Below are 144179 nucleotides of genomic sequence, written 5' to 3'. Positions count from 1 at the left end.
TTACCCTGAATGTTAATGGGCTAAATGCCCCAATCAAAAGACACAGGGTATCAGAATGGATAAAAAAAAACAAAACCAATCAATATGCTGCCTACAAGAAACTCATTTTAGACCCGAAGACACCTCCAGATTTAAAGTGAGGGGGTGGAAAACAATGTACCATGCTAATGGACATCAGAAGAAAGCTGGGGTGGCAATCCTTATATCAGATCAATTAGATTTTAAGCCAAAGACTATAATAAGAGACGAGGAAGGACACTATATCATACTCAAAGGGTCTGTCCAACAAGAAGACCTAACAATTTTAAATATCTATGCCCCTAACATGGGAACAGCCAACTATATAAACCAATTAATAACAAAATCAAAGAAAAACATCGACAATAATACAATAATAGTAGGTGACTTTAACACTCCCCTCACTGAAATGGACAGATCATCTAAGCAAAAGGTCAACAAGAAAATAAAGGCCTTAAATGACACACTGGACCAGATGGACATCACAGATATATTGAGAACATTCCATCCCAAAATAACAGAATACACATTCTTCTCTAGTGCGCATGGAACACTCTCCAGAATAGACCACATCCTGAGTCATAAATCAGATCTCAACCAGTATCAAAAGATTGGGATCATTCCCTGCATATTTTCAGACCACAATGCTCTGAAGCTAGAACTTAATCACAAGAGGAAATTTGGAAAGAACCCAAATACATGGATACTAAAGAGCATCCTTCTAAAAAATGAATGGGTCAACCAGGAAATTAAAGAAGAATTGAAAAAAATTCATGGAAACAAATGATAATGAAAACACAATGGTTCAAAATCTGTGGGACACAACAAAGGCAGTCCTGAGAGGAAAATATATAGCAATACAAGCCTTTCTCAAGAAATAAGAAAGGTCTCAAATACACAACCTAACCCTACACCTAAAGGAGCTGGAGAAAGAACAAAAAAGAAAGCCTAAACCCAGCAGGAGAAGAGAAATCATAAAGATCAGAGCAGAAATCAATGAAATAGAAACAAAACAAAACAAAACAATAGAACAAATCAACGAAACTAGGAGCTGGTTCTTTGAAAGAATTAATAAGATTGACAAACCCCTGGCAAGACTTATCAAAAAGAAAAGAGAAAGGACCCAAATAAATAAAATCGTGAATGAAAGAGGAGAGATCACAACCAACACCAAAGAAATACAAACAATTATAAGAACATACTATGAGCAACTCTATGCCAACAAATTCGACAATCTGGAAGAAATGGATACATTTCTAGAGACATATAAACTACCACAACTGAACCAGGAAGAAATAGAAAACCTGAACAGACTCATAACCAGTAAGGAGATTGAAGCAGTCATCAAAAATCTCCCAACAAACAAGAGCCCAGGGCCAGACGGCTTCCCAGGGGAATTCTACCAAACATTTAAAGAAGAATTAATTCCTATTCTCCTGAAACTGTTCCAAAAAATAGAAATGGAAGGAAAACTTCCAAACTCATTTTATGAGGCCAGCATCACCTTGATCCCAAAACCAGACAAGGATCTCATCAAAAAAGAGAATTACAGACCAATATTCTTGATGAACACAGATGCGAAAATTCTCACCAAAATACTGGCCAATAGGATCCAACAGTACATTAAAAGGATTATTCACCACGACCAAGTGGGATTTATTCCAGGGCTGCAAGGTTGGTTCAACATCTTCAAATCCATCAATGTGATATAATACATTAATAAAAGAAAGAACAATAACCATTTGATAATCTCAATAGATGCTGAAAAAGCATTTGACAAAGTGCAGCATCCCTTCCTGATTAAAACTTTTCAAACTGTAGGGCACATACCCCAATATTATCAAAGCAATCTATGAAAAACCCACTGCAAATATCATTCTCAATGGAGAAAAACTGAAAGCTTTTCCGCTAGGGTCAGGAACATGGCAGGGATGTCCGTTATCACCACTGTTTTCAACATAGTACTAGAAGTCCTAGCCTCAGCAATCAGACAACAAAGAGAAATTAAAGGCATCCAAATTGGCAAAGAAGAAGTCAAACTATCACTCTTTGCAGATGATATGATACTATATGTGGAAAACCCAAAAGTCATCACTCCAAAACTGCTAGAACTTGTACAGGAATTCAGTAAAGTGTCAGGATATAAAGTCAATGCACAGAAATCAGTTGCATTTCTTTACACTAACAACAAGACAGAAGAAAGAGAAATTAAGGAGTCAATCCCATTTACAATTGCACTCCAAACCATAAGATACCTAGGAATAAACCTAACCAAAGAGGCAAAGAATCTATACTCAGAAAACTGTAAAGTACTCATGAAAGAAATTGAGGAAGACACAAAGAAATGGAAAAAATGTTCCATGCTCCTGGATTGAAATAATAAATATTGTGAAAATGTCTATTCTACCTAAAGCAATCTACACATTTAATGCAATCCCTATCAAAATCCCATCCATTTTTTTCAAAGAAATAGAACAAATAATCCTAAAATTTATATGGAACCAGAAAAGACCTCGAATAGCCAAAGGAATATTGAAAAAGAAAGCCAAAGTTGGTGGCATCACAATTCCAGACTTCAAGCTCTATTACAAAGCTGTCATCATCAAGACAGTATGGTACTGGCACAAAAACAGACACATAGATCAATGGAACAGAATAGAGAGCCCAGAAATAGACCTCAACTCTATGGTCAACTAATCTTCGACAAGGCAGGAAGGAATGTCCAATGGAAAAAAGACAGCCTCTTCAACAAATGGTGCTGGGAAAGTTGGACAGCCACATGCAGAAAAATGAAATTGGACTATTTCCTTACACCACACATGAAAATAGACTCAAAATGGATGAAGGATCTCAATGTGAGAAAGGAATCAATCAAAATCCTTGAGGAGAACACAGGCAGCAACCTCTTTGACCTCAACCGCAGCAACTTCTTCCTAGGAACATCGCTAAAGGCAACAGAAGCAAGGGCAAAAATGAACTATTGGGATTTCATCAAGATCAAAAGCTTTTGCACAGCAAAGGAAACAGTTAACAAAACCAAAAGACAACTGACAGAATGGGAGAAGATATTTGCAAAAGACATATCAGATAAAGGGCTAGTATCCAAAATCTATAAAGAGCTTAACAAACTCAATACCCAAAGAACAAATAATCCAATCAAGAAATGGGCAGAGGACATGAACAGACATTTCTGCAAAGAAGACATCCAGATGGCCAACAGACACATGAAAAAATGCTCCACATCACTTGGCATCAGGGAAATACAAATCAAAACCACAATGAGATACCACCTCACACCAGTCAGAATGGCTAAAATTAACAAGTCAAGAAATGACAGATGCTGGCGAGGATGCAGAGAGAGGGGAACCCTCCCCACTGTTGGTGGGAATGCAAGCTGGTGCAACCACTCTGGAAAACAGTGTGGAGGCTCCTCAAAAAACTGAAAATAGAGCTACACTATGATCCAGCAATTGCACTACTGGGTATATATCCTAAAGATACAAACGTGGTGCTCCAAAGGGGTGCGTGCACCCGAATGTTTATAGCAGCAATGTCCACAATAGCCAAACTATGGAAAGAACCTAGATGTCCATCAACAGATAAATGGATAAAGAAGAAGTGATATATATATATATATATATATATATATATATATATATACACACACAATGGAATACTATGCAGCCATCAAAAGAAATGAAATCTTGCCATTTGCGATGACATAGATGGAACTAGAGGGTATTAGGCTTAGCAAAATAAGTCAATCAGAGAAAGACAACTATCATATGATCTCTTTGATATGAGGAAGTGGAGATGCAATGTGGGGGTTTGAGGGGGTAGGGAAAGAAAAAATGAAAGAAGATGGGATCAGGAGGGAGACAAACCATAAAAGACTCAATCTCAAAAAACAGACTGAGGGTTGCTGGGGGGAGGGGGGACGGGAGAGGTTGGTGGGGATATGGACATTGGGGAGGGTATGTGCTATGATGAGTGCTGTGAAATGTGTAAACCTGGCGATTCACAGACCTGTACCCCTGGGGATAAAAATACATTATATGTTTATTAAAAAATTTAAAAATTAAAAAAAAAGGAATGTCCTTTTGGGGGGGGCAGTTAGGTGATTTGGGGGAAAACCTGCTGTTCTACTGGAGCGACGACAGCACAAACTAGGTTCATGTTCCTTCAACCCAAGGAGACATGTGGGCCTTTTGGGGAAGAATAATAGCAATCCCATTGATTTCAAAGAACTGAGTGTTCCAGACAGTGAGACTCGAATTGAAGTTGTGTAAATACGGCTGGTCTAGACCTATCTGTGACTGTGAACAGGGAGAGAAAGATGCTTCCTGGAAAAGGGAATGGTGACATGGATTTTTCCTTTTTAATAAAGAAAAAAGAGAAAAAGTTTATGTTCAGGAATACTCCATAGGGATTTTTCCCCCCAGAATTACTTTGATATAGACAGGTACATCCTCGAGAAAGGAGGTTGCACAATAGAGACATCATGTTTGCTTTCTAACACTTCATCGCATCTTGACATAATGGTCTGGCTTTATGGTCATGTGGAGGACACCAAACCTCAAAGCAAAATGGAAGACCTTTTCTGATAAGGCATATATCCGTTCTGAGCTTCCTGATGGAATGAGCATTCCAAGGGACCTGAGCAGAGAGAGGTGAAATCTTTACTGCACAACCCTGAGCATAGCTGTGGTCCACCCCTCCACCTCCAACTCTCGAGGCAGAGGAAAGAGCCCGCTTTAACAGGCACTGGGCTAACCAGGACGCGGTGAGAAGTGCCTCTTCTCATAGGCTTTCAGGCCAGAGCCCTGCCCCCTGCCCCCGGATCACGTGTCATCTGAATCACGTGCCTCATATGGTATAGTGCAAAGCCAACTTTCAAGGACTGGAAATGGAGTCAGTCACCATCTCGAGTGCCGTGAACAAGGCAGGAGAGTATTCAAACAAAAGATTAATAGAAAGATGTCTACAGGGGCGCCTGGGTGGCTCAGTGGGGTAAAGCCTCTGCCTTCAGCTCAGGTCATGATCCCAGGGTCCTGGGATCGAGCCCCACATTGGGCTCTCTGCTCAGCAGGGAGACTGCCTAACCCCCTCTCTCTGCCTGCCTCTCTGCCTACTTGTGATCTCTCTCTATCAAATAAATAAAATCTTAAAGAAAAAAAAAAAGATGTCTACACAGTTCGTGGCGGGAATTAAAGATGAACATTGAAATTTCAGCCATGAAAGGGGTTCATCAATGCCCAGGGGCTGGGCTGCTTGCCTGGAGTTGGAGACTGATGTGGAAATCCAATTCTTTTTAGGGTCTGTCTGTCCGTGTGAATTGGCAGAAAACATGACAGAAGAAAACATATCAATTCCTTTCTTTTGAAAATGGGTCTTCAGGCAAAACTTAGGGTTAGCATCCTTTCCCCATGGCCCTGCTTCTTCAGCCCTCCAGAGCTTGCACACGGGTCACGGTCGGTAAAGCCTCCCAGGGCAACTGTGATCATAAAGGACAAGACTCCCACAATAGGGGACATTCTCCCCAACAAGGGTTTCTTTATTTAGCTTGCATGAATTTATGAAACACAAATGTCCTTTCATAGCAAGACGACCAATAAAAATAAAAAAAAGAGGTCTCAGCCATCCGTGTTTGGCACATTATTCCACTCGTGCATTTGGTTTTCAGCAGCACAGACCTGCCGGGCATAAGAACAGAGTAGAAATGACCTGGAATGTGTAGGCACCATGGAAATACAGGCACCAAAGTAGTGGGAAAGAGTTTCAGAAAAACAAAAAATAAGTTAGTAGCTTTGATTTCGTTTTTAGTTTGTTCAGCATGTAAATTGACTCCAGGAGATGGGATGTCTCTTGTTTTCAGAGTTCTTATCAATCCCAGGGTTTTTCTGAAATGATCGATTTGTGATGTGACAGAGAGGAGGGTGTCAACTTCCACCTCTCGAGGGCCCGGGACGAACTGCCAGGTGATGGGAAGAGAAATGGAGAGCATTGGAGGAAAGTCACACCAACAGGCTGGCGCCATCTGGGCACACTCTGCCAGAGGCTGGCCACCCCCCTAGCAGGGCACTGCTTCTTGCAGTAGCCCTTCCCACCACCGCAGCCACGGGAGCCACAGCCACGGGATCCGCAGCCACGGGAGTGGTGGCGGCAGCAGATCACGAGGGTACTGTAGCCGCCACCACAGCCACCACCGCAGCCACCGCAGCCGCCACGACTTTTGCAGCCACAGTACCCCATCGTATCAGGAGAGAGGACTAAGGAGAGGTGAGGAGGGAGACTCAGGGGATGGGGGAGGTCTGGTATTTGCCTCTGCCAGGGTTCCTTAAATACTGGATGTGGGGGTTTCGCACATGTTATGTATTCAATCTCTGGTTGTTTTGACCCATTTCTGAGATGGATGTTTATTTCCTCTTAACTCCCTCATGAGTGCACATGACTTAATTTTCTTTCGATTTCAGATGAATTCACTTTTATTTCAAAAGTGGAATCAGAACTGACGGAAAGAATTAATAACACGCTGCTTTTCCCCCAATATGTTTTCCCGAGAGTGCAGTTCTGATTAATATTAGATGATAAAGACTGTGGAGATAGAGCTTTCCCTCTTCTTCATGGATCTTTGCCTCCCAGAGGAGAGATCCAGACTGGTGTTTTTATCTTATCTTTTATCTTACTCTAATTATATGCACTTTATGTACATTATCTTACCTAATCACTCTTAAAAAGGCAATGATTTTTGGTGTGTAGAGTCTCTATCCAAATGGATTTTATGGTCAAATAAATCCAGGAAAGGCTGTATAGTTGTATTTCCATTTGGGGAATTGACATTAACAGAGCAGAGATAATATGAAGTCCAGGAGGGGGGAAATGGGAAAAAAATCAATTTTCCGCAATAAAGAAATTTCTTATGCATCAAACATTAATTAAAAAAATTGAAAATAACAACAAAATTATACCAGTGTGTAAACCTAGTGACTTGCAAGATCTTTAGAAAGAAAATTACTAAATTGTATGGAAGGACATAAGAGAGGAAATAAATGGAGACATGTACCAGGTTTATAGATGGGAATTCTCAATATTGAAACGATGTTCTGGTTGTGTTTCATGTGTCCCCTTGGCTGGGCTAAGGCTGGCCCAGATATCTGGTAAGACATCTTTTTCTGTGTCTCTGAAAATGTTTCCAGGAGAAATTAGCATTTGAATCAGTAGATTGAATGAAAAGTACGGTGCTCATCAGTGTGCGTGGGCACTGATGGATCTGAACAGAATGAAAAGATGGAGGAAGTGCCAATTTGCTGTTTTTGCTTGAGCTGGGACAGCTATCTTCTGCCTGCAGACCTCAGAGTTTCTGCTGCTCAGGTCTTCAGATGCGGGCGGAATTACATCACTGGCTCTCGTGATTCTCAAGCTTGCAGATGGCAGGTCATAACACTCTCAGCCTCCATATCATGTGAGCCAATTCCTGTGGGAAATCTATATGTCTGTATCTGTATCTCTATATCCTATGGATTCTGTGTCTCTGGAGAACACTGGTTAATGCGGATGTCAGTCCTTCCCAAAGCAATTAATAAATTCATTGCTATTCTATGAAAAACCCTAAGAGAGTTTTAAAATATTGATCTCTTTTCATGGGTTCACTGTTTTTTATAAAAACCTGACAGCTTCCCCAAAAATATGTTTGACAAAACAAGAATGTAAGATATTTTTTAAAAAGATTTATTTGGTGCGCCTGGGTGGCTCAGTGGGCTAAGCCTCTGCTTTCGGCTCAGGTCCTGATCCCAGGGTCCTGGGATCAAGCCCCGCATTGGGCTCTCTGCTCAGCAGAGATCCTGCTTCCCCCACCCCTCTCTGCCTGCCTCTCTGCCTACTTGTGATCTCTCTCTGTCAAATAAATAAATAAAATCTTTTAAAAAATCATAAAAAAAGATTTATTTATGTATTTATTTGAGAAAGAGAGAGAGAGAGAGAGAGAGAGAGAAAAAACACACATGTGAGCCAGGGGAGGGGAGAGGGAGATGGCAGGAGAGAATCCTCAAGCAGACTGAGGAGAAAAGTTCACCCATCATATATTAGAACTAATTCTAAAGCTACAATCATTAAAACAGTGTGACAGTCTGTTGCTGAGAGAGACAGAGACTAATGGATGGGAACTGAAAGCACAGAGATAAAAACAACACACAAATTGTGGAATTTAGTGTATGGCAGAAACACTACAAATATCAGGAGCAGATCGTGGCCATTCAGTATTTGTACTGAAATAACCGGCTGCCTCTCTTGAAACAAATAATATGAGAGTCCTTTGGAACATTAAGTTCTGAATGATGTTAAGATCAAAAAGTGACAAGCAGGGGCACCTGGGTGGCTCAGTGGGTTAAGCCTCTGCCTTCGGCTCAGGCCATGATCTCAGGGTCCTGGGATCGAGCCCTGTGTGGGGCTCTCTGCTCAGCGGGGAGCCTGCTTTCCCCTCTCTCTCTGCCTGCCTCTCTGCCTACTTGTGATCTCTCTCTCTGTGTCAAATAAATAAATAAATAAATTTTTTAAAAAGTGACAAGCAGAATTTGACATTTTAGGGAGATGTGGAAAATTAGCTCTATGACTTCAAATTCGTAAAGTATTTCTTCAAATATAAAAGGAATACATTAATGAAAGACAAAATACGTGAAAGGGAAGAAAACATTTTACACCATGATGCTGAAAACAAAAGTTAAAACCAGCCACAGGCTAAGGAGAAAATCAATTTTAGAAAGGGAAACAACTTCATAGAAAATGTGTGAAGGATATTTACTGAGGGGTCACAGAAGACAAAGCTCTACGTACAAGAAGAAGCTCAATGCCACTAATTACCAGAAAGGTAGAAATGAAGACCACACTGTGGTATGTTTTATATCCACCTGCTTATCAAAATGTTCAAGTCTGGGGGCGCCTCAGTCGTTAAGCATCTGTCTTCGACTCGGATTGCGATCCCGGGGTCCTGGGATTGAGCCCTGCATCCAGTTCCCTGCTCATCAGGAAGCCTGCTTCTCCCTCTCCCTCTGCTGCTCCCCTGCTGTGTTCCCTCTCTTGCTGTGTCTCTCTGTCAAATAAATAAATAAAAGCTTAAAAAAAAAAGTTCAAGTCTGATAATACCAAATATTGGTGAGAATGTTGGAAGGTTCATACGGTGTTGGATGGGAATGTATATCAGTATGACCAGTTTGCAGAGCGATTCAGCCACTTCTGGTCAAGACACAGATGTGCATTATCCCGTTTACTCACTTACATCAGTGTGCACTAATGGAAAGAACAATCCTACTCACTGAGTTACCATCTATTACTGTCGTTGTTTTGACACTCAAGTTGTCCTACATTTTCCCAGCTGCCACACCTTCAAGCTAGTTCCTGTACCTTTTAAAAATATCTTTATCATTTTTTGAGTACCAACTTATATTCTGACACGAGGGGTTCATGGCCCATTTCATCCTTCCCCAGCCCCAGACCTGGAATCAACCTTTCTTCCAAAGAGTCTGGTTCCTTTTATTGGAGAAAGATGTCTAGAATCAGGGTGGCAACTATGTTCATTGCAAAGAGTTTTTTCTCTATTTATAGTTGGTTCTGCTGTAACACAATGTATGTGTTCCAGCAAATCATAGCACTGTACAAAATTAAGCAGTAAAAACCATAGGGCTATAGTTCTCTCCATCTATTTGGTGTTTCTTATCGACAAAGTCCCGCATAAGAAACACAGAATTAGCATTCTGCTCTAATTGTTCCCTAATACAGCAATCTCCTTGGAGTAACATTTTTTCTAGCCCTATGAAGGTATAATTGACACATAAAAATTGTGTATATTTAAGGTGTACAGTGTGATGATTTGATATATGTATACATTGTAAAATAATTACCATAATCAAGTTAATTAACATATCCATCACCTTCCTGAGGTATCATTGTTTTATCCTTTTTGTGGTGAGAAATTTAAGACTAACCCTTTGAAGCAAATTTCAAGGACACGTACAGTATTATGAACGATAGTCACCATGTTGTACATGAGATCCCCACACCTTACTCATCTCACTGAAAAATTGGTGCCCTTTGACCGACATCCTCGCCATGTCTCCTCCCCTCAGCCCCTGCAGACTTTCCATTCCCTACTTCTGTGAGTTTGGCTTTTTTAGATTCCATCCATAAGTGAGAACATGCAGTATTTGTCTTTCTATGTCTGGCTTCTTTCACTTAGCATAATGTCCTCCTTGGAACAAATTTGCATTTTTAAAACAAGTGTTATCGCATAACTGGCTGTATTATATATCAGGAATTATGCTAGGTGTTGGGAATTTAATGAACTGATCTTCTGTATGTTTTCCACTTGGCCTTCTGTGATAGAACTTTTCATATTTCATTATTATGTTTTATGTCTGTCTCTTTTTGATGGACTGTGTATGTTCTTTGAGGGCCAGTTTCATCTCTCATTCACTTTACTTCCTACTTTACTTTACTTACTGCTACACAGTGTCTGGAATCTCAGAGACAGTTATCGAACTCTTGGTGAACCGATTCAAAGAAGGAGGAGGTGTGGTCTTCTTTTGAGATGTTGTCAATCCAGAGCTCTGCTCTTCAATATAGTTTGAGCTCACCATGTATGGCTACTGAAATTTAGGTTAATCAATAATAAGTAGAGTTTTTGTTCTTGAGCCTCATTATTCATATTTTAAACACTCAGTAGCCCCATGCGGTAAGTGGCTACCATATTGGCCAGCTTAGAATAGAATATTTCCTCCATTGCCAAAAGTTCTATCAGTCAGTGTTGGTCTAGACTCCAGTGGATGAAGAGTTATAGCTCCCTAATTATCCAGATCATTCTCAGAAGACCTGGTGATATGCCCCCACCTTCCCAGGAAAATGACAAAAAGATCCCACATTGGGGAAAATATTATTGAGAACATTTCAGACTGAAAGTCCTCTTCAGAAAAATCAGATCTTGAAAGAAGGTCGATCTGTGTCATAAAATCTACAGTATTCCACAAAGGAGTCAAGAAGCTAAAAAGGAAGTGAATTGTTCTTTAAGAGACAGCACAAGGCAAGACTGTACACCAAGTCTTGAGCCTCCCAAATAGCCATTTTTTGCAAAGTAGACTGAGGGGAGATGGCAAGATCAGTAGGAGAGAAACAGGATCTTGTCTCATCAAAGCCAAGAGATAAGAGTGTGTCAAGAAAGAGAGATTTGCCAACAGCTCAGTGCTGAGAAATTATCTTGTAGATTGCCTGACGAGCACACTTTGGAGTGAAGCACATGGAGGCCATCTGGGACTTGAACTAGAGTAGTTCCAGGGAAGTGCTTGTCGAGGGAGGAGTGGAGAACTTCTAGATTTTTGGCGAAGGTTTTTATTTATTATAGTAAACAAAAAATACAAATAACACCCAAGATACACACTATCATCCCCATACAGTATGCTTTTGAATAATGCATGTGTGTATACTTCCAGAACTCTGGCAGAAAATTATAGTGAACAGTATTTATTTTAGTAACGTGTGATTGTGGTGATATTCTTATTTTCTTGGTATTTCTGTGCATTTTTCAAATTTTTTATGATGAACATATATAGCTTTCATGATCAGAAAAAGCAAAAATTGTAGTAAGTATGCATAGGTGTGTTATTAAGTTATCAATAATTATGTTCAAATAGTGAAATTATGGGTAATATTTTGTTTCTACATATTTTACTATATGGTAAAAGATTGCCGGTGCATTTTGTTGTATATAATCTTATGCATATTTTGCTGACTGTCCTTTCCCACATTCTTCATCCCCACTGAATCTCTATTTCATTTGATTTTTTTCCCCAGTTTACTGAGGTAAAATTGACAAATAAAATTGTAAGATATTTAAGTTTACCACATGATGATTTGATCTAGGTATATGGTGTGAAACGTCAATTCTTGTTTTCTCATGTCACTGTTCTCATGCCTGTCATCTACAAGGAGCTAGTTTGGGGGCAACGCTTTCTGTAAGTGTGCCTGTCAAGGGCAGGGGAGACAAGAGGAAGTAGCAGGAGGCAGACTGGGCCTTCTGGAGGTGCTTTCTTGTTTGAGGGTGAGAGAGAGAGGCCATCCTGAAGGTTTCAGTGCTGCTGAGAATGGTCCAGAAAGCAGAGGGAATTCATTGCTGTGTCTGCAGTGCCTTTCATGGGATGGACACTTACTTAGTAGGTGCTCAGCAAAAACCTGTGGAGGTAAAAGGTGCACGAGAAAGGAGATTTAAAAGGCCAGAGGGGTGGTCTTCGGGGCACAGATGGAGGGGCTGGCCTGTGGTGGGAGGAGTCGGGTGTGTACCAACTTGGTTGTAACTCAAGGCAAGAAGGAGAGAGAGGGCACAGATACGGGCGGGTTTATAGAGTCTGCGATAGAAAGGCCCTTTTTGAGTGAAGGGGCTGGAGGAGGCATCTGGCATCTGAAGAAAGGGGATGAGATTGGAAGTAGCATTGGCAGAGGAAGGGGAGCCCAGCTGATGAGAGCAGAGTGGTGAGCGCCGAGGAGGACACGGGGGAGGGCCCAGCTAGTTCACTGGACACCGTTGACGGTGGTGCTCCCAGCTCTCAGCCCCTTCTCGCCTACCGTTGTCCTCCTACTCAACACCATTTGTGCCTGTTTTCCCTGCCCATCTTCCCTCCTTCCTTTATTATCATGTAATGAAAATCCAGCCAGAACCGTAGGATAGAAAAAAGAAAGATTAATTTCAATTGAAATGATTGGGAAAAGCTCACATTTGAACTGTGTTTTTAAAAAACGAGAATTTCAGGGGCGCCTGGGTGGCTCAGTGGGTTAAAGCCACTGCCTTTGGCTCAGGTCATGATCCCAGCATCCTGGGATCGAGCCCCGCATCGGGCTCTCTTCTCAGTGGGGAGCCTGCTTCCTCCTCTCTCTCTGCCTGCCTCTCTGCCTGCTTGTGATCTCTGTCAAGTAAATAAATAAAATCTTAAAATAAATAAAAAATAAAAAACGAGAATTTCAGAGGTGGAAGAGGGCATTTTCCGCTAAAGGCACTGTCATGAGGGAGGTAAGGGAGGATATAAAAGTTCAGATGATGATTATATGGCTGCTGTGGAGAGCAGCGAAAGGTCTGGGTCACAGGAGAAATCTAGGGCGTGTCCTGTGTCGTCACCGTCATCCCAGAGAATTTTGCTCGTTGACCTTCTTCCTCCTTCTTGTGCTGCGTGTTCTTTGCTAAATCTTGCCTGTTTCATCGTTAAGGTCTTTGGTCTTATTTTTAAATGCTCCTTACACTGTGCAGCACACAGTACCTGTACCATAAAGATTAACTGCTAGTCATAGTGCTATTAATTGCCAGAGTTTCCCTTCTCGTGCAGCCTTGGGTTATCCTAGAGCCCCAGACAGATGAGGCTGCAAAGCTTGTTGAAGCCAGATTGTTACTGGTGAGTCTGGACTTCAGTTTAAAGACAAAGGCAGTCAGCCGAGGATTATGGAGTAGGAACAAAATATATGCCCCTGGAAAATATAGCAGCATAAGGTAGGGTTTATATATATTTAAATATATATATATATATAATTTATAATAACTTTAATATATATTTTAGTGCTTATATGTATAATACCATTTCATTAAATGGTATTGAGCCATCATTATACCATATACTAACCATGTGTAGAGATTTATTATACCTGATGAGGTGAAAGTTAATAGTTGGGTACATTTTTAAGCAGTTTCTTTCCTCAGGGACCCCCATTTTCCAAATCTCTCTTCTGGTAGCTTCAGTGTGTGGTTCCAAGACCCATGGGGGCCCCGAGGCTGGTAAGATCATCCTTTTCCAACTGGGTATCAGTGTGAGGCTGGGTTTGCTTTATGCACTTCAACCAAAACAACAACAATCCAATAGTTAACGTGGAAGGTAGATAGTGAGAAGCCGGTCATCTTTGACTAAGTCAGACATTAAAGCAATTTACGAAAGTATAAAACAATGTCACTGTGTTCACTAAATTTTTGGGAAAATGTAGTTATTTTTTCCCAAAAAAGTGCTATTTATGTGAGCAAGTAATGGGCTTATGGTGTTATTTTAAAATTCATGCTAATGCTCAGAAGGCAGCCAGCGGATGAGGGAGTCTCTGTGGACAGAGGACCTTCCCAGGGACCGTGAAACTCACCGCGTGGCCACCTTGTCACCTGCTCTGTGACTAAGACCAAAGCTACACATGTGACTCAAGCAAGCAGAACTAATGACGAGGCAGACACTCGAGAGTGCGAACGTCCTGAAGCCGGATCTGGAGACTGGGCTTCTCCAGGGAGGATGGTTTTAGCCTTTGCTGAGTGAGTTCACCATTTGTAGCCAGAGCGTGTGTCCCGGGAAGAAGTACACATGTCTGCTGTCTAGAAGGATGTGGCCTCTTTGTGCCATGCTGACCACTGGTAGAAAACGTGGTGGATGTTGCAAGTTACCTCCTTTATTTAAGGTTCTCTGTATTCTTTCCCCTATTGAAAGGACCCCTCAGAATTTTCTTTAGAGAGGTGTCAAGGGAAATAATAATTCCCCGGGGGGCAAATACTGGTGAGCAAGCAAAATGTCCGTGGGCAGATGCGGTGGGCAGATGCGTCTCCCCAGCTCATGGATTCCAAGACCAGCTATATTTGAAAACGGGGATAGGTTCTTTGCTAAATATTCCTTTTGGGTAAAACAGAGATAAATTTAGCTAAACCAAAAGCAGGTGACTTAATGAGACTAAAGGTGTCAGGAAATAAACAGGAAGAGCCTTAAGTTTTCCTAGAGGAGCTCAAATCAACCACAGGGAAGTGCTCACGTGTCTTCCCTCTCACCCCGACGGTTGGTATATAAGGGGCTCCCTCAGCAGAAGGCGGCATCAGACCTTCCTCACCTCCCGAGTCTCCCTCCTCACCTCTCCTGAGTCCTTACTCTCCTGACACCATGGGGTGCTGTGGCTGTGGAAGTTGTGGCGGCTGCGGTGGCTGCAGCAGTGGCTGCAGCAGTGGCTGCGGCGGCTGCGGTGGCGGCTGCGGCGGCTGCGGTGGCGGCTGCGGTGGCGGCTGCGGCAGCTGCACCACCTGCAGGTGCTACCGCGTGGGCTGCTGCTCCGCCTGCTGCCCCTGCTGCTGCGGCTGCTGCGGGGGCTGCTGCAGTACCCCCGTGGTCTGCTGCTGCCGCCGCTCCTGTGGCTGCAGTTCCTGTGGCTGTGGCTCGTGTGGCTGCGGCGGTGGGAAGGGCTGTTGCCAGCAGAAGGGCTGTTGCCAGCAGAAGTGCTGTTGCAAGAAGCAATGCTGCTGCTAGGCGGCCGGCGGCTCCACCCCTCCCAGGAGCTGGAGGCCCCTCCGCCCTACGGGTAAGCCGGCCTCGCCTCATCCACCTACTCCTTTCCCTCAGCCTCTCTGCCACCGGCTTCCCCCTCCTGCTTCCTGGGCCTGATGCTTTGTCCTTCTGAGATCTCCCTCTGCCCACATCTGGCACACATTTGCCCCAATTGCACAGCATGAAACAGATGCATCCAAAGAGCCCATGAGAAGATAGCTGGGCAAAGCCAAAGTTTACTGGGAACCCTAGGAGTTTATTTCTTTGTAATGGCCTTTCTTTTATAAATATTCAGGCCTGGCTTTTGGCCGTTTGGGAGTTTTCTGCCTGTGCGCTGTCTTTTCTGTTGCTCTGTCCACATCTGCTGTTTTAAATTTCCGAATAAACTGACTTGATGCACAATGACATCTCTCCATTAGTCCATGTTCTATGAATTTCACCGTGGGCTGTTCAAGCCCGCACAGTGAATCCAGCTCTGGTGCTCCCGCAGCCCCATCGCCCCCCCCAGCCGGCCTTGGGGCTGGACCCTGCATCCATAGCCACTTAGCAGACATGCACACAGCTCCATTCACTGCTGCCCTGAGGGGCCTCTGTGCTCACACTCAAAGGAGAATGTTCCAGGGTGGGGTAAAGGTGGTGGGCATTGGTGGTGGTGTGACTCTGTTTCTTCAAACTTATTTAAGAAAAAAAAAAAAAGCCCCAAAGGAAGGAAGAAGGCAGGTAACCCTTATCCTGCAGTGCTGGGTGGTTTCTCAGGAGACTGAGAGGCATTGGTCCCGGAGGGGAGCTCGAGCTCCATGGAGGGTTCTAGAAGGTTTTTTTCCTGCTAGCGTCCTTGGCCGTGCCTCCAACAACTGTGTCTTTTCTCTCTGCTTCTGCTGATTTTGTACAGCAAACTCTCAGGGCAGGCCCTTGGGGAGGGAAGATGTACTGTTGCCCAGCTGCTGAGTGCGTGGGATGATTCTGCTCAGCTACGGGAGGGGAAGGGGAGCCACACGTTATGACATCAGGGCCAACCCTTGTGGCCAGACCAGCTCCAGCAGCAGGGCAGCCAAGGTGTTCTCTCTTTCGGCTTGCATGCTGCTCTGGTGTCCGTGCAGAAAAGAAAGAATGGGTGTTGAGTTCTCCCGGACACTGCCCCACCCCCCCACCTATAGCTCACTACAAGTCTTCAAGGTGAGTTGTATTAGACCCATTTCATTGCTGAAGTGACTGAGGTTGAGGCAGTTAAGAAATTCACTGAAAGAAATGCAGCTAATCAATCCCGATTGAATCAGATTTTTCTGACACCAAACATGACAATCCTTTTCCTATACCAAAACGATTCTCCGAGTTTCAACCGGTTTCCTCATTCATTTATTTCCCCCCTTTTTGGTCTTCCCATGCTTATGCATACAGGTGATGGTATCTGTCTATTCTTTATACTGCCAGGTGGTCCTTGAACACTGCTTCCTAGGTAAGAGCTATGTTCCAGCAAATTCCTTCTCAGTCATCAGAGGAATTTCTAGGCCACACAAGGGCACATTCTCTGCTTATCCAGGTGACAGCTATTTAACTTGTTACTGGTAGGATATAACTGTCTACCAATGCTTAATGCTGGAAGGAAGAGGGGTCTTTTAGTCTCCAGAAATGGTCTTGAAGTTGGTGTATTTGTTCTGGGTTTCTTGACAAATGGTGTGGGAGTTATCCATTTACCATGCTTACCTAGGAGATATGGGGCCGGGGCTGGAGGACTTTAGCTCTTTTTTTTTTTTTTTTTAGTCCTATTTCTTGCGCTTTTTGAACACCCCCCCCCCCGCCCCAAGGTCATTTAGAGGTGGCATGGGTTCAGTTTAGGCCCCATTTCCCCCACTAAACCTCCCCACCTCTAGGCAGGACCGTATTTCTCTCTGAGCTCCCATAATGCTTCTTTGTTTCTTTAGTATCAGATAACGTATTCTGTATCTTATTATGGTTACTTATAAATAAGAGATGATGCTAGATAGATAGATAGACAGGGATTTTCTTCTTCATAAAATTATACACACAATTTTTATAATTATACATGTAATTTTTAATAAATCTATCTATAGATATAATTTTTTCCTGTTCTGTCCCACTGATGTATCTGTGTATTCAGGCTCCAGAGTGATGCTCAGGCACTGTGCCTCTCACTGTGCCAGATGCTGGGGCTAGACTACGCTAAGCAATGGCTCCTGGCCCTGGGGTGCTTACACTCTGGGGAGGGAGACAAACAAGTAAATGAGAAATATTCTGTAATATGGTAAGTGCTGTGGCTGAGAGCAGCCTGAGGTATTATGGAAATGCACAAAGATCAAATCCAGGGTTTTTTTTTTGGTGGGGGAGGTGGTGGTGTTGCCAGGGTCATAGAAGACTCATGGAGGAAGTGACACTTAAGACCAAGTCAAGAAGAGTTAAGGCAACTGCTGTGAAGAGGGTGTGTCAGGGGGCAAGGCAAGGATGGGATCTATTTCAGGTGAGGCAACAATGTGTGCAAAGGTCAGAGATGAGAGGCAGTATGGTATGGAGAGCCTGAGTTGGGTGTAGCTGTGGACTTGAGGGTGTGGGTGTCACATGAGGAGATGGGGCCAAGAAGTGAGCAAAGTCCAGGCCAGGGAAGACCTCATGCAAGTTTGTGGACATTGTGTTCCATACTGTGGAAGATTCCTTGAAGGATTTTAGTCGGGAAGTGACGTACTTCAGGGAAAGTACCAGTCTGGCAGCATAAGGAGGATGGGTGCAGGGAGACAAGTCCAGAGGCAGAAAAACAGACAAGAAGCTGTGGTTGTAGTCTGGGTGCTGATGAAGAGGGCTTGAACTGAATGCTATGGGGACATTTGAGAAATTTTAAATGTCAAATGGAAGAGCAAATGGACTTCAGGAGAATTCAAGAGTGAGGGGGTCCAACTTGGAGAAGCAGGTAGATGATAGATGGTGGGCAAGCTACCTGGGACAGGGTGGGGGAGCTCAGGAAATGGATCATGGGATCACCCACCAAGTCAGCGATATTGATGGTGGCAGCTGATGCTGCCAGCAAATCTCCTCCTGATTGGTCCTCACAATAGTTTAGAAGGAAGGTATGAGAATCATCCCCACTGTTTGGGAAATTGAGGTTGTTAGAGGACATCTCTCAGATTCTGCATAGTGGAACCCAGATCAAATCCAGTCTGCTGGACACCCTGCTGACTTTCTCCGCTCCCAGACAGTGCCGTAGAGAAGGAGTGAAGGTGAGAGCGAGGTTTGCTTATCTTTGTGGCCTTCCAGAACCTGGCACATGATTCACAGTGGAGGCCTCCCTCTTGCCATGACTGTAATTGAAAATCTGCTTCCTGGGAAATGGGACCTTAGGGATTCTGCATTCATGCTAACCACATGTATCTTCCCCCCTGCCACAGTCTTTAACAGGCAGGAGGTAGAGCCATGTTTGTGTTTGTGGACTTGCAGACCATTTAAATACCTAGGCATCACTAAGCTGTCAAACGCTTATAAACTAAGAAGGAGGGTTAGGACTAGGGGAAGCTCAGTCAGGCAAGTACAGCATCCAACCCTGTCTTTCAGTAAAATTTTGATACTGTTATCATCATGGACTTTTGCACCAATTTTAATTTTTAAAAATATCATATTAAAAACATCTTGATGACTTGAGGTTTTTGGTGTCACCTTAAATTTTCACCCCAGGTAAGTGCTTCATTCACCCTATATGAGGTCTGGCCCTGGGAAGAAGCATTATGTGGAGCCAAATATTTCCCACCGCTGTTATTTCTATGTCGATATAAACATAGATTTTCTACATGGAATAATATTCCTATTCAAATTGTTATTCTCAGACTGTGACTAGGTATCAGTGATCCCAAGGACTTGTAAATAAATAGGAAAGCCATCCTAATACTAACAATAGCTTTTATTGAGTAGGTCCCAAGCTCTGTCTTAAGGGTTTATAGATATTATTACATTTACATTCCACAATAACCCTCTGCTAGAGGTATTATTCTTTTCATCAGGAAACTGAGATAAAGAAGGACCCGGTCATACCCCTGGAGGTGAAAGGAGGAAGCAGGATGATCCCAGACTGCATGCTCCACCTCTACCCCCCTTCCTCCTGTCTACCTGTTCCCATCTAGTTTCCTATTCAAGACCCAGCTTGAGTTCTACCTGCTTCATAATCTTTCCTATCTTTGCTACATAATTGGAGTTAATTAGCCCCTCCTTGAACTCTTGCAAGTCTTAATATTCACTTGGAACTTAAACATGCCACACTTGGAGTCAACTCTTATTTTGTTGGACTATTATTTTAAATCTTTTTTCCCCTGAATTTACCTAATTATATTTTCTCATATCTCTGATCAGTTGGAGTTACTTAGAAGTTCATTTCTTTCCATTGCCCATGTGACCTGGCATGTGAAATGGGTTCAACAAATATTTGTTAATGTGGTTTGCTTTGCTAAAGTGTTTATCATTCCAAGTAGAACTATAAGTAGGAAGTTAATTGATAGATGTGCTGCATAGTATCCTCTATTTAGAACAGCCGCACCTGGTTATTTTTAACTGGCATGCTTATCCATTTGAACGATGCTTTAGGTAGGAATTTGTGTTACAGACTAATGGGTCACACATTTAAATGCTACAAGGCTTCCAATGACCTGGTTGTGCAGGTTGGAGTTGGAATTGTTTTCTATCCTAATGGGATGAAGATGAGCTGAACATCCCATAGGCATTCAGTTAATCTGAATCACCCTTTGAATGAGATCTGATCATTGTCCAATGTGATTTTTAAAAAATCTTGGTAAAAGTTCAAGTGAAGCAAAGAACCCATCAGATGGTATCTGTAGGAGTCTAGTTTAGCCTTTGGGATTCCCACACTCCTTTACATGGAAGGCATCATTGTTAAGATTAATATTATGGTTTAAGGGCTACAGGTGATTTTTTTTTTTTTTTATGGATAGCTGATTTCCTAGCACCCTTTGTTGAAAAGACCATTATGTCCCCCCAGTGTAATGTTGTCCACCCTTGTCAAAATTCAGTGTACCATAGATGAAGGGGTTTATTTCTGGGCTCTCAGTTAAATCCCACTCATATGTATGCATATTAAAAAATATATTTTATTTATTTAAAATTTTTTTGTAAATTTAAATTCAATTAATTAACTTATAATGTATTACTTGTTTCAGGGTGTATGCATACTTTTACGACAGTATCACAATTTTTTTTTAATTTTTTATTTCTTTTCAGCATAACAGTATTCATTGTTTTTTCACCACACCCAGTGCTCCATGCAATCCGTGCCCTCCCTAATACCCACCACCTGGTTCCCCCAACCTCCCACCCCCCGCCCCTTCAAAACCCTCAGGTTGTTTTTCAGAGTCCATAGTCTCTCATGGTTCACCCGATGTGCTCTGAGTTCTTATTTCTTTAGCCTCTAACTCTCTTTTTCCAGTTTAACCAATCATTTCCATCATCTCTTTGGTTCTGTGATGTATCCCTAAAAGACATTCTTTTGCCACATCCACTGACATCTGTTCTTTCGTTTAGGGTAGCGTGCAGAACCTTTCTGTACTTTAAGAAGGAAAGAGAAACAAACTATTTCTTTTTTAAATGTAAGGGTTCTTGGGGTGCTTGAGTGGTTCAGTCGGTTCAGCATCTGACTCTTGATTTTTGGCTCAGGTCATGATCTCAGGGTCGTGAGATTGAGCCCTATGTCAGCCTCTGCACTGGGTGTGGAGCCTGCTTAGGATTCTCTCTCTCTCTCTCCCTCTGCCCCTCCTCCCAAAAGCCCCCTCTAAGGAAAGAAAAGAAAAGAAAAGGAGAGGTGAGGCGAGGAGAGGAGGGGAGAGGAGAGGAGAGGAGAGAAAAGAAAAAGAAAAAGAAAAGAAAGGGTTCTCCCATCCTTTCACTAACAAAAAGTAAGGGAAACACAGTTAAATATTCAAGATAAAAACAAATAATTCAATTTCCTTTACAGATAATAAGTTACTTTACCTGCTGTTAATCCATTCCCTATCAGTTCAATTAGGAGCAGAGCCTCTGAATAATGATTTCAACTCTACCATGATTCAGTTACTGTCTTATTCCTTATTTGAATGTCTGGTTTGAAGGATAGCTTGGAGACCAAGGGGCACCAGTGAAGAATTTCTCTATACTTTCTTACCTTGGCATTCCACAAATACACTTTGAACACAGGTACTATATGCAGAAATTTACATTTTAGCCTAATTGTTGGGAGCATTGGTGCAAAAACAGGGGGCAGTAGCAAGTATGTAGGGGGAAGGGGTAAAGTTGTCTTGCTTATTCAGGTAGAAAAAGTAGTTGGAAAAGCATATAGATAATCACAAATATCTATCAATTCTGTTTCCATGATGCCTCGTACACTTAGGTAGTGACTGTTCCGTATGAACTTCAACTCGACTGGTCTGGGGATTCTGACATGTCTGGTTAGATCTCCAGAAATGGTGAAGTGAGACTGTCAAGGGTTACTTGAGATGAAGACTGAGGGGCATCTTAATGAAAACAAAAGCAAGTAGGGTCATTTGAAGGGAAAAGAGTCAGGCAACGGTGTTCAGTTCTATTACGATGACCCAGTTACTAGAGGTCTTTTGAGTTGTTCATGTCGGGGACCAGGAGCAATTGGATCTCACTATGGACTTGGGCCTGAGGCATGTGGGAAAAAGTCAAGGAGAAATGTTCCCAGACAGACATGGAGAGTCTGGGGCGTGGTATCACGTGGGGGAGGACATTCTCTCCATGGCAGCAGAGCGACATCAGGGCAGGATGACACTAGCGCAGATGTGGCTGGAAAGGTTGTCACTGGTAGCAGCCACAGCACAGGGCAGTGTCTGGTGACAGTGTGGGCTCCATCATGGTGTGGCTTTGGCTTAGGATCTGCAAACCTTAGGCAGTGCCTGCAGCTGGTGGCAGCCACCATGTACCGTGGTGGCTTTTCCTGCTTGCAAGGGCTCGGAATTGTATCACCGCCAGCCCTGGGGGACTGGCCAGGGGAGAAAGGGATGCTCCACAGGACCACTGAGTGTGCTACATTCCTGAGCACACTGACACCTCTTGAGGAACCCCCAAGATCATGGTTGTTGGGGCAGGAGGTCTCTGAAGAGGGTGAGAGGATGGACCTACATGGCACCCAATGTTGAGCAAAATTCAGTTAATCAGTTAATTGATCGACACATTCAACAATAATTACTGACCACTTACTAAGGGACTAAGTAACCGATCTAGTAAAACACTGTTTGTTACTGTTAATGTGATACTGTCTTCTTTACTCTGATGGAGTTCCCTGGGGAATGTTCTGTGCCCCACTTACCACTTGTTCCTTCTCTCTCTGTCCCCGTCTCTAGACCACTGAGGTTATCTGGCCAACATTGTTGCAAAAACCTTTTAGCTGGTCCCAGCTTTTGGGGTCTCACCTTCCCAAGTCCTGGTTCTGTGGTCGGTCATCTTCCAGAAACATGAATCTTGGGTCCCATGGGCCCCACCCCCCCAGTGCTTCTGGACGAGCTTCCCCTTGCTCTCTGGCCAGAAGTAGACTGTTCCTATGAACACTTTCATAAACCAAAGAAGCATAAAGCTAAAGAAGAAGCAATTACCATTAATTTATCTGGAAAATTTTTTGAGGATTCCCAGACTCCCAAAGCACCTCTCTTAGGCTTTCCTGCAACCTTAGGACACGTATTGCCAACAGATGTACTCAATCAATGGGGATAAAGCACAAATGCTCACAGACACAGTTCAAAGCTCTGGGGGCTTGATGGTGGGATGCTGAGGGTGCTTCCCCAGGAAGGAGCTGGGTGGGGCTGCTCTCCCTGCCTCTGGAACAACTCTATAATTTTGGCTTTAGTCATAAAAGTGAAAAGCCTCTTCTGATTTCTTTCCATCAGCAAAAACATGTGCTAACATAGGTCTTTGTAAAAGCAAAGTAGCCTAACATGAACTTTCAAAAAGCGGGGATACCTGTGCCCAGGGATTTCTACCCTTAACTCTACCTGTGTTCCCAGGCCTCCCCCTGGGTCCCATCCCATAAATACCAGCTGCAGGCCCATGGGGGTGCTGCCTGGATCACTCCTCACCTGTTCCCATCTCTAATCCTTACTGAAGCCCTTCTATGGAAAAGAAGCCTTTCCTGCCATAGATGGTCCCTGTCAGAGGGACAGAATTTGCCCAATTCCCCTTCTCCCACATAAACCCAGAATCAACAACTTCTTTCTCATACCTCTAAGAAAGTCCATTGATTGGGTTATTCTGGTTCTGGTGCCATGTTTTGGAGTTCCTTTTTTTTTTTTTTTTTCTTCTTGCATGCATGTATTTCTCACCAGACTGAGAGTCTGGATTCATCTCATGGTGCCCTCACAGTGTCCTCAGAGTTACCCCCACCAAGACAATGATAATTCAACAACTACTTAGTTAATTGCATATGCTGCTCCCCCCCAAGTTGATAAGATGGAAAATATTAATGTGCTTTAAGGTAGATGCTCACAAGCCCTTTTAAATGAGAACAGAGGCATCTTGAAGGTTAGAGAATTGGGGAGAAACATGTAGGAGCTGTAGGCAGGGAAGCAGTGCTTCCTCATTGTGTATTTCCCAGGGTAGTTATTTTTAAAATTTTTAAATTTATTTTTATTATTTAAGGATTTTTGTTTATTTATTTGACAGAGAAAGAGATCACAAGTAGGTGGAGAGGCAGGCAGAGAGAGTACCTTGGCGGCTGAATTCAGGTAGATGTGGGGATGATTTAAAGGTCTGTACAGCACCAAACCACTCCATTATCTTTCTTTTTCTGGCTCTCTTTTTAAAGATTTTATTTATATGAGAGAGAATGAATGAGAAAGAGAGAGAGAGCATGAGTGGGGGGAGGAACAGAAGCAGAGGGAGAAGCAGACACCCCACTGAGGAGGGATCCCGATGTGGGACTTGATCCTGGGACTCTGGGGTCATGACCTAAGCTAACAGCAGGTGCCTAACTGACTGATCCACCCAGGTGCCCCTCCATTATCTTTCTGCTCTGAAAAGTAGGACAGTTGCCTTCACAAAGAAGTCATCTTTAAAACTTTTTTTTTTATCCAACTATAATTAACATACAATGTTATATTAGGTTCATGTGTACAGTACAGTGATTCAACAATACCATATATTACTCAGTACTCATGACGATGACTGTACTCTTAACCCCCATCATCTATTTCCCCCATCCCCCACTCCCCTCCCCTCTAGTAACCATCAGTTTGTTTTTTATAGTTTCTATAACAGTCTTGTTTTTTTTGGTTTGTCTCTTTTTTTTGTTTGCTTTGTTCCTTCAATTCCACATATGAGGGAAATCATGTGGTATTTGTCTTTCTTTGATTGACTTATTTCACTTAGCATTATCCCCTCTAGATCCAGCCATGTTGTTGCAAATGGCAAGATTTCATTCTCTTTTATGACTGAGTAATATTCTATCACATGTATATACCACATCTTCTCTATCCATTCTATTGATGGGCACTTGGGCTGCTTCCATATCTGGGCTATCATAAATAACACTGCAGTAAACATAGGAGTACACGTATCTTTTTAAATGAGTGTTTTTGTAACTACTTGGGTAAATACCCTGTAGTGGACTTACTGAATCATATGGCAATTCTTAATTTTTTAAGGAGTGTCCATACTGTTTTCCACAGTGGCTGGGTCAGCTTGGTGTTCCCATCAACAGTGCATGAGGATTCCTTTTTCTCCATATCCTTGTCAACACTTATTGTTTCTTGTGTTTTTTATTTTAGCCATTCTTCCAGGTATGAAGTGGTATCTCATTGTAGTTTTATTTGCATTTATCTGATGATGAGTGATGTTGAGCATCTTTGCATGTGTCTATTGGCCATCTGTATCTCTTCTTTGGAAAATTGTCTCTTCTTGTTCTCTGCCCATTTTCTAACCAGATTATTTGCTTTTTTAGGTGTTGAGTTGTATAAGTTCTTTATATATTTTGGATATTAACCCCTTATTGGATACATCATTTGGAAATACCTTTTCCTATTCAGTAGGTTGTCTTTTTTTTTTTTAATTTTTATTTATTTTCAGCGTAACAGTATTCATTGTTTTTTCACCACACCCAGTGCTCCATGCAATCTGTGCCCTCCCTAATACCCACCACCTGGTTCCCCCAACCTCCCACCCCCTGTGTAGGTTGTCTTTTTGTTTTGTTGATGGTTTCTTTTGCTGTCTGAAAGATCTTATTTTACTAGAGTCCTAATAGTTTAATTTTCCTTTTGTTTCCTTTGCTAAAAGAGAAGTCTCTGGAAAAATATTTCTTAGGCTGATATCAAAGAGATTAGTGCCTATGTTTTTTTCTAGGACTTTTATGGTTTCAGGTCTGACATTTAGGTCTTTAATTCATTTTGAGTTTACTTTGGTGTATGGTATAGAAAGTGGTCCAATTTCATTTCTTAGCATGTTACTGTCCAGTTTTCCAAACACTGTTTGTTAAAGATAATGTCTTTTCCCAATTGTATATTCTTGCCTCTTTTATTATAGACTAACTGGCCATAAAAGCATGGGTTTATTTCTGGATTCTTTATTCTGTTTTATTGATCCTTGTGTTTGTTTTTGGGCTAGTACCATACTGTTTTGATTATTATAGCTCTGTAGTATACCTTGAAATCTGGAATTGTGATACATCAAGTTTTGCTCTTTTTTTTTTTTTTTTTCCCCAAGATGGCTTTGGCTATTCAGACTCTTTTGTGGTTCTGTAGAAATTTTAGGATTATTTTAGTTCTGTGAAAAATGCTGTTGGTATTTTGATAGGGATTGCATTGAATCTGTTGATTGCTTTGGGTAGTATGGACATTTTAACAATGTTGGCTCTTCCAATTCATGAACATGGACTATCTTTCCCTTTGCTTGCATCATCTTCAATTTCTTTCACCAAAGTTTTATAGTTTTCATAGTACAGGGCTTTACTTCCTTGGTTAAATTTTAAGACTTAACAGTAACTAAAAAGTAACCAGAAAGGTGTCTGGGTGGCTCAGTTGGTTAAGCATCTGCCTTCAGCTTGGGTCATGATTCTGGGGTCCTGAGATCATGTCCCACATTGGGCTGTGCAGGGAGACTGCTTCTCCCTCTGTCTCTGCCCCCTTCTCTCTGTCTGTCTGTCTGTCTCTCTCATGAATAAATAAATAAATTTTAAAAATCTTTAAAAAGTACCCAGAAGAGAGCCCTGTGTTAAAGACCTGGACTATAACATTACTCCAAACTCCTTCAACTCAGGGTCATGCAGGGGGCTGACAGGACACCTGGGCTTGCCTCATCTGTGTGCCACTTGGACTGTCCTAGGATGGCTGTTAAGACCACTTTCATATTCTACAACAGTCGATAGAGCCTGACCTGCAGACTGCAGTGACTGCCTTCACTATTTACCTTTAATAGGAAAAAGTGATCTGAATAGGAATGGCTAATTAGAATCAACCATTTGAAGTAAGCATTCCATGGTGGACTGGTTCATGATCACTAGGGATTGAGCAACTGTTGGAAATATACCTTTAGGTTTGTCTTTCTTTTTCTTTTTTAAAGATTTTATTTATTTGAGAGCAAGAGAGAGTGAGAGCACAAACAGGGGTGGGGGGAAGGGGCAGAGGGAGAAGAAGAAGTAGACTCCCTGCTGAGCAGGGAGCCTGATGTGGGGCTCAGTCCCACAATCCCATGATCGTGACCTGAGTTGAAGGCAGATGCTTAACTGAGCCACCAGGTGCCCTAGGTTTGTCTTTCTTTTTAAACAGGCTGATGATAGCAGAAGGCTCCTTGAGTTTGGCACATGGCTTGGGAATGTTGTGCTCAGGATGTGCTTCTGTCTTCTGGCAGAATGCTAAGGGCACTCTGTCATAACCGCTGATAACACTGGATCCCTTCTCCTCTGAATCAGAGTCTCCTTCTAACTGATGTTACAGGATGAAGAAACACCCAAGGAACTCTGCCTTGGGATGATGAAACAACATGACCTGGGATCACCTTCCTTTGATTCTCAAAATGTTTTCTTCTGCCTAAAGGGATGCTTTACCATTTAGTAAATGGTTATAAATGGTATAGGAATGAAAGTATCTTGTCCTGGGCTAATAATGACCAAGAAATGTAAAAGTACCCAAGGGAAATTCTGACACATTCAAATGTCTACCAAAAGCCCTCCGACCCCCCCCCCCAAAAGAAAACAAACCAAAAACTGGATTTCATAGTTACTTCCTGTCCTATTTTTAAAATGACCTTAAAAAGACAAGTAAAAGATAAATTTAGCAAAGTTTACAAGTCAGAAGGACCCATTAAGGAAGTGCATAAAAGGCCATGTGAGATTCAGCCATGGATATTTGCATCAACAACAACAGGGAAGTGGCCTTGAGTCCTGGGTCAATATTCTCCGCGCAGTGTTGGTATATAAGGGGCTCCCCCAGTAGAAGGCGGCATCAGACCTTCCTCACCTCCCAAGTCTCCCTCCTCACCTCTCCTGAGTCCTTACTCTCCTGACACCATGGGGTGCTGTGGCTGTGGAAGTTGTGGTGGCTGCGGTGGCTGCAGCAGTGGCTGTGGTGGCTGCGGTGGTGGCTGCGGTGGCGGCTGTGGTGGCTGTGGTGGGGGCTGTGGTGGCTGTGGTGGCGGCTGTGGCAGCTGCACCACCTGCAGGTGCTACCGCGTGGGCTGCTGCTCCGCCTGCTGCCCCTGCTGCTGCGGCTGCTGCGGGGGCTGCTGCAGTACCCCCGTGGTCTGCTGCTGCCGCCGCTCCTGTGGCTCGTGTGGCTGTGGCTCGTGTGGCTGTGGCTCGTGTGGCTGTGGCTGTGGGAAGGGCTGTTGCCAGCAGAAGTGCTGTTGCCAGCAGAAGTGCTGTTGTAAGAAGCAATGCTGCTGCTAGGGGGGCCATCTGGCCTCTGTCCCTGCACAAGAGATAATGGGAATATCTTCCACTTCATTCATCTGTCCTACCTGTTGTCCTCTGGTAGTCTGAGACTTACCCTTTTGGGCTGACTTTGCTCCTGGATTTAGGTTCCTCTTTTTCCTGCTTTGGGTGTTTCCAGTTTTCCTCACTGAAAAGTTTCCAATTAAATAGGACATAGCAAAAACAAGGGCATGACAACTCCAAAAGAAGAGCCGACATCATGGAGTTCCATCAGATAGGATCACGTTATTATTCTTAGATGTATGTGATTATTTCCTTCCCATGTATGTGCTTTTATGTCTACTCCTTTTTTATCTTGTATTTCTATTTGTCAATAACACTTATAAAAATTTTCTGGTAAAATAAAAACTTTAATCACTAAATGTTTCTCTTTGCCTTTATTTTGATTTTACCTTATCCCACCCCCTAGAACATCTTAATCTCACTTAAACATCCCTTAGAAGATGAGTAATCCCTTAGAAGATGAGAATAGTTTTCTTGCCACTACTGTCCATGCATTCCAGCTATGAACACCAATGGGACACTTGAAAGAATGATGTATCTATATTCTGAATTCTATTTTGAAATGACAGTTACAGAGAAACAAGTGTCCCCCCCCCAAAAGAAAGAAAGAAAGAAAGAAAGAAAGAAAGAAAGAAGTGTCCCTAATTCATTAAGAAATAAGTGTCCCTAATTCATTTAAAAAAATCCTGTTTTATTCACAAAGAACCCATTCAGAATTCAAACCCATTTTCAGAAATATATCTGCTACCAAAATATGGATGGCTTCATTTGCTTTAGATTCCCATCTATTGTGGACATTTACTCTTTGTGTCAAAGGCAGAGTTCCAACCCTGCTGAGCAGGCCCTTTCATTTTTTCCTCTATAAACTCAGCCAGCAGTGCCCATTTAGACTTTTGGTATTATTAGTTTAGCTTTCTATCTCCCTAACTACAAAAGGCAATGCCACCAGATTGTGCTAAGTGGGTCAGCATTGGTGGACATGAGACTTATCTTCATTCTCTTCTGTATATATTAATTTAACCTCAGTTGGGGTCTTGCTGAGGCTCAAGCTTTCTTTTGACTTTACTTCAAATCTATTTTTTTCCTTTTTTTTTTTTTGAGTGGGGAGGGACAGAGGCAGAGGAAGCAAGAGAATCTCAAGCAGACTCCATACTGAGCAAGGCACAGGGCTTGATCTCATGACCCTGAGATCATGACCTGAGCCAAAATCAACAGTCAGGTGTTTAACCGACTGAGCCACCCAGGCGTCCCTCAGATCTTACTTAATAACTCAAACTGTGATGTGTGTTTTTAATAAAATTTTTTAAAAGATTTTATTTATGTATTTGAGAGAGAGACAGTGAGAGAGAGTATGAGAGGGGAGAAGGTCAGAGGGAGAAGCATACTCCCCATGGAGCTGGGAGCTGGATGCGGGACTCGATCCCTGGACTCCAGGATCATGACCAGAGGTGAAGGCAGTTGCTTAACCTACTGAGCCACCCATGCACCCAGTGATGTGTGTTTTTAAATTGTATTTCCATTTTTTATAGTCTCATGAGCTTAGAGGGGATCTGACTGGTCATTGAATGTGTGTCCTTTTGCCAGACGGTGGTAGTCTATTCCTGATAGGAAAACAGTTTTATGAGCAAGATCTGTTTCCTTTACCCCTAGAGCAAACTAAAGTTGAGTAAATCCCCTATAGCCATCATTCACTTGGAAGATACAAACTGAAATACAAATGACATTTTATGATTCAGATCATGAGTAGTACTTAAAAGGATTTAAATATTTCAGAAGAATCTACTTCTTTCTTTCAGAGAAACTCCTAGATATAAAGGTGGGTCTCAGGTGTTGAAGCCAGTTCAAAGATAGAGTAGATCCTGCCTTAGAGTGTCTTTGGGTGGGGTGGGTTGTGTACAAGGAATTGTAATCCAAGGTCAAGTGTGATGCTTGCTGCAGCTGTTTCCATCAGAGGTGGAGAGATAGTTCTCGAAAACACTCAGAGTGGCTTCATAGCACCGAATCTCATGGCTTTCTTGTGAACTCTACAGTGTATGTTCTCTCTGCCACTTTTGGTCTATTTTGGACCAGAGCCAGAAAGTGGTAGAGGTCATTGTCCCTGCAATGTGAAGGTCAGCAATTGTTGTCTCTGCATTAATTTTCCTCATCTTTTGCCACAAGGCACACATTTCTCAGGTGGACCCAGTACTGGCAACAGAAAGATGGATCACAATTTAAGGAAAATATTTCCGTAGTTCAACTGAGTTCAGCAAATATTTTCATTTTTCAATCTGATATGTTTCTGCCTTTGTTTTCAAATCCTTATAGGCCCTGCCTATACATTTCCCAATGATTCAGATAACCTAAATGAAGACCCATATTTTGCAATTAGATTACAGAGAGGAACATTCAAGAACTGAGGTGAAATGCAGGATGTGTGCCTTCCCAGTGCCCTTCCCATGCTTTCTAGCCCCTGTCACCAGAGCCCCCATACATGGATCCTGTGTGATTTCCTTGTGGATTCTGTGATAGCTTCATGTAGTGGGAATTAGTGTGGACCACGCTCAGGAGGAAGAAGAGAGAGCTAAGTGGGTCAAGGAAAACCAGGAACCACCCTGTGTACATGGGCCACATTGTGGATACAACAGCAGCACATTTCTTTCTTTCTGTGTGTCAATTTAGAATTTGAGGAAGCTCATCTCCGACCCTCTCCTCAATCTTTATCTTCTGAATTTCAAGGGGGAAAGGAAGACTATCTTTTCAGGGGCTCCCTTTGGGGATTTTACTTGACATGGCTACTCAATTCATACATTCTTTGGTGATTTCATTGCATTTGGTCACTTTAGCCTATGTAAGCAGCTATGTTTGTCAGGCTCTGCTCTGAATGACAAGGAAATATTCCATGTGGACTTGTGGTGTTGGAGTAAAAATGTCCTTCTGGAGACAAACCACAGGGACTTGTCTTCCCTCAATCCTAGCTTCACCACCAGACCCAGCTGGGAGACCCCTGCTTCTTCTCTCTCTCGGCTGACTGCTAAACCATGATGGATCAAGAATCTGGAAACTACGTAGAAAAGATCCAGGGACCACTATGGGAAATCAACAGAAAGGGTGTTCAGGAACACATTTTATTGTGTGTATGGTGTGGACTCCTTCAGACAATGCTGAGGGGGTGGTATGAAAGTTTCCCAGTTTGATTATTTCAAATTTAATGCTCATCTTCTGACACTACATCCGAAAGCCTATTTTGTAGTTGGTAGTGGCTGACAGACAGACTTCCACGGCCTCTACCATGGCTCCAGAAGAACTTCTGGGAGAGCTGCTGGGGAGGGTATGGATGCTTAGTGAGGTGGTGGCTGAGTGAAAAGCACTCATGGACTACAGAGCTAATGGGCAAAGAGATGTGACAGACTCAGGGCTTCCATTTATGTTGCCTGTTGGAGTAATTCTCAGCTATGAGGCCATGACAATCAGGATCAACATGCAGTAGAAAAAGACCCTAGGAGTAGAAAAAAGTGAGCATCATAAACGATAAGCCTCAAAAGTGACAACGCTCTTAAGTGATCAAATGACTACGCAGGATCTGTATGAATATTCACGCACTCAGACTGCTGTTGCTAAGACTCTATCAGAAGAGAGATTTGGGAAGAGTTTAGTTTATGACCTGCAGCTGCCAAGATAAAGTATGCACCCCCTGAGTTCTTTGCTTCTTGATAAACCCACAGTGGATTAACCATTTACTAACCCATCTATATCCATCGCAAACAACTTCACTTGCTTTTAATTCGTTGTCGTTCACCTATACACTACCTGCCTCATGTTGAGATTGAAATGCATTGTTCCCAAGGGATAGATAGTTTAGAGACTGGCAAAAAAACAAACAAACAACAACAACAAAAAAGGTCTTTGAGGCTGATTTAGTATAATTTATTAAGAAAAGAGTTGTTTTGCATTTACAGAGATGGCAATGCAATGGTAAAAACAGGACATAAATAAACACAAAGTTAAAGGCATTCCAAGAACACAAAACATTAGCTATCTTGATTCATTTTTGTTAAGGGCAATATTTGAAAGTTAATGGACAGAGGAGGCTGCCCATTTATTACTTTGGCTGGTGTTTATTAAATGCAAACAGGATGATAGAAACCACAGAATATGGGATTCCTATGGGTTGGTGACCAGGCTCAGGTCACGCTTGTGACTTAAAAGTCAGAAAGGAGCTGACAGAAAGGGAGGGGGAAGTCTTACCTACAGCATGGTTACCTCCAGCACTTCCCCAGAGGCCGGCCGGCCGCCTAGCAGCAGCATTGCTTCTTGCAACAGCACTTCTGCTGGCAACAGCACTTCTGCTGGCAACAGCCCTTTCCACCACCACAGCCACACGAGCCACAGCCACACGAGCTGCAGCCACACGAGCCACAGGAGCGGCGGCAGCAGCAGACCACGGGGGTACTGCAGCAGCCCCCGCAGCAGCCGCAGCAGCAGGGGCAGCAGGCGGAGCAGCAGCCCACGCGGTAGCACCTGCAGGTGGTGCAGCTGCCACAGCCGCCACCGCAGCCGCCACCGCAGCCGCCGCAGCCGCCACCGCAGCCGCCGCAGCCACTGCTGCAGCCACTGCTGCAGCCACCGCAGCCGCCGCAGCCGCCACAACTTCCACAGCCACAGCACCCCATGGTGTCAGGAGAGAGGACTCAGGAGGGAGTAGAGAGGAGCAAAACTCAGGAGGTGAGAGAGGTCTGGTGCCACCTTCTGCTGGTGGAGCCCTTATATACCAGCACTGGGGGGAAAGCAGGAAGGCACGTGACACTTCCTTGTCGCTATTTGGTTCTATTTACAGGGAAGAATCACATCATCTCTTATTTGCTTCCCTTTTAGATATCTTTGTCTTCATCACATGCTTAGTTGATTGTTTAAATAAAACCTTTATTCCAGTGTAGCTTTGAAAAAAACCAGAAAGTTCTAGGAAGGCATTCTGGGACCCCGGAGTGTGGTGAAGCTATCAACAGGAATGGGCCGAATCTCATCTTCCCACCATACCTGTGTCTGTGGGGCTTGCAGACCACACCCTGGGCCAGGTGATCTGTGAGCTCCCAGGGGCTGGCATGGTCCCTGACCTCAAAGAGCTTGTAATAGCAAGTAATCCTGGGAGCTGGGCATGTGAAAGGCCAGATACCATCATTGCATTTGTCGACCAGTGAAAATTTCTGGAGCTGGAAACTTCGACTCCTTTCCTCTTCATGTGAAGCATACCGGTGTTCTTTCTCACACCCAGGTTCTAATGACTATTTTAAAACAGAAATAAATCCTCTTAAGAGTCATTTTAATGTTGTAAATGGACAAAGAATTAATTTTTAATTTTTGTTTTTGAGTAGATAAGATCAGTTGATGTCTTCGCTAAGGAGTCTGACCTTGGAGATTTTGAAAGAAGGGTGGGAACCTTGAGGGGTGCAGGTACAGAGGCCAGAGATGCAAGGAGGGGCCCAATGTGGTGAGAAAAAGAGTGTGAAATATGGTGAAGTGTGCAGCTGATGTCCTGGTTGAGATTGGAGGGCTAGCGACTAACAAGGAGGTGATAGAAACATAGACAAGAAAAACAAGAGCACCAGTGGGCTCCTCATCACATGCGCTGTTGGAGGAGCCCTCTGGCCTCTCAGGGAGTTCTGCAGACCTTCATGGAGATCGTTGGTGGCCAACAGATTCCCCAAACTATGATTTATAACTGGCTTGCTGCCCAGAGCCCCTTTTCCCAATCTGGTGAGATTGTGCTTCAGGAATCTGAGTGAGAGGAAATGTTGTAAGGTCCCAGAGGCATGTTGGCGTTGTTATTCATGATCTCAAACTATTTTTGAGGTTTGTAGACCAAGGCATGTGTTTCAACCACCCAGCTGAAATGGGCTAGGGTGGAGGGAGACTGTGGGGCACAGGAGATATAGGAGTAGGTTTGAGAGCTTTTAAGGAGGCACAATCACAGAATTCAGCGGAAGACCAGATATGGGGCTAAGAGAAACAAGGGATTCAGAGCTTTTTAATGGATTGTTAGCTGGATGGAGAAGACACAGTAGAGGAATGTAGCTTTTTTGGTGGGGTTGGTGATTGGGTTGGGGAGATTATGCCTTGAGCTTGGGGCCTGGGACATGGCAGGTGGATCTGGAGCATGGAGGGGACTCTAAGTTGGAGGAAGGAATCTGGGAAATGCACATGGGAACTAAAGCCCTGGGTGTGGATGTGAGCACGAAGGGAGAGAGTGTAGCAGGAGAGACAGGAACATCAGGTCAAGATTTTCGATAGACAGTTTACAAGGTTGAGGAAGAAAAGAAGGTCATTTAGTTTAAAAACAGTCCACATCTCTTTGGAAATGCAGCTGTGAACATGTAACGTCACAAGAACTAATATGGCCCATTTAACGAGGTGTAAGGTTCATGAGAGTGTTAGATGTGAAAACCATTGGAAAGAAATGGCTTGTTCAATTTGGTTATTCATATGAACTCTACCTCTCTGAAGTTTCTGTTAGAGTAGGGTGGTTTCAGCTCGTGATATGGAGAGAAAGCCGTTGAGGAGAGGCCGAAAAGGAGTGAGCAATAATTAAGTGCTTTCTTTGTTCTAAATCTCAAAGGTTCGGGTGCCTGGGTGGCTCAGTTGGTTAAACAACTGCCTTCAGTTCAGGTCGTGATCCCAGAGTCCTGGGATCAAGTCCGGCATCGGGCTCCCAGCTCCATGGGGTGTCTACTTCTCCCCCTGACCTTTTCCCCTCTCATGCTTTCTCTCACTCTCTCAAATAAATAAAATCTTTAAAAAAAATTTTAAAAAATCTCAACGGTTCATCTGTGTTTCTCTGGAAATGAAGACAACTCCAGAAGGTTAGCATCTCTTTGCCTCTAAAATGACTTTAAGAAGAAAAGCTAAAATTAGAAAATGTACTGGGTCAAATATCACCCATAGGAACGTAAACAAGGAATAGCCCTGGATGAGCTTCTTGTGGAAACTGCATTGGCAGCAATGAGGAAGTGCTGGGTCATGTGTCCTGGGTCACTCACTCCATCACCTTCCTCCTCAGGTGGATGGTACATAAGGGGCTCCCCCAGCAGAAGGCGGCATCAGACCTTCCTCACCTCCCGAGTCTCCCTCCTCACCTCTCCTGAGTCCTTACTCTCCTGATACCATGGGGTGCTGTGGCTGTGGAAGTTGTGGCGGCTGCGGTGGCTGTAGCAGCGGCTGCGGCGGCTGCGGTGGCGGCTGCGGCGGCTGCGGTGGCGGCTGCGGCGGCTGCGGTGGCTGCGGTGGCGGCTGTGGTGGCAGCTGTACCACCTGCAGATGCTACCGGGTCAACTGCTGTCCCTGCTGCACCGGCTGCTGCGGGTGCTGCTGCACTGTCCCCGTGGTCTGCTGCTGTCGCCGCTCCTGTGGCTGCAGCTCCTGTGGCTGTGGCTCGTGTGGCTGCGGCTCTTGTGGCTCTGGCTGTGGGAAGGGCTGTTGCCAGCAGAAGTGCTGTTGCCAGCAGAAGGGCTGTTGCAAGAAGCAATGCTGCTGCTAGTTGGCTGGTGCACAGGTGCCACCAGCACCCATTCACTTGGTAAGACTTCTGCCTTCCCATTGCTCTTCTGCCACCTGATGGTCCTGAAAAAACCCTTTTCCTGTCTTTGGTGCCTTAAGTCCTTCCATCAGAAAAGTCCCCGAACTCAGAGAAATCATCTAATGGAAGAAATACGAATGCAGCGGAGCACCAGAGTAATTGCGCAAATTATTAATGAAATCATGATTCCGAATACTTGGTTTGATGGAAATATCCAGTGCCTTGCAGGTTTGTCTTTGACCACTTTTCCCTGTCATCATGCATAGTCCTCCCCCACCCTGCCTTTTCTCCTTCCTAGTCATTACATAATACTCTCTAAATTTCCCTAATAAAATAAACACTAGAAGTCCATAAAAAGTGTTCTTTTTGTCTTTGTTGTGTTTGAGTGCATGGAATCCTGGTTTGTTCTGAAACTTGAGAATTTACCTTTGCACAAAGTTTTTAAAACCCTTGCAGCTGTAGCAGGTTCAAAGCCCCAACCAGGTCCTTGGTGACCACCCTCTCCCCTCAGTGAAACTTCACTTTCCTTCCAGCCTCCTCCCTCCCTTACAGCCCGGTGCGCCGACTCCCCGGGAGACACAGTCCCCGTGTACTGATATAAGGGCATGGCCCTTCAGCAGGCATTAAACCCTACATGGGCATCCCCATCAGGACCCAAATACAGAATTTAATAACGGGACTGAGACCATTTGGGCTTTCCGTGGGGTCTCTTTTGTGGACACAGTCAATCTTTTCCTTCTCCTCTTTCTGTTTTTTGGTGTATGCAGTTTTCTTCTTTCAATCGTTACTGTAGGTAGTAAACATTTGATGATAACAGACATCTGAAACATTTCTAAATTTTTAAAATGCATTCAGTTGTCATAAATTCTGCCAGTGCCTCTGTCTTCTCAACTACCTTCAGCAAAAGTAATACATGAAAAGAAGCCCTGGGGAAAAGGGGTTTCTAATGCTTTTTCAAGGTGGGGCAGGGGGGGCGTCTTTTTTTCCACTGCTTCAATTTTGTCCACAAGAGGATAACCTCTTTTCTTTTTCCTTCCCTTCTCCTTCTTTTCCAGTTCCTTTCTTTCCTCTCCTCCCCCTTCCTTGTCCTTTTCTTTCCTCTAATTATTTTCTACAGCTTTTTTTTTTTCAACTGTTGAGATTCTGCTATTTTATTAGCAGTAGAAACCGTAGGCCTAGGAGATTTTGGATCACGATGGTTCAGTATTTTCACACATTGATGCATTTGTCCAAAAAGGGAAGAAGCTCTGCTGGATAACATGTTCAAATGAAATAAATTAACCACATCCCTGGGCTCAAAAACAAGATCTGTATCTCTGTGGACCAAACACAGAACAGAAATGCAGAATGCAAGGCTGCAGCCATGTCCTTGCTGGGATCTGGGTCTGGAAGTGGCCTACAGACATGTGGAGGGTGGAAATATGATCACAGAGATCAGGCATTCCACACAGAGAGGGGATGATATAGCTAGGCTCACTTGAGATTTAGTGTGAGGGTGGGGCCACTTCTGTCTTGAAAAAATCCTATGACTCTCTGCTGCCTAGGGTTCTGGCCTATAAACTGGTGACCACCAGAGACATATGGATATAGTCCCAAGATCCCAAATTGACTTAAGTCATCCAGAGGCTTGAGAATAATCTATGATATCCCATTACACTATGGGATGAGGCTTGGATGTAGGGCAGGAGAATATAACAGCAAAACTTCTAGACAGGTAAAAAGCCAAGGTGAGGGTTGAGGTAAGAAGAGAGAGTGAGAGAAATGAAAGTAGAAACAAAGCACTTCTCACTTAAGGGAAGTTGGCAAAGTTTCAAAAACTCTTTGTAGTAGGAAGCTCTAACATGGTTCCCAGTGATCCCTGCCTCCTGGTGTTCATACCCTTGTGAAATCAATCATCGTCCCTGGAGTACACGCTGGATCTAGGGACTAATGAAGAGAATACCACAAAAGTGACAGGATGCCACATTCTTGATTAGGTTACAAAAATCTGTGACTTCCCTCTTTAAGTTGGTCCTTGATCTCTTGGCTTGCACACTTTGATGAAGCAAGCTGACATGTTGGAGAGGCCCACATGGCCAGGAACTGAGCACAGTCTCCAGTCAACAACTAGCAAGGAATTGAAGCCTTCTGCTCAGTGGCCACGAGGAATGGAATCCTGCCAACAATTACATGAACTTTGAAAAGCATCGTGCCCCAGTCAATGCCCTGCCTCCTTGAGATGACCACAGTCCAGTCAACACTTAGCTTATGGAAGACCTTGAAGTAAAAGACTCAGCTAATGTGTACCCAGATTTCTGACCCAGAAACTATGAGATAATAAATGTATGGTGTTTTAAGCCACAAGTGTTGGGGTAATTTGTTATACAATACTAAATAACTAACACATTTGAAAACATCTAATATTAAGAAAGGGCAACAAAATAAACTTGGAACATGAATTCATTTCAGATGAAACTGACTTTACAGAACTAACAATGTCTTTTAAATAATATTTTTTGGATCCTTAAAACAATAAATAAGAGAATTACTTCCATTTAAAAATGAAGGATTTCTTGTGAAAATACAGGTAAAAACAAAATAAGAATGGGTTGCTATCAAAATCCTGGGAACAAGAAAAAAAAATATATGTGAGTTGAAATAAAAACTCAAGAGACAAAATAAGACACTATCAAAGAGAGAATTTGTGAATTTCAAAATGGATATCAGGTGTTCGCTTAGCACGCAACAGAAAGAAACAGAGTCCCAGAACAGAAACTGAAGTAGTCTGTCTTGACATGAAATCTAATCTGGGAAAAAGGTTTTGAAGACTTTCCCAATAGGGCTGCCTCTTATGCCCAAAGATATCTTTCTACTACCATCAAACTTATTCATGTTGGACTTATATTCCAGATACATTTGTAGAGATTAAATTTCAGGCAACTTTAACTCTACTAAAAATATTGGGATCCAAATTATCATGAAGCAATGGTAGCATTTTCCATTATGACTGCTACTGAATATTGAATTTCTTAAAATTAATTAAACACTTTGGCTCATACAGATCAAGTAAGAATTCAGTAAACAGTTCATCTTTTTCTTTTCTATGGATTACCAACTAGCCAACACCACAATTCTCTGTGAGTTAGACTATTCTGACCACTGCTTTGGCTCCATTGTCCATTATGGTAACTACACTCATCTTGTCTTTAGCAACTAAGTGTCTCCACGTAGCCCCTTTCTCCCTAGGATCCTTTGATCTCCATTGTATATAAGTATCCCAGTTCATTGGTAACAGTTCCCACTTAAATTGTTGATCTGTAGAGCAAAGCAACCACAGAGTTCTTATAGCATGCTGGGCTGTTCTCCTGAATGTATTCACACAGTTACAGTAGAAGGTGTGTCTTCTGGATCCGCCCAAGTTGGGTGAACAAATCCACATGATAAATTCACTCTAACATCATCATTTCCCTAAGCTTTCGAACACCTTCTTCTAGAGCATACCAAGGCAGTTCTGGCATTTCTGGGGCATCAATGTCCACCCCCAAAGAACACTCTTAAAAAAAAAAAAAGCTCCTATATATTTCCAACTCTATATTTATGCAACTCATCTTCGCAGATTGTCCTAAAATAAGATAGGTGATGTATGCTCTATCCACAGGTCATCTGTAACAGTTATGTTTTCAGTGCTGTGTCATTCCAAATAAACCTTCGGTAACCTCCAGCAATTAAAAAAAAAATGATTTAGTGTGTTCCACCTGTGACTTTATGTTTCAGCTAACCAACCAAACTGGCAGCCCATATCAACAAATTCTGCTTGATCCAACTTTATGTTCCTTCTACCATGATCCCACCTCCTTAAGATCCATTCCCACACATATTATCTAGATTTCTGTTTATAAAAACTGGGAGAATCATGTAGCTCTTTTGGAACATAATGCATCTCCATACATAAAGTACAAAATTGTACTTTCCCTTTTGGGGCCTGCCAAAACTTGAGTCTATTTATGGGTTTAGAGACAAAGAGGGGTGCTGGGGGGGTGGGTCTGAGGAGACTCAACAATGTCTTACTACCTCGGTGGATGCCATTACAGGACTACCTGATTAGGCAGGGGTGGAAGGACAGCTTCCAATGGCAAAGACTTGGCTGATCTAGGGCTGAGATATCCCCAGCTTTATTGAGATCTGACCATGTGTCCCCATTCCAGTTTTCAGGATTCCATTCATTCCCAGTGAATGTCCTCACTTTATCAGAAGACACCCTGCAAGGTCAGGAATTCAATTTGCACTGTAAAGCAGCCAATTGCAGAATGAGACTCTTGGTTTGATTATCAGAAATCTCCGCTCTGTGGCTGCAGGAGATAACAGTTTATTTCAGGGAATATATTAGAGCTTTCAGGTCATTAATGCAAGCACTCGAGCTGGGAATTTGAAGCCCTGAGCCTATCCTTTTTTCCTCCCTATTTTCTTCAGTGCTGCCAGGAGTAACCACCCAATTCCATTTTTCCATTTAGTTTAACTAAAATAGTCCAAGTTGACAAAAATATGACAATTTAGAACCTCACCTTCTATAGGTACTGCTGAATGTTGACCTCCCAACCCCCAAATTTATGTTCATCTGGAACCTATAAATGTGACTTAATTAGAGTTGACCTAAATCCAATGTGGTTGGCCTCCCTACACTAAGAGGAGACTTTGGATATAGAGACAAGGACATATAGGGAAAACATCATGTGATAACAGAGGAACAGATTGGAGTGATGTGTCTACAAGCCAAGGAATGTTAAGAATTGCCAGCAACTGCCCAAAGCTAGGAAGAGTCAAGGAAGGATCCTTTCCTAGATATTTTCAGAGAGAAAGTATGGGCCCACCAACACCTTGATTTCAGACTTCTAGCCTTCAGAACTGTGAGAAGTTTCTGTTGTTTAAAGTGACTCAATTTGTGGTCATTTGTTATAAGAACATTAGGAAACTAATATAGTATTTGATTAGGAGTATCCAATGGTGACACTTATCTGTCTAAAACCACATCATGCCATGACTACTAGTGCATTCTTTATTACCGGAAACAGATTCATAGTGGCTTTAAATATAACCGAATCAGAAAACAAGTTCCAGAAAACCCAGAAGCTGTACAGAAAAGTCTTTCTTAAAAATCTGTCCTCTGGGTATATATCCTAAATTTACAAACGTGGTGCTCCAAAGGGGCACGTGCACCCGAATGTTTATAGCATCAATGTCCACAATAGCCAAACTATGGAAAGAACATAAATGTCCATCAACAGATGAATGGATAAAGAAGATGTGGTATATATACACAATGGAATACTATGCAGCCATCAAAAGAAATGAAATCTTGCCATGTGCGACGATGTGGATGGAACTAGAGGGTATCATGCTTAGTGAAATAAGTCAATTGGAGAAAGACAACTATCATATGATCTCTTTGATATGAGGAAGTAGAGCTGAAACGTGGTCGGGTTGGGGGGAGGTAGGAAAAGAAAAAATGAAAGAAGATGGGTTTGGGAGGGAGACAAACCAAAAAAGACTCAATCTCAAAAAACAGACAGATGGTTGCTGGGGGGAGGGGGGACGGGAGAGGGTGGTGGGGACATGGACATTGGGGAGGGTATGTGCTATGATGAATGCTGTGAAATGTGTAAACCTGGCGATTCACAGACCTGTACCCCTGGGGATAAAAATACATTACATGTTTATTAAAATAAATTAATTAATTAAAAAAAATCTGTCCTCGACAACCACTCCTGGCACCAAAATCTGTATCAATCAGAATTCAGCCTGAGAAAAAACCAGTGGAGATATATATTGAAAAATTTATTTAAAGGAGATGGCTTACTTGATTGGGGGAGCTGGGGAGGCCAAGTCCAAAATTCACAGGGCAGGTCATCAGGACAGGTAGGCTAGAATTCTCAGGCATGTCCTCAGATGGAACTTGTCCTTCCTCTGGGAAGGCTCAGTTCTGCTCTTAAGGCCTTTCAACAGATGGAATCGGACCCATCCAGGTTATCTAGGGTAATCTCCCTTACTTAAAGTCAACTGATTATGAACTTTGATCACATCTACAAAATATATCACAGCAACACTTCGATTAGCACTTGTTTGAATAAATAAGGAACTTGAGAACCTAGTCAGGATGACACATAAGACTGACTGTCACAAATTACAACAAACTTATCCATTAGTTTGAAAAGAATTGAAATTGTTACAATATTCAATCTTTTCATGTAAGGTCATTGTAAAGTTTAATAAAGAATTTTTTCCTTATTTTTTGGGCCTAATTTTATAGGAATTAAATGATTTCCCCCATTCTAACTTTTTTCATAGTATATAATATGAGTATAATCATAATGGTTATCACATGTTGATCATTTACTATGCATCAGGCCTGCATGAGAAACTTTTTTATCTACTATTCAAACCAAAACAAATCACACTTTTATGAAGCTGGGCACGAAAAGCCAGTATGTATCATTCACTCTGTGATATTTCATGTTTCTGTTCTTGGATGGTTCCATTTGTCTGATTTCCATGTTCTTTTGGGGTGGACTTGAAAGTATTAAAACCGTATTTAGGGTCCCAGTTGCTCACCAAGGCCATAAAGATGGCTGGTTTCAACTTAGTTGACTACAGTTTTTGGTTGTATCCAGTTCACCAGCCCATAGCAGAGATTTTGATGTGGTATTGGTAAGGTTGATGATAATCCTGTCTTTTATGGTATCTTAATCTAGGACAAAAAATTAAAATGTCACTTAGTGTAGCACCATATATTTTCAGAGTTGCCCACCCTTTGAGTCCATGGTAGGAGGCACCAGGCTAAAACTGTGTTACTGTGTTCATACCAGACATTGAGTTCTCCGGTTCACTTGGATTCTGACCAGTAGCAGTAGACCTACATTTTTCCTTTCCGCATTTGGCTGAACAGATTATGTAAATGCTTCTCATCAGGAAAATTTCAGCAATAATAGAAAAATAACTCCCATAAATTAAAAACTACAAAATAAAAATAAATTAATTAGTGACATTTACATGGGTATTCAACACTGAAGGTAAATAGTGATGCTTTATTACTAGCTGGGAGATCTTAAATAGGTCATGGATTCTCTCTCTGCCTCCATTTCCTCAACTGTAAAATTAGAATAATAACAATATTCACACATTTGTTGTGAGGATTAAATGAGTTATTACATATAAGATATATAGAACAATACCCATGTAGTAGAATTCAATCAGTGTTAACTGTCTGGGCTTCTGAAACTCTCCATCTATATAGAGTATAGTCTTCCTTCTTGCTTGCCTTCTTTTTTCGTATTCACATTTAGTGTATGAAATTGGGAGTTTATTTTTTTCTTAGAATATAACATGCTTGACAGTATTCTATCCAAAAAATAAAAAAAATAAAAAGAAAGACAGCATATCTCTTCAAAATATTGAAATGATACTAATAGATGTACAGAAGTTTAGAACTTGTATATGTTTCTAATGAATTGATGAAATGTTTAATCATTTTTAATGATTCTTCTTAGATATACAGATCAAGAGTCACATTTGACTGTATTTGGTTTTAAAATTTTTGTTTGCGTGGTATGAGTTTTCCTTCCTCCCCCCCTCCAAACTTCACATGTCTTTGTAATTTTAAATGTGTCTTCTGTAAATAGACTATAGTTGTAACCCTTTAAGAATCTAACCTGAAAATACATTTTTATTTTTTTTCCTGGGTTGTTCAGCTTTGAATTGCTTGATTTTTATTTTTAGAAAATTATAAACATTCACAAAAGTGGACAGTACAGTATCCAAATGCCCATGAATCAATGACCTGTTTTCATCAATCACCAGCTCATAGTCACTCTTGTTTCTACAATTCCCCAATCACTTCCCCTTTCCCCTCGCAGATTAATTTGAATCCAGTTTCATATAATGTAATAAATATTTCAGCTTGTATCTTTAAAAAGAGGGACACACAAAAGCGTCACCATGAATCATTAATATACCTAAAATATTAGCAATTGTTTAATGTCTTCTAGTCAGTATTCAAGTTTCCCTGCTTGTTTCATAATATTTTTAGTTTCTGGGTATGAATCAGTATTCAAATAAGATACACACATTGTGATTGATTACTGAATTTCTCAAGACACTATTGATCTTTTTTTAAAATTTTATTTGTTGAAAAACTAATTTCCCAGATGTTGGGGTTTTTTGGTGATAATTCTGGGTGTCATGTAATGAGTTCTTTTGCTTCCCCTATTTCCTGTAAATTGGCTGTCCAACCTATGAGTTAATTTGTTATTTTAGTGACAACTAGCATATTTGTGTTTTTTGCCACCATATTTTTCTGATTTTTCATGCTCCTTAATTTTCCCCTCCTTTCTTGAGCTCTTTCATGTGACTCTTTTTCCATATACTATTTAATTCCTCTCTTCTGTATAAAAATTGCATAATCTACTTCTAATTTTTCTTCATGGTTACACTTGAAATATTGACTCTTAAATAAACAAATCAGTAATGTATAAAGGTGATGGTGGTGGGAATTGTCTGCCTTGGGTATGGGCAGTAAGTGGGGAGAACTCTGTGCAGAGAATTTTAAAACTATAATAAAACTGATTAAAAGTCTGTTGCATCTCATTATCGTCATGCTGCAGCAATTTAAACAATGCTGGTGATGAAATCCGCCTCCCTACCAGATGGACTCCCAACCCGTTCTCTGCTTAGTGTGTCGCCCTAGCAGTTTCTAATCAATAATTCCTCCCCTCCTCCAAAAGAGCACAAAAATCCTGAGTTTTGAACATCCTCTACTGATAGATACTATTGTTGTCCAGTACTTTGGGCATCTTTAAAAAAAAAAACTCCTCAAGATATAAAATATAAGTATTATTGTTTTATTTTTTTACTTTTAAAGATGTTATTTATTTATTTATTTTAGAGAGGATGGGGAGGGGCAGAGGGAAAGGGAGGGAGAGAGAATCTCAAGCAGACTCCAAGCTGACTGCAGAGTCCGACAGGGGGCGCCATCCCAGGACCCTGAGATCATGACTTGAGCTAAAAGCAAGAGTTGGATGCTTAAATGACTGAGCCACCCAGATGCCCCTAAGTATTAATGATTAGTGTGTGTTTAGATTTACTCACATGCTTAGTTCTTTTTCACATTCCTTCTTTTGGGAATACCTTCCTTTTGGGATAATTTTCCTTCTTCCTCAAATGCATACTTTAGAAATTGTTTTTGTAAAGTTTTGTTGGTGATAACACACTGATTCTATTTACGTTTGAAAATGTCCTTGTTTTACTCTTATTTTTATAACATAGTTTCTCTTTGTCTATGATTCTGGGCTGGCCATTATTCTCTGTAACACTTGAAGCCATTGCTTTGCTGGCTTCTACTGTAAGCTACTGACAGGTCCACTCTTGACCACCTATAGCTGATTTCTGTTTCTCTAATTTTAAGATTTCTTTTTCTTTGGTTTTCTGCACTTAACCATAGTGTGCTTAGATATGAATTTCTTTTTACTTACTCTTTTTGAGATTTTTGGGGCTTCTTTCTTAATTCTGAGAATACTCTGGAAAATTCTCAGTGAATATTTCTTTTTTGGCATCTCTTTACTGCTTTTATTATCTCCTCAAGGAAATTCCAGATAGATATTTGTTAAACTTTCTCAGTTTCATCTCCACGTGTGTTAATTTTTCTACTTCCCTCTTTCTTTGCTGCATTCTTGGTGATTTTTTTCCCCATTCAGTAATTTTTCCTATTATGTGTCTAACTTACTCTTAACATATTTAAGTTTCTAATCTCATGACTTCTATTTTTCCCAAATATTCACAAGCATTCATGAAGTACCTCATTCCATTCTCATGTTATTATTTTCCTTTGTGTACAAGCCTGTCAAACATCTTTATATTCTAATGCTGGCAATTCTTTGGTCTCAAATCTTTGTCAGCCTGATTCTGCTTTTTATTATTTCACTTGGCTTGTTCATGCTACTTTATATCCAGGCACGATTTTGGACTTTTTAAAAAATAATCTCATATTTGATGGCATTTTATCTGTGGCAATTTTTTTTTTTTGATTTCTGTATTGAGGGACAGTCTTTCCAAAGAACATTTGTTTTGATACATACAGGTACCTGGGGGCCATTATCAACCAGGACCATTTTAAACTAAATTCTCAGCTTTAGGAAAAGAAAAAAAAATGTTTAGTCTGTAGAAACTGGGCCCTAGAATTATGTGAGTGCTGGCTTATGAAAGCAAATTTCCAGGGTAAATTCCTCTGATACCACCCAGATTCATCTTCTTCGTTGGCATTTCCCCCATAATTTCATGTTTCGTTTCTGCTTCACCACTCACGGAGGATCTAGCTTTCGGGGTTGCCACTAAAACCAAAATTCCAGGTCGCTGGGAGAATCAGCAGATGCTCGAAATTCAGTGCTTCCTTATCTATCTGGTTTCCTGTTCCTGCTTTGACCTCTGCAGAGTGTTCTTATTTCTTACCAATTCAGCCGTTTATTTAAAAAAAAAAATCTTAAATTTATATCCAGGAGTTTTAAGTGTTTTGTAGTGTAAAGGACTTTTTCTGATATCCAGTTTATTGTTGCTTTAATGGAAATAAGCCTTTCTTATTTTAGCATTTCTTAAATTCTATAGCTCTTAATGGAAGTAAGTCTTTCTTAATTTAATATTAAAAAAAAAAACACTTGTTCACTTTAAACTTCAAACAACGTGGACACCACCCTTCTTCTCCTTCTTCAAACACAGTCCCTCAACCCCACTCCTCTCAAGGTATTCGCCTTCAGACCATTTCCACTAGAATAGAAAAGTAAGAAAACAAGACAATGTCGGAAGATCAGGACTCAAACTCATTGAAAATCTATGTAGGCAGTTATTTTGTTTGATAATGAAAGTCTGGGCTCACCTTCAGTTACTCTTTAAGATTCCAAAATGGTTTATGAAATAGTGAAACCCAAATCCGACAGACCACACATCTCACATGTTTTGAGTTAATGAATGCAGCCTGAAAACATTCATCTGAGCTATCTGGACTGGCAAATAGTCCATGCTTTAAATACATCGAAAAATCTCAGAATTGATATGGGAGGCTGCCCAGAATCTAAAGGAATCCCCATTCCATGCACTCAAAATAATAGCATCACTGTTCTACTTTTTGTGAGATAATCTTTCTGTTTAGAGTGCCCCTTCCCTTATTAAGCCCTTTGGGGTTAAAACTAAAACTCCATTTTCATGATTCTAATTTTTATTTAATTTAAGGCAGCCAAAAGTACCAGTTATCCTAGCTAGATAATCTAATGGAGTGTGTAATCAGGGGTCCATCTGGTCCCCGAGGGGCTGAGTGCAGTGGCTTCCTGCCAAGAGAGCTGGGGAGGATCCTTTCTCATTTCTCCATGAGGACATGGAAGATAGAGCAGAGCAGCAGCTGTGGTTTCCATGACATCAAGGGGTCACTTTTACCAGTGGCCTTCCCCTTTTCTTTTTCTTGTGTGCTTCCCCAACTTGCTGATGATGGGGTTCAGGACAAGCTACTCCCAAATATGACACTTTGCCATAGTGAATGTTTTTTAACTGAAGGAATCTGAGACACGGCAGGTGCCGGACTTTCTGACCTTCCCTTGGAGCAGGTTGTAAGAACCGAGTGTCGATACCTGGAGGAAAGGAACATCCTTATCTCCAAAGATAAAGGGACACAGAGAGGAATCTGAATGAACAGGCAGTGTGAAGTTCCCCCAATTTACTATTCTTAGTTCATATCCTTTTTGTCCTATCATATTTTTTTTTCATAACTTTCCACCCTTTATCAAATCTAGCATAAAAACATTCAGGCTCAACTATTACTTGGGGTCTTCACTTCCTTATGAAGGTTCCTATGTTACACAAAATTTAAATCAAATGCATTTGTATGCTTTTGCTAATTTGTTTTTGTTACAGAGACGCAGCTGAGAACCAAATTGGGTGAGAGGAAACAATATTTTTCCTCCCTGACAGGATCAAGAGTTGCTTTTCATGTTAAGCTTCAAGATCATCCAGGGAGGAGGCTGGGGAAAGTAATGAGATTCATGAATGGGAGTTGAATGAATGTCAACTCCCTCAATCAATAAAAAATTGATGGTTACCAGTGTATTCTCCATTCCAAAGGGCATCTCTGCAAATTGAAGGGTGGAACCGGGTGGAGAGTGAGAGGAATGGAGGGATATAGTAACAGGTAAGCAACCTGTGAGTAATTGGGTGTTTTCATGTGAAACCTAACAAAGGGATTATTTTTTAAAGATTTTATTTGTGGGGCGCCTGGGTGGCTCAGTGGGTTAAAGCCTCTGCTTTCCGCTCAGGTCATGATCCCGGAGTCCTGGGATCAAGCCCCGCATCGGGCTCTCTGCTCAGCCGGGAGCCTGCTTCCCTTCCTCTTCCTCTGCCTGCCTCTCTGCCTACTTGTGATCTCTGCCTGTCAAATAAATAAATAAAATCTTAAAAAAAAAAAGATTTTATTTGTTTACTTATTTGGGGGTGGGGGAGGAGAGCAAGCATACAGGGGAGGAGCAGAGGGAGAGGGTGAAGGGTATAATTTCTAGAAGACTCCCCGTTGAGTGTAGAGCCTGATGCCAGGCTCCATCTCAAGACCATGAGATCATGACCTGAGCAGAAACCAAGAGTTAGACACTTAACTGACTGAGCCACTCAGGTGCCCCTCAAAAGGATTATTTTTTAAAAAGTTAACCTTTTTGGATTTGCGTGATTATTCACCCACTCCCTCTAAAAGTCCCTCACATTTACACCTACAAATTTCACCTATTTTTTAAAAAACAAAATTCCCCCAGAAAATTATTTTATATCATCAGTGTACCACAGTATGTTCTTATGCCTTCAGTAAAGCTATATTTTAAAGTTACTGCTTCTTACATAACTAGCTAATTTACTCCTTAGCTTTTTCTAGATGAGGTAAAAAGATTCTTTTAGTTGCTCTCATGGGCATTTTTCCCTTAGCCTTTCAGTAATATTCAAAAATATACATGGAACCTCTTTTTAAGATCTCTATGGTCCTTTTAAATTGAGAAATCTATAAAAGCCTATGTTGGGATAACAGACTGAGAAATAATGAGGAAATGGAGGAATTAGTTCAGGATGCCTCAATGCAGATTTCTTTCCACTGAATCTCTAGGTCCTATGAAAATGCTGACTTAGGTTGTAGTCTCTATTTTTTAGATTCCAATCTTTTAAAATGGCACTTGAAATTATATTAAGAAGCTCATGGGATATCATTAAGTGCATAACCAATGATAAATGTACATTTATGATTGAGACTTGGGAGTTATTAATCAATATAACTCTATATTCTTGGTTTTCTGAAGTTTAATCCAAGCGTATTTCATTAGATTCCTACTCAAAATCAATTTTAAGAAGCCTGCTTTTCAAACCCAGAAATCTGCAGTAACACTTTTTTGTCTGGGGGGTATTTGATAGAAATAGGTGTTGTCTTCCCTTGTGCCTTTGGACTGTATATTTGGCACTTACCCTGCTCTGGCACCTGGGGAAACGAGTACTTTATTTAGGATTTGAGTTTTACTCTACCTAACTTACATGAAAGAATCTCAAAGGAAGTTGTTGTAGCATTGAGGATAGTGGCAGAGATGATAAGACAAGATAGAAATACCAAGAAAGATTTTAGAGGAGTTCCCTGAATCTAGATTTCCCTTGGTTGAGAAGATAAAAGGATTTGGAAATCTTGGCTTATCAGGGGAAACAAAAATGAAGCTTGACGTTTTCTGCCAAACTTAATTTTCACCCCCAGCTTTGGATGTCCACGTGAACTCCCCCCAAAGGTCAACATTTATTGATTTCCCCACAAAGCTGTCATTTAAATCAGGTTACACAAAATAGTGCAAGGAGGAGGACAGACAGACTGATGGGCAATTTTCTTCTTAAGTTCTGGGTTGCCTCCTTCAGTTCTAGGAACTCATTAATTTCAGATTAAGACTCAATGGATTTGTGGAAAAATAAAGGAGATATCTGGAGGATATTCCTGCAGAAGTCCTCAGAAAAGGTAAGTGCCTCCTAACAGTATTGACTCATGTGAGTAACTCTTGTTTCTTTCTATTAAGAAAAGAGAGAGACACATCTATGTATTGAGTACACTATAGCCTGGGAATGGTATATTTTACAGGCAGACATCTAATCTGTGTAGAGAACTCATGAAGTAGGTATTATATTTTCCATTCTACTGAAGGGAAAACAGACATTAAAAAAAGAAATTACAAGGGCACCCGGGTGGCTCTTTTGGTTACGTGTCTGCCTTCAGCTCAGGTCATGGTCCCAGGGTCCTGGGTTCGAATCCCCTACCAGGCTCTTTGCCCAGTGGGGAGTCTGCTTTTCCCTCTCCCTCTGTGCTCTCTCATGCTCTCTCAGGTAATAAATAAAATCTTTTAAAAAAAATTACATCTCTAGGGGAAGAATGAGGAAGTGTGTGGCAGGTACAGATGAAATAAGATTGGCCATAAATTTGAGTGATGGATGCCTGGGATATCATGACACTATTCTTTCTAGTTTTATAATAGAATTAAAAGTTCTTGAGAAATCACTCATAAACATCAAGATTTATATCTATACTTTGTTGATTTCAGGCTTGCGCTCTCTTGATCACATCACATATCCAATGATTTCTAAAAAGCTGGAAAGCTGGATGATAAACTAGGAATTTAAATTTTATTTTAGAAAGTAACAACTAAAAAAAAATAAAAGAAAAAAAAAGGGGTGCCTGGGTGGCTCAGTAGGTTAAAGCATCTGCCTTCAGCTCGGGTCATGATCCCAGGGTCCTGGGATCGAGCCCCGCATGGAGCCCCGCATCGGGCTCTCTGCTCAGCAGGGAGCCTGCTTCCTCCTCTCTCTCTGCCTGCCTCTCTGTGATCTCCTTCTGTCAAATGGGTGAATAAAATCTTAAAAAAAAAAAAAAGAAAGTAACAACTGATCTCTTTATGTCCTCACAAAGACCCGAGTCTACAGTAATCTTAGTTTTAATATTTATTCAATGAAGGTATCTTTCCTTCTGTTAAACTTGTTTGAGATTAAAATGGATTTCTCAAATATTACTCATTCAATTGTGTATCCTGAAATGATTTCTTTTTCTCTTTTTGTTTTTAAAGAAGATGACTCAATATTCTAAACATTTGCATTAGGGATGTGTAGAGACATGTAAGATCTACCGTTTTGTCCATGAGACTGAGTAGGCTTATGAAATCTGTGAACTAAGCATTCATAAGATTGAATTTTAACCAGGGCAAGAAAAACCTTTAGCTGTGGGTAATGAGAACCACTTAAGCTGGAATGACTTTATGGGTCTATTTTAGGTAATGCTTTCATTCTTTCACCTGCTTAATGAAAAGGTCACCTGTTCAATGAAAAAGTTTCCTAAGAAATAGCATGTATCTTAACTACATCATATTTATATCTCAATATAAAAATATTCCACTGAAGACACCATGCTAAATGAAAACAAACCAGAAATAAAAGGCTATGTCTCTATGATTCCATTTATATGACTTCCTAAAATGACAAAGTGATAGGGATTTAAAACCCATCAATGGGTTGGGGAGGTAGCTGGAGACAGGCAGTTGACAGCAAAGGGGGGTGGGCATTGTCTGGCTGAAGGGGCAGTTCTTTATTTTCATGTGGTGGTGGCTACACAGCTGTGTGTTTGCCCGAATTAACAGAACTGTAAATAAATATTTTATATGTCAATTTATTTTATGAAAACTATATCTCAGTAAGTCTAATTACTATGTGTAATAATGTAAACATATATATGTGTGTGTATAGTTTTCAAAGTATATCTCTATGTCAGTGAGGGTACAGAGGCATGCCCTTACCTGGATGCTGACCGGAAGCCCCAGTCCCTGGTTGTCAACCACAGCTACAGTCATGACAGTCTGGATCACCAGGGCAATGAAGGTGTTGATTCCGAACACCAGGGCATAGCATTCCACGCTGAGATTAACAGCAACCTGAAATCTAAAAGTGTACAAATGGAAAGAGTTTTGAAAATACACATATGTGGACTTTTATTTTGTTTTTTTAAAGATTTTTTTAAATTATTATTCATTTGGGAGAGAGAGAAAGCAGAGAGAGCACACAAGCGACAGTGGGGAGAGGCAGAGCAAGAAGTAGAAGCAGACTCCTTGCTGACTAGGGAGCCCTATTCAGGGCTTGATATGGGGCTCTATTCCAGGACCCTGGGATCATGACCTGAGCTGAAGGCAGATGCTTAACCCACTGAGCCACCCAGGTGCCCACATATGTAGGCTTTTGAATACAGAGCAGGGAGTTGTGTTGTTTCCAAGATTTATCTCCCCTCAGGCAGCCCAGGCTTCTGTTGAAGTTCTTGCTGAAAAGTTCTTCTAGCAGAGAAAAAGGAAAGAAGGGTAAATGGAATTGTGAGGTGTTATATTTTTAACATTCCATGTGATGTGATATATTATAAGAATTTAAAACTAATTAACCTTCTCTAAAATTAAGCCAAACATTCCAAATGTTCTGCAACTAAGGAACACTGAACATTATTGGACATGGATATAGTTTAACAGTCACTCTTTAACCTTGACATATCAATGAGTAAATCACAAGTCAATTTGATGAGTTTTTACTTATTTGGATTCTCTTCTGGATCATTGACTGTCTACATTAGCAGTTTCAGAGTCTAATAGATGAATTTTTCTCTGGAAAACTCACAAATTATTTGCTCTCACAGTTGGTTCAGTCTGGCTGTTAGTTCATTTTAAATTAATGATTGGGTTTTTGAATTTAGTCGGGCAAGACTGACATATGCATTCAAATTCTTCCATCTAATTTAGCTAAAATATTTATAACCTGAATTTATTTAAAAATATGAAAACAAATGGAAAATTTTAAATAATTTTTACATCCTCTCCCCAAATCCTCACATTAAAAAAATAAGCATTTTAAAATTATGTGATTCAATGAAAATGTATTATTTCAGTGCAAAACATTACCAATATAACAAAACCCATAAATTATCCTAGATCCCACAAAGCGAATATAACATGTGGTCCAGGTGAGCCTTATAATTTCAGGAGTTTTTGGCTCAGCTAACAAATTTTCCTTTGGGGGGAAAATGCTATACTAGATAGATGCTCTTGAAACCTAGATTAAATCAAATGGCAGATTCCCTTTTAGTATACAAATTATTCCAGGTTGGAATTTTGATTTAGTCTGTACAGATGCTTAAACAAAGTATCAGTGATTACTTTGTTTTGGATAAGACCTTTATATGTGGTAGATTCAGATAGTGGCATAATGATGACATCAGGCTCAGCGTGGCATTGAATGCTAATCTTTTTCAGACTAAATTCAAAAATTATTGTCCTAGGTAACTGAAATGACAAGGAATCATACTATCTAAAACCTTTTTCAAAGCTCCTACTGGGTCATTTCTACATAGGCATAAATCTACCATGCTGAGTACACTGCTCAGGGCTAATAAATTGGGAACTGAATTGTATTCATGTTTTGTTGGGCAATTAACACTAAATACAGATAAGCCTGTAAGATAGTCTGTAATTTAAAGATAGAACCACTTTGAAATTTTATTTGATCATTTATGTTCCATATATTATGGCATTATGGGATTGAATTTACCCATTTACCCTATATGTTAAAGGAAAGTCATAGGAACAATTTATAAAGCAAAGAAAAACATTGCTTTTTGCCCATAAAAAAATTCAATAGCCTAAAGTTTTTTTTTAATGTTATATTATTGTATTTGTTCGTAGTTTTTTTTTTTTTAAGATTTTATTTATTTGAGAGAGAGAGAACATGAGCTGGAAAAGGGGCAGAGGGAGAGGGAGAGAGAAGTGGACTCTCCGATGAGCAGGGAGCCTGACATAGGACTTGATTCCAGGACCCCAGAATCATGACCTGAGCTGAAAGCCGATGTCTAACAGACTGAGCCACCCAGGTACCCCTTGCTTATTGTCATTGTTGTTGTTGTTTTCCAGAAACGCTAACCAAATGTTCATAATGAAGCAGGGACTTCAAGGGCATACCAATGCATGAGCACGAATCTACTTTCACTCCAACAGGGAATACTTAACTGGACCCAGATAACGGCTTTGACTAATATTTATTAAATTTATCATTTTTGTCATGAAACAGAAATATGAAGTAAATATCTTCTTTTGTAGAATAATCAGATTTTTTTATATGAACTTCTTGTATCACATGATTGTTGAAACCATGGATGGTCAATCACCTTAGAATTTCTTCCAAATCTGAACTCTAACCCTTTGCATTAGAAATACACTTATCCTACACATGCTAAATTTATTTTAAAGTTTTCTTAGGAGTTAGAGTAGTAAAAAGATGTGAGGTTACAGAGACTGGATTCACCTACAGAGAAAATGATATTCTATTAGTATTCTGAAGTTGGACATGGAAGTGATAATTTCATTTAGCACCAAATTTCGTGGATATTTGAGGTCAAGTTCTCTTCCCCACCGCCCTGTGAGTGTGTATCCTAACACTAAGATACTATTTGTTGAGTCCTGCCCAGTAATTAGATAATTTAATTAATGTAACCAAAGTTAATTACATCTAAAATAATACTCCTTTTCACTAAGCTTATCAGTCACCTGACTGAATTAACAAATTAGATGAAAGATGATCATTGAGCTTTATGTAGAATGCTCTGAACATACTGTCTGGGAAAACCCTGACAATCAAAATATGAGTTCCATCTTCATGGCCTCTCAGAATCTCAGCATTCTTACTATTCCTATAGTTTAACCCTTGCTTCCTCATGTCTATAATATATCATTCTGAGAATTTCTCAAAACACCAAAACATTTGGGTTGTTTGTTTTTTCCTAAACCATCTCATATTCTGACAGTTAATCTTACAATTTTTTTCAAATTTTCCTATTTGTTTCTTTAGTAGAGCAAATTGACTCGCTTCACAGTATGCAATAAATATGCAGATGGCTGTGAACCAATCTGTTCTGAAATATTCAAGAATAATATATTTTTTACTTTTTCACTATGCCAAAGCTGTGGTCAACAACAGTAAAAATAACGCTGAAAAAAATATTTTTACTAATTTGCAAGGTCTCCATCTTCCTAAATGTAGCCATTGAGCATTAAATCAAACTAATTTAGGTTTGACTTAAGTTCCTTTTCCTAATCAAGAGTTAGTTAGACTGCTGAGAGAAAATGAAACCTTTCAAATAATTTCTAAAATAAAAGTGGGGGAAGATAGAGATCTCCTTGTTAGGATGTTGATGGTCAGAAAAGACTAAAATAACAATAAGAAAATAACAGGGCAAACCAAAAATCACACTATTCCATAAAGAAAACATAAGTGTAGTAAAGCTGCTGAAAATAAAATAAAAATAGAGAATCTTAGAAATAGCCAAAGCAAAATTATCATCACATTTAGAGGAAGAACAACAATGAGAATGACAACAAACTCCTTAAGGCAAGCTGGAAGGCAATGGAATAATAATAAATCCTTAAAGTGTTGAAAGGGGGGAAAAACACTATCAACTTAGAATTCTAATCAGCAAAAATATACTTTAAAATGACATAAAATGTATTTTTAAATAAATAAAATTTGAGCGAAATTGTCACCAGGTGGCTTGTACTAAAAGAAATGTCAAAACAAGTTTTCAGAGTACCTGGGTGGCTCGGTTGGTTAAGCAACTGCCTTCAGCTCAGGTCATGATCCTGGAGTCCCAGGATCAAGTTCCACATCAGGCTCCCTGCTCAGCGGGGAGTCTGTTTCTCCCTCTGACCTCTCCCCTCTCATGCTCCCTCTCTCTCATTCTCTTTCTCTCTCTCAAATAAATAAATAAATAAATAAATAAAATCTTAAAAAAAAAAGTTTTCAGGCTCGGGGAATCAATAGCAGATGGAAACATGGATCTACAGAAGGAAATGAGAAGAATTGAGAATTGTAAATCTATAAGTTAATATAAAAGATTTTTTTTTGGTCCTAATTAAAAAATTTTTTTGTTGTTGTTTAAAGTAAATAGAATAATCACGTATTGTAGGGTTTATAACAGAAATGGAAGTAAAATCTCTAAAACAGTACAAGGCACAGGGAGTAAATGGAATTATATTGCTGTAAAGTATTTAGACACAAAGTGGGTATATTAATTTAACAAAAACTGATGAGTTAAAAATCTAATCCCACTAAAAACATAAAGACTTACCAAGAAAAACAAGAAAAATGGAATTAAAAAAGAAAGCTCAATTAACTTCAAAAGAGGAATAAAGGCGGGGCACCTGGGTGGCTCAGTGGGTTAAAGCCTCTGCCTTCGGCTCAGGTCATGGTCCCAAGGTCTCGGGATCGAGCCCCGCATCGGGCTCTCTGCTGAGCAGAGAGCCTGCTTCCTCCTCTCTCTCTCTGCCTGTTTCTCTGTCCGCTTGTGATCTCTGTCTGTCGCATAAATAAATAAAATCTTTATAAAAAAAAAGAGGAATAGAGGCAAATGAATAGGTGGGACAAAGAGTAAGCAAATAACAAACTGGTAGATATAAACTCAATTGTAAGTTACATGGAGTTCACGGGTGAGTCTCTTGTACAAATTAATGTTTTAAATGAATTTTTATGCATTTTTTGAGTATATAATTAATAGTTTTGATCAAATCTGGGAACTTTCTCACCATTATCACAACACTTTTTTTCTCCTTTATGTTCACTTCTTCTGGGACTTCATAATGCATATATTGATATAGTTTTTTGTGTTCCATAGGTCTCCAAGAAAAATTTAAGGCCAAAGAGCATGTCCAAGATTATACAGCTGCTGTTGGGTCAAGGAAAATATTTTTAGATGTTTGCTTTGTCTTTGATCAACTTCCTAATTAAAATTAAACATACTGCCACACAGGAAATGATGAGCAATACCTACCTAGTCCTTTTTTAGGTATTCTCTAGGCAACATTCATCACTTTCTTAGCTCATTTTCTTTCTATTCTAATTAATCGAGATCAAATATTCCCTATGTTTAAACTACTGTATGATTTAACGTTTCTTATTTTTATATGTAGTTTTATAGAACAGCTTCAGTTCTACAGCTGCTCTGAGACTACTTGATAATTTGTTTCAAAAAGAAACAGATGTGCTATGATTATTCAAGCAGGTAGGGGGTGAAAAGTAAACTAAGTCAAAATTGGATACAATCACATCTCAATTTGTTGCTAAATAAAATGAAATCAAATTGGAGAAATTCGAACTATGGTACACTGTTGGTAGGAATACAAAATGGTACAGCCATTATGGAAAACAGTATGGAGGTCCCTCAACAAATTAAAAATAAAACTACCATACAATTCAGAAATTCCCACTTCTGAGTATTTATTCAAAATAATTGAAATCAGGACCTAGAAGAAATGAGAGCACTCCCATGTTCATTATACTGCTATTCATAATAACCAAGATGTGAAAACAACCTAAATGTCTGTAGATGGATTAATGAATAAAGAAAATGTGGTATATATGTACAACTGAATATAATCTAGTCTTTTAAAAAAAAGGAAATCCTGCAATATGGGACAACATGGGTGCATCTTGAGAACACTATGCTACATGAATTGTTTCAGTCATAGAAGGACATATGTTGCATGATTCCATTGATATGAGGTGTCTAAAATAATCAAATTCATAGAAGAAAGAATAGAATGGTAGTTTCTAGGGGCTGTGTGAAGAGGAAAATTAAGTTGCTACTTAATGTGTATAAATACGTTATCTTTCAGTTATGCATCATAAATAGGTTCTAGCAGTCTGATGTATAGTATTGTACCTACAGATAGCAATCCTGCAGTGTACACTTAAAAGTCTGGTAAGAGAGATCAATCTCATCTTACATGTTTTTACCAAATTAAAATAAAGAGGACTATAAATGAAAAAAATCGATAAAATTATTCTGTTAAATAAATGCAATAAAAATATAAAAAATCAAAACCTCAGAGCATATTGCTATTTATTAATTATGAGAACTTTGAATTTTTTTGCTTGATTAATAACCTTAATCAAGTTCCAGGAGAAAGTCTGTTAAAATAGAAATATAGTTGTTGTCTCATATATTAAGCATTAAACATAACATTGCAAATGCTATTCAGAAGAACTAGAAGAATAAATAAAGAAACCTGTTCTGTTGCTTGAGATTTAGATAAAGAAATGATAAATACTTATGCTGCTATCGTTATGAGAAGCATGTAACTTGACTTGAATATCACGAAACCATCGTAGCACACCCAAATATTATTTGTGTAATGCATGAGAAGTAGAGAACCTGCATCCACTGCTGAGAACATTGCCAGGGCCATCTCTCCCAGGGGATCCCAGTTGACTTTCACACAGCCTGCTGTGAAGGCTGCCAGAGCCCCTGGAAAGGAAGGAATCAATATGTATTACATCTTGTCATTCCACACATACAGAATAGGATGCTGTTTTGTTAAAATTCACACTGGATGGCACCGAAGCATTTCCAGGCTATGGTAAAAAATGTTGACCAATCATGAACTTTGATTGAATGACAATCACTTGATCCAGCTCTGGGAAGTGCGCATGTCTTTTTCTTTTAAAGTTTGAAATAGACCAACTGAATTTGGGTCTCCATAAATCACAGACTGGAATGGCCCCAGAGAGGCCATTTTTTTCTTTCTTCTTCCCTTTGCAGAAGATAAAACTTGGGTTTAGAAACCTGGTGTCAAACAAAAACAAATCGAGACTTTGATAGGGGGACGCTTTATTTAGAAAAAAGAATTGCAATAGGAAGGACACCCTGCAAGCATCTTAAAATCAAACAGAAAAAGGGTTTTCTTTTATAGTGTAATCCTTCATGGTAGGACAAGCAGCCATAAATGGGATCTTTGGAGAGGAAGCTGGACAAGGAAGGGGAAATGATCCGTGGAGACTGACAGGAAAGTGTCCTGCTGCGGTCCATTTTCAGAAGATGATGGGGGCTGGGGCACATCCCATCTCGTGTTGTGTTTACTCAGAGTTGGGGCAAGCAGAATGTAAGGGGTCTGTAATAAGGAGAGGAGCCTGACTCAAGTTCAGTCAAGACAAAGCGCCGCGGAAGGAACAGTCAGTTGTGAATCCTTCGTGACCAAGTGAGGCACCAGCTTCTTCACACTGAATGCCAGCCCTTGCTATCATGTCCTTCTCTGTGCCGCATAACAGATGTTCTAGCAAGAAGAGATTCTCTCTCTCTCTGTCCTTATCCCTGTTTTCTCTATCTTCTCTATGACATCGATTTAAAAATTTCCTCAAATCCCTAAAACATACCAGTCTTCTTTTTAAGAATTCTCTCTATACACTTCCCCCATTTGTTGGTTTAATCATTCCCCTCTTTGTTGACTCATTCATTTACTCACTCTTCAAATGTTTTGGAGCTCCTCTGTGAGAAAATATGGGGGTAAACTTTGGATCCTTGCTCTTGAAAATAACATAGCCTACTGGAGAAATGAAATATATCAATTTTTCATTTTAATAGTGTGTGACAGAATTGTAGAAATGCTGACCTTAAGTCAAATTTAAACGAATCATAACCTAGTGGTTCTCACAAAGGTGTTTTTGTCCTTCAGGGGAGAGATGGCAATATTTGAAGACAATTTTGGTTGTCATGACTTGTCAGGGGTGTGGGGTGGTGCTGGTGGTGGTATGTTAAGGGGATCTAGTGGGTTGGGACCGATGATGCTGTGGAACATCTTACAAAGCACAGGACAGCCCCCCACGACGAAGAATTTCCCTGCCCAAAATGTCCGTATTGCTGAGGATGAGAAACTCTGACCCAAGCCCTACATGTAGTCACAAGACATACCCCCAGGACATATTCATGTGATGATATGTATTATATGGATGTACGTATAATATGTTCCTACATCGTGCTGTGAATGAAGTAATCAGTTGTCAGGTTTCTTGTTACCCTTAGCTTTCTTTCTTAAAGACATGGCTTAATTTACATGAGGCGTTAGGTCAGCAAACCAGTCTACTTCACCTGGTTCTGCCTAAAAATTTGACACTAATTAGGGTCATCGCAATCACAAAGAGACTAAAGAAAAATTGTGTTTGGGGAGCCTTTTTTTTTTTTTTAAAGATTTTATTTATTTATTTATTTGACAGACAGAGATCACAAGTAGGCAGAGAGTCAGGCAGAGGGAGAGGAAGGGAAGCAGGCTCCCGGCTGAGCAGAGAGCCCAATATGGGGCTCGATCCCATGATCCTGGGATCATGACCTGAGCTGAAGACAGAGGGTTTAACCCACTGAGCCACCCAGGTGCCCCTGTTTGGGGAGCTTTTAAAGAATGAATTTTATGCACATTTTACCTTTCCTACACATGCCTTCAGTAAGGGCACATTATCTAAAGAGAAGAAGATTGTTTTCTCCCTTCTCCCAAGGAGCAAGTCCTTAGAGAGGAAAAGGGTTTAAGGTAAACAAATCCTAGAACGGGTTTCTAGGAGTCAAACCGGAATTTTTAGAAAGGGAAGTGAGAAGAATATTATCTCAACAATGGACCCTGGAATGTTCAATAAATATATGGGTGTGGAACACCCCAACTTCAAAAATATTATCTTCAAAGTCTTATTTGATGTGAAAGCTTTGTCATATCAGGAAAAACCATGTGCATTGTTGGGCTCACTTCAAAGACAGCTCTGGGCTCTACCCTTCAAACTCTAGATGATTAACCCTGTGTCAACCCACCTTCCCTCCTCTTCACCTCATTCTCTTTGGAAAAGGATTTTAAACTTCACAAAATATGTTCTGGGAAAAAGGAAGAGTCCGCAGACAAGAATCTAGGAACCCCCAAACCACTGTAGCTTCTCAGCCAGGAGGGAAGTTTTTGAGAGTAGAAAGCCCAGGATGGGTTTGAGGGGGAATCCTGTAGCAGAAGCTGGAAACCCTCATTCTCCCAGAGATCTTCTCAAGGTCACTCAGTCTCGCTGCCTCTTTCCTGCTGCACAAAATGCAGTATCAGAAATCCATCAATAGGTAAATAAGGTTGAGGCAAACACTTAACCAGTCAGCTCTAGGAGAAGGAATAAATACTCAGGAACACATACATCCTCTTGGTGGACCAGCCTCTCCCAACATGGCACACCCTGTCTTTCTCCTTTCCTAGCACTCTTTGTCTCCGGCGGCCATTTTCTCCACACTCAAAGATTGCTATTTGTTAAGAGCTACTGTGGAGAGACACAATTCTTACTGTTTCTTGCTAATGTCAAATGAACGAAAGTATATTGTGTAGGAAAGACCAGAGAGAACATTATACAAGGTGGAGAAGAAATGGGATGAAAGATTATAAGAATCCTGTTTTGATTCACAATTATTCCAGAAAAAATCTGGATATAATAGGGAATAGGAGAAGCTGAGTAGGTAAAATAATCTTAATCAGAAGGCAACAAGTTTTGGCAAATCTCTGCATGTAGAGTTAAGGAAAGATATAAATAAATTATTTAAGTTGTCTCAAAAGGAACCCTTGAATGATAAAGTAGCTCACAGAACAGTAGCTTTCAAACTTCTTTGACCATAGCCTGAAAAAAAGAAATATGTTTTGTATGTCCACCAGTACATACATATTTGTATGTAAACAGTTTTCACAAAACAGACCTTATCCCTATAAGCTGCTGTACTCTGTATTCTATTCTATTCTAAATTTTCTATTCTGTTCTTTGATTTAAAAATGCTGGTCAGGAGTCCCGGTCTCCTGTCTGCTCCCGCTCAGTGGTCTGCGCCGGAACCCCAGCCGCCATGCCTAAGTGCCCCAAGTGCGACAAGGAGGTGTACTTTGCTGAGCGGGTGACCTCTCTGGGGAAGGATTGGTGTCGGCCTTGCTTGAAGTGTGAGAAATGCGGGAAGACGCTGACGTCAGGGGGCCACGCTGAGCATGAAGGCAAGCCTTACTGCAACCACCCGTGCTACGCCTCCATGTTCAGGCCTAAAGGTTTTGGGCGGGGTGGAGCTGAGAGTCACACTTTCAAGTAAACCCAGGTCACGGGAACACTGTCCCCGGCTGCCCACCGGGCCACTGCCCCTCCAGGCTGACGGCAGGCCTTATCCTCAGGCCCCCGGGTCCCCCTGCCGACTCCCACGCCCTCAATAAAGTTGAACACTCAGAAAAAAAAAAAAATGCTGGTCAGAAATCCACTACATTGATTTCAAAATCTGTATTCTATAAAGGGCCAGAGAGCAAATATTTTAGGCTTGCAGACTACATAGGCTTCTTTGTTTTTATTTGGTTGATTTATTATTTTTACAAACCTTGGCATATTATTTTTTCCCTTACAACCCATTAAAAATGTAAAAATTATTAGCTCTCATGGGTCTTGAGCCATCGTTTGCCCACCTCTATTAATAGTTTGCAAACCACAGTTTAATAATTAGAATTAGAGAACAGTTAGTGAGGAACGTGATTTGGTAGCTTAACCTTAAACCATTCAACTCTTTATGGCCAAACCAGGTTTGGCCAATGGGACAGAAATCTGCAGTTCCTGTTTCTAGGGGGTAGGTAAAACTTTATTTCTCATGGATAACTTTGTCAATCTTCCCTTATATTCATTGCCTCTTTTAAATTTTGTGTTAAAACTCTTTTTTTTCCCCAGAGTATTTGGTATTTAGAATTGAAGTCAGTACAATGAATCTAAGACTATGATTTGGAAGACTCTATTTCTTGCACTAAGAACAATAACTACTCTGAAAAGATAAAGTCTAGTATACTGACCTCCAAAGGTTGCAAAGGCTTCTACTGCTCCATTATAGATTGTAGAACTCTGGGACGGTGCCTTGTAATCCCACAGGATTTGAACATAGTTCAAAACCTGATTAAAACCTGCTGTGGAGAAGGCCCACCACAGGGACCAGTAAAAAAGTTGCTCTGAGGAGTAGCACTCCTTCAGATCTTGGAACCACTGCACAAAAACCCTCTAAGTTATGTTTTCCGGCTTTGGAGTGCTTAACAAACCATCATCCAGATTCCTTGAAAAGGTGAATATTTCTTGGCAGACTGGTTTGTGACCCTTTTGAGGTTCCTCTAAGAAAGCATCTCTTCCTCTTGGTTTTGGAGAAGCCCCTGTGCTGGGTTTTGCATGAAAAAACATGCTCTTCTTAGGCATTGGTAGGAGAAGTGAGAAAAGAAAGGCCACAGAGACGGAGACCAAGCATATGACGTTGAGGTGAAAGTACGAGAGGCTGGCCAGGGACACCAGGAGCTGGGCCAGCACTGAGGCCGCTGTGTAGGCCACTAGCGTGATGCTCCTGCAGTAGCCGCTCACTTTCTGGTAGTGCTCGGGGCTGACCACGCTGTAAATGTAGGCATAGTAGGCCACCTCGGTGGCGGTGACCATCCCATAGAAGAACTCCACCACCTGCATGGCTCTTAATCCTTGGCCAAATACAAGAAACAGCCAGGGGATGATGAAGCTGACTCCTTGCAGGATGATGACTGGCTTGTAATGGACATAATCGGTCAGGACGAACACGGGGGACAGCAGCACCAGGTATGAGTATGTCCAGATTGGGAAGATCTTATTTGTGATCTGTAAGATTAAATGGGGGAGGGGCATAAGGACCAAAGTACTGGAAGTGCAACACACCATAGATCTCTGACATAATATATTATCCAAAGGACATGTATCCATCCTAGGACACATTGCTTGGCCCACGTCAATTTGATACTTCACATGAGTTTCTGACAATACAGTGGAAAGTCATGGGAAATGGAAATTCAAGGAAAACAAATGGCTCAAATCATGGATATTCCTAACATGTGGGTTCCCCCCTCCAGTGTAAAGAAAGAGCAGTTATTGTTCTTACATTTTAAAATGGAATATCATCTGCATAAGCCACTGAGGCTGAGAAAGAGGCCATAATGCATATGTTAGGCTTACCAGCTTTCTCTAGGGCACTGTAGGACTGCTCACGTGCTGTTGCCTGTCCTTTTAAAATAGTTGACTCTTCTTCAATAAGGTCAAAAAGAATGTTTTGGTACTGGCAGAACCTAACCATATTTGCCTTTGATCCACATCAGTATGTAAAATGTGCAGACCATCAAGAGATCATCTGGGTCATCAGGAACACATAGGACAAATGACCAGTTCAAGACAGAATATCAGAAGAAGGAATGCTAGTCTGTCTTCTGCTCTTCTCTTGGCCTTACTCTCTTGGGCTGCTTTGGAGGAGCCACGAGAAACCAGTTAGTATCTCTCTTGTTTAAGTCAGCTTTGGCCACAGTTTTCCAGGGAGGAGTCGGTGGTATCGGCAAATCATCTGAGCCCATCAATGGAACATAATTATCTTAGCTTCTATAAGCTGAATCTGTAGTGGGTGGGAGATGATGAAAAGAAGGCTGAGGTAGAACCCCTTAAGTCCTTCTCAGATTCCAGGGTCTCAGATCACTGATGTAAACCTGCCAACTTACTGAGCCCGAGAGTGTGTTTTGACGTAAACTGTGCCCTGACTCCTTGAGTTCTTAGGTCACCTTCTACCTGTGTTCTTAGAGTTTGGTAGAACTTCATTCTGGCTCTTCCCGACATGAGATGTAGTCACTAACCTGGGAAAAGCTACATTCCAGATCTGTTTTTAGGGACCATCTCTGGACTCTAAATCCAGTCCAGGGGTATCTCCCAGACAAACCTGTCTGCACCTACAGGCATTCAAGATTGGCATGTACCTTTTTAATTGGGAAGGAAAACGGTGGATGGGTTTAGAGGGAAGACTTTCTTTGGTGTCCGGTAGGGACATGAGGATGTTTTTCAGGAGAGGGAGGCCAAGGGAGATATAATTGTAATGACCCATCTGCTGAATAACCAACCCGTAAAAATGGGTGTGACTTTTTTTTCCTAAGGAAATTGAATCTATACAGTGCTTTGTCTGATCTTGTTATTGTTCAGTGATTAAAGGGAAGGTTCTTAAATTTTAACGTGTAGCCAATTTACCTGGAAGGTTTATTAAAAACCAGACCCTTAGACTCAGTAGATCCGGGGTGGGGCCTGAAAATGAACATTTCTAACAAGTTACCTCAGTGGTTGCGCTGCCACCATCCCCGCCAGCAGCAGCCGTGGGAGCGGCCAGCACCTCTGCTTGTACCTCCGCTGCTTCCGTCACTTTGGCTGGGGCCACTTCTGCTTCCTCTGCTCACTTCCGGTTTTGGCAACTCTTGGCTCCGGGTCTACAGCTGCTGCTGCACCAGAAGAAATGTATGTGCCCAGAGTTGTGACATCTGCACGACAGAAAGCTGGAAGAACAATTACAGCCCGGATCACAGGGAGATGTGATTTTGCCTCAAAAAACAGAGTTAGTAGCAGCTTAGCTATAATGGGAGTTTCTCCTCCCATGAGCTCAGTTGTTGTGGAAAAACATCATCCAGTCACAGTGCAAACCATTCCTCAAGTTGCTGCAGCAAAATATCCCCGGACAATTCATCCTGAAAGTAGTACCTCAGCTTCTAGATCCCTCGGAACCAGGTCAACTCACACCCAGTCTCTCACAAGCATCCATTCCATAAAAGTGGTTGACTAAAATGAATATGCACATATTGAGATCTTTTAATTCTTCTGGTTTTACCAAGGATTAGAAGTCTCTCATTTTTAAAATTTCATATTCTTAAAACATCATGGATACATCATGTTCATCTTTTCAAAATTACAAGAGACTTTTTCAAGTCATACCATCCTTTGTAACTATATGTAGGATTATTTTAGTGTTTTTTTTTTTAATTTAAACGATTAAGTAAAACTTTTTTAAATTTAGAAAAAATTTTTTGCATGGGTCGACGGACCACGCTTTGAGAAACACTGACTCATAGGCTCCTTAGGATTAGATCCTATGACCTGACTAAAAGTCAACAATAGCCTTCATATTTATACATAAAGAGGAAAAAAAATCTTCAGAGGATTTTTTCATTTGCTTTTTCCTAATTTTTCCCCTGGAAATCTTATACTATCCTCTAAGGTTTGTGCTTGTATCTAGGTATGGCTGCTTTATTTTAGATTCATAATAATAAGCAACGACATCCAGGAGTATTGTTTTTATACAGCTCAAAGGTTGTTTTGAACTCACCCCATTTGTGTGGTAGCAAAGAGTTTTATATTTTAAGTGACAAATACACAGAAATCATGAAGGCCCATTTGTTCGTCTTTGAGATTGTAAGAAGTATTGATATTTTGCTCCTACCCAAGGCTTTAGACATTGGTTCTAACAAGACATAAATCTAAGAGAAGCATGTTAGTAAACTTACCTTGCTGAGGCTTATATTTTTATCTGGTCCTGCTAAATAAGGTACGACAAATGGTTCTGGTGGTTTCATCACTGAGAAGAATCCAAAGCAGCAGAGGTTTACTGTGGGGAAAACCCAGGAATGGCTTGGTGATGACTGGCAACAATTCATGGATGGTTAAACCGTTGGAGAAAAAAGAAAAAAGGAAGTCCGAAGATTGATGCTTTCTTTTCATAAAACTTGTGTTCTCTTCCCCATGCTCCATTTGTCCTATGGTCTTAAAAATGACAAAAAGAAAATCGTGTGACAGTAAATACACATATCACCGGTCAAAATACAGGGACTTGAGTCTTGTCTTTGGATTTTTTGGTTTAAAGAGAAAACTAATGGTTACCTGAAAATACTGCAGTAAAGGGGTTAAGTTTCATCTCAGCTGGAGTGGTGGGGTCACTGAGGAAAAATTACTCCCCGGTAACTGCAAGCCAGTGGGTTTCTCCTGTAATCTTTTTCAGTAGAAAGGAGTCGGGGAATTTCTCCTCAGGCAGAAATCTTGGGCATAAGATAAGATTGGTGGAATTTTGATAAACATAGTTGCTAAGCAAACATCTGTTTCATGACCCCCTATCATGAGCCTATTACCCTATAGCAGCTGATGAACTGGAAATTCATTTTAATGAGTGCTTTAAAATGGTGACTAAAATAGCCTTTGGGGAGTGAAGATTTATAAAGCAGATAAACCCCTTGCTTTTTCTAAGAATCAAACTCAAGGTGAAACTTGGTTTAGCATAAGAAACCTCCACAGATTTGCATTGTCATCCACCCAGGTGATTTGATTTGTTTTTAATATCTCTCTTCAGAAGAACTCCATGACATCTAGACAATATGGCATCATGGATGAAATTCAACAGGATTTAGAAGTATTTCTGTGAGGTGATACTTAGCACTTGCTCTGTTCCTGTTTTTTGCTGCTTACATTGTTAATACTGAAACGTGATAACTTAAGTTCTGGAGGATAAGCCTTAAAGTCTGCTGAGGGAAGATACGTGCAGCCCTGAGGGAGGCAGTTGACTGCTCTGAGAGAACATCACTCACTCAGTCATTGACCGTTTCCTCCCTGAAGCTTCCAGACCCTCTCCAGCTTCTCTCCCTCCTTCATCTATGCTTCCTCTCAGTCACAGCCCTGACAAAGCAGGGTGCCCTGATGGTCAAGGGCAGGGCTCTGGAGTCAGTAAGGTCCAAATTCTTCCTGCTAATTACAAGCTTATAAACTATGGCAAGTTACCGACCTCTTCAGTACCTCAGATTTCTCATCTGTAAAGTGGGGATGATGATACCTACCTCGTGTTGTAAAGATTACACGCATTACTACACACTAGAACGATGCCCGTCAGTAAGCACACACTATGCGTTCTGTGGAAGGCATGGCTTTGGAAGACACTGAGGTGCCTCGATGTGCACATCTGTTTGTTAGCCTGGCAGTTAGGGGGGCAGGAGGCAGGGATTCATTTTTGTCACTGAGTCTAACACACAATCTCACACATCAAAAGTCTCCTGGAAATGTTTGTTCAAAGTACAGCCATTGGGCCATGTATGGTTTCTAACTGACCAGAACAATTCAAATAATAATAAGGAGATATTTCCCAAGTTTTCTAATTACTTGAAGTTGTTCTCTGGAGTAGGAAATACAAGCCACTGTTTGCTTCTCAAGAATATGGAAGTTTGGGGCGCCTGGGTGACTCACTGGGTTAAGCCTCTGCCTTCAGCTCAGGTCATGATCTCAGGCTCCTGGGATTGAGCCCCGCATCGGGCTCTCAGCTCAGCAGGGAGCCTGCTTCCCTCTCTCTCTTTGCCTGCCTCTCTGCTTACTTATCATCTCTCCCTCTGTCAAATAAATAAATAAAATCTTAAAAAAAAAAGAAAAAGAACATAGAGGTTACTCTTTTTTTCCCTAAAGATTTATTTATTTATTTGAGGGGAGCAGGGAGAGAATCCCAGGCAGAACCCCCACCACCACCCCGCTGAGCATGGAGCCCGACGTGGGGCTCAATCCCAGGACCCTGAGACCATGACCTGAGCTGAAACCAAGTGTCAGTCATTTAACCAACTGAGCCCTCAGAGCCCCTGGAGGTTACCATGAAAATAGTTTTGGATCAACGAAACGAGGAATTCCTGGTGAGAAGAACACGGCTTTTGCAGTTGAGAAATTCAAATCTGGACTACACCTTTTGAGCTGTATGACCCCTGAACACAGTTTCTTAAGGGGCCATGGCCCCAGTTGTCCTCATCTGGGCAGGTGGGTAACTTCCATTCCACCTCAGATATTGGCAGCCAGTTTGTCAAAGACTGTTGAACTCAAGATGGGTGGATTGGTTGGTCTGACTAGAATACGGAATCCGTTACCACCACATTGGGAAGATTCACATGACAAGTGATCATGTGGAGAAACAGCCAGAACAAATTCTCTCGAATGTGAAATTGGGAGGGCTGCTCTCAGGACGGGCTCCAAGTTGGCCCCCTGCTGGTATCCTCACTTACTGCAAAAGGACCCTGTGTTTTGATTTTCTCTGTGGTGCTCTGCCTGTATAACCCCTCTGAATTGAAGGGCTTTCCTTATGGCGGGTGGAAAACCAATGGCTCCCTGCGAAGAACCTTGAAACCACGAGGCGTGCGCTATTCCTTGATATGTGGTCTCCCCTGAGATTGACGGGAGCGAAGAACCCATGATACAAACATGATAGATACAAACATTCCTTCCTTAGACCTCCTTTTCTAATTCCAAGGCAATTTCCCCTTTTAAAAATTAACGGTGGGGTTACAGCTTTAAAAGAGAGACAAATACTGAATTTACAATCTCGGGTTACTCTAGTGGTGTGATTTTTAATAGTTCAAGCAGGTGATAATTCTTAGTTGATTTTTAACCTGTTGCTTCAAAGGTCATTAGAAATTAGTTAAAATGTTACCAAACAAAGGCCCCGATTTGCTTAGTTATGTCAAAATGTAAATTTCTAGTCTTCTGGAGGAGGGCGTGGGGTGCACTGAACACAGTGGGCTTCTGTTTCAGGACCCAGGTCCATCCCAGGTGTTTCAGGTGGGGAGTTCTGCAGCTTCGGGGCCCTTGCTGTTTGAGGAGCAGGTGCACTGCCATGAGTGGGTGGGCATTTAATATGTATCCCAGCTATTACTGCGATGCGGACCTTCTGATAGATGTGTTTTCTGCTGTACTTAACATAACTGGCTGAACTTAGTCAAATTCCTTTGCCTCTCTGAGCCCCACTGATTAAAAGAAGGTAACAGTGATATACTTTATTATTTGCGAAGAGTACATGAGGTCAACAGAAGACAACTCAGGGCACTGCCTAACACAGTAAATACCAGTGTCTTTCCCTGGCCTTTCTTTGAGAGTCTGGTCTAGTCCCAGTGACCCAGGAAATCACACCACCAATGAATCCCTGATAAAGTAACAGCTCATAATGTTAGACCCATGTAAGCTGAATTATTGATCATCAGTACACAATGTAGGAATAATTTCAAAATTAATTTAAGAGAATAAGAAGACACTGAAAGAGTAAGTTTACAATTTGAGATTGCAAGGAAAACTATTTCTTTAAGGAATTAAATTGTCTGAAAGCCCTGTATGAATACTAACTTACATATGAGTGATCATAAGTCATTCTTACTTGTCTTTTAATCAGACCTTTACGGTCTGCCATAAAGGGAACGTAATCAATTTAGTTAGGTTTTTCTCAAAACACATGTTGTCCATACTTATACTTCTCCATTTAAATGTTTTACTAAATTCATTTAGATTCTTGTCTAAATTAGTGAACATTTACTGGACATACTTTTTAAAGAATTAGGAGAAAATGATCTCTATATTCCAGCTCACCATGACTGAGTATTAAAATTTGTTTTTCTTTTTAATATAGATGACTTAAGTCAGCTTTCCATGTCAACATTTTCCATCTGAACCTTGCTCTGCCCTTTCTAACCAGCTGTGTTGGTTAATACACACTGACCAAAATCATCATTTTTAATGGTGATTAGACAGATTTCTTTCTAGTTGACTTTCAGTGTTCATATCACTAATCTTGCTATTTGGATGCTATCAGGTAAGATTAGGGACTCATTTCAATGGCATGGTTCCCTTGCACCCAGGAAATCACAAGGATTAATGAATTGTTGAGAACAGTTTTGGTACTGGGAAGTGATGTGGTGCCATAACAAACATAGAAACGTGGAAGTGACTTTGAATTGGAAAATGGGTAGAGGCTGGAAGAATTGTGAGGTACTTGATAGAAAAAAATTTAGAATGCCTTGAAGAGATTGTTGGTAGAAATATTGCCATTATATGCACCTCTGCTGAGGGCTCAGAAAGAAGAGAGGAGGAGTGCTACAGAGAAAGCGTCTATTGTTTTAGAGAAGACATATCTCACCAGGAACAGAATGTTGCCAGAAATATGAACGGTAAAGGTGTTTCTGGTTATGTCCTAGATGGGAAGGAGAAACATGTTATTGGACACTGGAAGAAAGGTGACTTGGTTCTAAAGAAAGGTTCTAAAATGGCAAAGAACACAGTTTAATTATGTTTCGTTGTTGGAAAGAGAGTAGAACTTGTAAGCAATGAATTTCGCTTGGAGATAACTTTGCTTGGAGAGTTCCAAGCCGTGTTGAAGGTACAGCCTGGCTTCTCCTTTCTACTTATAATAAAATGTGAGAGAAAGGAAAGAAATCAGGGGAAGAAGCAAAAAGGAATCAGCACTCAGTGACTTGGAAGATTCTCAGCCAATATACATAGCATACTTTATAAACAGCGCCAACAGTGTGGCTGGACCATCACTGGCTAAAGAGCTCAGGTGTTTGGCCGATGGATCCCATCAACCATCTTGGTAGAAGCCAGGAATGGAGATGCGGTTATCCTGGAAAGCTCCATGGAGGACCCTCTGGTCTGATGGCTTGGACCTCTGTGAATTGCATTCTACTGGTATAAAATTGAGAATGTTATACCAGTAGAATCACTACCAGCTTGGCTTAATAGGGGCAGAAACAGCATGAAACAAAAAAGTGAATGAGTCTGAGAGCAGAGGCACAGATGCAGAAGTTTGGGCTGATGAGACCCCCTCAGGTCTATAGGGTGAGGCTGCTGTCCTGTCAGACCCAGAGGACAGAGCATTGAGCCACAAGGAATTATTCTCAGGTCTCGAAATCTAATGGAACTTGTGCTGCTGGATTTTAAGTCTTCCTTGGGACCCATTACCTGCCTTTTCCCCTTCCAATTTCTCCTATTTGGAATGAGAATGTCTATCTACCCTATGCCATGATAATTGTATTTTATAAGCAGATACATTGTTTTCTGGTTCATAGATGGAAGGGAATTTTACCAAAGGATGAATCATACCCCGGGTCTCACCCATAGTGATTTATATGATTTAAATGATGAAATTTGGGACTCTGAATTGATGATATTTAGATGACAGCCTGGATTTAGAGTGGATACCAGGATAGTTAAGACATTTGGGAATGTTGGGAATGGGGTGAATGTAATTTTGTACGTGGGGGGGGATGTGAATTTTGGGAGGCCAGAAGGTGGACTGTTAAGGGTTGAATTGTGTCCCCACCCAAAAAATATGTTGGAAGTCCTAATTCCCAGTACGTTAAAATGGAACTTACTTAGAAACAGGGTTGTTGCAGATATAATTAGTTAAGATGAGGTCATCCTAGAGGAGGGTGGGCCTTTATTCTGATATGACTGAGATGCTCATAAGGAGAGACACATACAGAGACCCACAGGGAGAAGGTGGCCATATGCCAACAAAGGAAAATATTGGAATGATACATCTACAAACCAAGGAACAGTAAGTATTGCCAGGAAACACCTTAAGTTGGCAGAGGCAAGGCAGGTTCTTCCCTATAGCCTTCAGAGGGAGAAGGGACCTACTGACACATTAGTTCTAAGCTTCTAATCTCCAGAACTATGAGAGAAGCAATCAATTCCTGATGTTTTAAACCAGCCAGCTTTAGGAACCTAAAGCAACCACTTTAGGAAGCTGATATTGATTATAATATACCTAATTTGAAATTTTTAAAATTTAAATCCAATTAATTAACATATAGTGTATTATTAGTTTCAGAGGTAGAGGTCAGTGACTCATCAGTTGGATATAACACCCAGTGCTTATCACATCACGTGCCCTCCTTAATCCCTATCATCCAGTTACCCTACCCCCTCCCTCCTCTCCTCTAGCAACCCTCAGTCTGTTCCCTAGAGTTAAGAGTCTCTTGTGGTTTGTCTCTTTCTCTATTTTCATCTTATTTTATTTTTCCCTCCCTTCTCCTTGTAATTTGAATTTTTGATAATTTGTACAAAATGTATGATATATTACACTTTAAAATTTTTCATTGAATATATTCTATCCTGGATTTCCTTGTATTCATACTTTGATTATTGTTAACTATAAATAGGACAAACGAATCTTTATTTACATATTGAGTGAAATTTCCCAGTTCGTTTTTATAGCTACCTATAAATTTCTTCACCTAGGTAATAAACATTGGTTATACCCCATAAGTCAGTGGTTCAAAAAAACTGAAGTGTTCTCATTGTACGAGTTGCAGAAATGATAAAAGAGTGCCTCACCCTTTTAGGTCACCTGCCTAAGCAGACTGTAATTTTTAAATAAAAATTTATAAATTTCCTTAGAGCTTAGTCATTACTCATAAGTTTATTTTATATTGACTTTCCCTCTGAGATACTGATGTCAATAATGACAGCACTCCTTTTTACCGGGTCTGTCTTTTTTATCAAATTATCAAGTTTTAGAAACGAGTGTGCCACAATGGTAATGAAGGTGTCTTTTGTACAGGAGGCTGGTGTTCTCAGGGCACCTTTGGTTGGGTTTGTGCTTTCAGCCAACAGAAACTTCAGTCACCCCAAGTGGTCAGGAAGCCTTTGGGGAGGGAAGAAAAAGGAAGGAAGGAAGGAAGAAAGCCAGCTCTGTTTTAGTTGTAGTAAAATTATTCTAACTCCTTCATTCACCCGTATTTGGTCTGCCTGGTCTGAACAGAGCATAGATTCAGCATGGTGGGCCAGGAAAAAGACTTATGATGGAAAGACTATCTTGTGTATGTATTAAACACAAGTTAGAGTTACAGGGTTTTCACCACTACTTCACAATGCAAACCCTATGTTTTACGATGGGCATTGCCATTACAGAAATTTTCTTTAAAGAAAAGCGGAACAGGTTCATTCTAGAACCTTCTTTTGTCATTTATGGCAATGCTACAGATAAATTGGGTCCAGTGGTATTGTTGGAGTGGATGTAACTCATACTGAGTCTGAAAGAATGGCGTAAAGTGAAAATTGTTGAAGGAGTCCTAAGTAGAGAAACTCCTCTGTGAATTTTTGGTTGTCAACCGAGCTGTTCCAAGTTCATTTTTTTTTTTTTTCTTAATTGAAAGTGACATGGTACTCCCACCTATGGGTGATGAGCTGAGCTATGATTTTGCTTCTCATTTGGAGAAGGTGTTTAAACACCAACTGTCGGGTCTCTTCCCCACTTACTGATTCAGCATGTCTTGGCAGGGAGGGGTTGAGACTGAGAATTTTCATTTCTAACAAGTAGCCAGGTGGTGCTGACCACTGGGGACCTCACTTTGAGAATCACAGATTAACAAACAGCAGTTTGGGGGGCCACTCTGGGGCTGGAAATTTGAAAGAGATTTCTGTAGTAGTTTTAGCTTTACTGTCTTTGAGGATTAGGCACTAGAGGGCAGTGTGATCCCAGCACATGGGGACAGACAGCCGATGATGTCACAGCAAATCCGGACCTCTGTTTCAGCCCAGGCATCTCTGATTTTTATCTGCTTTGTTGACAGTTAACATAGGAATTTATTTATTTTTATTATTTTTTTTCACATAGGAATTTATATTTCAGAAAGGTTCTACTGCCAAAAATAAATTTAAAAGTTGGTCTCTCTCCAGTACCTTTTTTTGAAGTCCTAGGGCCTGCTAGCTAGACAAGCAGGGGTGACGGGGGTGTGTGATTTTATGTCTCATTATTCAGACAGCTTTAGTACTAAAGATAAACTGACTTCTTAGAAATATTATTGGTATTTCTGATAGTGTTTGCAATGCACTCAAGTTCTATTCATAACGGAAATAGAGTTTTGAGACCAAATAAGTTCAGAAGCATTGGGTTAAATAAAGTTATATGAGTTCCCTTGCAGGAATGTTCCTCAGAGTCTTTATTTGTACACTGGAAATCCTTGAGAGGAGGATGCAGAATGCAGGACCACTACGAGTATTTTGGAAAGAATCACCAGTCTGGTCCTAATTCTTCATTTTTCTAGAAGTAGAGACCGGAAGATAACATGGCCGCTGGGTAGTGATACGGCCTGTCTCCTGAGTGCAGCTCAATGTACTTCCCACAGAATACACCTACAGGCCTGCGTGCAATGACAACATCCACGTGGGTTAAATGTGCTTCCTGTTTGGGGCCACGAGTCTTCCTACTCCACCTGTTGGAATGCTCCTCCTCCAGGTGCTTGCAGGCTGCGCCCCATACTTTCCAACAGATGGGGCTCCAAGGCCCCTTCCTAGACAGAGTCCTTCTCAGGACACCCTGTCCAAAAATTTTTTTTCTCCTGTTGGTAATGCTTTGTCACCACTTGCTATATATTAATAGGCTTAATGGTTTTTGTCCATTTCTGCCTTTTAAAATAGAAAAGCCAGAATCATCTTGGTGTCTACTATATTCATATTTAGTAGGTGCTCAATTAACATTTTTTGGACAAATTATCTAGTGTTAGCAAAGTATATAACCTGAGATTGATTATTGTATCAGTCAGGGTTCTCCAGAGAAATAGAATTAGTAGGAGTTATATGTGTTATGGGTTAAAATGGCAAAAGCTAATGTGTTTTATGAAATGGTTCTAATAGGACCCAGATAACCTAAGTGCTATATGAATTTACAGACAAATTTCCATTTGCATTTCTGGGCTTAAAAGTACAATATCTGACACTATCTAGTAATAGTTTAAATTTAATGGTATTTTATTTGTATACATCCTGGTATGTTACAGAATATTCTTACAGGCTTCAGGAAGTTTGGATTTAAGTGTTATTAAGGTGATAGGTATTTACATTTATCCAAAGGCCTCTCTGAGAAGGGATTCTATCTGGGTTTTACTGCAATTAAGGTAACTGCCTTGGAAAATACTAGCAACTTCTTTATTTTCCATCTTCTGAATCTCGCAGGAGTGCTTTTCATGAGCAGCCTGACCCGAAACCATACAGGGAATTAAAGTCAGCAGATGTCCCAGGCAGGAGGGAGGAAGCCCTGGAAGGTGCCGGTGGTCCGTGGGGATGACATTGAGTTACCAACAGCCAGAGAAGCACAGATATTGGTGCGGTTAACTAACAAGATAAAACCTACCCTCTGAGGAGACCTCCCCTGCTCAGCCTCCCAGAGCTTATCTTCTCTCCTTGAATCCCAAGATCCCTTCTGCTTCGCAGACCATTGAGGTAAGCGAGCAGGGAGTGGGGGTGTGTGCATTCATGAATGCCTGCAGTATTAGATATAAAAGAAACCTGAAAAGAGATGTGATGCGTTAAAGGACTCGTATGTTAGGTACCTGGCTTCTGGTATTCTTAGCCTGAGCAGTGCTGTCTACAGTGAGAGGTGCAAGCTTCCACAAGGGCGCTCACACTTACTTGCCAGTAACAATCCACGAGCCCTCTGGTAATTTCACTTTGAAAGAAGGTTAGAGATAATGCTCACCATGGAAGAAGATGTTCTCTGGAAAAGAGAGAATAGCGTTGAGTGGAATCTTGGCTTTGGGAGGGACGACCTTCCAGGTGACGTCATGTAATCTACCACCCACTCTATCCCTTCACAAGGGGGGCCCACATGAAGGTTGATTTATTTGACGATCTATTAGATTGATTGTCCTCTTCCTTGAGGTAAAGTAAATACTGATCCAGTTTATATTAATAAAGCTCTTCCTTAAGCAGAGTAGGAGGCAATAAAAACCAGAAACTGAACTACGTCAGAATGACAACGAAAAATATTTGCCAGAGGTTAAATTGAGATAACTGCTTTCCATTTACTTCTACTCCACAGAAAGTAGGGATTTGCTCTCCCATATGGAATGCTTTTGGGGTTTTCTAGGTCTTTCTTGTGTAATCGATGAAATGATTATCTGTGGAGCCACGGATGAGCCTTACCGAGAGTCACCTGTTCTCTGTGCTCCTAGAAGCCCATGCTCTTCTTTAATTCATTATGTTTCTGTCTAGCCTGACTGTGGGTGGTTTGCCCAACTCCATAACTGAATGTGGAGCTGAACTTCTGGTCTTTTCTTTTCCATGACTTTCATGGACCTATAGCTACTATAGCTATTTCTACTATCCTGGGGATGTTGAAATTCCCCTGCCCTCTGAATTTTGGTTTGAGAAAACCAGAGATCAACCTAATAGAAGAAACACAATCGCCCACGTGATGGGGATGGGGGAAATCCTCAGACTTTGTGGAGAGAAGAGGAGAAGAATAGGCAAAATGCCAGGATTGAGCAAGAATATAGAATTGGAGGAGGTGATAATGAGAGAGAAGGAGGTATGTTATTCCCTGCAGCTAAGGAGAGCGATAATTCTGGTAGTGTTTTCCAGGATCTTGAGTTCAAATATCAGCTCCATCATTTTCTAGCTGTGATTTCGGTTGTTCACATGTGGTGGCTGATACTGTCTTTGACCCTCCAGGCTGTCTCCAGACAATGTTCATTTCTCCAGAACTCACTTAACTCGGCCATTTCATCGTGGTCTACTTGCTGATATTCACTGACTTCCCCATCTCTCTTCCTCCATCTTCCAAATCCTTGGCATCAATTCTTCAACCCAAGTCCTGCTATTATTTTATAGTTCTTCAATATTCACCTGAAATGCATCTCATCTTCCCAATTCCTCAATCTTCTCATCTGCAGGGACTCCTTTTCCACACTGTCTCTGCTCCCCATTCTCATGGCCACACCCTATTCTCCCTCTAATAAGGGACCTCGTCAACGGGCTCTATCTACAATTACCTCTTCTTGATTAAGTCATCAACGACCTTGGTCATATCATTCCTTAGCTCCACTGGGATGTCTCTGTTTTGCTTCCAATGTCTCAGCCTTCTCCTTTCCTTCTTTCCCTTGTAATTTCTACAATAATCATACCAGTGCCCTAAATTCCATTGCCTGTCCATGTTTTGCTCACATCTGTGTGGAAAAAAAACCTCATCTTCAGGTTTTTTCAGGGTACATTTCTTAGTTGGTGATTTTACATTCCTGATCTTGTCTTTTAGATTCAAAACTAAGTTCTGCATTAGGGCTTTCCCCATGTTCCATGGAGATCCTAGGGTGCCCTTCTAAGAGAGGGTACAGGAATCTCCTGTATGCAATTTTCAGCAGCTACTCAGAGATCCTCTGGATTTTTGATACATCCCACCCCTAATCTGACAACCACTCTGATACCTCCACCCAGACTGCCTTCCCAAAAAGGGACCACCTGAGTGTCGGGTCTGCATGCTGCCTGGGTTAGTGATGCAAAAGGGGGTTGTAGCAGGGTTACACGGATCAAAAGACATATGCACACGAATATCTGAAATTCTTCAGCCCACAAAAGACTCTCATCCCCTCCATACCCCCTGGAAGACCCTGGGTGGTCAAATACAACCTGTCTTCTTCTGATATCCCTTTAGTTTGAATAACCACCTGTAAATATCACTTCTAGGGACCTACTTCAATCTGGCTGTGCCTATCTGTCCGCATTTCCTGAGATTTCAAGTGCTCAGCCTGTGCTCCAAGTATGCGATTCTCTACCAAAACCAAATTAATTCTTCCTAACCCATATTATCAATAAGCATGTAAAAATAATACTGCTGGGAGGTGCCATTGACCCTAATACCTGCTTGGGTAGACATTTATACAACATACTTTCTATGTGTTGTTTTTAATCCTCTGAAAATTTCACAAAGTAGATATCACCTCCACGTGGCAGTTGAGAAAGCAACCGTTCCAGGAGAGATAATGTGACTGGCTCAGGGTCATGCAGTTTAGAATCCAGTTCTATAAGGATGCAAGGCTTGAACTCTTCTTCTACCTGCTGGATGGGGCAGGCTGGTCTTGTTTCCTTCTTGCATTCCTTTCAAGTTGTTTCATGGTCTTGTTTACTTTCTCCTCTGTCCTTGCTGGCTATTCCCCAAATTAGAACTGCGTCGTATACAACTTAGGTTTGCCATGTAAAATGATGAACATTGGGGTACATGGATGGTGCAGTTCGTTGAGCATCTGACTCTTGATTTTGGCTCAGGTCGTGGTCTCAAGGTCGTAAGATCAAGAGCCCCCCATGTACAGCTCCCCACTTGGCGGGGAGTCTGCTTGAGATTCTCTCCTCCTCCCTCTGCCCCTCCGCCTATGTTTGCGAGCACACTCTCTCTCTAATAAATAGATAAATCTTAACAAAGTAAAATGATGAGCATCATTAAATGTCACATATTACCCCAACTGATAATAAACGTAGCGTGCCTTCTCTTTTTCTTATTGAAGTGTAATTGACATCCAATATCCTGTTAGTTTCATATGTACATCATAATGATTTAATATTTTAGACATTATAAAATGATCATCACAATAAGTGTAGTTACTATTTGTCACCATACAAATTTATTGTAATAATATTATTATATTCCCTATGCTGTATAATATATTTCCATGGCTTATTTATTTTGAAACTGGAAGTTTGTACCTCTTCGTCATTTCACCTGTTTTGTCCAACTCCAGCCCCTCCTCCTCTATTTTATGTATCTGTGGTCTGTTTCTGTTTCTGTTTTGTTTTATTTATTTATTTTGTTATCTGGATTCCACATATAAGTAAGTGAAATCATACAGTATTTGTTTTCCTGTGTTTGACTTATTTCCCTCAGCATAGTACCCCCGCAGGTCCATCTATGTTGTTACAAAAGGCAAGATTTCATTCTTTTTATGGCTGAGGAGGGCAGCAGGCATCCTTGAAATCAGTTCAATGGACATTTACAGAAGTTGTTTCGAGGATGCTTTGCCTTTATTGTTACACCTAATAGTGTACAGTTTTGAGTAAATGTTGCAGCCCTGTCCAACCCTGGACAAAATCTAAAAAGCAATGACATTTAAACTATTATTTGACTCATGTACCTTCTCCATGACAAGGAGTAGAAATCAGAATTCTATACAAATCATTATTTTGCTATTGCCCTCTCTGTTCTGATACACCCCCCACCCTGCCCCGGAATGAATACTTTACCACACTTTGTTTTATCGTATGAAGACGAAGCAAAAGTGGTCCTGTATTTGGTGGAACCAGTGTCTATAGCAAAAACTAGAAAGGTGTCTTTCATCAGCTGCTTCCTCCAGCAGACAAGTTAAAACTTGGTCGGGCTTACCTTTGTGGTCTTAAAATCGAGAGGAGAGGAGGCTTTATACAAAAGGAGATCATTAGTCAGCAAAAACCAAAATTCACAAGATGAGCGTGGCGGTCTGTCCTCTGCTCCACTGGGACACAAAGCCAGCCTCCAATCAGCCACGATCTCAAAGTTCCGGTCTGTAGGGCAGACCTGTAACACCTGCAGAACACCTTGATTGAGCAATGAAGCACGCCGTGGCACGCCATGGCATGCTATCCTCGGCAGACAGGAAGGAAGGACCAGTGATCCTTATTCCAGAGTAAGGAGACCTCCACTTCTGCATCAGCAGGGAATTGATCTCTCCTGGTATTAAACACAAATCCCTGCTATCATATCAACAACCGCTTAGAGACATTACGTTTTCGGATTTTCTCAGCACCAAATTTTGTTAAGTGGCCAGAAGACCAGTCAGACACATTCCTGCTATTACTTCGCTAGCTTCCTATGATAATCTCACTTCCCCCACTCCCCAGCCTCATCCAAAGTCCTTTTTGCTTCCTGGAACCTCTCATCCAGTTGAATTTTTGAGTGCGCACACTTGCCTTTCTCTTCCGTGACATTTGACTTTAATTCCTATTTCCAAAGCTAGATGCATTTTGCCCCCTTCCATTTCCTTCAAGAAAGACTCCCTTTCTAGGATCTCCAAAGCAATTTGGTCTCTCAGCGGGGAGATTCAGGTATCCACCTCCCTCTCTGGCTGCTGCTAACGTCCTGTCCCATTTCTCCTGCCCTATCACTTACGACCTGTTTTTGAGTCACTTCCAGACGTTGGCAGCTGGCTCCTGGCCAGCATGTTTCTCCCTCTATGTGGCTGTAGCTCACAGGGCTGGCGTTCATCCACCAGTCAGCACTGTGGATTTTATATAATAACCTCAAGGCTCACATGCATTCTTAGGTCAGTTGTCCTTATAATCATTTCAAAAGACAGAAAAGGAAAGAAACAAACAAAAAAAGGATAGGGTTCTCATTTTGTGTTTAGTGGAAGGGAACAGAGTGTGGGATGTGCCTCCTCCCCAAATACTCTGTGAATTTGCTATGACTACTGCAGCCTCCCCTGATCCCCCAAGAACCATCCCTTAGCTTTCTTTTTTTCAAATTTAAATTCAATTTAGCCAGCATCTAGTACATCATTAGGTTCAGATGTCGTGTTCAATAATTCATCAGTTGCATAAAGCACCCAGTGTTCATCACATCATGTGCCCTCCTTAAAGTCTGTCGCCCAATTACCCCATGCCCCCACCCACCTCTGCTCCAGCAGCCCTCAGTTTGTTTCCTATAGGGGCGCCTGGGTGGCTCAGATGGTTAAGCATCTGCCTTTGGCTCAGGTCATGATCCCGGGGTCCTAGGATCAAGCCCCATGTCAGGCTCGATGCTCAGTAGGGAGCCTGCTTCTCCCTCTCCCTCTGCCCCTCTCCCTGCTCATGCTCTCTCTCTCAGATGAATGAATAAAATCTTTAAAAAAAAAAATCCGCTAGTTTCCTGAGTCACCTTGCCTGCCGAAGAGAAACTCCAGTGTGATACCTCTAGTAACATGGTCTATGGAGTGGACACAGCTAAGTTCTCTAATACTGTTTTGCACCGCCCCCATCCCACGCTTTTTTTTTTTTTTTTTTTTTTTAAATTCCGAAGGTCTGGAAGAGCTAAACTGGTGAAAATAAATTTGTAAAATGACTTGCTTCCCGTTGCCTAAAAAGCTGACATTATTTGGCAACTATGTTTTACACCCTTCCTTATAACCCACCAATTCCTACAGTGTCCCTAGAATAAACTCTAACTAGAAAGTTACGGACTGACACTGGGGAAGTGGTCTACCAAAACTGGATACCTGACAATGGAAATATAAACATTTAGTTAAGTTGCCCATACCTTCACATAAAATAACATTTTAATTTACTCTCTAGTGTTCAAGCAGGGAAGCCATGGTAAATTTAGATTAAAGCCAGCATATGTTGTTTTAATCTGGGCCAGTATCTGCTGGAGCAGAAGCTGATGCTAGAGGAAATAAGGAGAGTTAATTTCTGTTTCTTTGCTGCAAATAGAAAATGAAGAAGCCTGGGTTTTTGAAGCTTTCTGATTAAAAATAAGCTAACTGCAGGAACTAGAACAATGTCTGGTTCAGACCAAGCACTGAATTAATAATTAATAAAAATGTTCTACTACTTAGAATCTCCACTAGGGCAGTTCAAGGTTTTCAGCCTCACACAGACAAGTTTAGTCTCCTTTTGCCATTAGAGCAATGGCCATTGTTTCCAAAACTCAAAACGTATGCTCTGCACTATAATTAGGCAGTACCATGAGATATTTGAATTGCAACTGTCCTAGGAAAATGCCACTAATGTGGTCTCTCAATCAAAACTCAGGCAGCTCAAGAAAATATGTATGCCTGGACAGCTCACATTTAGAAAGGTAATTATTACTAGTAATATCAGCCAAGACTTACCAAGCCTTTACTGTGTGCTGGGTGCTCTTGGGTACTTGATATACACGTCTTTGCTCATTTAGTCCTCACAAAAATCCCATGAAGTAAGACTGCTCTTGTCCCCCATTTTATAGATGAGAACACTGGGGTGCAAAAACCGTGAAGTAAACTCCCCCGAGTCATGCAGCACGCAGGAATATTTTCAGTGGGGCATGTTGATGGCATGAACCAAAATCCCCCAGAAGCTCCATCAAATACCACATCAGACCTTCCCATTCCTTCTTTCATTGTCAGGGAGACAGGAGGTTGGCAAATCCAACAAGCTATCTTTTCTCAGTTCTGCTAGTTTTTATTCCTTTCCGGACGAGTTCTGCTCTCTGCCTCTCCCACTGCCAGTGCTGGAGTTTGCCCGGCTCCCAGTCCTCTGAGCCACTTCCCTCCCTGCCAAACTGTCAGGGCATAGTCCAGACATCCAGGGATACACCCCCTGAAGCCAAATTCCCCTGTAAAGTCCAACAGAGACTTAATGTTTGGATCTAGATCTTTTTGAGAATATGGGTGGCTGGGGAAAAAAAAAATGCAAGCCAACATCTTCCCCAGACTGCCAAGATCGAAGGAACTTAATTCAGAATTTCTTCAGAATTTTGTGCTCAGTGGCTCAAAGTCCTAGAACCACAGACACAGAGCAGACCCCCAGGGCAGCCTCCCTCCCACTCAGTGTAGACACAACCAGAACACTTCCACCACCCCCCGCCCTGGCCTCCCACAGGTGATGTTTTTCTGCCTCTGCAAGAGTAAAGGAACATCCAATCCATGATCGGGTCAGAATATTGTGCTTTCGTCTTGCTTTTTTACTTTTCAACTGAATGTGAGGTGTTTTGATACATAGGACAGAATCTATGCATCAGGAAAGAACGAGACGGACGCTGTCTAGACTCTAAAGCACATGTTGCCAGTTACCTGATTCTAGCTTTTCGTTACCAGGGAGCTAGTTTCCATATCTGGACATTGCAGATATCTAAAAGCAACATGAAATAATTCTTAGGGACAGGCATGCAAGTGAATTCTGTCCAGTAGAGGGACCAGCCTCCTTCCAAGTGGCAAAAACTCTCAATGTTTCCAGTAAGCATATAAATGAGAAGGAACTCTAGATTCTTTTCTGGATGTTGGAATAAGTAATAAGGTAGAAGCTATTTGTCGGGGGTGGCGATGGTGGGGGGAGAAACAGGTGAAGGAGGTCAAAAAATTAGAAGAAATTAAGTAAGTGCAAAGTGCAGAAAAATGCGGAAAACAACCTGAAGCGATTCTGCCTGTGTTCTGCTATGGCAAGTGGGTGCACCTGTCCCCTTGGCCGAGGGAAATGGTGCGCGTGCGCCGCAGCCACGCAAACTCAGAGCTGCTGGGAGGCCCGGCCAGGTCGCTGGGCACCGCTCGCAGACACCTGTCATTTTTCCATGACGTTGGCAGGCACTTCCCTCAGACCTTTCAACACCCGCTGCCGTGCGTGCTCCTTCCTGAAAGACCCGGCGACCCTGCTTATTTGTCAAATGCGCCCCCAGTGCCCCTTCACGTGACACTTTCCTTAAACCGGATCTAAATATTTCACCGAAATCAAGGGCCTCGTATAGACAAAGGGCAAGTGTAGACAAGCTGGAACCATAACCTTTTTCTTCTCAGAAATGTTTACTCTCTTGTCATTTCGAGCCCCTTACTTCTGTTGTTTATGAAGTCTGTTTGTCGTTTCCACGACGTACAAAACAAAGCATTTTACGTTTTTCTCCATAAAGTGTTACAACCAGTCAAGAAACCCCACACCTTACAAAGCAAATCTATGTTTTAATATTAAAAAACCTTTCTCTTTAATGAGATATCGAATGAAAAAAACCTCTTTTCAAAATACTCTTTTGTCTTCTGCATTTGTTCCTTTTGATTATACATGTACATTTAGGTTACTCATGCATATTACAAAAAAATGAAAAAAAATCAGAATGGTTACATGTAAAAAATAAAAATCTCCAGCTCCTTATTCTTCGATGCTGATTTATATCCCAAGAAGCTAAACACTTTTTAAGAGTTAGCGTTTCAATTTTGGTTATGGGTAATTTACGTGGTATAAGCTTCAAAAGGCATGGAAAGATGCCTTTTTCTCCCCTCCCCCATTCCTCATTACTCCAGAGCAGGTAACTGTTAGCAGTTTTGTTTGTACTTCCAGAAAAGTTGTATGTGTGTATATAAGCTGATACAGGTATTTTTCACCTTACTTTTGCACAAATAGTGAATTACCGTACTCATTATTTTGGCACTTGACTTTTCCCACTTAATAATTTATTTTAGATAGTTTTATCACTATGTAAGTCTCTTCCTCAATTTTTTATCCAGTTAATATTATTACAAGTGAATATATTAATGCACCATAATACATTTTCCCTGTCTCGATATAATGACATTTAAATAGCTTCTAATCCTTTGTTCTCGGAAACACTACTGTAATGAAAGACACCTGTGCGAGTCATTTCCCAGGCAGGCAATTCATCAGTAGTGTGTATTTCTACCAGAGAAATCTATAGGTGGAATTCGTAATTGGGAGAGTGCAGAGTTTTCCTTCACAGCAATGAAGCAAATTTATACCCCCACCACCCATCTTTGAGACTGACTGTTGACTCATTCCCAGAGAACCAAGTGATTGTTACACTTTTGGATTATTTTCTAGTACAATGGTATCCCATTGTACTTTAATAAACGTTTCCCTCATGAGTTAATTTAAATATCATCTACATGTCCGGGCCATTTGTATTTTGCCTTCTCTGAATTCCCTGTTCAAATGCTTTGCCCATTTTTTCTATCAGGTAACTGATCTTTTTTTTATCAGTTGGTATTCATTCTTTCTAAATTAAGGAAAGCAGCTTTGAAGCATTGCAATATTTACTCCAGATTATCGTCTTTCTTTTGGGTTTGTTTGCAGTGACTTTTCTTCCATATGTTAAGTTTAGTCTTATGCTGTCAATTCACTTTATTACATGACTTCACTTTATTACATGACTTTTATACTACTTTAGAAAGATTTGAGGTTATAAAATGTTTATATTTTTTCCCTAGTATTTTTGTTGTTTTTTTTTTTTTTTAACATTTCATTCTTCTTTGTTTCTTAAAAAAAATTTTTTTTTTTTAATTTATTTGACAGAGAGAGAGACAGCGAGAGAGGGAACATAAGCAGGGGAAGTGGGAGAGGGAGAAGCTGGCTTCCCACTGAGTAGGGAGCCCCATGTGGAACTTGATCCTAGAACTCTGGAGTCATGACCTGAGCTGAAGGCAGATGCTTAACGACTGAGCCACCCAGATGACCTTCCTTTTTTTTTTTTTTTAATCTGTGCTTTAATACATATATATTACATATGGACGGAGTTACTCTATTATTCTATCATTCTTGGGTGCAACTTTGTTTTCCTTGAAGAAAATTGTTCCAATTTATTAAATATTCCATCTTTTTCTTCTTTTTGTATGAGAGGCTATCTTAATCATAGTCTAACCCATTAAGAACTAAGGATTGGTTCAGAACTTTGTACTCTCTTCCAGTGGACTGTCTCTTCATGTTGCTATGTTACTGCAGATGAGAGTTTAAATAGAATTTTATTCTCTGCAAATAATTTAACTTCATTTTCCCCCTTGACAAACTATTTTCTTGGTTCTTGTTAATGTTCCAAATATAATTTAGAATCACTAGTTCTGGAAAAAAAATGTATTTTTTCCTCTAGGATAGGATTTAACTTATAAATTCATTTAGAAAGCATGGTCATAGGGGAAAAGAGGGAAAAGTAAAATGACAAAACCAGAGAGAGGCGCAAACCATAACAGACTCTTAATTATCGGAAACAAACTGAGGGTTGCTGGAGGGGAGGGGGGTGAGGGAATGGGACAACTGGGTGATGAAAATATAATGAGCTCTGGATATTATATAAAACTGATGAATCATAGACCTGAACCTCTGAAACAAATAACACATTATATATTAACAAAAAAAAAAAAGGAAAGCACGATATCTTTGTGTATTTTTTCTTCCTAACCAAGAACAATATACGCTTTTCCATGTGTTTAAGTGTTACCTTGTAATCTACAGAAGTATCTGTAGGCATATTCATATATGCCTCATATATTTATTAAATAGATTGCATGTAATTATTTTGTATTATTTTTGTCCTACCATAAATTGGGTCTTTTACTCCCATGCATCTTCTAAATGGTCATTGTATCATGAAGGCAGTTGATTTCTATATACTTTCTATATACTGCGATCTCAGCTTTTTGCTGAGTCTCCTGGGTGTATACTTGCTTTCAGAATAGTGAGAGTTTTACTTTCTCTTTTACAGTTCTTCTCATTTTTTTTTCCCTTGTGTAATTGTGTTGGCTTATACTTCTAGTACAATAAATTAAATAAGGAGAATAATAGTGATCACCCTCTCCTTGGTTTTGATATAAGTAGGAATGTCATTAGTTTTCTCTACTAAGTAAGTGTTGGCTTTGGGGGTAAATTTTATTTTCAGTCCAGTAATCAAATTTTAGAATCTGGAGAGAAGTATATCTGAAACATAAATCTTGAATTAGCATTCTTTATTTCCATGGCAGACCGCTCCATGTGTCCTCTTTTGAAGTTTCAAAGGACACAAGCACAGACGATTCTCAGCACAATTCATCAAAAATTTAGAAAGGCTCTTTAATATTTTTGCTCACCTTATTTTATGTAGCACAATCTCTGCCATTTAAAAAGTAGGTGTTCCCCCTCATCAGTGTTTTCTTACTTACGAATACTTTTAGAAACTCTGAAAATTTCTACTTAAGTTTTTCTATTTTAGAGATCACACCGACACAGCATTGAAACACCCATCTAGGGTCATAGTAGGGAGAAAACTCACTGCCTCCCCTAGGGCCCCCAGCAATTGACTTGAATGTCATTCTGTGGTCACAGAGGAATGTTTGGGGCTATTCCTGAGGTCAAGTTTCAACAACAAAGCTAAGCAGAACACAAAGTAAAAAGTAATCATGACAGAATTAAATTGGTGATATAATCAAATAATCGCTTGTGAATAATACCATGTCGTCAGGATTGAAGAAAGGTCCTTAGAAATGGGACCAGACCTTGAAATTCTCGCAGAGAACTGCAAGTAATATAGAAATACACTTAATGAAAGAAGGAGGCAAATGGCTATGTGATTAAAAAAAAATGTCCATATCTTGCCTGTTTTGGTAAGATAAAATATCTAAAACAAGCAAAGGGGTCAGTCCAGTTAGTATTTCTGCTTACGAATGGGGAACATCAACTGCAGGTTGACTGGAGTTTTCTCGTGGTTTGTTTCCATGCCATTGATAGGTCCTAGGGAGTAACCAAAACCAGAACTTCCCAATCCTTGCTACTCATTGGAGTACCCAACGTCGGCTATTTGACTGAGATGACGGGTCTTGTCAACTGCATCCAGCTGGGCACGTAGTATCTGGTCTAAAACTAAGATTTTGTTGTGGTTTTGAAAAGGTTCATTGAAATCCAGACTTTGGAAGTGTGTCAATTTATGGCGCTCGGTGACTTTGTGACCAAGAAGGTCCTTGTTCAGTGGATGCAGTGGCTGCCGTAAGGTCAGAGCTTTGTTCCTGTGATGATATTCCTTGGTCCCTCTGGGTAGGGCTCATCTGGATTCTGACTTGCTGGAGAGCTCTGTGCTTGCTTTTGGCATTTGGTTGAGTAGATGATGTACGTGCTTCTCGTTAGAAAAATGGCAGCAATAACTGCAAAATAACTCCCATAAACTAAAAACTAGAGAAAAACAAATGGAATTAATTAGACACACATAAAATATGACACAGTCATGGCACTGATTTGCTTGGATTGTGGGATAACTAAGACCTAGGACTTTAACATGCGTCATTTAGATTTGCACAATATTTTCTTCTATCTTAGAAGAATCAGCTATAAAAGTGTAAGAAATGCAGTAACTAAGAATGTGGGCTCTGGAGCCAAGTTTACTTGGGTTCAAACCCCAGTTAACACCACCAAAGTGAAAAAAACACTAAATCCCACTAATCTATGTGTTTATGTCTGCAGGGTAGTGCAATGCTATAAGTAAATTTTATATAATGAGGCTACTTCTTACATGCTCTTCCCTCCCTTTCCCAGATCCAAATGTAAAATGTGAAATTGGGCTAATTTCAAGTCCCGCAGTAGAGCAGGGAAAAGGAACTGAGCTCTGCAGCCATGTACCATTTCTAGTCAAATCTCCGAACCCTTGGAAGGGTATGATGGGAGGGAGAGCAGACATACAGGGGACACAATGACCGGAGTTAGCACCTGATGAGGTGTTAGAAGCCAAAGGCAAAAGCTAATCGACTGTGCTTATTGCTGAAAACCTGTGTTACAATATGATAATTAAGGAATTGCTTATTTTAAAATTTGCCCAACTAAGCAATTCAAGAAATTAAATATTGGATGTAGTGGAAAATCCTTTCAGATTACCTAGGTATTCTACATTCCCCCAATTACCTGACTAGGAAAACAGCAATATTGCAGCTTACCTGAATGCTGATTGGCAGGTTGAGTCCTTTCTGATCTACAACGATCACTGTCATAACGGTCTGAATTACCAGTGCCATGAAGGTGTTCATTCCAAACACCAGGGCGTAGCGTTCCACACTCAGATTAACTGCGATCTGAAATCTGTCATTGAATGTTGAATTACGTTTCTTTTTAAACAAAATACACAAGGGACTCTTATCTTTAAAAAACAGAAACTGAAGATAAAAGCGATGTCTTGTTCCCAATACTCTGTCTAAATCTCCTCCAGTTTAGACAAACAGGGAGAGCAAAGAAAGGGAATTAATTTTAAAAATACAGCTGAAGGCTGAATTAAAATACCTGATGAGGAAATACATCACAATTACTCCAATCCAATTTAATTCTTCCAGAAGTGAAAACTAAATATTCTAAGTTCTCATAACCTGAGAATATGTGATGCTATCTGGTTTTAGATACTGTTTCACAGCGAATTTTTATGAAAATGCCAGCACTACCCCATCTGTGCAATCATTTGGAGAGTTATTCTTTTTACTGTCAATTGTATCAACAGTTTCAAATTTGGGTAGGTGAGGTATTTATTCTTTGGAAGATCCAGATCTTGGCTGGCTGTGCAACTGAGTGAATCTGTAATTAGTTTGTTTTTAATAATTATATGGATTTTGACATCTTACAACTCACGAATGACTGGCTAGTGTATGTTATTTAGAGCTCTTCCATGGAACAAAGGCAAAAGACTTTTGGTTCTGAAGATTCTTAAAAAGAAAAGAAGCGATATAATCCTACCTTAACAATGTCCTCTTGCATGAAAAGAGAAACTTAAGAGACATGAGTTTGATTCATTAAACTGACATATTTCCATTAAAAAAGTCAACTTGCCAACAAGCTTATTCTCTTTCTTTTGTTCCATGATCTTTCCGAAGTCTACTTATATTTCTGTGTTTCGTCAATTCCTTATCAAACATTTTTGACACATTAAATCCCAAAACTTTTTTTTTTTAATTTATTTGCCAGAGAGAGAGAGAGAGAGAGTACATACAAGCAGGCAGAGAGACAGGCAGAGGCAGCGAGAGAAGCAGGCTCCCTGCCAAGCAAGGAACCCCATGCGGGACTCGATCCCAGGACCCCGGGATCATGACCTGAGCCGAAGGCAGTGGAGCCGAAGGCAGCGGCTTAACCAACTGAGCCATCCAGGCATCCCTAAATCCCAAAACTTAACAAAGTTTCTGTCTCTACTTCTTTCAAATGATTTGAAATTCAAATATTTCTTATCTCTTTTGGTTAATACCAAAGCCCATTTCCTATAGTCAGCTGCCTCTGATTTCCATATGGAACAAAACATTTTTCATTGTTAAAAATATGATTTCTGGGATATACAGTTTTTTATAATCGTTGCATCTACTTTTTTCAGTATCCAACTTTTTATAACTTGCTGAGCCTATTTTGCTTCACACAAAAGTACATACCTGGAATGACACAAACAACTAAACGAAATTAACAATAAACTTAATCATTCAAAATCAGATTGCACCACACCTTGGTAGGGCAAAGAGTCTGAAGTAAAAATCACAATCATTGTTTTTGGTTATGAACCCACAGAACTCTTTTTTTCTTTGATGACTAATCTTAGTAACATTCACAGGGCAAATAGTTAAGTGAAAACATGGTTTAACTGTGTCCCATTTAATATATAATCAACATTTAAAATACTACAATTGATTAAAATCCTTCCAAAGTTCTGCAAGGAACTATAGAAATGCTAGTGAAGAGGGAATATGGTGTGGTTTCAGGAGTGGAGAGAAATGGTTGGTAATACTTACACTGCTATGGTTATAAGAAGCATATAGCTGGACTTGAATATCAGATAGCCAGCATAGCATGCCCAGATGTCGGTCGTGTAATGCATGAGAAACAGAGAGCCTGCGCTAATGATGGAGAAGATGGCTAGAGCCAGCTCCCCCAGAAGATCCCAGTTGACTTTCACATAGCCCACTGCAAAGGCAGCCACGGCCCCTGAAAAAGAAACATTAAGGGAGCTCCAACATATTGACTCTGCACGTGGGATAGGGTCAACATGCTCTCTTTACAAAGCCACATCTTAGCCAAATCTACAAGGCGAATATGTGGCTTTCACAGAAACAGTGTGATCCACCTAAATGTGGATTTACCCTTTTCTCAACCGTGTTTTCTTTTAGCTTCTCTCTTTACCTCCTCTTCTTTCCGTCAGGTAGTTGCCACAATTTTAATTGGCAACTACCGTATGCCCTGCAGAGCACCCTGGAGACGGGCCAGAAAGGTTCTTTAGAAAGGGGTCAGAAAGGTTCATAGCAATGTGGGGAGGAATGATACACAAACCCAGTCACTTGCTACAACATGCAAGGGGTTGGGACAGACAAGAGTGAAAGGGCTGCTCTGGTAGTATACCTAGCCTGTCCATACTTGCCTTTCTTGTTCATTGTTTATTATAAATTTTTTCAGTGGGTTAAGGATGTGTTGCACTGGGTAGAAAAGTTTAGTCTTCATTAGTAACCCCAACCTTCTGGTCTCCACTTCAACGTCTTTGAGATCTGGTCTCATTTACTCTCAGTGAACTCTATACTGACTTATGGAGTTTAAGAGACTGAATAATTGGCAGTCATGACAGTTAGTATTTATAGTTCTTTTTATCAAAATGAAAGGTATTTATGTTTCAAATCACTGATATTTGATTAACTTTTCCATGTGTGAGCCAGTAAAGAATCAGTGCTGCAAAGGAAATAAAATTCTTTCCCCTCCCCACCCCCCCCAATTTGGAACACAGGAGAAAGAATTTCAGTGAACCAATTCCAGCACAGTCCTGGTGGGCAGGAGTTAAGGTGAAGCCTCCCAAAAGAGAGACAATACATGAGTTTTCTGAAATTTTTGGTAAATGAGGGTGTGGAAATCTCCTACTTCCTAGAAAATATCTTTAAAGTCTTAGTTGAATTAAAGTTTCCACTCACCAGGATATAAATATTTATTGTAGAGTAAACTTCAAAGGCAGATTTCCTTCTGATACTGGAATCTTGACTCTCACATTTATTCCACTTCTCACTTAAATCTCTTAAGAAAGCTACTTTGGGAAATTTTTGGTGTGGAACCTAGAATTGCTAAAGGTGGGCACTAGCTAAATTAAGTCCTATATTAACAAAACTCTTCCCATTATAATTTGGAAGGCTTGAGAGTCCAATCTATTTTACTAAAATAATAAAATCTCCTTACTTATATACAAGGTGAGTATTTTCCTTTGGATATAAAAACAACCTGGAAGAAGAAGGGGCATTATTAACCCCTTTCCTGATGGTGAATTGGAATCTTATGAATTTGGCCAGAATTTAATCATCTGGTGCTTAATCCTGAGCTCTTGAGTTATTTGGCTATAACTCTACCACACTGAATAAAAGTGTCATGGTCCTCTTTTTCTTTTTTCCAGTGACTTCTATTTAAAAAAAACATTAATATGCCCTCCAAACAGAACTAGTTTACCACCATGGAGTTTAGCAATTGAAGACATAAACTTAACAGGAGTAGCCATTAAAGGAAGATAAATCAATGCCTGCTTACCTCCAAAGGTTGCAATAGCTTCTACTGCCCCATTATAGACGAAAGAACTCTGGGACGGTGCCTTGTAATCCCACAGGATTTGAACATAGTTCAAAACCTGGTTAAAACCTGCTGTGGAGAAGGCCCACCACAGGGACCAGTAAAATAGTCGCTTGGAGGAGTAGCACTCCTTCAGATCTTGGAACCACTGAACAAAAACACTCAGTGCTACATTTTGTGGCATTGGGCTGCTCAAAGGGCCACCATCCAGGTTCCCTGAAATGGTGGGTATTTCTGAAGTGGGCTTCTCTTCACCACCCAGTGTGTTAATTTTGTAAGGAGCATCTGATGCCTCATTTGTGTTCGGTTGCTTCCGTATTTCTTTGCTGGATTTTGCATGGAAAAACATGCTCTTCTTGGGCATTGGCAGGAAAAGGGACAAAACGAAGGCCACAGAGACGGAGACCAAGGATATGACGTTGAGGTAAAAGTACGAGAGGCTGGCCAGGGACACCAGGAGCTGGGCCAGCACCGAGGCCGCTGTGTAGGCCACCAGCGTGATGCTCCTGCAGTAGCCGCTCACTTTCTGGTAGTGCTCGGGGCTGACTACACTGTAAATGTAGGCATAGTAGGCCACCTCGGTGGCGGTGACCATCCCATAGAAGAACTCCACCACCTGCATGGCCTTCACTCCCTGGCCAAACAAGAGCAGCATCCACGTGATGATGAAGCTGACTCCTTGCAGGATGATGACTGGCTTGTAGCGGACGTAATCGGTCAGGACGAACACGGGGAGCAGCAGCACCAGGTAAGAGTATGTCCAGATTGGGAAGATCTCATTTGTGATCTGTGAGGTTGAAAAGTGGAGCATGTGACCATGAGGCACCGGGAGGTGAAAGGAATACCTTTCCGGTAGTACATTACTAAGGTATAGGTGGCTTGCCCAATAGCAAATTCCATATCCAGTTGGATGGGATGTTCTTCATATTATGGAAAAGCACAAGAGAAAACTGATTTTCCAGGAAGAGAGAGTTCCTCTCCCTTCTCCAAAACAAAACCAATTTATAAATGTATGCACCTCCCAACATAAGAATATATTTGCTTAATGTGCAATCTGAACTCTCTTAAAGTTAAATAGTATATACATTTGAGTTAAATTAATTAAAAAATGCTCAACAGACACTTTGGAGTTTTTCAGGCTCTTCGAAAATACCATTCCTTCTTGTTCAAAGATTTTTAAAATTAGACAAAGTGGCTACAAAATTAGAAGAAGTGACAATCTTTTTGTTTATGTGATCCATCACCGTGTCATAAATGTCTACAGTCTAATGAACACATGTGAAGACAGCAAAGAGTAAATAACCTTGCAGAATTACAAAGTGGGAACAAGTAATGCATTGGATTTTCCTCCTGGCCAAATCTGCTGGGTTCCCAAAGCCTTTTCCCTCCCAGTTCTACTGGTTAATCTCTGCTTACTCAATTCTGGCCTCAACTTGATGTGGGTATTCCACAGCTATCATCAGAAATGCTGCAGACCTCAGTGATCAGTCCTAGAAAGGAAGGACAGAAGGGGCTGATCTTTGGGGCAAGATATGGGTGTGGGGGCAGCTCCACCACACCAGTATTTGTTTTGTGCCTCTGTTGTCCACAGCAACCTCTGTGGACCCCAAGGTCAACGATGAGGGAAAGTTCAGTGATTGGAAAGGCTAGTGGGACTGAGTGGCACCTTGGAACCTGGGTACATTAACTGGTCCACAGTGGTTGCAGAAGCAGACCCCACTGGGTTCACTGTTTGATTTGGGACCTGTATTTGTTAGTCCTTTGTTTTGTCTTCATCATGATAGGCTTTTACCTGGAGAACATTGGAAACATAGCTGTGGCAAACTGATCTTACATCACCGCACAACAAGCTTGCTTTTCTGTCTGTAGCACCTCATCACCAAATTAACGAGTATGGAGGAGCCTTCCAGGTGAAGCCACACTCTGCAGGACTTTCGTGGCTCTGGCTGGAGATGGGGATAAAAACCAGCGCAGGGTAATTCTCCAGTTCAGTGAGTGTGTTTTCTTGTTTCACTTATTATAAACAAGGACGTGAATCTTTGAAGTGAGAGAATTTGGCCTTCTGGGGAAGATAAAACTGAGATAAAGCTGTTAATGTCTCACTGGCTGGTTGATAGTTTCTCACAACTGAGTAACTATCCTCAAGAACTGATATGATTCTTTATCAGATCCTGCTTATACCTCTGCAGCCCAAAAGTTTGTGAGGCCTGGAGGCCTGGCAGAGATTTTACTCTAGGATTAGTGTAACAGAATCAACTAAGCCGTCACTGAAAGTTACCATGGGTTAAGACTAATGGTAGAACTCCATAAAAGTTAAAATATTTATTAAACATACAATGTGCTACAGTTTCCCATTTTTGTAAGTGTGAGGAGGGAAAAGTAGTTAGAATCATTGTATTAAATGGCAAATATCATGAAAATGGGATCACTGAGGTCAATGGGTTAATGTCTCAAGTTGAATGAAACCCTAACCCCACATCCTGTTCAAATCCTGTAAAATTAAACCATGTTAAGATATGTCTGTATGTGGGTGTCTGGGTGGCTCAGTGGGTTAAAGCCTCTGCCTTCGGCTCAGGTCATGATCCCAGGGTCCTGGGATCGAGCCCTCCATCGGGCTCTTTGCTCAGTGGGGAGCCTGCTTCCCCTTCTCTCTCTGCCTGCTGCTCTGCCTACTTGTGATCTCTCTCTGTCAAATAAATAAATAAAATATTAAAAAAAAAAGATATGTCTGTATGTATATTAACTTACCTCTGAGCTGGTCAGGTTTTTATCTGGTCCAGATAAATACGGTATAAGGAAGGGTTCTGAGGGTCTCATCATGGAGAAAAATCCAAATAAGCATAGGATCACCGTGGGATAAATCCAGGAATGACTTGGTGAAGTTCTGAAACAATCCATGGCTGATCAAATGGAAACAAAGTCAAAATTAGCTGATGTTTAATTACTTTTGGCATCCTGGATATAAAAAACCGATCTCTAAATGTTTTGTGAAAGGATAAAGTTTCATCTGTCTGCAGCTGAAATGGAAAGGCGAGTGATGAATGTGTCTCAAATATTCCTTAGGGCTCCAGTCAAACCATCCTCTGTCAATGGGCTTCTTATTCATTATTGCTGGGACAGTTACACCTCCTTAGTGTTCTTCATCATGAACATAGTAAGGAGTACTTACTAATAAATGATAAACATGGGTTAATTAATGCTTGAAGTAAGTAAAACATTGGCTCGTGTGTTATTGGTGTCCACGTGGTAGGTCAAGTACCTCTAGGAGGTCAAATCCAATTTACCGCAGATTTAGTGGCTCAAGTTACTACTAATCTGCTTACTCTATTTTGCACTGTGACCCTGAAATCTTCCACACACTGAATGGCATGTGTTTATTTATACATTTATTTCCCCATGAGACTGTCCCTTGCATTGTATGGTGCTTGACACATATCATATGTCCAAGATACTTTTGTTAGGTGTCTTCAATCTTATAATCTATAATTCTTCAGTTAGAACAATTAAGCCAGATAAATATCTGACTGGCCATTTTTCCCTATTTCTCCCCATTCCAGACTGATGCTAAGTCTACTTTGGGAAGGCAAGGCATCACTTTGTAGACTGCTCTTCTCCTTTTCATTACCACTGGGCCCATTTCTTCTCTCTGTCTGCAGTTTCACACCACTCAGTGGGGCAGGGAGCTAATTAATAGTTCATGCTTTTTTTTCTAAGCCACAAATAAAATTGCTTGAAACTCAAACTTCAGACAGAAAATCCAGAATTCTCTCTGGGTCCTCTCCTGTGCTCCACTCTATCTCGTTCTGGTGGCCCTTCTTCCTGGGCTGCTGGCAGCAACCTAATGACAACCTTTCCTTGCAGTGAGGAATCTTTAGGATGAGTGTGTTCATGAAAACACTTTCTTTCCTCACTGCAAGGAAAGGATTTCTCATTGAGCTTCCAGGACCAACTGTAGTTTGAAAGTGGACCCAAGAGAGAGAAAGTGATGCTCACTACAGAAGAGCAAGTCCCTGGGGGTGCCTGGGTGGCTCAGTGGGTTAAAGCATCTGCCTTCGGCTCAGGTCATGATCTCAGGGTCCTGGGATCGAGCCCCGCATCAGGCTCTCTGCTCAGCGGGGAGCCTGCTTCCCTTCCTCTCTCTCTGCCTGCCTCTCTGCCTGCTTGTGATCTCTCTCTGTCAAATAAATAAATAAAATCTTAACAAAAAAAAAAAAAAGAGAGAGAGAAGAGCAAGTCCCTGGATGCAATTCCAGGTATCCAAGAAGAGGAATTTGTTAGAGGCTAGGGAGGTGTGGAGGACCTACTGGACCACTCTATCTTTTCACAAGTTGACCCCAGTCAGTGGCATAGTCCTCTCAAGTTAAATGAGGGGAACGCTGTCTCTGTTTATGTCAACAAGACCCTCGATGGAGACAGTGCAGAGACAACGGAAATCAGAATTTGGATGGGATTATAACTGTGAGTAATGCTGACAATGTGAAAATTTTGCTAGAAGCATACTGGGTTTGACTGTCCTCAGCCTTCAATGTCTGGGATTTCTCTCTTCCTGAGTTCTTGCCAGAAACACTGGCAAACTACTGGGGCCTTCTTTCTTTGTGAGTCAGTTCTTGTAGAAAAGTCTGTCATGGGAAGGCAACTACTGAGGCTTGGCTATCTTTCAAAACGTGGTCTTAATGGGGTAACATCTGCTGACTCTACATTTAGAACATTCTTTCCATCTATGCTGACTGTGGATTGTCTGCTACCTTCAAGTCATCATCTTCTCCATACATCTCCGAGAACTAGGTGTGCTCCTATGGTTCCCTGGGGTGTTAGGAGTCCCTTGGATTATCTATCCCTTCATCTCTTTACTATCCTAATACTCCTACCTAATGGCATTTGGGTCACACATAAAAAGATGGTCTATGTCCCATGAGAGTGTAAGCAGGAGGGCAGGACTTTTTGTTCGGTTGGTTCACGGCTCTATGCTTAGTGCCTATAAGAGTGTCCAACACATCGTACATCTAGCAGAAGGAGAAGGATGAAGGTCAAACCTCACCACTGAGAACTAGTAAAGCTTTGTCTGCATTTCCAGAGTGTACTGCTAGCTGCATCAGGTGAAGGCCAAGGAGGTCCTTAATTCTACAAATGTCTCAAGTTCAGTTGTGCATCTAAAATGGGGTAATGATGCTAACTACATATGTGGGCTTCCTGTGAGCACCAAGCACCTTGACTGATATCTGGAGGCACCATGTTGGGCATAGAATGACAAACACATGGCATCTCTCTTCCCTTTTCTCTCTTCATGTTGGAGGATCCATAGTGATTCTAGCTTAACAAGGCAAAAACAAGGAAGATCTCTGACCGTTGTTGAAAACTGAGAAAGATCTGGGGGGCTCACACCTGCATTCTAGGATGCTGGGCTTCCTTTCCTTGCTCCTTTTCCAGCCTCCTTCCCACAGAAAAAAACACAGGCTCCAAAGCTAGATTTTCTGCCAAAGGAAATAGGATCAGCCATCTAACCAAACATTAGCAGGAATCCTTTAGCCCAGGGCGGACTGGGCAGAGCAGCAGGAGTGACCAGACCGTTCCTGAGGCCAAGTCTTGCCTTCAGCTTGCAGGGCTCCAGCCTGGTCACTGCCTGCTGGGAGACTTCTCAGAGGTGAGCATCTGGCTGTTCCTTCCCCGTCCCACAGCCCAGGGTCTCTTTGTCTAGCATTGGCCTCATTCCAGAATCCTTTCCTACTCTGGCCACTTAACAAAGACCTTGTGAACTTGACTCGCCCATCAGATCGCCTGGGAATTGGATAAATAGGGACTCCTGGACTCCATCCCTAACGTGTGGCTCAGAAGGCCAGGGAATCTGCATTTATACAGAATGATTCTAACACAGGAGGCCCAAGGACCACTTGTCCCCTTCCCATGCCCTGGGGCAAACTGGCTGCATGCCACAGCCTTGGAGCTTAACAAGGTGGAGGGGGAAGTGGATGGAAATTGTCCAGGAAGTTTTTGCAAAACTACCCATAGACATGTGACCCTGAAATTCTTTTCTGGCTTTCCAGGCCCTGAAGAGTCCAGGACAGGTGGAAACATTCTCAGGTGATTCTGATGTTTTGGACATGCCTCTCACACCCTGTCTGCCCCAACCCACGAACCCTTTCATGTGCACGAATCACTCCCTGTTTCTGACCCATTCCTTCCCAGGCAGCTGAAAACCTTTTTCAGTAGGGGTCCTGGAGTGTCTGTGTCTCACTCTGAGTAAATACCATACAGCACACAGGTATCTGAAATTCTCCAGCCCAGCATGACCTTTCACCCACCATCTGAAGGCAGTGATTCTTCTCTTACTTATGTAAGAGCCTGCAATTCACACAGGTAAAATGACAGCAGTCTATCAGCTATTGTCTGCTTGGCTCCTGCTTTACACCAAATATTGTATTCATTGCTATACATAATTATTGTCTCTAGTCCTTAGAACAATCCTAATTACATACATTATATATACTGATCTATAATGATATGTTTTATATAATAATTATATAAGATATTTATTATATAAATAATTATAATTATCAAATTTGGTTTTATTAAATAAATTAATTATATGATATAAGATAGAATATATATATATATATTATTTTTTAAGATTTTATTTTTTTGACAGAGAGAGACACAGTGAGAGAAGGAACAGAAGCAGGGGGAGTGGGAGAAGGAGAAGCAGGCTTCCGGCTGAGTAGGAAGCCCAATGCAGGGCTCCATCCCAGGACCCTGGGATCATGACCTGAGCAGAAGGCAGATACTTAATGAGTGAGCCACCCAGGCACTCCTATAATATATACATATTATATTTAATATTATATGTAGTTGATCCTTAACAGGTTTGAACTGCATGGGTCCACTTATAGGTGGGCTTTTTTGGACAAATATAGTACAGTACTGTAACTCTATTTCCTCTTCTTTATGCTTTTCTTCTCTAGCTTACTTTATTGTAAGAATACAGTATAAAGGGGCGCCTGGGTGGCTCAGTCGGTTAAGCATCTGCCTTCAGCTCAGGTCATGATCCCAGAGTCCTGGGATCAAGCCCTGTGTCGGGTTCCCTGCTCAGCAGGGAGCCTGCTTCTCCCTCTGCCTGCTCCTCCCCCTGCTTGTGCTCTCTTTCTCTCTCTCTCTGACAAATAAATAAAATCTTAAAAACAAAAGAATACAGTATATAATACATATAGCATACAAAATATGTGTTAATCGACTTTTGTTATCAGGAAGGTATCGGGTCCACAGTAGGCTATTCATAGTTCAGTTTTGGGAGAGTCAAAAGTTGTAAGTGGATTTTCAGCCATGTAGGGGGTTGGCATTCCTCATCCCTATGATTACAAGGATCAATTGTAAATACATATTTTCAATAAGTATCTGAAGTGTCCCCAGTTTCTCAGATATGGGAATGGAGCCTCCTCAAACCTCACGGCCACTCAGCTAAGAAAGGTTGGCTGAGTTCAGGGTCAGGTCTGTTGCACCAAGTTTACATCTTCCTCCTACTTCTGTGCCTCGGTTCCCGCCTCCTGGATATTTTCCTCTCGTTTCCTCACCAGCCATCCATAGAGGCACTGTCAATGTGGCCTCTAGGTTTCCAACCGAACAATTCTGCCCAAATCATTCCCTCTCTCCTGGAGAAACCTCTGGCTAATGGTCTCATTAAGCTTGAAAGTATTGATCACCGTCTCTTATTTTTGTCTTACTGGGGAGATGCCACTCTTTGGGGCCATCATGACTCAGACAATGATACTCAAATTACACAGTCTGTAATTTCTACACTTTGGAAAATTATTTCATTTTTTTCCTCAACAGGTTTGTGAGGTAGACAGAGAAGATGGTATTGGCCTCATTTTATAGATGAGGAAATCGAGGGCCAGAGGCAGTAATATGTGTGCAGGTTTTCACCTTTAACCAACATTAGAGCCTGGACTTGTGCTTGGTTTTCCCAATTCCAAGTTCAGTAATCTTTCCTCCCTGTTGAGACACCTGGTCATAGCCTGGAGCTTCCAATTCCCACTTATTTTAGAATAATGTTGTTCAGATCGTGGGTGGTGAAAAAATCTAGTGGGTTGCAAACAGGATTTTCTTTTTTAAGTCCTCTTCGCAGATAAAATATAATAGGTATCAAAGTACACCACATAGTGAGGCTAATTTTTTCTGAGCTTTTTTTTGGGTTATCAATATAGAAATATATAAGAATGATCACAATGTATATTACATATTTCTGTGGGACACAGTCATGGGGTTAGAAGTTGCAGAGGAAAAGGGCACCTGGGTGGCTCAGTTGGTTAAGTGTCCGACTCCTGATTTCGGCTCAGGTCTCAAGCTCAGGGTCATGAGACTGAGCCCCGTGTCCAGCTCCGCACCTGGTGGGGAGCCTGCGTAAGACTCTTTCTCTCCTCTTCCCTCTGCTCCTCCCCCATGCTCACCCAAGCTCTCTCTCTCAGAAAAAAAGAAAAGGAAAAAAAAAAAGAAGTTGCAGAGGAAAATATAGGACTAAGTATTTATTCATGTCTCTCAGAAGCATCCCTGTTAAGGTCATCATAGAATACCTGTTCTCTTTGGGAGGGTCTCAGCCTTCACGGCAAAGCACCATCCTGGAAAAAACTGTCCTTTTGCTACTTTTCCATTGATCATTATTTTTGACCTTGTAATTTTATCCTCCTCCTAGAGAATACTCTAAACCTTCCCTCACTTCATTGATTCATATTCAAGGACAGGAATCAGATTGATTTTCTCACTTGACTGTGTTTTCCAAATAAGATAATCCTCTTAAAAGTTGCTCCTGTAGTAATAATTCTCATACATGACTCATGCTCCATTACCACTTTTCCAAAAGCACAAGAACATCATATGGGCAGTTGGTTAAAAGAAAATACAGTAAAAGTATGTTCTTTAAACAAAAGTCAGCTTATTGGACTATCCTGATTTGAAATCTATAGTGAAAATGCCAGAAACAACATAAAAGGCTGAGAGAATCAGCTGCTCCTTCTGGAGGAGATGTGGAGCAGCAGCTACATCTCCCCCAGAGCTTACCTGGGGCAGCTGGGCCGTGTGGGAGAGCTCTTCAGAGGTCTAGCAACAGCAGATGGAGGAGGTGAACGCTGGGCATTAGCCTCTGGCAGCCCCGGGCGGGGTACAGTCTCTTTGCTCTGCCTGCCCAGTGGACTAGAGAGCACCTACTTCTGACCCAGTTGCACCATCCGCACACGTGCAACACATCACGTGGGCCCCAGGGCTAAATGGGCCACATGCACTGTTGGGGTTACCAGCCAGCACATGTGATCTTCCATGAGCTTGGGAGACCTCAAACACCTTTGTACTGGGAAGTGACCCATCTAAATTACCTTGGAAATGATCTGTTCCTCACTCTTTTTGCTGGTAAGAAAATAATGATGATTTTTCCATTAAAATTCACCAAGGACCCTCCAGAAAGAGTCTGGTCTCTTCTCTCAGTCTCTACTTGGGGTCTATGTCTGGAAGGCCACCTACTTCTGCTGCCACTTCCCTTTCTTCAGGGTCCATGGGATGCTGTAGCCTTCTTCAGAATCACAGTTTCCTGATGAGTGTAGCGAGACCAACTTTGTTTTATGGTGCTCATAGACCTTTCCCCATATCCTAAAAAAACGTAAGGATTACTTGTGTTTCAGCTATGATCAAGTTGTGCTGGGTAGTTTCTCATTATTTTTATTCTCATCTTCCTTAGAACAATTTCTTTTTATTCATCCTCTTATGTGTGTTTCCAGTCTCTTGCTATCAAGAGTTGAAGTTTTTAATCTATGCTTTCATACCAATTATTACCATATTATTGACTTTTTCCTTTTTTTTTTTTATTCTTTTAACCACGTCTTTAAATCTTTCCAGCTGGCTTCAGGCCAATATCTTTTCTGTATGAATGTGCATAGTTTTAATAATAATAATCATAAGTATTATTTGACTTATAATAGTGTCCTCGAAATTCCCAATTTACTTATACTGACCAGAAAAGAAGTTCACTGGTCATTATAATCCTACGGTATGGAGAAAGGAAAACTTTTTGTTTATCATTGCCAGGATCCCCATTTGGATTGAGTTGTAAGGTAAACCTAGAACTCACATTTCCTGGTTGCTGAAGTCTACAGCGAGTCACTTGGCTGTATTTCCTTAACTAACTTACAGACTCATTGTGTGAACTAAACCTTTTTTGTATTTGTCCATTTAAAAATCTTCATGTGTTTTTCATCTATGCCCTGGAGAACTGTATTGGGCCTGTGCCAATGTAGACCTTATCTAAGTGGCAAGCATGGAAAGTGTCCAATTTCCTAAACAATAGGCTATACATGTGTACTACTGTGTATATATATGAAAACTTTGTGGCCACAAATATTCCTAGGAGTGTATTTCCATTTGCATACAATAGGCAACTATTAAAAATCAAGAACTATAGAAACTGGCATACACTGGTGGGCCTCCTGTCTCCGTGAGGCCTGGGTGGACCTCCTAAGTTAGGGGGACTTTAGGGTGATCAGATTCCTCAGCCCACTCTGAGAAAATGGAATTCTCCTCCCACTGCTAGAGACTTCAGAGCTGTGGCCTCCCTGATGCCGGGGACAAGATGACCTATCAAAGCAAAGATGTTTCCCAAATGTGGTTTTTCCAAAGGTTTCCCACAACCGAGGGCCTGATGTATCAGAGACTAGGTCAGCAGAAAGGAACCATTTCCTCAAATCCTCTTCTATGTTTGCTTAGAAGATGCTGCCAAGATTAACTGAGGTGCTAATATGCTTGGAGAAAACTATCTAGAATCCCCAGTTTCCACTCAATTCCTGTCCGATTCTCCCTACTGAACATTTCAGTCATCTCAGAAAGGGTGCCTGACAAGGCAACCAGCCTCTGAGAATGGGCTCGCCTAATTTTCACACTATTCTCCAGAACTTTTACTGCAGTCAAAACATCAATTTCCACTAACACAGCCTCAGGTTGGCAATTTAAAATAACCATGAATCTCACCACCTCTAAATGCCAAAGGACTTGAGACAGGTCAAGAGAGATGACATCTGCAAATGGTTTCACGCCCCAAGCTCCAAAGCTGTTTTAAAAACAGAGTGAGGGCCAGTATTGGTCCCATTTTCCAAAAACTCACCATTCAGGTTTTTCTTTTCTTTTCTTTTCTTTTTTTTGTCTCATTTCATATTTATTCAAAATGATGACCTAAGTTTGTTTCCTTCAAAAGGTCCACAGAAGACAGCAAGAGGCTGTTTTAAGTTTTCACTTTTTTTGTTTTTTGTTTTTTAAATTTTTTTTTTCTTTTCAGCCTAACAGTATTCGTTGTTTTTTCACCACACCCAGTGCTCCAACCATTCAGGTTTTTCAACGCTGCTGGAGCCAAGCCCCTCACCAGACAGAAGCAAACCCGAAATCTGACTACTGAGAACTGAAATATATGCCTGTCACTGACAGCAGAGTATAACACTAATTATGCATTTCAATCTACTTGCTATTAATGGAGAAGAGAATAGGACTTTGAGTGAAAATATCCAAATAAAGGGAGGGACTGTCTGCTTAAGTCAAGCCAGCCAAAGCAGGAGACCAGCATGGGGAAGTGATCCCAGGGAGGTGCTTAATTACCATTCCTCTGTTGCAAAATCAGGGATGGGAGGGTGCTTTCACCAATTTCCAGTATCTTAGCCTTCATCTTACTTAAAATGCGTTTCACTGATCTCTACTTCACTCCACACGCCAAAACTAATTTGACGTCATCTATTCTAGGAACCACAGAGTAACCTCTAGGGAAAACAGATGATTATGACACAGGGATTGCAAAATGTGTCACCGAAATGGTAAGAAAGACTGGACTTAAAATAAATCGATAAATTGGATTTCCTTTCATCAGAAAACCGTATCTGCTACTCAACAGATACCATTAGGAAAATGGAAAGGAAAACCACAGGTTTTCCATTTTCTAACCACTAGAACACCTAAGCACAAAAAGACTAGCAAACCGAATGTTAACAAAGATTTAGAATTCATACACATTGCTTGTGGGAAAGTAAAATGATACCAACAACTCTTTGGGAAACCATTTGACACTCTGTACAAGAAAATTCATATACTCACAATAGTGAAAGAACAGAAAGAAGCTGAAATGTCTATTAAAAGTGAATGGACAATATTACGTATATAAGCAACAAATACTGCTTTAATCAGCAACAAGAAGCATTGAACTACTGCACAACTTGCACGAATATTTAAAAAGTTATGCTCTGTCAAAGAATCCAGACACAAAACTGTGATTCCATTAATGTATATAAAGTCCTAAAACCAGCAGAACTAATCTACAATGTAGAAACTGGATCAATAGTAGGTAGCCCAGGGTGGGAGACAGGGGAGTAACTGACTGCAGTAGAGCACAAGGGAACTTTCTGGAGTGATGAAATATCCTATATCTTGATGAGATATGGATACATGGGTGTATATAATTGCAAACACTCAAACTTAAAATCCGTACTTTATATTGTATGTAAATTATGCCTTAAATAAAAAAAAAAAAAATACATCCTACTCCCTCTCCCCATCCCCTACCCCTCAAAAACATTTCACTCTGTGGGACTCTCTGCAGCCTTAGACTTTTCTTATTGTTGTAAGCACTGAGGTTTTTCAAATTCTACATGGGACAGTCTGAAAACAGAACAGCATCTTTCTAACTGGGTCTTCCCTAGAAAATTTAGAACAGAAACTGTGCCCACAAATCAGAGCTACAACAGACCCACAAGCTTCGGAAGCCTGGTCACACAGAATATCCTTCGAAATAATACAAAGAGAAATCAGAGTTACCTGTTTCTTTTGTGTCCTGAGCTTATTTCTTTCTAAAACCGAGTCCAGTTTCCTGCCTTCAGATCCAACTTCTGCTCCGTCCTGATGTTCCCTGCTGGGAGTCCCTGTCCCATAGCCCCTCCCTCTCCTGGGAGTCTGGAGTCCTTCCGAACTGAGTTGTCAAGAGCAATGGCTTTATACACCAGAGCCCACCCCCTTCTGAGGGCTTGCAACACAGGAACCCAACTCTTCTGCAGCCACCCTCTTTTTGGAATCTCATTAGAAGGAAAAAACCCAAACAAACAGAGAAACAGATCTTTGTGAAACACAGACAGAGAGGTAAACATATCAAAAACACTTTTTCCTGAATGTTAGAACTAAAATAATCTAGTTTTTCTCGAATTTTCTATTAAGTGACTTAGAATCTCAGGAAACCAGGAAGTAGAACTATCACCTACCATCCACTCATAAGGCTTTCTGTATCCCCCCTCCATCCAGCCTCCAAGGAAAAAAAAAAAAAAAAAAAAGACAAAAGCAAACACTAGGGAAATTTGCGCAAATGAAGCTCTCCACGCAACTTCAAAAAGCATGAATTAGGTATGAACTGCATACTCAACATGCAGGCCAGAAGAGTTCTGCTTCTGGTCAAGACCACTGCAAGAGCAGATGCAAGTGATCTTTTATTTTTATTGTTTCAAATTAATTTATTTATTTTAATAAACATATAATGTATTTTTATCCCCAGGGGTACAGGTCTGTGAATCGCCAGGTTTACACATTTCACAGCACTCACCGTAGCCCATACCCTCCCCAATGGCAAGTGATCTTTTAAACACATGCTTCAGATTCCATTTTGTCATCCATGGCATCATTCTTTTTGGCTTGTGTGAAACATTTGCTGATGAAGTCATCATCCCCTTCCAGGCTTCATCCTTCATCATCTCATCCTTTTCCAAAAATTATCTTTTTTTTTTTTTTTTAAAGATTATTTATTTAAGAGAGAGGGGTGGGAGGGGTAGAGGGAGAGAAAGAGAATCCTGAAGATCACCCCCCTTAAAGTGTCATGCGGGGCCCGATCTCATGTCCCTGAGGTCATGACCTGAGCTGAAATCAAGAGCTGGATGCTTAACCGTCTGAGCCACCAAGGCACCCCCCAAAATTATCTTTTCATACTTGTTACCATTCATCATGTCTCTAGCCTATCCAAATAACTTCCAATTTATTCCTTTATTCTAAATGATTTGCTAATAGTTGTTAATAACTGAATGGACTATTTAAAACCCTGACATCTTACTGAAGACCTTCCCGGCTTTAGGCTTTATCTCCCACTCTCTTTTCAGGTTTGGGTATGTGGTGGCCACAGTTCAGTGGAAAAAACATGACTTTGGAGTCCGAAGCTCCAATTCCTCCTCACCTCACCCCTGTTTGTGGCCAGTACTTAACCTCCTCAAGTCTGTTCTTAAAATGTGAATAACCAGACGCCTGGGTGGCTCAGTTGGTTAAGCATTTGCCTCTTTGGCTCATGATCCCAGGGTCCTGGGATGAGCCCCACATCAGACTCCCGGCTCAGTGGGGAGCCTGCTTCTCCCTTTCCCTTGGTCTGCCACTCCGCCCACTTGTGCACTCTCTTTCTCTCTCTCTCTCTCAAATATTAAAAAAGAAACAAATGTGGACAACCACACCCACCTCACGAGGTTGTTCACGAACTGCTCAGTCTTGTTCTAGGCACATAGCAGTTGCTCAATAAAGCTTCCTTCCCATCTGTTTCCTGTAAACACATGTAGCAAATTCAACCAGAATGAACACAGCTGGGCACTCAGATCAGAGAGTGTAACTTCAGAAAACAGACACAGTAAGTAACTTCACCTAAATTCATTTAAGTATTTATCCTTGAATTACCCAACTTTTAGAAACCATCGATAGTCTCTGAACAGTAATGACTGAGTAAACCTAGTATTTTTGTTCATTTCAGCTACTTCCAAGGCAGTGTGAAGAAAAACATATTCAGAAGTTTGTTATGTTTGGTTCTATTTAAAATATGTACCTTGGGGCGCCTGGGTGGCTCAGTGGGTTAAAGCCTCTGCCTTTGGCTCAGGTCGTGATCCCAGGGTCCTGGGATCGAGCCCCGCATCGGGCTCTCTGCTCAGCAGGGAGCCTGCTTCCCTTCCTCTCTCTCTGCCTGCCTCTGCCTACTTGTGATCTCTGTCTGTCAAATAAAAAAATAAAATAAAATAAAACCTTTAAAAAATTAAAAAAAAAATATGTACCTTAATGAAAACACACCTTTGCTTTAGGAGATACAAATGTGTTCCAGTCTTGATAGCAGCAAAGACAGTTCTGTATGAGTATTTGTAGAGAACATTTTCTTCACCCTTTTCAAACTTTAAGCAATCTAAATCCTCACATCTATTGCACATTTATAGCGGCAATCCTGACTTGACAAATAATTACGTATCCTTCCCAGAAATATTATTGTAAGATATGGTTGTGTTTTCCTTTAACCTCAATTAACGTAGTCTCTAAATAGAGTCCCATGTCCCTTCATTTCCAAGTCCCATTTCTCTCACTGGGGCCTTTTTCTCCGTTCTTGGGTTGGAATCTAGAATTCTGCGCTCAAGTTTCCTTTCAGTTAGAAGCTGTGCACGTGGGTATAACGATGGGGGATGCTGGCCCTTTACCGGGGTCGCGGTCTCATTTAATCGCCTTGGCAGATGGCTGAAAGTGAGATTCTCGCAGACCTAGTTGGGGAGCCTCAGCACCGGGCAGGCAGGAGAGCACAGGGGCCGCAGCGCGACGTCGCCCAAGGCGCGCGATGGAATCCAGGCCGGTCCCAACCTGTCCACTGCCGCGCAGGTACTCGTCCCGCCCGCGCCGCGGAAACTGGAAGACAGAGGAGTGCTGCGGCCCAGAGGTGATGGTGTTTCTGCCAGAAATTCACCTCCCGCAGCTAGTCTTACCTAGAGGAGGGGGTGTCTCGTCGCCAGATCGCTCACATCCCCGGAGAACAAGCCCCCGGGACAGGACCCCTCGGCCGACCCACCGGGTGAAGCTTGGCGCTGGCTGTAGGGGCGGGGGCGGGAGCCTGCCACACACCGAGTTCCGAGGCCCCGCCCCGACGTTTTGCATATGCTAACTAGAGGCCTCCCGAACCTTTAAACTCAGAGGAGGAAATCTGAGGTATGCAGCCAAAAGCTTACCTGGTACCCCAGGTACTGGAACCCGAAAGGAGCAACTTACAGTAATAGCCTGACATATCAATGTAACAAAGCAGCATGAACTGAATGCAGTGTGCATCTATTTATAAATATGTCCTTGCCTATAAATCCATTTACTTTCCCCCAAAACTTGTAAGAGGCACAGTTAAGATGCCCATCTGCACTGAAGTGAGGCAGAAAGCAGTGGGGCTAGTGAATGGAGAAGTCTGGATTTTTATTGGGGCATCCTGGCTCCAGAGTTAATGTTTATAGTCACTGTGTTTTTATTTTATTTTATTTTATTTTGTTTCATTTTACTTTATTATTTTATTTTTAAGGTTGTGAGATGGCATAGTTTTCTTATGCTTTGAAAATGTTCCAACACAAATAGTTCAACTATTAAAAAGTTTTTGTTAGGCAGAGGTGGTTTTAAAAAAAAGCATTATGAAGTTCTCATTGATTAAAATGGGGAGAAAAACAAAAACAAAAACCCTTTTCATTACCTGTTGGTAAATGGAAAACCCTTCCCAAAGATAAATACTTTTTGGTTTCTAGTACTCTGACTGGAAGTGAAATTGATTACAAGTTTCCCATGTGTTTTTGGATCACTGCCCTGTTTTTGGCTTGGATTTTCTATTTTCACCTTCCTATGATTTGCAGAAAATTGATTTATAAATTACCAGGCTACCCACTGGGAGTGGGAGTATCCTGCTCTTTGTGCAATAGAGTGCTCTTGTATGTTGACTGACAGGCCTTCCCAGAGGACACCGGAATTTTCTTAAAGGTCCAGGGTGTCACAATTTCCTCCATAACCTTCTGAGAAGAGAGGACCTCATTTTGGACCTTGAGTTTCCTTCTGTATTTCTCTGATAGCCCTTGGCCATAGTCTAAATCAGAGAGAGATGATGAGGAATTCATTCACTTGAAGGAACGTAAATGTATTTGCTGATTAGGTAACAAGAGATCTGGATTTCATTATGTATTATCCACTGGTGGGAGGGGTATAGATGAGGTCATAGATGATAAGAGACTGGTCATGTTGATAATTGTTGACTTGGGTGATGGTTCCTAAGAAGGTGTTGTAGTATATTCTCCACTTCCGTTTATATTTGGCATGTTTCATAATAAAAAAAAAGTTTACAAAATCATTTATTCATTAAGAAGCTATTTATGGGGGCATCTGGGTGGCTCAATGGGTTAAGCCTCTGCCTTCAGCTCAGCTCATGATCCCAGGGTCCTGGGATCGAGCCCTGCATTGGGCTCTCTGCTCAACAGGGAGCCTGCTCCCCCACCCCGCCCCCGCCTTTCCCCTTTCCCTCTGCCTACTTGTGATCTCTGTCAAATAAATAAATAAAATTAAAAAAAACAAAACAAAACAAAAAAAGAAGCTATTTATGGGCACCTGGGTGGCTCAGTCAATTAAGTGTCTGCCTTTGGCTGAGGTCAAGATCTTGGGATCATAGGATCAAGCCCCAAGCTGGGCTCTCTGCTCAGCAGAGAGTCTGTTTGTCCCTTTCCTTCTGCTTCTCCCTCCCCCCCATCATGCTCTCTCTCTCTCTTCTCTCAAATAAATAAATACAATCTTAAAAAAAAAACAAACAGCAATTTATTGGGTATATATTATGTGCCTGATGCTGTTTGAGGTGCTTGAGATACTTTCAGTGAACAAAAGAGTGAGAAATCTTTGCTTTCCAGAACGTACATTTGTGCGTGGGATGAGACAGAGGGGATACTATGGGGTCAACATGATAAATTGCTGAATTTTATGGTATGTTAGAAAGTGTTAGGTGCTATGGAAAAGAAAAAAAAAAAGAAGACAGAGTAGAGATCAGATGAGGATGTAGAAAATGGAGGAGAGGACTAGCGTGATGCACTGGGGTGTCCACGATGGGCAAACACACAGAGGATGAGAGGGAGTCACTAGGAAGAGAATGAAAGTTTATTAGGGAGGACAGGTGCTCATTTGTGTCAAATGCAACGGGAGACAGGGAAAAAAGCTCCATGGAAAATGTCAACCACTCACTTGGTCATTTTACTCAGCAAATGAATTGAGTGTCTGTTATGGTGGTACTCAGCTGTACACTCAGTTGTGTACAGTGATGTACACGAAAATCTATTTGAATCATTGACAAGGAGTGGAGAAAGGGTGACCAAAGGAGCCTGACATAGGATGCTATTTTGTAACTGACTCTCCCTCTCCCTCTCAGACATCAACTTCAAAGGCTTGTTCTTCTTTAGATCCCTGGTGCTTGGCTTCATACCTAACACAGCACTTACATACATGCTGAGTGAATGAATGAGTGAGTGAAATGTACAGAGCAATGGAGTGAAACGCGATCTGCTATGTGGGGTTGTCCAACACTTAAAACCAGAATTCAGCTGCAGACACAGATATCAGGAAGACATGTATAAGAGAGCCAGGAATTTCCCTCAATGACACAACGACAGAAAGTTGGGGTCTACCTGCTCCACCCCCGATTTCTATCTTTACTGTAAAACCCATTATAGCACAGTATAGAACCAATCACCCATGAACTGAAGCCTACCCCAAGTCTTTAAATATCACCATTTGTCTCCTGCTCCATTGACCTCAGTCATGAGAGGGTACACATCTTTTTTTTTTTTAAAGATATTTTTTATTTATTTGACAGAGAGAGAGAGAGAGAGAGAGGTCACAAGTAGGCAGAGAGGGAGGGGGAAGCAGGATCCCCGCTGAGCAGAGAGCCCGATGCGGGGCTCAATCCCAGGATCCTGGGATCATGACCTGAGCCGAAGGCAGAGGCTTTAACCCACTGAGCCACCCAGGTGCCCCGGGAGGGTACACATCTTATACAACAGAGAGACACATTAGAATAATGAGAATAATTTTTTTTTATTAAGAATTACCTTTTTTTTTTTACAGAGACATAGAAATGGAAAGAAGTTAGCAAATGTACAATAGGAATGCTCATCATAAGTAATTTTTTGAAGAAAATGAAATACGAACTATCATGATTTTATTTTATCAAGCTTATAATATAAGTAGATGTTTGACCTGAGAGCCCGTGTTCCCATTCCCTAAGGCTGACGATATACAGTGCTCCTTTATCTTTCTTCCAGATGGAGACATGATTTCAAAGATGACAGAGAATAGTTACCTGGTGGAGGTTACATTCTGGAAAATACAGGGAGAAGAAATTGGTGTCACCATGCTAGCACACTGGAGGGGAAGAATCAGCCCTAAAACTCAGAGCACAAGGACAGAATGAGCAGCTCTAAGACATCAAAGTAATAGGACAGCAGCAAGCAGGCAGGAGGGATGGAGGAGGTCTTACCAAACGCTGGGAGCAAAGCCCCAGACATCTCTCACGCTAGAGGCAGAGCTGACCTAGCAACAGCATTGCTTCTTGCAACAGCACTTCTGCTGGCAACAACCCTTCCCACAGCCGCAGCCACATGAGCCACAGCCACATGAGCCACAGCCACATGAGCCACAGGAGCGGCGGCAGCAGCAGACCACAGGGGTACTGCAGCAGCCCCCGCAGCAGCCGCAGCAGCAGGGGCAGCAGGCGGAGCAGCAGCCCACGCGGTAGCACCTGCAGGTGGTGCAGCTGCCACAGCCGCCACCGCAGCCGCCGCAGCCGCCGCAGCCGCCGCAGCCGCCGCAGCCGCTGCCACAGCCGCCGCAGCCACTGCTACAGCCACCGCAGCCGCCACAACTTCCACAGCCACAGCACCCCATGGTGTCAGGAGAGTAAGGACTCAGGAGAGGTGAGGAGGGAGACTCAGGAGGTGAGGGAGGTCTGGTGCCCTGTGCTTCACCGACCCTTATATACCTGCTTCTGGGCCCAACCCCGGGCATGCGGCCACTTCCTTGTTGTGGTTTGCACCAGCTTCCTTGGCCGAATTTCACAAGACCCTGAATGTATTTCCTCATTGAGCACCTCTGACTTCATAGAATTGTGTTAGCACTTACTTCTTCCTCCAGTTATGCTTTTAATAAACAACATGTTTCTGAAATGTTTAATCTAGTTTGCATCGAGCAGTCTTCAAGCGCAAGGATGACTGGCACAGGAATCTCCCGGGATGAAAGCTCATGCATTCTGTGAGCATCGGGGTCCCTTCGCCGAGTGATCGTCTTTCCCTGGGTTACAGACAACCCTTCTCTGCTTGCGGGTAGTCTTTGCTGAATTCCAGAGAAGGTGGGATCCCCCTTAGGGAAGCAAAGCTCCCCCATTTGCTTCTTTTCACGTGTCATAAAGTTCTCAGGCTACAAAATCCAGAAGTTTTCTCATTGATTTTCAGATTCACTTGGTCCTTGACTCATGGGTCAAAAGATGGGAAAGTCACTTGGAAAGGGATTGCTCTGGGGCTGGAGGGTTTGTGATGATATAATTCAAAAAGAGCTCTGGCACCAGCTCACATCTCCCTGTGTTCTGCACTCAAGGGGTAGTGGGTGGAGCCAAGTTGGCTCCAAGGCCCAGGAAAACCACCGTCCCTCCGTGCCTCAGTTTCCTTTGTTTAGGTTAACTCATGTCTATTTTTTTTTAAAGTAGACTATATATGTGTGTGTATAAACACACACACACACACACACACACACACGGAATCTTTCTTAAAATTTAAATCAATTAATGAACGTATAATGTATTATTAGTTTCAGAGTAAAGTAGACTATATATTTTAGACCAGTTTTAGGCTCACAGCAAAACTGATCTGAAGGTTCTGAGATTTCCCATATACTCCCTGTCCCCACACTCAGTCTCCCCCCACCATCAGCCTCCCACCCAAGTGGGACAGTTGTCACAATGGAGAAACCTAACTCAACGTGTCGTTATCTCCCAAAGTTCACTGTTTTCTTTCTGGCTTGCTTTTGGTGTTACAAATTCCCTGAGTTTTGGCAAATGTATAATGACAGGTAGCCACCATTATAGTATCACACAGAGCCGTGTTCCGCCTATTTGTCCTATTTCTCTACAAATCTCTGCCTCCAGTTTTAACTTTTCCAGAATATCTTTTCATTGAAATAATTCACATTTAATTTGAAAAATGTTCAGTGGACACTTGAACAACTTAGGTTGGAACTCCATAGTTTCACTCGTAAGTGCATTTTTTTTTTTAAGATTTTATTTATTTATTTGACAGACAGAGATCACAAGTAGGCAGAGAGGCAGGCAGAGAGAGAGGAGGAAGCAGGCTCCCCGCCGAGCAGAGAGCCTGATGTGGGGCTCGATCCCAGGACCCTGGGATCATGACCTGAGCTGAAGGCAGAGGCTTAACCCACTGAGCCACCCAGGCGCCCCCATTTTTTTTAATAAATACAGTACAGTTGTGTAAATGTATTTTCTCTGCCTTGTGATTTTCTTTTTCCTTTTTTTTTTTTTTAAAGGTTTTTATTTATTTGACACAGAGAGAGAACACACAAGTACGCAGAGCAGCAGGCAGAGAGAGAGGGGGAAGCAGGCTCCCCACCATGCAGGGAGCCTGATGCGGGGCTTGATCCCAAGACCCTGGGATCATGACCCCAGCCGAAGGCAGAGGCTTTAACCCACTGAGACACCCAGGCACGCCACTGCCTTGTGATTTTCTTAATAGCATTTTCTTTTCTCTAGCTTATTTAAAGTAAGAACATGGTATATAATATATATAACATATAAAACGGGTGAGTCGATGTTTTATGTTATCGGTAAGGCTTCTAGTCAACAGTAGGCTATTAGTAGTTAAGTTTTCGGGAAGTCAAAGGTTATAGTTTAAACTGTGTGGGGGTTTGGTGCCCCAATCCTGCATTGTTCAAGGGTCACCTGTATACAGTTTATGCCCTGCCTAGCTTTGTGTCACCAGGCCTAAAATAATCACAGTAAAATCTTGACTATTACGTATTGAAGTTCACAGTAAATGTAGCAACCTTACTTTGTCACTGTAGCTTCTAATCACATGTACCTTATTGTGGTTAGTGTCCGTGCAGTCCTAGGAGGCAAATGCCATTAGCACTGGTTCAGAGGGGTCAAGGTACATGCTGAGTGCCACATCTGGGGTCTGAGCCAGGATTCCACTCAACTCTGCTTCACCTTGGCTGAGCATAACAAAGGGACAACTATGTCCCTTCAATTGTAAGATCTGCTCTGTTTTCTCAGAACCTACTGCTGACATGTCCAGGCTCTGTTTTTCCTTTCGGCTCTAACTTTGAGATTCAACATCACTCGCAGGGATTACAACTAGTTCCTGTCATATTTAACGTACAGTAGTGGTCCTCCGAGGCTACGCTTCCCTGCAGAAATGCCTGCAATGAATCACTCATTCCTTCTGAAGGAGCTCCCGGGTCTCATGATCACTTGAGTCCCCTCTGCAAATGTCACTGTAGGTTGCAAAGCCTAAGGAAATGGCACATGACCTTGGCCTTCACAACTAAGTTTAATTTCTTGGATGTTTTTTATATTCAGAAAGATACTATGACCGGTTATTAAAAAAAATTATATTTCAAGAAGGATACCTCACCACCCTGATTTTCCTCACCTGTGGCCTCTTGAGAGCTTTCTGGTCTTTTTCAAAGCTCAGCTGAAACATGTTGTGTCTGTGTCATCATTGCCCACAAAGCATTGCACACTCCTTTCTTGCCAGTTTTTCTACTCCTTTTTTCTGCCGTCATGTTGCCAGATTATATACTTTGTGTTCCTGACCGGACTGAGCTCCTTGAAGTCTGGGTCATATTTTATTTATATTTTCATTCCCGTATCAGGGACACAGAAGTGAATTGAGAAAGGGACAGACTGGTGGGAGGTGAGTCCAAAATGCTTCGGCTGAAATCCTATCCCCCATTGTGATGGTATTAGGAGGTGGAGCCTTTGGGAGGGGATCAGGTCATGAGGGTGGAGTCTTCATGAATGGGATTAGTGCCCTTAGTCAGGGACCCTAGAGAGCTCTCACCTCCTCTTTTCCACGATGTGGAGATACATTGAGAAGTCAGCAACCATGAAGCGGGCTCTCACCAAAACCCACCATGGGGGCATTCTGATCTTGGATTTCCAGCCTCCAGAACTGTTAGTGTTTATAAGGCACCCAGTGTTTGGTATTGTGTTCAAGCAGCCCAAACTAAGACAGATGTGGTCAGGCAAAGGAATTTGGGCCCAAAATCTTATCACACTGAAGGTTTCCAAAATGACACTGAGGAGGACGCAGTGGCAGATCTTGGAAAAGATGGGGTCTTCTTACCCAGCCTGTTAGCAACAGGAACAGAGGGGGAAGGAGACATGGGATATAAGCCCCAGGCCAAAGTTCCAAGATGGCAGATTTGTCCACGGCATTCTCCCAGCTCTGTTTTTATGGCCTCTTCCCGATTTCTTGGATCACTACCTTTCCATTCCCCACAACCAAGGTCTCTTGGAAACCATTTTGAGCTCCCTGGGGTACAGCATAGTATACAAAGTTTTTGTCGCCAGGCCCCTCTGCCTGGCTTCCTGTCTTTTCAGCCATGCTTGTGCAACCAGGAGTCAGAAAGCAAGCCTGCTGCTTCAGCAAAGGCGCCCACCCCTTTCCCTCACCAAGCATGGGCTGCATTTCTCTGTATTCCTTTTTTCCCTTCCTGTGGGGGTAAAAGAATGCTGGTTTGTGCTGACGGGCAAAATAGCAGAGACTCATGTGGCTTTTTGTTTTGTTTTGATTTTGTGCTGTGCTCTACTTCATTTTTTAAAAGGGGCTAGGATTTCATTTTGTTGGCATCACTAGCATTTCCTGTGATTTTTCTTACTACTGACCGCCTGCATCCCTGTGGTATTTGACACAAAAGAAAGTGATGAGAGCACAAATCAAGTGACTCCATCCAACAAACATTTTTTGAGCTCTGGCCTCTTGTCAGTATTGTGGCAGGGATCAGTCAGCATGGGTGAGCCCCTCCCTGGCCTCACACCAGCCACCCCACATATTTCACCCCTTCTGAATCATATGTCCCGGGGGGTTCTCTCCAAAAATTTAAAAAGAGAGAAGAATTTCATACAAAATCCTTTTGTGGACTTCAAGGGCTAGTTCTGAACTTGCCGCCTTTGCCCAAGTGCTAGGATATGGGATATTTCCCTTACATTTTGGTAGCACTCTGGATCTCAATGGGGGGCTATTTTGCCCATGTCTGGAGACATTTGGGTTGTCATCACTGGGAGAGAGTTTGCCATAATTAGTCAGAGGCCAGGAATGCTGCTCAGTATCCTAGAATACATAGGACACTCCCCACGACAAGGAGCTGTCGGGCTCAAAATGTCGGTGCCGCCAAGGTTAAGAACCCTTACCACTGCTTTATCTTCCCAAAATATTTTCCAAAGAATTTTCTCAACTATTATTTCAAAGCAATATAGTCACCTGAGATTCACCTAAAAAAAAATACTTCTCAATAATAAAGAAGCATTCAGCCCCTGGCATAGATGATGTTCTGTGCTGGGAGGTTCCGTGATGGACCACTTTGTGCCATTATTTGGTGCATGTTTTAGAACAGGATCTAAGGCTGAGTGTATGGTCACCCATAGGAGACCACAGGAAACAGGGAAAATGGGTCATGTCAGTAGCTTTCAAATATACCCTGAATATGAATTTAAAAAGAGATGCACGTAGTTAAAGTATTTCTCTTCATCTGCCTGCCGTTGCGGGCATACCATTTTTCAGGTAGTTTCTTCTTAGACTGCATTTGATACCCCAAGCACTCAGATTCATGTTTTGTTGTAATTAGGAAAAGCCTTTGTATTTTAAATGCAGTAGGAATCATAAAAGAGGAGCCGTTGCAAATATTTACTTGTGCTTTCTAAGCAGCCTTCCAAGGTGAAAGGTACTACACAGCAGTACACGGTGGCCGGCTGGATGGCTCTGTAGCGGGGAGTGAGACTTGCATTCTTTGGAAAACATCTCTGATGAGGGTAGCAAGGCTGATTCTGCAGTCGGCAAGGACATTCAGCCTGACGCTCCTTTTATTTCTCCAGTCTTTGGTAAGAGGACTTTGCCGCTTCTGGTTGGCGAACGGGAGAAGAATTAGGCACAAACAAGTCAGCTGCAAGAGACTGGGAGCAGGGGACAACAGTCGGAAAGACAGCGGCCCAGAGCAACTCCAGAGTCCCACTTTTATTAGATAGAAACAATAGCCAACAGAAGAACGATGAAGGTCAAACATTAGTCACATGTCTCGTGGACAGGCAAGAAAGAGGATAAAGTTTATAGTTAATCAAGCACATTCAAAGGACTCATCTAACTAACAAGGGGCACTTCTGGGAAGAGAAAGGAGCAATAACGGAAAAGGGAAGCAGGGGGTATTTCGTTCCACCCTGAGCTGACCGGGCATTCCCGGGTGCTCGGCTTCCCTGAAGCAGGCGGCGTTCTGCCCTGGGGGGGCCGGGTGTTCCCGGCTGCCCGGCTTCGGTGAAGGGGCGGCGTTCCGCCCTGAGCAAGCCAGGCGTCCCCGGCTGCCCAGCTTCACGGTCGAATATCATCCTTCTCCCCAAAGACCTGTTGCCAGTGTATGTTTTTCTTAAGGCCATATCTAAATGTGCTTGGTTAACTAGTAAAATCCTCCAGGGGCTATAGTTTAAGTAACACATTGTTCCGAGGGGCAGTAGCAGGACTTCTGGGCTGGGCACGGAAAAAGCCCCCTTCTCGATGTTCATTGTCGCTGCGCGTCAGCCCATCGTTTCAGCCCCAGGATGTTGTGCTGCGTGGGCTTTCTTAGCATGTCCGTGGCTGTTGACAGCATCCCCTTTTCCATGGCTCCCAGGAGCCCTTGCTGGAATTTTTAGGGCATTTATTTGACTTAGAAAAATAAACAAATAACCTAATAAATCCAGCCAACATCACAAAAAGGGAAGTAATTAATAGATTATGAGATTTTGTCCCATGATGACTGAACTAAATAGCACAGAGAAGTGGTCATGTGTCTCACTGTCCCTACCCCCAGATTGCGTATATAAGGGGCTCCCCCAGCAGAAGGCGGCATCAGACCTCCCTCACCTCCTGAGTCTCCCTCCTCACCTCTCCTGAGTCCTTACTCTCCTGACACCATGGGGTGCTGTGGCTGTGGAAGTTGTGGTGGCTGCGGTGGCTGCAGCAGTGGCTGTGGTGGCTGCGGTGGTGGCTGCGGTGGCGGCTGTGGTGGCTGTGGTGGGGGCTGTGGTGGCTGTGGCGGCTGCGGCGGCTGCGGCGGCTGTGGTGGCGGTTGTGGCAGCTGCACCACCTGCAGATGCTACCGTGTGGGCTGCTGCTCCGCCTGCTGCCCCTGCTGCTGCGGCTGCTGCGGGGGCTGCTGCAGTACCCCTGTGGTCTGCTGCTGCCGCCGCTCCTGTGGCTCGTGTGGCTGTGGCTCGTGTGGCTGTGGCTCGTGTGGCTGTGGCTGTGGGAAGGGCTGTTGCCAGCAGAAGTGCTGTTGCCAGCAGAAGTGCTGTTGCAAGAAGCAATGCTGCTGCTAGTTGGCCGGCCGGCTTCTGGGAAGATGCTGCAGGTAACTATCCCATTAATAATATTTTCTTTCTTCTTGACAGTCCTCCCGGATTTGAATGTCACCAAGGGTGACATGACACTGGTTATCAGGCTAAGGAGTTTAATACAGATCGCTCGGTCCCTGAGATCCTGCCTCTAAATGGAAAACACCAACACAACCCCCCATCTATCACCAAAGTGTGAGCCCAACAAAATAGAGTGATGATTGTTAATGCTATCCTTTCTTGAAATGTGACCGCTGAAATATGTGTTTCTACTCCTTTCCTCCTCTTTTTGTGACTTCTATATCCCAAATCTCTGCTAGTTTCTGTTTCTGTAAACCTAAGACAATGATTTTCCTAATAAACCACATAAAACTGACATTCAAAGTCTCACCAATGTCTCCTCTCTTGTCCTTACTTGACAATGTCTCACCCAAGGATGTGATTACACCCATCAAAGTAAGACCCCTGATGTTTGAGATAGGTTTGGAGTAAGTAATGAGTAATCTGTCATTAATAGGTTTTCATACAATGGTCGTAATTTGGTGGCTTCAACTATCCTCCTGTGCAAGCCAGCAAAAAGATTCTGGCAACACTGTATCAACACTCTTTCTCCACCTCCGGATTCCACTTTTCTAAAAGATTTTGATCTCGGTGTCTACAGTCAGGGGAAATTTAATACCTAAAGCAATGAGTACTTATTTAGGTTTTAGTTATTTCTGTCTGGTCCTATTAACAACCTAATCTGACTGCATATTAATGAGAATTTTTATTCCATCACCAGTACTAGTTAACTGTGTCTTTGTCAGGTTGTGGTCACAAAATACTAGTGTGATCACAAGAGGATAAATCTATTAGTAAATATTGTGAGTTATCCAAACACTTTCTTCACTTAGACTATATTCTGTCATATCAAAATATACTATAAGGACTGAAAAATTAAAATGTCACAATGGGAGAGGATGCCTGGATGGCTCAGCGGGTTAAGCATATGACTTGATTTCTGCTCAGGTCAGGATCTCAGCCTCCTGAGATCCAGCCCCACGTGCGGCTCAGCAGGGAGTCTGCTTGAGGATTGTCTCCCTCTCTTCCTCCCCCTTTGCCCCTCCTTCCACTCATTCTTTCTTTTTCTCTACATAAAAAAAATCTTTAAAACACCACAATGGGTTGTCTTCAGACCACATGTCTCAGTGTCCCTTGAAGGCGAAACCACACACAGTGTATGTAATTGATGAACCCACATTCAGAATGCAGTACCCTTTCATAGGAATGATGTTTTAGACTTTTCTACTTAATCTGTTTCTTTTGGAATGCAAGGGACGGAGACAGGGGCAGAAGGGTGCAGCTCAACGTTTCAGGCAGCCCACAAGATCTCGGGTCCTCTCTCTCCCTCGTCCATCCGGGAAATACTCACAGACAGCAACTGCTTCAAAACATTGCTCTGAACAGAACAGCAGGAGACCCCAGCACAGGGAGCAAGGGAAAAGCACATACCAAATTCCAGCGTTGGGCGTGCTTCTGCGGAGGCCCTGCCGGGGTTCACAGAACTCAAGCAGAAATGGGTACTTCCTGCCTGGTGCAAGTCTGTGTTCACAGACACCCAGAGGATGGTGGGTGATACTGCCTTCTGGGAGGGGCATTACTTGTTACCACTTGCTAGCCTTCACACTAATGTGTACATCAAAGGAACGAGAAAATAACATGAAATAGATGAATTTGCTTCATCGGACCGCTGGGGATCACCAACTCAGACAGACACTCCTGGGCATGGCGGGACACAGAAAAATAATCCAGGGCTGGGAGCATTCCTGCACTAACAGAAGGAGATTAGGTCTGAGTGATACATGTTTACTTCTGAGAATAACAGGGAAATAAGACATGGGCACCAGCAGCATGACATTTTTATAGATACACCGTATTTCCTGATTTTACAAATGCATAGAGTAACTACAACGTGTTAGACACTGTTCTAGGCACTAAGAATACATCAGTGAACAACACATATAAAAAGTTTCATTCTCATAGACTTAACATCCTAGTCGTGGGAGTGAGATAATAACACTAAGGAAATGAGTATATCATATGGTATGTTAGAGACCAAAGACTGAACATACAAATGGTCAATGACCGAACCATATACAAAAACAGAACTCTCACCTATAATCAGCAGCAACTAGGCAGGAAACCAGCCTTTATCTAAGCAAGTTGCACAGGCAGCCCATCTTCTACCTGCAGGTCAGATTTCCAAACCTGATCATTATCTCCAGCAAACAATCCAGGAAGTCAAGTAATAAATCCTGTAATAATCGGCCCCAACTGGTCAGGACCTGATCAGTCACTGGCAGCTTCCCAGATTTCTGTCCCTGTTTGCAACTTGGACCAACTAGAGAGAGCCAGATATGCCCCCCTTCAACCAGTCACATACGATGTGCTGCTGCTAGTTAGCCCGCCTCCACCTTCCTCCGGCCACAGGCTCCCATCGAGCCTCTCCTTTTCCACCTAAAAGCCTCTGCCAAAATGCAAGCCAGAATCCCTTTGCTGTAGTGAGCTCTGAATAAATAACCTTTGTTCTTGTTAATCTTCCTTTACTTCCACGAGACTTAACAACTCCACACTTAGGGTGTGTAGGAATTCTCCCACACATGCTCTAGCAGATAGATACAAAAATGTTCATAGCAGCACTATCAAAAACAGCAAAACCCAGAAGCAACGGAAATTCCCCTCATCCAAAGAGTAGATGAACAAATGAATTTCAGTGTATTCACGGGAAAGAATGTATATAGATGTAATAAATCCATGTACAAAGAAAAGCAAAGAAAGGGTGAGCATAGGTTTTAGGGTAAGCACTCACCTGGGTGTAGGTGTGCAGAAGAAAGGGTTGGGGTGGTGAGGAACCTTTTAGACCTTGATGTCAAGGCTTTATCCTGTTACATTATCCAAATAATTGGCAAACTAAATAAAGAAGACTATGCTTGGAGTATATTAAGAACCAGAGGTTACAGTCCATTATTTTCTGTGCCATGGAGTTCCTTAAAAAAATAAAGTATATTAAAATGTGATGTCATGAGGTCATGGTGAAGGTGGGAGACATTTGAGCACAGAACAGGAAGTGCGGAGGGAGTGAGGTGTCCAGTTGTCAGGGTCAAGAGCACTGTGAACTGTGGGGCTATAAGCAGAGGAGAGGGCTGGGAGCAGGTGTTCAGCAAGGTGGTGGGGGTGGGGGGTGAGGAATTTCATCTCAACTGTCAGTCCAGGTCATTGCAAACTTCAGCCTGGCTATGGGTGTCATAGGCCCCCTGAGGAGGGCAAGTTCGAGATAAGATCACCTGACTTTCTCTGCAGAAAGATTATTGTAACTGTACCTTGAGAATTGACAATGGCAGGGGCAGGACGGGTGCCGCTCCACCCTGAGGAAGCTCTTTTTGCGGGCGGGGGAGTGGAGGGGGCAGTGAGAAAGTCCCTCAGGGCACGAGGACCTGGCCGATTCGTTTGCTGTGCTGCTTTGGAGCGGTTTGGGTAGACCTGTTTCTCTTCAGGCACCTACTTGCCTGGGGCGGGGGTAGGGATGGGAGGGGAGTCAGTGTGGGTCCTCTTGTTCAAGCCAATCATCACAGATGGTCTGGAGCACTGGCCTTGAATCTCTAGAAGAGATGTTCCAGTTCAATTTTAGCCTCCCAGTGAAGGAGAGAGTGTGAAAATGAATACGACAGAGTTACGTACTTTTCAACGGAGGCGTAATATTCCCAGGCCACATCCCATGTGTTGCTTGAATTAAATACTCCAAGCATCAGGAGGTAGGGCTGTTGGTTAATTGAGTTCTTAGGTCATTGTCCTGCTGTGACCCTGGAGGCAGGAGGCAGACCTTATCCAGGAGGGTGGGACTAAAGTGGGATTTACCCTGAAGGGAACGATTTTCCCACCTTCCACCATCTGAGCCAGCCCTGACAGATTTCAGAATAGGACGCGGGGTGAGGCCCTGCCTGGGGCAGGTGAATCCTTCTTTCAATGGAGTTGAATTGTGGTTTGTGACTCCAAAGGGAGCAAAGATGCTGGTGGGCCTCCTGAAGGAAGAGGAGGGGTAGGCAGTAAGGTGGAAGGATGTGGGAAGAGGCACCTGCACGTGAAGAGCCTGGCTTGTGTTTGATTGTGGTTTTAAATCATGCCCTCTTATCTTTGAACCTGCAGAGACTTGCCATTAGTTGTAATCTGAGATGGGAAAGGTCATGGGGAATTAAAGCAAGACTCTGCTCCACCCTCGGGATGAAGAGAGTAGGGAGTGGGCCCAGTGGTTGTAAGAACCGTGGACACCCAGGGCGCTCTGCCCTCAGCCCAGCAGAGCAGGGACCCCTGAGAGCCAGCTGGTGGCAGCGGAGGAGCTCTCTGGCGATGTGGGTGGGAGTGGGGTGAATAGGGGCAGCTGTGCCTGGCTGTGGGATCTGGAACCCAATGGATCTCTCAGGACGCGCTGAGCAAGAGAGTGCCCAGGGCAGTGCAGCAGTGACCACCTGAGGGACTGAATTCCAGCCAAAGCCTGGGGCAGAGCCAGCCATGATCACTGCATGTCTCCCTCTCCCACCCTCCCCTCGCCCCTCTGCTCAAGGACGCACGCATGAGCTCTCTCTCAAATAAATAAAATAAATCTTAAAAAAATAATATATGGAATCCAAATGGTTATTATGCAGATTAAATGAGTCAGTGCCTGGCACAAAATAAGACTTCAATAAATGTTAGCTATACATTACATCTTTTCTCACTTCTGACTCTTTCCTTGGAGCAAACTCTTAAAGGTGGACTGACTAGATCAAAGATTATCCACGCTTTGCTGATAAAAGTTATAAATTTGCTCTCTATAAAATGTTTATCAGTTATTCCCAGCCACTGTGCCTGAGGGTTTCTTTATACTCTGCAACCAACACCAGATATGATTAAAACAATGTTTTGTTAATATAGCAGATGAAAAAATTAATGTTTTGCTTATTAGTGAAGTTCACTGTAAAAAAACCTCACAAAAACCCAACTTTAAACTTGTATCATGAACTCCCATGGACCTAGCTTTAACAATGATTAATTCATAGCCAATTATTTTGAAACAAATCTGTAAGAATTAAAGTATAACCATAACACCATTGTCATGCCTAACAATTAAGAATGCTTCTTTTTTAAAGAGAGAGAGAGAGAGAGAGAGAGAAAACAAGCCAAGGTGGGGGAGGAGCAGAGGGAGAGGGAAAGAGAGAATCCCAAGCAGGCTCCAAGCTCAGTTCGGAGCCTGATACAGGGTCTCCATCTCACAACTTTGAGATCATGACCTGAGCCAAAATCAAGAGCTGGACACGTAACTGACTGAACCAGCAAGCGGCCCCTAAGAATAATTTTTGATTAATATCTCTTAGTAATTAGTTATGTTCAAATTTCCCTAAATACCTTATTTTTAAAACAGTTACCTTACACCAGTTAGAATGGCCAAAATTAACCTGACAAGAAACAACAAGTGTTGGAGAGGATGTGGAGAAAGGGGAACCCTCTTACACTGTTGGTGGGAATGCAAGCTGGTGCAGCCACTTTGGAAAACAGTGTAGAGATTCCTTACGAAATTAAAAATAGAGCTACCCTATGACCTTGCAATTGCCCTACTGGGTATTTACCCCAAAGATACAGATGCAATGAAAAGAAGGGCCATATGCACCCCAATTTTCATAGCAGAAATGGCCACAATCACCAAACTGTGGAAAGGACCAAATGCCCTTCAACAGACGAATGGATAAAGAAGATGTGGTTCATTTACACAATGGAATATTACGCCTCCATCAGAAAGGATGAATACCCAAACTTTGGTATGAACATGGATGGGTCTGGAGGAGATTATACTGAGTGAAATAAGTCAAGAAGAGAAAGTCAATTATCATATGGTTTCACTTACTTGTGGAGCATAAGGAATAACATGGAAGGCATTAGGAGAAGGAAAGAAAAAGTGAATTGGGGGAAATCAGAGAGGGAGATGAACCATGAGAGACTGTGGACTCTGAGAAACAAACTGAGGGTTTTGGAGGGGAGGGGCGTGGGGGGATGGGTGATCCTGGTGGTGGGTATTATGGAGGGCACGGATTGCATGGAGCACTAGGTGTGGTGCATAAACAATGAATCTTGGAACACTGAAAAAATAAAATAAAATAAAATAAAATAGAAAAATAAAAAATAAAATCAGTTATCTAGTTAGGGTTCTAAGAAGACTCATGTGTCCCTAGAACTGGCTGAAGCCTTTCCTGTCTATTCTAACCTGAGTTTCCCCTGCAGCCCTCTCTATGTCCTTGCAATTTGTCTTTGCTGTACAGTGGGTTAGTTTTCCATGGCTGAATTCTGGAGTTGGAAGACTCCATCCCCGTGGAATCATTTAACACTCTGGAATTCCAGTAATCCGATCTCGTGGCCTGTTAGGATTCCATATCTAGTTTTGGATAAGCTTGCTTCATTGGTGGTATTGAATTCTTCTATCAAGAGATACATCATTCTATTGTCTCACTCTGTGTGATAAAGTCATCCCTGGCTAGTCACTACTGACATCCATGAACTCATTAGGACTGCTTTTTCCTTCCTCTTCGTTACCTGGGCTCTGTCTGCAGAGGCAAATATCCTCTTCTCAACTCTTTGGTTACTCTGAGGTATGTTTTACTTACAAAAGGCAGAGTAAATGCCTGATTCTCCACCCCACCATTTTTAAAAACCAGTTTCAAAATAATGTGTTAATTTTCTGGCATCTTCCAAAGATGACTATGAGGTTTACTTTTTATTTTTTGGTATTATTATGAACTCATGTATTTAAAAATATCTAATGTGTTCAGTGCATTGCAGTTATTATTTTTTTTGATGCTCAAATTTTCACCTCAATGTGACTCCCTTACACTTTGTAGATTCCTGTTTTCCAGAGTGACAAGATGTTCAGGGCTCAACTTGTGCATTTCATGACCAAACCAGGAATCACCCATTTTTCAAGGAGCCCTGGTTTATTATTTTTTTTTAAATGTGTGATTCTGTCCTTTGTACATTTTTTCCCATATGGATTTGTAAGAACTCTTTACATATGAAGATATTTATCTTTTGTCTGTCAGATGAGCATATATAGTTTTCCCAGTTTAAAAAAAAATTGAGACTTCATGTTGAGTTATGTTAACATTTTTCTTATTAGTGAAGACATGTTGAGTTCATATTGAGTTGTTGGCAGATGTTTAAATATAAATTGTACATATTAATATTTTTCTTATAAGTTTTGGTCTTGGTGCCATAATAAGCAAGATCTTCCCCATTCTAGGAATATAAAACTATTCTCCCATAGTTTTTAAACTACATCATTGTTTTAATTTTTATATTTCAATATAAAGTATAAATGTTGAAATATCTTTATGTAAATATTAAAATATAAAAAGATCCATCTGGAATTTATGGAGATTTGGTGTGATGTAAAGTTTTTATTTAAAAAAAAATCACTGTTATGCTATAGTTATGCATGATAGTACCATTGACAGAAGCTAGAGTAAGAATACATGGGACCAGCTGGATGATGGACATTAGGGAAGGTATGTGCTATGGTGAGTGCTCTGAATTGTGTAAGACTGATGAATCACAGACCTTTACTCCTGAAACACATAACACATTATATGTTAATTAAAAAAATTAAAATTAAAATTAAAAAAGAATACATGGGACCTCTCCATAATATTTTTAAAATTATAAATCTACATGATTTTCAAAATAATGGAAAAAAATCATTTTTTGTTGTTGTTGTTGGTATCCCAGTTTATATTTCCAAACGGTTAGCTAAATGTCTAATTGCTTAGGTATCCTAGTGGTGAATATGAGGAAATTACACACAAAATTGGCTATTACGTGGTCATGAAAAACAGTTTCTAAAAAGCAAATATTCAATATAAAGGCAGTTATATACAATTAAATGGTAAGTCAAAAATCAGAATAAAACCTATGTATTTGTAATACTCTTCATTTTGTTATATAAATACACAGAAAATAACACCAAGATTATTAAAAGGGAAAGAGTAGCTTAACAATGACAAAATCTGGTGGACATCATATTAATTAGCTGATTGCATTTAACAACACCACTAAGGGATAAACAGACATCACATACTTTCCAATAGCATGTTCTGAGGGGAAAAAAAAAATCACATGTGTAGTATTCCTGCAAATGTGTTTAACCCGAATTTTATCATGAGGGAACAAACAAATTCATTCTGAGGGTGATTTTGCAAGAACAACTTGCCAGGACAAAAATAAAATGTTGGAGGACCATTCTAGATAAAAGCCAACTTAAAATACATCTTTGGTTGGAGCCAGGTTGACATTATTAAAATTGTCAATACAAATTACAAGGTATTTTGGGATAGAGAAACTGAAGATTGTCTATATTACATAGTAGCATGTATCACTATTAAGTTTCTTAAGTGTGAAAATTGTGTGGTAGTTTTAAGGAAGATCTCTTTTGGAAAATACATGCTAGGGGTCAAGTTTGTTAAGGGTGAAGTTTCATATTTGCAACTTATTCTCAGATGAAAGGGAGAGAGAAAACTAAAATTCTGGCAAAATGTTCCTCGTTGGCGAACTTAAATGAGTGGTATCTTATTGTGATAGTCTCACAACTTTCCTATAGATTTGTGATTCTCCAAGTTAAAAATATTGGGGGGAAAAAAAAGCCTAGGAAAACAGTGGCAGGAAATACGACAGGTGGAAGTGGTTATTACAAGCAATGTTAACTTTCATCCTTAGAATTTTCGATATTTGGGGACGCCTGGGTGGCTCAGTTGGTTAAGCATCTGCCTTTGGCTCAGGTCATGATCCCAGAGTCCTGGGATCAAGTCCCACATCAGGCTCCTTGCTCAGCAGGGTTCCTGCTTCTGCCTCTGCCTGCTGTTCTCGCTGCTTGTGCTCACTCTCTTGATCTCTCTCTCTCTCTCTCTCTCTCTGACAAATAAATAAAATCTTTTAAAAAAAGAATTTTCTGTATTTTGAAGTTGTTTATAGTGAATTTACATTATTTTAAATTCAGAAAAAAATGTTTTGAAAGAAGGAAGGAGTTACCACTCTGTTTCCTCCATTTTTCTCTCTGAATGTTTCGTGTCAGTTTCCCCAGTCTGAAGTCACAGTAGGTGGACACAGGGAAGAAGTGAGGGCAGCATTTCATGTCTCTGGGTGGCATCTCCCCACGTTTGGTAAAGCATTCTTACCAATGGAGAGTGGAATCTCTGTCATGAATGTGTTTGGGGACTAGCTCCTCTCATCTGGGTGTGTTTCCTTAGAAATCTGAGGGACAGTGCAGGTCCAATTCTGCAACTAAAGAACATCTTAAGGACCTATAGGAATTTGAAAACCTGCAGAGAACAAGTTTAGGGTGGATTATTTAATGAAACCTATAGATTAACCTAACTTGATTATAAGACTTTCCTGATTGTTTCCCAAATTACTTTACTTTCAACCCAAAGTCTGAGACATTGAACACTTTGGCCAGTTGGAAGTCAGAGACACCTGTGTCCCACACAGCAATGAAGGCACTGTCACTGTCACAGCCACAATTTTGCCGGGACTCTGTCAGCCTCAGGTCCAGAACCATTTGTGTAATTGAAGAGACACAGTGAGTCCCCCGAAGCAGAAGAATTCAGAGCACCTCTCTCTTTGGGTATGAACATTCCCCGAAGCATTAATACTTCTCTGGGGGAGGTGATGTCACAGGAACACTATAATGCTTGGAGGTGCTCATGCCATCCAAAAGCCTGTGGGATTTCCATCAGTTAGGTTTTTCTTTCTAAAATCACCCTAATCCATTTTGCCCCCCCCACCCCATAGCCACCCCACACCTTGCTGATAACACCTTTCCCTTGACTGCATGTTATAATATTTTGGGTAAGTTTCTAGTCACATAAATGATTTCATTGAGCTCTCAAATCACCCCTTCTAAGCCCTTCTAAGTTCACAAGAATCTCACCCCCTCTTTTTTTTGTTTAAGTTTTATTTATTCATTTCCAAGAAAGAGAGAGAGCAGGGAGACTGATGATGTGGGTCTCGATCCCAGGACCTGGAGAGCATGATCTGAGCTGAAGGCAGATGCTTAACTCTCCAGACACCATGGGATCTCACTCTTTTTTTTAAGATTTTATTTATTTACTTGAGAGAGAGACAGAGATAGTGAGAGAGAGCTTAAGCAGGGAGAAGACGGAGAAGCAGGCTCCCCACCAAGCACGGAGTCTGACCTGGGACTGGATCCCAGCGCCCTGGGATTATGACCTGAGCCAAAGGCAGATGCTTAACTGACTGAGCCACCCAGTTACCCCAGAATCTCACTCTTTTTAACAGCTGTACAGTATTCTGATGTATAGATATAACATTTAATGTGACCTCAATGGCAAACATTTAGGTTTTTTCCTGGTCTTTAACTACACTGCAGTGAATAACCTTGCCAATTACATGTCTTTGCCCAAGATGTGGTATTTCTTTGTTGAAAGAAAGGCATGTGCTTTAAAAAAAAAATGTGCGGATTGCTAAATTGCCATCCTGAGAAGCACTACCATTTAGCATTTTCGCCAATATTGTAGAAAAGGGACAGTTTTTCCATGCCCATGCCAACAGATTGATATTCATTTTTCAAAGATAGCTAGTGGGGACTGGGAGAAAAAAAAAAAAAAAACTCCTCAAGAGATTTTGAAGGCCAAACTTCCTCATTATCCCTATCCACACTTATTTCACGCAAGCTGATTGTGGTGGTGTGTATGAAATCCTCTATGGGAAACCCCTTTTGCAAATGGGATGGCAGAGTTTTCCTCAAAGCTTCATAGCTCCAAAAGCTGATTTGTATACATTTAATGTGAAAATAAATTTCTAACTGAGAAGCAGTATTATGATTTCTTGTAAGGGAATATTTAGGTTGTAGGCAGACCTGAGTTGGCTAAAACCTTGTGGGAATTAATCTTTTGTGGCTAAACCCAAATTTTAAATTCAACTGAGGAAATCCACTTGTCAAAAGGATGCCATTCCAAAGTCAAATTTAAATTGTATACAAAATCTGTATTTTCATGAAATTATTTTGCCTTGGAAAGATATGCATGGATGGCCACGATAGACATCCCGATGCCTGAGGTAGATTTTATCAGGCTCTGTGTGTATGCTTCACTATTACTGTCAGTTTACTTAAGACCTTCTTGAAAAAAATGAAAATATTTCAGGTTATACTATAGATTTGAAACAGATAAAATAATGAAAAATATAATGTTGGTTAAATTTACAGAAGTAGTTGGCATTCACAACAAATGCAGGCAACCCCAGTGGAGCCCTTTCTTCCCAGCTCAACACCACCCGTTCATCCTCCCTGGGAGGTGACCACCAAATGAGAAGCTTTTGGGAGTCAATGTTTTAAGGATGACCTAGTAGAGTTTATTAGAGATTATTAGTACTATAACCAGAAATACAAAGCAGCAGCTGAGAAATCAGGAATCCATTGTACTTAGAGATGAGAAAGGCAGACCCTGACGAACAGCCATGAACTCGGAGTAAAATGATCCTACTGGTCTGACCTCAGGGCTGCTGTGGGAGGCTCTTCTGGTGTTGGGAAGGGCTCCCATCTTTTGGTTTAATGATTCCTTTTGGTTTAGATTCTTCTGAGGTGTGAAATCATGAGTCACTCAAAGCAAAAAGAGAAGACGTGCAACCAAGGTCCCAACACAGAGCCCCAAGCGGTAAATCTCTCACAGCGGGGCAGGTAGACGGTGAGCAGCAGACGGGGACAGGCTGAGGGAGTCTGCCCCCCATTACTACTGTCTGGGGCAGGTGCCAGACCTGTGTCTCCCAGGATCAGCCGAACTGCCAGCATCTGCCAAGTGCAACAGCCACCAGCGCCACAGATGAATGATCAAGATGTTCTCCATCTTTCTCCCCGGTTGTCCTCGTACGAGACCTTCTTTGCTAGTGCTCCTAGAAAGTGAAGACTCACCGACACTCCCGAGTGTGAGATACTTAAGCGAAGAGAAAATTCCAGGACATTCTCATGACAGGGAGACAGCGGGAGCAGACAGATGGGATGGAGGAGATCCCTAGCGATGGGAGCAAGTAGACGCCCCAGCAACACCTGCACACCACCTGCCTAGCAGCAGCATTGCTTCTTATAGCAGCTCTTCTGCTGGCAACAGCCCTTCCCACCACTGCAGCCACGGGAGCCGCAGCCACAGGAGCCACGTGAGCCACGTGAGCCACAGCCACATGAGCTGCAACTACAGGAGTGGCGGCAGCAGACCGCAGGGTTACTGCAGCTGCCACCACAGCCACTGCCGCCGCCACCACAGCCACTGCCGCCACCACCACAACCACTGCCACCACCACCATAGCCACTGCCACCACCACCATAGCCACCGCCACAGCCACCACTGCAACCACCGCAGCTACCACAACTTCTGCAGCCATAGCACCCCATGGTGTCAGGAGAGAGGACTCAGGAAGGAGTAGAGAGGAGGAAAACTTAGGAGGTGAGAGCGGTCTGATGCTGCCTTCTGCTGGGGGAGCCCTTCATGTCCCAAGTCTACAGGCTGAGCCAGCGCCTGGTTGTTTATCCATCTTCCCAGGAAAGGTCTCACGGGGCCTTTGCTCCCTTCCTTGTTGAAGTCTCGGTCCCTCACCCTTGCTAATTTTAACCTTAACTGGTCTCTTAAATCTATATTTGGATTAGAACATACTTCTAAGAGGTATGCGCCCATGAGAATGTACACGTGTATGTATTTTTCCCCCAGGGCCTCCCCTAGTGCCTGGGCCCGTGTAAGTAGTCAGCGGGCAGCTGCTGAGTTAAGTAAATGCCTGAAATATTTAAGAACAATCCTTACTTTTTATAGCCATGGGGTTCTGAGTCTAGAGCCAGGTAAAATCCCATGTTGCTATATATACTTCTTAGTCATCATGGGTTTAAGGAAGGAAAAAAACAAACCAGCACTGTTTTTCTCTCTACTGGGTTTCACCACACACCTCTCTGTTACAAAAAACTTTCTGAAAGGATAAGTGAAAACTGGATTGAAAAGACAAAAAGTAGGCACCCCTAAATGTATTCTTTCTCCCCTTAAAACTCGGATAGGCGTTTCCTGGCTCTCTGAGACTCTTCATTCACAAGAACTGATTGCTCATTAACATTTTCTTAAAACGCTGTATGATCTCAGACGCTGAAGATGTAATTGTGGGCAGCCTGCTCCGAAGTCATCGGCCAAGAGTGAAGTTTCTGCTGCTGTTTGTTAAATGACTGAAGGAACAAAACATAAGAAAGGGCTCGCTCGCTTTTGAGCTTTCTTCCGTGCCTCTCTCAGGTTGAAGACCGGTGGCCAGGCCCCCGTTTCAGACCAAGCAAGGCCAGGAGAATGTTTATATGAAGTGATCGCTCTCCTCGCGGCTGCCTCTGCGGCCCTGGAGAGCCTGTGGCTGGGACCAGGACTCCAGAAAGGCTGCTCTTGCTGGACTGTTATGAGAACCCACTTCCTCCTGCTACTCCAGACAACGTAAGGGAGAGGAAGCCACTCCACCCCCCCACCCCAGGCTGTCTCCAGGCTTATGCTGCAGCTCTGGAGGGGACACAACCCGTCTCTCGCTGGTCTGCACTCCCTGCAGAATGCTCCTGTCCCTGGATTTACAATGGACACCTCTTTTATAAACTTACCTTTTGAAAGCCAGAGAAGGAAGACTTAGAATGCCCTCCACGATCGACCGCTGGTCCGCCAGAAGGCCGTCAGGATGCTTCTGGCTCTCCATGTTGGTTGCCCGGCATCGTGGGAAAGCCCTGCCGTGGGCACGGGAACCCCGTGGGAGTTCTCTGATGGCTCCTGTCCGAGTCCCACGCGTCTTTGTCAGGCCCCTGGAACTACTTCTTTTCCTCCACTTTAGCCATGATTTTTCTACATTCCATCCGCGGACGATGCAACACACAATGATTACGACGCAACACACAATGATTTCATTCATAACAGAAAACTCAGAGTTTACTAAGCCTGCTGCTGTGCTAAAAATAGCTAAATAGCTAAAAATAACACCCTTCCTATGGCAAGGGTGTTCAAGAAGGAAGTAAAGGAAAGGTCTTGTGAGATTCTTCCACGGAAATTGGGCTGAAAAATAAGGGGGGGGTGCCAGTATATAAGGGGCTCCCCCAGCAGAAGGCGGCATCAGACCTTCCTCACCTCCCGAGTCTCCCTCCTCACCTCTCCTGAGTCCTTACTCTCCTGACACCATGGGGTGCTGTGGCTGTGGAAGTTGTGGCGGCTGCGGTGGCTGTAGCAGTGGCTGTGGTGGCTGCGGTGGTGGCTGTGGTGGTTGTGGTGGCGGCTGCGGTGGCTGCGGTGGCTGTGGTGGTGGCTGTGGTGGCAGCTGTACCACCTGCAGATGCTACCGGGTTAACTGCTGTCCCTGCTGCACCGGCTGCTGCGGGTGCTGCTGCACTGTCCCCGTGGTCTGCTGCTGCCGCCGCTCCTGTGGCTGCAGCTCCTGTGGCTGTGGCTCGTGTGGCTGTGGCTCTGGGAAGGGCTGTTGCCAGCAGAAGTGCTGTTGCCAGCAGAAGTGCTGTTGCAAGAAGCAATGCTGCTGCTAGGAGGACGGTGTGCAGGTGATGCTGGGGCCTCTGCTTGCTCCCATCCCTAAAGCTCACTTCCTCCCATCAGTCTGCCCCCGCTGTCTCCCTTGGCTTTATGACACTTCCCCCCTGGTTCTCACTCAGAATTTAAGTAAGTTTTGCCATTTAAAAAAATCATCATGTGGACATTGTATACAATGTCATCCAAGAAACAAGAGAGAGAACCTCTTGGTTACTGAGCTCAGCAACCACAACTTCTACTGTGTTCTCTTCTTTATGTTTTTTCCTATCTAGACATTAAGTCTTTTTGTATTTACCATAAATGTTCTGTCTCTTCTGTGGCCACAGAAGCTTTCTAGATACTCTCCTAAAAATATCTTAATAAAGTACAAAAATAAACTCTGAACAGTTGTTACTGTTTTAGTCTTAGAGTTATTTTCATTAAGCTAACATTAATTATGTTCCTCCGTGGGTTGGGGCTGTCAATACACAAAATAATTATGCCTTGTGTTATTATAATCTAGTCATACACAAATAACCACGAACACAAGGCAGGAGAATGAACATGTCTAAAGCCAGGGATGTGGCGTGTTGTGGCAGGAGCAAGTCCACATGGTTGGGTGGGGAATGAGGGTAATGGACTGGAATAGTTTCAAGAAATACATGACATTTGGGGTTGTGTTTTAAAGAATTAGTGAAATTTTGACAGGCAGAGATGATTGAGGGCAGATATTTCAAGGAGAAGGCCAAAAAGCAAGGGATGGGAAAGTTCAAGACATATGTGGGAGATTGCAAGCCATGAGTATAACCGAAATACAGAGTCTGGGCATAGCTGGAAATAAGCAATGGCCACACTAGGTATACAATTTATAGTGAGAGCAATGACCAGCATCCACATTGCCCTTAAAAGCCAGCATTCTTCTAAGAACTTAAGTTTTTTGATGGAAGCCATATTACTATGCCCACTGCACAGAAAGAGAGGTTAGGTAATTTGCTTAAAGCACGTGGATGTTGCTGGTGGTTTTTGAGAGGGGTTTTTAAACTACGACATACAGAGTTAACTGGTTCGTGGAGAGAGCTGAAGCTTTCGCAGCAATCCTGGGAAAGACAATGAGGACCTAATACAACAGCAAATGGAAACCCGAAGTGTATGTGTGAGTGGTAAAACCATAATACAAAACTCACCACTGGAGGACCATGTCTGCAATCACAAAATGGGCAAGATATCAACGGTGATTGTTATGGACTGAATAATGTCCTCCCTCAACACCATTCATGGGTAGAAGCCCTAACGCCCAGTGTGATGGTATTTGGAGATGAAGTCTTCAGGAGGTAAGTAGGTTTAGATAGAGTCCTGAGGGTGTGAACTCATGGTGGGATTAGTGCCTGCAAAAGAAGAGGAAGAGATGGCAGAGTTCTCTCTCTCTCTCTCTCTCTCTCTCTGCCCTGTGAGGGCATTACAGCAAGAAGGTGGCCATTTGCAAGTCAAAATAGAGCTCTCCTGGGAGTCAATTACACTGGCGCCCTGATTTCAGACTTCCCACCCTCCAGAACTCTGAGGAAATAAATCTTTGTTGTTTAAGTCATTGAGTCTATGGTCTTTGGTTATGGCAGCCTTGGAAAATACAATGATGTAATGATACATAGTGACTTCTAGTCTTGTTTCTGAGCGCTTTAAGGTACTGTCCAAGGCAGCCTGTTTTTAAATTCATATTAAATATGGTCAACATAGGTGAGGAACTGACCATTTCCTTTAAGGTCATTTGTCTCAATCTGTAAGGTGAGGGGTAAAGGGACTTGATAACAATGAAAAAAGCCATCCAAAAAGTCACACAGTAAATTCTTTCACAAATCACTCTGATCCTGTTCACTATGTATGTATTTATGTATTTATTCATTTTGGGGGGGCAGATGGAGAGAGAAAATTCTAAGCAGGCCCCACGCCCAGCATGGAGCCCATGGCGGGGCTGATCCCATGACCCTGAGATCATGACCTTGAGCTGAAACTAAGAGTTTGACCCTCAACCAACAGAGCCACCCAGGCACCCCACGGTGTATTTATTTTTCCTCCCTCAGCTTGGGTGTTTTGAGGAGTGGCACATTTCCTTGATTTGCTAACCTGAGAAGCTCTAGACTTGAAAAAATTGTCTTTTTGGTCTTCTTATCTAATCTTGATCTTTCACATTAGTTTCTAAGAAGACTATTTGGATTCAGACTGTAGACTAAAAATATGTATGGATCAAAAGGCTTAGCACACATTACAGTTTGCTAATAATATTATTAGAATGAGTGGATGCTAATTATATGTATATAACCTATATGTTTTATATGTTTACACTTACTCATATTTAACATTATTTACGTTATATATGTTATCTTACATAGGTTATACACTTATTTTTGTATATATGTATCAGGTTATGTATTTGTTGTATGTTACATGCAATATTTATACACATGTGTATACACATATATGCACTCAGATTATGAATTTGATGACTTAACACATGAGTTTTTCTTCACTCACTTGTAAAATCTAGTGATTTGTGATGGTATGTTCTCAGACACAGTTGTTCCTGGGAAGGCTTGCCTCATTTCCTTCTGTCTGTTCTTTCTTGATTGTTGGGTCCACCGTGACTCCTGGGACTTTGCTCACATGTTTACTTTACCCTCTGTGGATCCTATAATCCCAGTTATCAAAGGTTAGAGCGTTACCATCCAAAAGACCTTTGGTCACTTCAAAGCAGCCAAAGCAAGGCATAGGAATATTCAGTCTATACTTATGTACAGAATGTCCTGGAATTGTGTTTATTGGCTGTCTGGGGAGGAGGAAGGTGAGCATCAGTGAGAAGGACAGGAGTGTGCTGGGAAGGACCAACAGGTGAACAATGATGTTTGACTTGGCTTGCCTGTCAATGTTGGAAAGGTAAGATTTGGCCTATCTCAATTTTTTCTTTGGACTTGACTTCTGGCTCTCTTTGCTGTTAGAGGTTAAATGGCCTGTTTGATAAAGATGCCTGAAGTTAAAACAGAGCCTTACTGACTTTTGTTTAATCTACAATTGAGGTTCTCTCAACAAGAGAGTGTCTTTACCCCTTGGCAAGACCCTGAAGTAGTAGCATGGCGCCTTAAATATCTCCTACATTTTCAATTGATTTGAGCAATTATTTCTCTTTTACATTTGTCAGACTAATTAAATTAAAATCAGATGACATTGAATTCAACCTCTTATGAAAAGAAAAATACACTTAATTTAGTTTTTATATGAGATAAATTTCAAGGGTCACTTACTAAGAGATGTAGTATATAACATACTCAATGACTCTTTAATTTACTTCTTGAAAGGACATCATCTGCCGAGAGTGGCATACTGTGTTAGTTTTCTGGGACTGTGGTAGCAAACCACCAGAGGCTGGATGGCTTAAATCACAGCAAGTTCTTTTCTCAGCCCAAGATCAGAGTTTGGGGAGGTTTGGCTTCTCCTGAGGACTTTCTCCTTGGCTTGAAGATGGTTATCTTCTGGCTGGGTCCTCACCTGACCTTTTCTCGGTGTGCATCTTTCTTCTTGTAAGGCTAACACCAGTCATTTTGCATTAGAGCCCCACCCTTAAGATAAGACCTAACAAGGCCTTATCTCCAAATACCAGAGGACTGGCATCCTTAGGGAAACTCAGCTCAGTGAGAACAGACACACAGGGGGAATGTCATGCGGTAATAGCTGCAGAGATTGGAGTTGTGCGGGTGTAAACTGAAGGATGCCAGATTGCCAGAAAACCAGCAGAAGCTAGAAAAAGGCAAGGAAGGGTCCTTCTGTGGATTTCAAAGGGAGCAGGCTTCTGGATTTCTGACTTCTGGCTTCTAGACTATGAGATAATAAATTTCTGCTGTTTTAAGCCGCCCAATTTGTGATTCCTTGTTACAGCAGCCCTAGGAAACTAACAAAGGGGTTAAGTACCCTGCATTTAAGAGTAGCATATAAAGAATTGCTACTGATTTCTTTCATTTGGTCCTGTATGTGGTCACTGTGAAGAGCTCTCTCACTAGCACTAATGATTTCTTAGTTGATTCCATTACTATTTCTAGGTATATTTGTCTTGCTCCTGATAGTAATGGCAGTATACCTAAAGCCTCTCCATTAAATATAATGATTGTTGTAGATTACTGGGACATTTCTAGGTTGCTAAGGGGTACTCTTTAAAAAAAACACAAAAAGCTGTCAAGTTTTATGAGATGTATTTTTCTGTATAAGTTGAAGTAGTCTTAACTTTTCTCCTCAGTCCATCAAAGTTGTGAATTTTATAAGTGAAATGGCCCTACACTTTTTTTTTTTTTTGCTATGGTCCCTACCTAGTTTAGAATCAATATTAACACTTGCCTTATAAAATGAGCCAGGCAGCTTTCTTTTTAAAAAATATTTCATAGAACAATTTTATAAATAAGGAATTGAGTATTTTAAAGAATTTGGTAGGATTAACTAAGAAAGGGGTACTTGAAAATGTATGTGTAGTTGTTGATAATTTTAAAAAATGCAAGGTTAATTAAAAAAGTTAAACAAATTGATTCCCAGCAGAGGGAAAGATGAAACAAAACATGAATTAGATACAACGGAGGGATATAGAGCTCACCAACAGTGAGTAGATACAGCAAGAAAATGAAATTACTTTAGAAATTATTTTTAAAAAGAGGAAGACACAACTTAAAAAAAAAAAGTCAGTGCCAGCGTAGTTAACATACAGTGTTATATTAATTTCAGTTGTGCAATATAGTGATTCAACAGTTCCATATATCACCCCGTGCTTATCAAGGTAAGTATACTGTCAGTCTCCTTCACCTAGTTCCACTACCCCTGCCTCCCTTCTGGTCACCATCTGTTTGCTCTCTATAGTTAAAAGTCTGTTTTTTAGTTTGTCTTTCACTTTTTCCCCTGTTCATTTGTTTTATTTCTTAAATTTCACATAGGAGTGAAATCATATGGTATTTGTCTCTCTCTAACTTATTTTGCTCAGCATTATACCCTCTAGCTTCATCAGTGTTGTTGCAAATGGCAATATTTCATTCTGTTTTACACTTAATAATATTCTATTGTACATGCATACCATATCTTCTTTATCCACTCATCTACTGATGGACACATGAGCTGTTTCCATAATTTGGCTTGTAATTAATGCTGCAGCAAACATAGGGGCGCATGTATCCCTTCGAATTAGTGTTTTTGGATCCTTTGGATAAATACCCAGTAGTGCAATTGTTGGAGTAGGATAGTTCTACGTTGAACTTTCTGAGGACTCTCCATACTGTTTTCCACAGTGGCTGCACCAGTTTGCCTTCCCACCAACAGTGGCACATTCCTTTTTCTCCACATCCTTGCCAACACTTGTTGTTCTTGTGTTGTTGATTTTAGCCATTCTGACAGGTTCCAGGGGGTCTCATTGTGGTTTTGATTTGCATTTCCCTGATAAGGAGTGATGTTGAACATCTTTTCATGTATCTGTTGGCCATCTGTATGTCTTCTTTGGAGAAATGTCTGTTCATGAAAGGCACAGCAACTTTATGATCCTCTCTCTCTCTCTCTCTTTTTTTTTAAAACATTTATTTATTTGAGAGTACACATAAGTGTGCATGTGCATGTGGAGGGAGGGGAAGAGGGAGAGAGAGAGAGTGAAGTGGATTTCCTGCTGAGCGTGGGGTTCACATAGGGCTGGATCCTACAACCCTAAGATCATGACCTGAGCTGAAACCAAGAGTCAGACACTTAACCAAATGAGCCACCCAGGCATCCCTATGATTGCCTTTTTGGGCCCAAGAAGGCATCAGTTGGTCGAGCTTTTGAAAGGAGGTCATAGTCTAGTTATCTTCTGAACACACTTCTTGTGTGTGCACTTAACACACTATGGGTAAAATGTTAAATGGGTCTCATAGCTTTTTCTGCCCGGCTTTGGTTGGGAAGATGCTTACATCAACTTTTCTGCACACTCCAGTGAGGAGCAGGACTGCGTCATGTCTGTATTTCCATATTAGTTTTTCTTCTTAGTGTGTTTCACATAGCTCCAATGCTCCCTTTCATCATGTTTTTAACTCTTTATCTTTCTGTGTGTTTTTTTTATAAGCCATCTCAAGTCCTTTGTGAAATCAAGTGGAGTATAAATAAGCAAGCACTTCAGCCAAGGAAAATGTTGGTAGTTACTTGCCCTTGCTGGAGCTTCCCAGAATTCAGCTTCTCGGATTGGTTCCTATTGGTCTACACTGAGCAGTTTTCTTTCTCCAGGAAAAATGCATATGTTATGAAAAACCGTTCTTTATGTACATTTCCCCTCTTCTTTCATCTACCTTATTTTGACGCACAGTGAAAAATGGACCCAATAATTCCTCCAAACATTAAGTTGGGCTTAATGCCAAAGAGAGGCAGGTAAGATTGGAAAAGAGGAACTTTACCTGTACCATGATAAATGACCTTTTGTCTTGTTCAGAGAGGTAGATTTTAGTAGTCTTATCTTGTGGAAATTCAGATGTCATGTTTTTAATGATCTATGTAAATTCTTCTTCAAAGTAGACAACTTTTTTCATATTTTTAAAATTGTTTTTCTCTCATCCCACTTAGCCATCTCTCAAGGCCATATTTGCTAACAAAGACTTCTGAATAGCATCCATTCAAATGGAAGAGAAAAATGGTTTGACCAAAGGCCCTCAAGACATGCACACAGCACCATCTCTTGTCCTAAGATCTGATTGGAGGTGTAGCCATCTGTCTCTGTGTTGTCTCATGCTGTGACTGGTCTCAAAAACCCAAACTACAACTCCGTAATGTGTTTTCATCCTTGTTTTGCAGAGACTGCTTTTGGAGATATCAAATCCAAATTTGAGATTTATTTATTTACTTATTTAGGTTTTTATTTGTTTATTTGAGAGAGAGAGAGAGCACAAGCAGGGAGAAAGGCAGAGAGAGAAGCAGGCTCCTCATTGAGCAGGGGGCCCGATGTGGGGCTTGATCCCAGGACACTGAGATCATGACCTGAGCCGAAAGCAGTTAACAACTGAGCCACCCAGGCGCCCCTGAATTTGAGATTTCTTATTAAGATGTCATGATGTCCTTTTTCTGAATGAAACTCACTCTTGACTTCACTCCTTCTTTTCTTTCCTTGTCTTTCCTTCATTTTTATTTCTACACTTGAAAAAAATCATATATATGTATATACATATATATGAAATACATGTATATATTTGAAATATATGTATATATATGAAATATAGGTATATGTATGAAATATGTGTATGTATATAGGTATATATATATATACGAAATAAAGTGGCACATAACTAATAAATGAATACAGTGTTTAGAAAAATATGTATTTTTTCTTTAATTTTGTCCCCGATGCAAATAACTTTCCTGGGAGCTTTCTTTTTAAATAATGAAATATAAAGCTTCATTAGTTTTCAAAAATAGCTTGTTATGTGTATATCTTCACAATCACACTGTCACAGCATATTCTGCATTCAAGGACAACTCTCTTTTCGTTGGACGTTTTTTTGGTTAAGACTCGGATCACGACAACCTTCTTTGACATGTTTAGGAGTCACTGAGCACTAATTCCATCTTTCAGTCTACACTTTACAAAGGAGGACACTTAGCATATCCCATAACCAAAAGCTTTCTGCAGGGTCAGATATCGGTGCCTCCGTCTGCTTAGATGTGAGCAGGGGGTGCTGTGTTTCCTGGTGGTGCCAGCTTATTTATTTATTTACTTATTTATTAATTTTTATAGATTTTATTTATTTATTAGAGACACAGTGAGAGAGGGAACACAAGCAGGAGGAGTGGGAGAGGGAGAAGCAGTCTTCTGCTGAGCAGAGAGCCCGATGCTGGGCTTGATCCCTGTACCCTAAGGTCATGACATGAGCTGAAGGCATATGCTTAATGACTGAGCCACCTAGGCGCCCCTGGTGGTGCTAATTTATGAGGGGCAGTTGTCAGAAGCCCAGGAGCAGGTCTTGCAGGATTAGCTTGAAGCAATCGGTGAGGAAGATCAAGGTTGATGTTGGAGTCCTCATTCCTGTTCCTCTGCTGTGTCTTAGGTCAGTGATGGCGATAGGGAGGGCTTGTGTTCAGAAGACACTGAACTGTCTTCAGTGACTCATGTGTTCCCTTTCTTTCTCAAAACCTCCTCTCAGGAAATATTTGATAACATAAGTCACTTCTTAAAGGTTGAAGGTGACTAGTCCCACGCAAAATTTCATTTAATATTTTAACTGGGAACCGTGTGCCTTTGAAGGACTGCCAACTGTGATTACTAGTTTGGGCTGAAGCACTTTTGTGATGTTCTGCACAAGTTCTGGTCTCGGGAGAAAAGCTGTCTGCATAGATAGCACACAGAATGTTAATCCACTTAAATAATAATTACGCAAAATAAGAGTTAATCGTGCACTAGATAATCATCCAACATTTCTGTGCTGACCCTTCGGCACAGAGCACAAGAAAGTTGAGTGCACCCAGATTCAGAGAAGGACAAAGTTTACTAATTGGCTGTAATGCACCTTTATGGCCATTTCTCCAGGTTCTGTTTTTCTAGCAGGGAAAATGTCTTCAATGTTTAACACTGAGAGCTACTGTTCTTCGTCTTCAGAGGAGCATGAACTGTTTTGTTAGGGGTGGGCACTTCAAAGCAAACAGTGATAACCACCATAGAAGATCTCTTGTTTTCTTTTTCTTTTCTTTTCTTTTTTTTTTTTTGCTCTTAGCTTTTTTTTTTTTTTTTAATAGGGAAAATTACTAAAGTGGAATCATGATGTATTTAGGTGTGTGCAACTTACCTTATAAAAAAGGTAGCATGTGGGGGTGCCTGGGTGGTTCAGTGGGTTAAGTGGCTGCCTTCGGTTGAGATCATGGTCTCAGGGTCCTGGGATCAAGCCCCTCCTCACCCCCCATAGGGCTCCCTGCTCAGCGGAGAGTCTGCTTCTCTGTATCTCTCTGTCCCTGTTTGTGTGCTCCTATCTTTTTCTCTGTCAAATAATTAAATAAAAATTTTTTTTTTTTTTTTTAAAGAGAGAGAGCATGTGTTACACAGATACACACTAGTCATAGGTCAATATGCACGCCCTTCCCTCCACCTTTCAGGTTTCAAGTGTGTCTTCCAGTTCTGAGAGTGGAACGCTGAGAGAAGTCCAGAAAGACAAAATGAATTTATGTTTGGAGGACAGAGAAGGATTAGATAAGGAAAGAAAATGGGTAGGTCCCTGCAAGAAGAAAGCCAAGGCTGAGTTCTCTGGGAATTCACGGGTCATTTTCAGAAGGTAAGGAGACGAGGAGGTGGGCCACGCTGCGAGGCAGAGGCGCTTGAGAGATTGGAGGGTAAAAATGTTTGGGATGTTTTTCCCTGACTTCTACAGTTTGCTTCCCACTTTTGAACTCTGCTAAGAGACTGCAGTGAATATTCATATCTTATTTTTTCCTGGATAACGTGACTCTGCTAAGACAGACAACAGGGCAATGCAGCCTCACAGAGAAGGTACGCATCTATATGTCTATCACTCTATCTAAACCAGTGTTGATTTTATATCATGAAAATAAATCATGGTAATGGAGAAATGTCCAGCAACGGACAAAGTAAAAAGCAAAAGTCCACTGTGAAGTTTGTCACGTAAATATAATCACCTTTACATTCGGTAGCTACACTCAGATTTTTTTTTTCGTCTATGCATATACTAACATATAGTTAATATTTGCAAAACAAGACTAAGTTCTATCCATATACTTTGGTGCAACTTCCCTTTTTCACTTGTTAGGACTGCATGCCATCTCTCTGGACTCTCCATATCTTTTAGAAATTCTTACAAAGTTTTCCATCTCATAGATTTACTGCGATTGTTTTTAAAACTTTGTTACCAGGGGCGCCTGGGTGGCTCAGTGGGTTAAAAGCCTCTGCCTTCAGCTCAGGTCATGAGCCCCGCATTGGGCTCTCTGCTCGGCGGGGAGCCTGCTTCCTCCTCTCTCTCTCTGCCTGCCTCTCTGCCTACTTGTGATCTCTCTCTGTCAAATAAATAAATAAAATCTTAAAAAAAAAAAAAAAACTTTGTCACCATTATGGGGTATTTAGGTTGTATCTAGTTTTTTAATATTGTCAATAGTGCTGCATTGAGAATCCTTGACCATATGGACATACAGATTCTACCATAAACTTCCCTTCAAAAAATGTAAAAGATTCTTATAATCCTTTGTATTTCAATGTTATCAGCTGTAACATCTCCTCTTTTTTTTTTTTTTTTTTTTTTTTTTTTAAAGATTTTATTTATTTATTTGACAGAGAGAGATCACAGTAGACAGAGAGGCAGGCAGAGAGAGAGAGAGGGAAGCAGGCTCCCTGCTGAGCAGAGAGCCCGATGTGGGACTCGATCCCAGGACCCCGAGATCATGACCTGAGCCGAAGGCAGCGGCTTAACCCACTGAGCCACCCAGGCGCCCCTGTAACATCTCCTCTTTAATTTCTGGTTTTACTTATTTGAGTCCTCGCTCTCTTTTTCTTGATGAGTCTGGCTAAATTTTGTTTATCTTTCCAAAGAACCAGCTCTTAGTTGTTTTTTTTTTTTAAATTTTTAAAAATTTATTTATTTGACAGAGAGAGATCACAAGTAGACAGAGAGGCAGATACAGAGAGAAAGAGAGAGAGAGAGAGAGAGAGAGAAGCAGGCCCCCTGCTGAGCAGAGAGCCTGATGCAGGACTTGATCCCAGGACCCTGGGATCCTGACCTGAGCCAAAGGCAGAGGCTTAACCCACTGAGCCACCCAGGTGCCCCCAGCTTTTAGTTTTATTGATCTTTTCTGTTGTCTTTTTGTCTCTATTTCATTTATTTGTCATCTATTTCGTTTATGCACCCTATGTTGGGTGCTTAAATACTTACAAATGTTATACCCTCATAGTGATTGACCTCTTTATGATTATGCAGTGCCCATCTTTGTCTCATTACTGGTTTTTGTTTCAAAGTTTATTTTACCTGATATGAGTATAGCTACTCCAGCTTTCTTTTGGTTTCCATTTGTATGAAACATGTTTTTCCATCCTTTCATTTCCAGTCTCTGTGTGTCTTACATCTAAAATGAGTCTCTTGTAGGCAGCATATAGATAGGTCTTTTT

The 144179-nt window shown here is 41.7% G+C and overlaps 8 protein-coding genes across 10 annotated transcripts; 5 read left to right on the top strand and 3 right to left on the bottom strand.

Annotated features, from left to right (window-relative positions):
* Positions 1-14942: 14942 nt before the first annotated feature.
* Positions 14943-15302, top strand: LOC308340508 (uncharacterized protein; the record flags this gene model as incomplete). The annotated part of the gene is made up of 1 exon (XM_080799738.1): positions 14943-15302. One exon carries the CDS (start codon positions 14943-14945, stop codon positions 15300-15302), a length of 360 nt encoding a protein of 119 aa, XP_080655864.1.
* Positions 15303-27810: 12508 nt separating this feature from the next.
* On the top strand, positions 27811-37783 carry LOC308340301 (uncharacterized protein; the record flags this gene model as incomplete). The annotated part of the gene is made up of 3 exons (XM_080799435.1): positions 27811-28183; positions 32485-32940; positions 35298-37783. The coding sequence occupies 3 exons, from the start codon at positions 27811-27813 to the stop codon at positions 35744-35746; spliced, it is 1278 nt and encodes a 425-aa protein (XP_080655561.1). The 3' UTR covers positions 35747-37783.
* Positions 37784-41637: 3854 nt separating this feature from the next.
* On the bottom strand, positions 41638-82248 carry LOC308340512 (thiamine transporter 2-like). Its single transcript, XM_080799743.1, is given in 9 exon segments — positions 41638-42772; positions 51634-51775; positions 57971-58163; positions 62503-62704; positions 62708-63316; positions 66016-66271; positions 66389-66543; positions 79440-79619; positions 81901-82248. Coding segments are annotated over 6 exon segments (1473 nt in total). The 5' UTR covers positions 66166-66271; positions 66389-66543; positions 79440-79619; positions 81901-82248; the 3' UTR covers positions 41638-42595.
* Positions 59928-62516, top strand: LOC308340511 (cysteine-rich protein 1-like). The gene has a single exon (XM_080799742.1). It carries the CDS (start codon positions 61533-61535, stop codon positions 61764-61766), a length of 234 nt encoding a protein of 77 aa, XP_080655868.1. The 5' UTR covers positions 59928-61532; the 3' UTR covers positions 61767-62516.
* Positions 82249-85061: 2813 nt separating the features above from the next.
* Positions 85062-107948, bottom strand: SLC19A3 (solute carrier family 19 member 3). Of its 3 annotated transcripts, none has more exons than XM_080799734.1 (7): positions 107812-107948; positions 106541-106622; positions 94802-94953; positions 92015-92840; positions 90253-90445; positions 88435-88576; positions 85062-87679 (listed from the first exon to the last, which is right to left on the bottom strand). In XM_080799734.1, the coding sequence occupies exons 3-7, from the start codon at positions 94949-94951 to the stop codon at positions 87503-87505; spliced, it is 1488 nt and encodes a 495-aa protein (XP_080655860.1). In that variant the 5' UTR covers positions 94952-94953; positions 106541-106622; positions 107812-107948; the 3' UTR covers positions 85062-87502. The 3 variants fall into 3 exon arrangements, with proteins under 3 accessions (XP_080655860.1, XP_080655859.1, XP_080655861.1); XM_080799733.1 differs by lacking the exon at positions 107812-107948 and adding an exon at positions 107122-107384; XM_080799735.1 differs by lacking the exon at positions 107812-107948 and adding an exon at positions 107138-107384.
* A 3072-nt stretch (positions 107949-111020) lies between these two features.
* LOC308340507 (uncharacterized protein) lies at positions 111021-130929 on the bottom strand (the record flags this gene model as incomplete). Its single annotated transcript, XM_080799737.1, has 2 exons — positions 111021-111768; positions 130869-130929. 2 exons carry the CDS (start codon positions 130927-130929, stop codon positions 111416-111418), a joined length of 414 nt encoding a protein of 137 aa, XP_080655863.1. The 3' UTR covers positions 111021-111415.
* On the top strand, positions 118053-118457 carry LOC308340506 (uncharacterized protein; the record flags this gene model as incomplete). Its single annotated transcript, XM_080799736.1, has 1 exon — positions 118053-118457. One exon carries the CDS (start codon positions 118053-118055, stop codon positions 118455-118457), a length of 405 nt encoding a protein of 134 aa, XP_080655862.1.
* A 1785-nt stretch (positions 130930-132714) lies between the features above and the next one.
* On the top strand, positions 132715-133071 carry LOC308340509 (uncharacterized protein; the record flags this gene model as incomplete). Its single annotated transcript, XM_080799739.1, has 1 exon — positions 132715-133071. The coding sequence occupies one exon, from the start codon at positions 132715-132717 to the stop codon at positions 133069-133071; it is 357 nt and encodes a 118-aa protein (XP_080655865.1).
* Positions 133072-144179: the final 11108 nt, after the last annotated feature.

The sequence above is a fragment of the Martes martes genome, assembly GCF_963455335.1.
Source record: "Martes martes genome assembly, chromosome: 3".
In the NCBI taxonomy this organism is placed as follows: domain Eukaryota; kingdom Metazoa; phylum Chordata; class Mammalia; order Carnivora; family Mustelidae; genus Martes; species Martes martes.
The sequence above is the reverse complement of the archived record's forward strand: the minus strand, read 5'-3'. Positions and strand labels throughout refer to the sequence as shown.

Coding starts and splice junctions, on each gene's coding strand:
- LOC308340511 (XM_080799742.1), top strand. CDS start 61,533: ATGCCTAAGTGCCCCAAGTGCGACAAGGAGGTGTACTTTGCTGAGCGG.
- SLC19A3 (XM_080799734.1), bottom strand. CDS start 94,951: ATGGATTGTTTCAGAACTTCACCAAGTCATTCCTGGATTTATCCCACG. Junction 88,577..90,252: donor CTTCTTATAACCATAGCAGT/GTAAGTATTACC, acceptor ATTCAATGACAG/ATTTCAGATCGCAGTTAATC. Junction 87,680..88,434: donor ACCTGCCAATCAGCATTCAG/GTAAGCTGCAAT, acceptor GTTTTTCTCTAG/TTTTTAGTTTATGGGAGTTA.